This window comes from Moschus berezovskii, chromosome 2 (assembly GCF_049115385.1).
Source record: "Moschus berezovskii isolate FMDL1 chromosome 2, NW_MosBer_1.0, whole genome shotgun sequence".
NCBI lineage: Eukaryota > Metazoa > Chordata > Mammalia > Artiodactyla > Moschidae > Moschus > Moschus berezovskii.
Window position 1 is genome coordinate 75,972,316 of NC_142461.1, and position 144,179 is coordinate 76,116,494.

General features: G+C 38.4%; 1 protein-coding gene and 1 pseudogene across 1 annotated transcript; one reads left to right on the top strand and one right to left on the bottom strand.

Moving 5' to 3' along the window:
- Positions 1–10,021: 10,021 nt before the first annotated feature.
- Positions 10,022–79,586, bottom strand: DARS1 (aspartyl-tRNA synthetase 1). The gene is made up of 16 exons (XM_055397491.2): positions 79,367–79,586; positions 77,268–77,325; positions 72,848–72,940; positions 59,323–59,425; positions 34,962–35,064; positions 32,449–32,529; positions 31,107–31,166; positions 29,887–29,998; positions 28,890–29,024; positions 26,908–27,055; positions 16,648–16,794; positions 15,179–15,221; positions 13,958–14,038; positions 12,155–12,266; positions 11,894–11,965; positions 10,022–10,393 (listed from the first exon to the last, which is right to left on the bottom strand). The coding sequence occupies exons 1-16, from the start codon at positions 79,430–79,432 to the stop codon at positions 10,302–10,304; spliced, it is 1,506 nt and encodes a 501-aa protein (XP_055253466.1). The 5' UTR covers positions 79,433–79,586; the 3' UTR covers positions 10,022–10,301.
- LOC129537753 (ADP-ribosylation factor-like protein 2-binding protein pseudogene) lies at positions 49,710–50,384 on the top strand (annotated as a pseudogene).
- Positions 79,587–144,179: the final 64,593 nt, after the last annotated feature.

Here is a 144,179-nt window from a genome sequence, read left to right on the forward strand (position 1 = left end):
TAGTTGCAGCTCTTGGACTCTACAGGGTTGCAGACTCAGTAGTTGAGGTGCACAGGCTTAGTTGCTCCACGACACATGGGATCTTCCTGGACCAGGGATTGAACCCCAGTACCATGCATTGGCCTGGGAATTCTTAACCACCAGACCACCACGGAAGTCCCGAGCTGTGCATTAGTATCTCCATTTACACATGGGAATACAGAGATAAAGTAACTTGCACAGGATCACAAATTGGAGAAAGGACAAAACTAAGGTTTGAATACAAGTCAGTCAGTGTACTGGTTTTCTTCTGCTACGTTAACAACTTATGACAAATTTAGGAACTTAAAGCAACATCCATTCATTAGCTCACAATTCTGTAGATCAGTGGTCCCCAACCTTTTTGGCATCAGGGATTGGTTTTGGGATGATTCAAGCTCATTACATTTATTGTGCATTTAATTTCTATTACTATTATATCAGTTTACCTCAGATCATCAGGCATGAAAGCCAGAAGGTTGGAGACCCCTGCTATAGATCAAAAATCTAGAAGGGCTTGGCTGGGTGCTCTGCTTAGAGTCTCATAAGGCTGAAACCAAGATATCAGCCAAGCTGGCCACTTTTCTGAAAACTCTTGGAGAGGCATCTACATTGAAACTTATCCAGGTTTTTGGAAGAAATAATTTACTTGGGGTTGTAGGTCCTGTTTTATTCATCTAGGCTCCTTGTCATAGTTGGCTAATTTTTTAAGTTTTTCAAAATTTTACTTATTTGTATTTGGCTGTGCTGGGTCTTCATTGCTGTGCAGGCATTTTTCTAGTTGCAGTGAGCAGGAGCCACTCCTCACTGATGTACACTGGCTTCTCATGGCATTGGTTTCTCTAGTGGAGCACAGGCTCTAGGGTGCCTGCGCTTCAGTAGTTGAGGTTCAATAGTTGCAGCTCCCAAGCTCTGAGAACAGGTTCAATACTTGTGGCACACAGGCTTAGTTTCTCTATGGCATGTGAGATCTTCCCAGACCAGAGATTGAATGTAAGTCTCCTGCATTGGCAGGTGGATTCTTTACCACTGAGCTACCAGGGAAGCCAATGCTGTGCTGTGCTTAGTTGCTCAGTTGTATCAGACTCTGCAACCCCATGGATTGTAGCCCACCAGGCTCCTCTGTCCATGGGGATTCTCCAGGCCAGAATACTAGAGTGGGTTGCCATGCCCTCCTCCAGGGGATCTTCTCAACCCAGGGATTGAATCCAGGTCTTCTGCATTGCAGGCAGATTCTTTACCATCTGAGTCACCAGCGAAACCCATGAATACTGGAGTGGGTAGCCTCTCCCTTCTCCAAGGGATCTTTTTGACTCAGGAACTGAACTGGGGTCTCTTGCATTGCAAGTGGATTCTTTACCATCTGAGCTACCAAGGAAGCCCCAGGGAAGCCTATGGATGACTTATTTTTAAAGAAGGACTTTGGGGAACACTTTGATGTTTTTAACTAAATATATACATATAATACATTGTTACATTAAAATGAACACAGAAAACTTTCAAATGTGGATATAAAACTCCTATGTAAAACTCCATTTTACCTTGGGCTAATTATTGACAGCTTCATCCCTGAACTCCCATCAACTTATAACTAATATCAAACACATGACATTTTTGGGGACAGGGTAGGGCAAGGAATAGTGACTTTATTTGGAAAGCCAGCAGACTGAAGTGGTGGGCTAGTGTCCCAAAGAACTGAAGATGACATAAACAAATGGAAAGTTGGATTGGAAGAATATTGTTAAAATGACCACACTACTCAAGGTAATCTACAGATTCAATGCAATTCCTAGCGAAACGTCAATGACATTTTTCACAGAACAAATAATTTTAAGATTTGTATGGCAACACAAAAAACTTGAATAGCTAAAACTATCTTTATTAAGCTTGTTTATCATGTAACTCTCCATCTATCCATCCCCCTATCATCTTACCTTATTTTTGGATGCATTTATTTTTTGACTGACCTGAGCAGCATGTGAAATCCTAGTTCCCTAACCAGGGATTGAACCTGTGCCCCTTGCATTGGAAGCATAGAGTCTTAACCACCGGACCACCAGGACTGCCAGGGGAGTCACCAAAACAATCTTAAGAGGTGGAGATATCATGCTTCTGGACTTCAAACTATACTAAAAAGCTACTATTATCAGAATAGTATGGTCTGGCATAGAAACAGACACAAAGATCCATGCAACAGAACAGAAAGCCCAGAAATAAACCTACACTTTCATGGTCAATTAATTTACAACAAAGGAGCCATGAACATACAATGGGGATAGACAACCACTTCAATAAATGGTGGTGGAAAAACTAGACAGCTACATCCAAAATAATCAAACTGAACTTTCTTACACCATGTACAAAAATAAAAACAACCTGGGTTAAAAACTTAGTTCAATGATGCTGACCTTAGCTATATATATATATATATATATTTGGATCTGTCTCCTCAGGCAAGGGAAATGAAAATAAACAAATGGGATTATATCAAACAAAAAAGCTCTTTTACAGCAAAGGGAACTATCAGCAAAATGGAAATGCTGCCTACTGAATGGGAGAAGACATCTGATAAGGGGTTAACATCCAAAATATAAAAAGAACTCATACTACTCAACACCAAACAAACAAAACAACCCCCACAAAAACCCAACCCAATTAAAAAATTGGCAGAGGATCTGACTAGACATTTTTCTAAGAAAGACATACAGATGGTCACCACACACGGAAAGATGCTCAACACTGCTAATCATAAAGGAAATACAAATCAAAATCACGAGATAACATCTCATATCTATCAGATAGCTATTATCAAAAAGGTAATAAATAACAACTGTTGGTGAAGATGTGGAGGACATGGAAACCTTGCGTACCATTGGTAGGAATAGAAACTAATCAAGTCACTATGGAAAGTATGGAGGTTCTTCAAAAAATTAAAAACGGAACTACCATAGGGTTTCCTAGGTGGTGCTAGTGGTAAAGAACCTGCCTGCCAGTGCAGGAGACTTAAGACACACGAGTTCGATCCCTGGGTCGGGGAGATCCCCTGGAGGAGGGCATGGCAACCCACTCCAGTATTCTTGCCTGGAGAATTTAGTGGATAGAGGAGCCTGGTGGTCTACAGTCCATGGCGTCACAAAGAATCAGACACAACTAAAGCTACTTAGCATGCACTACATGATCCAGCAATTCTACTCCTGAGTAGTTTTCAAAGAAAACAAAAACACCAATTTAAAGAGATATATGCACCTATATGTCCACTGTAGCATTGTTTATAAAAAGGAAGATATGGAAGCAACTTAAGTGTCCATCATACATGAATGAAGATTTGGTATATATAATAATGGAATATTAATCAGCCAAAAAAGGAATGAAATTTTGCCCTTTGTGAAAACATGAATACCTAGAAGATATTATGCTAGGTGAAGCAGAGAAAGATAAATGCCATATAATTTCACTTATATGTGGAAATAAAAAGCAAAACTTATAAAAAGCAGATGAACAAACAATAAAACAGAAACAGACTCATAGATACACAGAAAAAACTGGGGGTTGCCAAAGTGGAGATGAGTGAAATAGGTAGGTGAAGGAGACTAAGAGGTATAAACTTTCAGCTATAAACTGAGTAAGTCATGGGGATAAAATGTACAGCATGAGTAATATAGTCAATAATGTTGTAATAACTTTTTATGGTGGAAATGGTAACTAGACTGATCTTGGTGATCATTTTGTGAAATATAAAAATATCAAATCAGTATGTTGTACATCTGAAACTAGCATTGTAAGTCATTATTATTAACATTAAAAACCTAATTTTTTCATAAAAAGGCTGGCTTTTTTTTCTTAAAAAAGACTATTTTAATGGTCTAAAAACTTCCAGATATGTCAATTATATCCCAATAAAGCTGGTAAAAAATGAAGTTCAGTTCAGTTCAGTACAAACAAAAAATCCTAAACCTTCCAGAGTATGCTGCAGCTTCTATGTTGAAAAATATATTCCTATCTGATCCATCTATACAGTAACGTATGGTATATAACAGTAACTTAAAGGAAAAATATTTTTTAAGCCTTAAACATGCTTCAGCTTGAGTTAACAAAGTTATACTTCAGAAAGTACTGTTACTATATATAAGTTAAAAAGGAAACAAATCTGAAAGGCAGGAAGTTATGCAATACAAGAGATGGTCTATGACAAAAGCCTCAATACAAATTTGACTCTAGCAGAACCCTTTGTGCTCCATGCAATAGCTAGACAGAACTTCCTGTGGAGCCTGCTACACTTAAGTCTCTGCAAATGTCAACTGGTAACAGCTTAGCACAAAACTAGCACAGTAGTTTTAGATAGCATCTACTCATTGTTTAAGCATTATTTTCTTCTTTCATATTATAGTCATCTTGTCAAGATGGTCCAATGAATTTACATGTGACAACCCCTTCTATGTGAACACGTCAAGAATAGACAAAAACAAAATAAGACATAGACAAAAATATTTTGTTGGACAGGGTAATAAAAAACTTATTGAAAGACATAAATGATAACTGTCATGTCATTGGCATAATTGTCACAAAATCACGAAAAAATGTATGAACAAAATAGACACAAATGAGATAAAAGCTAATTAGAAACTTTAGATGTGAAAAAAATAGTCATCAAAATAAAAAATGCAACAAATCAGGTTAATTTTAGACTAGGGCATATTTGAAGAATAATTAAATACATTAGAAGACAGGACTAAGGAATTCATCCATACACAGAACAGAGACAAAGCTGAAAAATATGACACATAACAGAATGGTTAGCAGGCCCAGATTTAGCTATTAAGAGTTTCAAAAAAATAGCAAAAAGTGGAGAAAATAGTAAAGAAGCAATATTTGAAGAGGGACTTGCTAAGAATTTTCCATAATTGAAAAGATAGGCAAACTGCCTAATGACCAAGATGAATAACAAACACCATAAGGAATTAGTAGTATGTCAAAGAGAAAGAAGAAACTTGACCTACCAAGGAAAGAGGGCAGATTATCTACAAAGGAAAAATAATTATACAGTACTAACAGCAAACTGCTCATAGGCAACAAGAGAATTTAATAGTATGGGAAAAAAACACACCAAAACTGAAAGAAAGCTAAAGGAAGAAAATGATGCAAGAGCAGAAATTAATGAACTAAAAACAAAACATAGAGGATTAATATAATCAAATGCTAAAAAATATTAGCTAAGAGATTTAAAAGATAACTGTCTAGTAAAAGAAGTTTTAAAAAGTTAGAAAATGCACACAAAGATGAGACTAATTTTTTAAAAAAACATGAGAATACTGGGAACATTATCCCATTAAATAGAAAACTCTCGGGAATTCCCTGGCAGTCCACTGGTTAGGACTCTGCATTTCCGGTATAGGGGGTCAGGGTTTGATTCCCAGTGGGGGAACTAAGATCCCACAAGCCACATGGCCAAAATACAAAAGAAAAACAACTCACTCTTAAACTGTTTCAAAAAACAGAAACTGATATGCCACAGATATCTAAACTGAAAGAGAACATGAAAAGAAAATAGTGGCTATAAACACAGATACAAAATCTTTATATAAAGTTAGCAACTATGAGTGTAAATGTTAAGAATGCGTATTACAATCATTACAGCAATCACTAAAAAACAATAGTTTACTTAAAATGCCAACAGGAAAACGAAAATGAAATTCTAAAAACTATTGAAATAGTCATTAAAAAGACAGGAAAGAAAGAACAGATTAAAAAACGACAGAAGAGGCAAAGAGGAAACAAAAAAAACGGAAGACACAAATCTTACCATATAATTAACGACATTAAATCTTTTGGGACAAATTCTCCAACTAAAATGTAGAGATTAAGAATGGATAAACAAGATCCAACTATATGTTATCTATAAGAAACTCATTAAATATAAAGACAAAGATGGGCTGAAGGTAAATTATGGAGAAATAGATGCAAACGATAACCACAGGAAGATGGGAATGGCTATATTAATATCAGATAACACCGATTTCAAAAGAGAGTATTACTGGAGTTATAAAGTGGCATTTTATAAAATAGTCAATTAACCAGGAAGACATAACAATTTTAAAAGTGTAGATACCTAACACATTCTTTCCAAAAGGACATGGTTAGATTTACAGAAAGATGATGAATTAGCACACTGAAACCTTAAAAAAAAAGAAAGATGATATAAAAATTTAAATGGAAAAGCATAGGATTTAGAATAGTTAAAATAATCCGAAAAGAGGAACAAGACTGGGGGACTTAAACTTTCTGATTTCAAGATTTACTTAAAACTGTGAAAATCAAGACACTGTGGTATTGATGAAAGAACAGATATATAGATCAATGGAAAAGAACAGAGTTTAGAAACAGACCCATATTTATATGCTTAACTCTTTTCCACAAAGGTGCCACGTTAATTCAACAGGGAAAGTAAAGTATTTTCAACAAATGGTCTGGATCAACTACATGGGTGTGTGTATGTGTGTGTAAACCTTGACCATTACAAATACCATAAATACCATAGACAAAAATTAACTTGAAATGGATCATGGATCTAAATGTAAGAGATCAAATTACTAAAACTGTAAAAGAGAACAAAAAATACTTGGGACACTGGATTAAGCAGCGATTTCTTAAAACAGATCACAGAAGCACAACCATAAAATAAAAAAACTTCTGCTCTTTGAAAGGCAACTAAGGAAAACAAAAGAAAAGGCAAGCCACAGACTGAGAGAAGCTAGTTGCCAAACGTATCTGACATACGTTCATATTCAGAATACATAAAAAGCCCTATCAAGTAGAAGACAATCAACCAATTAAAAAAAATGAGCAAGAGATATGAAGGCACTTCACCAAAGAAGATATATTAATACAAATGGCCAATAAGCACATGGAAAGATGCTGAGCATCATTAATATTAGTCACTAGGGAAATACAAATTAAAGTCACAACCATAAGAATAGCTTAAATTAAAAAGGCTGACATTTCTAAGTATTGGTGATGATATGGAGCAGCTTAAACTCTCACTAATTGTTAGTAGAAATGCAAGGTGATAATAATTACTCTGGAAAAAACAAATGGCAGTATCTCCTAAAGTTAAATATACACTTCTCATAGTTCCCAGACATTTCACTACTAGCTATCTACCTAAAAGAAATGAAAACATGCCTGCAGAGACTTGCAAGCAAAAGTTCCTAGCACCATTATTCACTACAGATTAAAAACTGAATGCTACTTACATGTACAGCAACTGGTGAAGAGATAAGCAAATTATTGTATATCCATTCTGTGGAATACTACTGATCAATACTAATAAATATGCTATTAATATAGGCAACACCATGATGAATCTCAAAACATCATGCTTAAAGAAAGAAGTCAAACACAAAAGACTATATATGGTTCCATTTACATGAAACTCTAGAAAAGATCTTTGTTGCCGGAGATGGCAACTATTAATGCACTGTGGAGCTTTCTAGGGCAATGGAAATGTTCTGTAGTTAAGGCAGAGATTACCTAACCATATAAAATAACCAAAATACATCAAAGTACACACTTAAGATGAACAAATTTTGTTGTATATATTAGCAAGTTGAATTCAGTAGTGCATACATAAAATATTAATAATACATCATATTTAAGCAGTATTTATTCCAGAAAAATATCAGGAATTTCTGTTACTATCATCTGTCATATTCAAAACTAAAGGAAAAAAAATTGCAGCAAATACAGAAAAAGTACTTGACATATTCAACAGTCATTCTTAACAGGAACTCTTAACAAATGGACTCCTCATTAACCTGTTAAAGGGCAACTATCAAAAACCTACAGAAAATATCACTTAATCTTGAGCTTTTAGGAGTGTTTAAAATTAATTCCGAAACAAAAGCATGCTCCCATTACTGCTTTAATTCAACATTCCACTGAAGAGCTTGACTAATAAGTAAATATGACATGAAAATTAGACAAAAGAGATCAAATTCTTTTTATTTGCTGACACTATTCTCTGTGTTGTTCTTAGGGGTTCATGCTTTTTAATCCCCACAACAGTCCCATGAAACAGGATTATGAAAATGAGCAAAGTTGAAGCAAGTTACCCAAGGTTACATAGCTGATAAACAGCAACATGAGAATTCTAATCCAGGTGGAAGAGCCACAGAATCCATACTTAAAAGTCTGGTTTCCAGTAGAAAAAAAATGGTAAGGTTTTTTAGCATAAATGAAAAATAAATTTTATTTACTTTATTTAATTAATTTATTTTTGGTTGCACTGTGCAACTGTATTATTTTAGTTCCTAACCAGGGATCAAACCCAGGCCATTGGCAGTGAGAGCATGGAGTCCTAACTATTGAACTGCCAGGGAATTCCTTAAAAAGTAATTTTGAAAGATATTAAAGAACACCAATATATTTTATCACACTTAAGGAAAAAATACCAAAAAAGGAAGGGATATACCATGTTTACTAACTAGTAGACTGAAGAGATCGAAAATTTCAAGTCTTTTCAAATTGTTTCATAAATTCAAGGTAATTCCATCAAAATCCCAGAATATACATATCAAATAAATCTGCAGAATAATACTAGACAATGTTCCTAGAAACAAATATTTAGGTAAAATATAAAAGCATGGAAGGGAATTAAAAAAACACGGAATTTATATACTAGCTACCACTAGGATAGGAAGGAATAGGATCAGGGTGGTTAAATGGGAAGTCTTAATTGTATCCACTACTTTTTCCCTAAAAAAAGAAAATAAACATCTGAAGCAAATATGACAGTGTTAAGATTTGCTAAAGCTTGGTGGCAAGTGCAGGGGTGTCCTTTTTTTATTATGCTCTAATCTGGTTGACGTGTTTGAAATACTTCATAAAAAAACAAACAAAAAATTACATCATTCTTAGACTTTATAAACGATTTATTTTAAAGAGCTGTAATTCTATGAACTTGAGAAAATAGTTCTAAGGCTATTATTATACTATTTTTGGGTTTGGGGATTATACAGTACAGAAAAAAAATAGGTCTTGGTGTGGCTTAAATGTATTTAACACTTCTGGGGTGTCTAACAAAAGTTATATTGAGATACTTTGGTGGTTATAAAAGATTTAAAATTGAATCTCTACTCTCAAAGAACTCATAATCTAGGATGGTGAAATAAATTAACTTAAAAAAATAATGGGTTATGAACTACGGGTAATATCCTACCTTTCTGACCTTCTTACTTTTCTGTATTATTTTTCCTTTTCCTGTAGGAAAGTAACTGCATGAAATTGTTTTGTTCATAAGTATTATGTGTGGTTCACCATAAAACTAACATTAGCATGGATATATTTAATAATCTAGAGGAAAAGTGTATTTAACTGTAATTCTTTTTGGTAGGGAGTGGGAGTGCATTTCAGTGACATTCACTAAATGCCTACCAGTTAAAAATAAAAACAGAAAATTCTTCAATATTTTTTAATCTATATGAAATAAACTATTAAGCAACCTAAGCCTTCAGCTTTAAGAACTGTATCCTTATACTCATCTGAATTTATCTCTTGATTAATACACATTATGAATATATCAGTCTTCATTTGCTTTTAGGCATTTAGATAAACTGGTTGGTTACTTCCCCCCCCAAATTATAAATGCCAAGAATCAGCTATAAAATCATACTGCCATGAAGTTACACATAAACATCCATAATTAGCTTTAAAATTTTATTGAAATTCAAGTTTAATTAGTTAACAATTTAATATAATATTATGTTATGTTGTATAATTTCTAACCAGTATTCTCACCTGCTTTACATGATTTCCGGGCACAATTATTAAGGATTGATATTTTCTGCCTAATTTTCCATGATATGCCAATTATACATTCATTAAAACCTTGATACTTTCCTAAAATTGTTCTTACCTCAATGTCAGATTTAAAAAAAATAAGACCAAATATTGAAAATTTAAGACATTAATATTATAGCCACTGTAATACAGAAAAAAAAATTACACATTATTAACTGTTTAAAATTGTTGTTTAACATTTATTGTAGTGATGCAAAATGAACTTTTAACATAATAATATGAATTTTTCATTAAAATGTTTAACCATTTCCTACTGAAGCATGTCCAAAGTTATAAAAATCTTCTCTTTTAAAGTAACGTACACTGAATTAGTCCAAAAGTAATTGTGGCACTTTGGATAAGATATTTATTTTATTGCATATTTTAAGTACCTAAGGTACAGCCTGATTAATAGCAGGTTACTGGAAAGAATAAAAAAAACATTTTCTTTAAGGAGTAAGTCTTTTGGGATCACGGGGAAACATTGAGGTTTGACGAACATTGTGCAAGCCCAAAAACAGCATAGTCACTCGTTCCAACCCTGGAGAAAACAAAATAATAATTAATTCATTTTCAGAATTAATCATTCCGGATCATACTTATTGAAAACTACCAAAATAACATCACTGATCAACAAAATGCTTTTCTTTGTTAGAAAGGAAATGACTTCTATTATTTTAAATGAATTTAAAATGGAATATTCTGGGTCTGATTCAGAAACAGGTGATACTGTATGTGGGAAGGATAAATGAGATATCCTTAAGCTGTATGATTCTGTGAAATGTGAACCACAAATCTATGTAAATATCCAAACCTTGTGATTTAAGCAAACAAGAATATAAGTCTACTATTATATTTTCAAATGATACCAGGTTCTATCAATAGGAACCTGGCTACCAAGATTACTATGAATTCTTTCAATGGATTCTATGTAGTGACTAAAAAAAAAAAAAGAATTAAAAAGTTCTTTAAGTGTTGGTAAGGAACAACTTACAAAATACACTAAGCGAAAATGCAAGGCACTGAATGGTTTATACAGCACACTACAATTTGTGTAAAAAATATATTTTATATACTTTTGCATATGCAAAGATTATCTTTGCAGAGGTAAAGAGAAAACTAGAAACAATAATTTTCTGTAGGGAGGTGAATGTACACTATTCTATTTGCTTTGAATTTGAAATTTGTACATTACCTGTTTACCATAAAACCCGAAACAAACAACCAAACCTTCAACAAAACTGTAAATTCAGAATTCTTAAAAAAAAAAAAAAAATTCTAATTAATTAAATTTGGCTGTGCAAGGTCTTTGTTGCTGCACGGGCTTTTCTCTAGTTGTGGTGAGTGGAGGCTATTTTTATTGCAGTGCATGGGCTTCTCATTAGGTGGCTTCTCTTGTTGCTGAACACAGGCTCTAGGGTGCACAGGCTTCAGTAGCTGCGGCACATGAGCTCAGTAATTGCAGCTCTCAGACCTCTAGAGCACAGGCTCAATAGTTGTGGCGCAAGAGCTTAGTTGCTCCAGGGCATGTGGGATCCTCCTGGACCAGGGATCGAACCTGCATCTCCTGCCTTGGCAGGTGGATTCTTTACCGCTGAGACACAAGAGAGGCCCCAGAATTCTTTTTAAGAACTTTTGATACAAACATCCCAAAGTTGAGTTAAATATTTAAATCACAGAGCAGTATCTTACACATACTCTAGAAATGGTTCTAAAAGCCAATGAAATGTTTTCAACAAAAACATTTAGCAGCCATCTGAACTGACTTGAGGGACAGCTTTAATTTGGACTAATCAGAATGAATTCATGAATACAGAGAGAAAACAGGATATTCAAAAATTTCATTTAGTCATAGCTCACTTAAAAATTCTTTTAATTCAAATTTGTATTACATTTAGCACTTATAAACTTATTTGTAAGTAATAACAAAATACAAAATTTACTTTTGGGAGTCTAATACTGAGGACGTTTAGAACTGAAGAAACACTCTGCCAAATGAAATTTGGGTTAGAAATATTGTCATCATATAAAGGAATATTACCAATGCCTCCACCAGCATGAGGAGGGGCTCCAAAGCGGAAGGAATCAATGTATGCCTTAATTTTCTCCAAATCTACAAAACAAACATAAAACAAAAAAATGTAATTTATCATCTTATTTAGCTTAAAAAAATTGCAAAAGCAGTTACCGTGCAATGAAAATTAAAACAAATGACTGTGTTTCTGAAAAGTCTTCAAAGGGTTTTAAAATGTATTGCTTTCAGAATATACATGACTCTCCTCAATATACTGAAGTTGTTTACCAATTCCATGATGTAGGGCTCTCTCTGTTAGCAGCTGAGGGTCATGTATTCTTTGAGCTCCTGACAGTATTTCTTCTCCTCTCATGAACATATCATAAGAGTTGGATTGTTTCTGTAGGAAAAACAAACAAAAATACCACTCAACAGGCTATAATCCTATTTCTATCACACATATGTGGAAAAACACTCTCTGTTGCATGAAGAACATATCATTTTTTTCCTACAATTAATTATACAACCTGCTCCAATAAACTTGATTTGCTTTTCTAAAATGGGGTTAAACTGGTGAGGGTTGAATGATAACTTCTTCTTTACATCTCTCAGATTTTATGCTCCCCTTCTCCCACACCTTCCAATAACAAATCAGAATAATACATCTTCTTTTAAGCAGTAGCATAGTGTTGATTCTTTTTTTAAAAAAATTATCTGGCTGTGCCAGGTCTCAGTTGCAGCATGTGGGATCTTGTTCCCTGACCAGGGATTGAACCCAAGACCCCTGCATTGGGAGCAGAGTCTTGGCTACTACACTGCCAGGGAAGTCCCCGTAGTGCTGATTTTTATTTCACTTTATCATCTGAAATGTTTTTAAGTGTGATATGATTTTGGGATCACTTCTGGAACTTCTAATTATCAACAGGTGTTAGTCTTCTTAATTTTTAAAAGTTATTATTTTAAGGAAAGTGAACTGAACATCAAATTTACCATAGCTCAATTCATTCTTTATCAGTAATTCAATGGTTCTCAAAGTGTGATTCCTGGACTAATAGTTTCACTATTACCTTATGAGAAATATAAATTATCAAGCCCCACCTAAAAAAAAAGTTAAAAAAAATCATTTATTTATTTATTTTTGGCTGTGCTGGGTTTTCGTTGCTACAAGGGCTTTTCTCTAGTTGTGGTGAGCAGGGGCTACTCTTGAGTCGTGGTGTGTGGGCTTTTCATTGAAATGGCTTTTCTTGTTGTGAAAACACGGGCTTCACAAGTTGTTGCACATGGGCTCAATAATTGTGGCTCCCAGGCTCTAGAGCACAGGTTCAATAGTTCTGGTGCACAGGCTTGTGCACATGGGACATTCCCAGATCAGGAATTGAACCTGTGTCTCCTGCATTGGCAGGTGGATTCTTTACCACTGAGCCACCAGGGAAGCCCCAATCTGTGTTTTAAAGGCCCTCCTAGTGATTCTGATACTCACTAAAGTTGGGGAACCAATGCAAAGGAAAACCAGTGAAAGGCCACAAAACATTATTTAGATTAACTACCAGGATAGTGTTTGCCTGCAATGCGGGAGACCCAGGTTCGATCATTGGGTTAGGAAGATCCCCTGGAGAAGGAAATAGCACCCCACTCCAGTATTCTTGCCTGGAGAATCCCATGGAGGGAGGAGCCCGGTAGGCTATAATCCATGGGGTTGCAAAGAGTCGGACATGACTGAACTACTTCACTTTCACCAGGACAGAATGTGAGTTCTTAGTTCAAGGTCAATGATAAAATGATTTGATAAAGTCTTCAAGTCTATTAATACTATTTGTTATTTATACAGTGTTTCTTATTCATATATCTTTAAAAATGATACATGAAAATTATTTTTAATACAGGTTTTGGGGACTAATTTGCTAGAATATTCAAATTTTACAATATCACTTTGACCTGAATTGACAGAAACTAGTAGTAATACAAATAAAAATGTCTTTTAAAACTGCAAGTTATTAATGAAAACCATTATTTCCACTGTATAATGTGACACAGTGACAATAAAGTTTTCCCTCTTCCCCCAAACAGGTTATTTAAAATCAAATTACTTACAGGATTGCGTGGGTCAGGCATGGTATAGAAAGGTCTTACAGCCAATGGATATTTATCAAGAATATAAAAATCAGTATCATACTATAAAAAGAATAAATATGATTAAAACAGATTTTTAAGACATTTAATGAAAGTAAAAAGAATGCTACCATTTTGGTAATTGTCTTTTTTCTATATATAAGTTTTGTTCTTCAAAATTACTGTAATTACACTCTATATACAATAACTGTTCTGCTTCTTACAGCTGTATCCTACAGTATTTTGTCATGATGCTATAAATTCTTCCAATATACTTAGTTTTTAGGAGCTGTGGACTATTCAATCATAGTTCACATATGCATTTTTCTTTTTCTTTTTTTGGACATGTACTCTCTTCTCAATTTCTCCTCCACTGAAAACTATGCTGTGATAAACTTATCTTCACCTTCTTCCATTGCAATTCTAGCTCATTTAATTTTCTAGATGTATTTTAAAACTGTTTTTGTTAAATTATCCTAAATCTCATTGGGTTTTACAAAAACTACATTAAATCTATAAATTATTTTGGGAAAAACTGACATCTTTTTATCTTTAAAAAACCTTGATTATTTCCCTAATGATTTACATTTTCACTAAGATGTATAAAATAAATTCAGTAGTTTTTCTCAAATGAAAACGATTGAAATGAATAACATTAACATGAAATTATGATATCTTTGTTAAAAGGATATTTACTATGTGACCTACATTTAATTAAAAAGAAACAGTCATGTTTTAACTGTTTTGATGTTAAACATTTTTCCTAAAATTGGTGTGTAGAGGGAATGTCAACAGTGCTGAAACTGGCTCCACTGAAATAGTGTTTTAAAGGTATAACTCAGTACTGTGCAGTTTCACAGACTTGTTCCCGTCAGTTGAACCATTTTGAGTGCAACCAGCAGGAGGAGCTCAAGGACTGTTTTTATTCAATTACACAATTCTCTTAATTTCTTTAAAGATTGCACTAAGCTTAGCTTTTCTCTTCTTTGGAGTTTTATAGAAAAATAAGATAGGAAAGTAGCCTTCATGTAAAAGGCAGAAAAAAAAATTTATTCACCCTCTAGTCCCACAGGTCAGCAAGGGTAGTCAGGGAAGACCATTTCTAAATAATTTCAATCACCTTGAGGTCCTCTCTAACTAATTTGACAATTTGGATATGTTGCAGATTTAGAAAAAGAAATCCAGCATGCATAAGAGTCTTACCTTTTCCTTTACCAAACGACCCAACAGTTTTTCATTTGGTGTACTGCAAAAGAAACATGAAATCAGGTGTCTGAAGATCAAACAGCAACTTAAAAGAGTTTTAAGTTTACAAGAAACCTCTTCTATTTGAATTTCTCAGAGGATAAAAAATTTAGCCAAAATACACAGCTGTCTATTCTGCTCCTTTTAAAAAAGGTAACTACTACTGGAAACCATTCATGGGTATACTTGGGACAGTTAGTTGGTGCTACTCAATAATATTTAAATAAAAGTATAAATAGAATTTAGCAATTCACTGATTCAGAAATAACATGGATGAAGTAGTTTCCTACAATTACATATAATGAAAGTCTACTACACCAGCACAGACTGCTGCTAAGTCGCTTCAGTCGTGTCCGACTCTGTGCGACCCCATAGACGGCAGCCCACCAGGCTCCCCCGTCCCTGGGATTCTCCACATAAGAACACTGGAGTGGGTTGCCATTTCCTTCTCCAATGCATGAAAGTAAAAAGCGAAAATAAAGTCGCTCAGTCGTGTCTGACTCTTCTCGACCTCATGGACTGCAGCCTACGAGGCACCTTCGCCCATGGGATTTTCCAGGCAAGAGTACATAGACTACTCTTGCCATTAAAATGGTTCTATGGCAAAATGGTTTCTCTTTTTAATTCAGTTCAGTTCAGTCGCTCAGTCGTGTCCGACTCTCCGTGACCCCATGAATCACAGCACGCCAGGCCTCCCTCTTTATTAAAGGTTTATAAAAGAAAAATCAGTATTTCAAAGTAAAATTTAACAGTATATATATAAACCAATTTAAGTTCTATCCTATTTAAGAAAAATTTCCAAAATACATACAAAAATATCATCCAAATTATAGAATTTATGGTTTTCCTTAAATTGTCATCTAGCAATGTAGAGGATGTTTAAAACAATATATATGCATATATATATAAATATATGCACATACATATATTCGTTAAACAAATAAAAGTAAATGAGGGTTTTGAGTGAAATATGTTAAAAAAAAAAAACCCTAAAAAATTAGTAATAGTCCTCTCTTCCTTCCGATATCAACTATGAATCATTGTGTTGGCTTAAAGTATTTTAACTTGAGAATCCCTGAATAAAATATAAGTAGACAGAAATCTCCAATCTTTATTAAACTATCATTTCAAAATTATTTGATCTGAATTTAGATAATAAAATATAGTATATCAAATAGAGAACAGAGACTTGCATAACTTTTAGAGATTTCACACCTTAACATACAAAAATACTAACGCTTAGGCAAACCACTTTAAACATAACAGTTTATTTCAGATCACACACTGAACAAAATAGCATCATACTATAACTAAAGTTAATAAAACTTAAGTTTACCAAGTAGGTGAAAAACATTCATCAATATATTCATTCTTTCATATCTTAAACCTAATTACTAAAGTTTTAAAAATCACAAATGCAAACACACCTCAGATCTTCTTCATCTCCCATTTCAATTCCAGCTTCCCTAAGCATAGCCAATGCTTCACAATATTCTAGTCTTAAAGTTGGCTCCAAAAATTTGAATGGCTCACATGGGAACTGTTTATTCACCGTCTGAATTTCAGTTTGAAACCTATTTGTACAAGAGTTAATAAAAATGTGAAATAAATGTTTTTAACACAAGAGGTCACTGTGGCAATACATAAAGAAAAAATTTTAACCAATACTGTTGAAGTAAGGAACATATAGCTTTTCTCTTCCATATACTTGATACACATTAAAAAAAAAAAAAGAAACATTTTTAACATTTTAGAGGAATTACTACATGTGCAGTGATGAGAAAAGGGCAACCTGAGCAGGTTCCAGGGTGGAAACATGCCTTTTCCTGCTCACCCCACTCATCGCCTGACCTCCTAGGGAGGTTGAGGGAGCCTGTACTCAAGAGGCCAGTTGACATGGACCCAGGAGACTACTGTACTACTCTTCCATGTTTCCTCTGGTAACTATTTTGAATTCAGAGATAACAAAAGGAAATGCTTTTAGAGCAAAGCTCTTTCCTGTAAGTTCAGCCTTAGTGTAGAAATTGCCTTGGGGACTTTCAAGCTCATTAGTAGTAGAAACAGCAGCTAAGAAAAAAATATCTAGTAGGTATTGAGTCCCTGTTTATGTCACATAAAATCATTCTTTGAATTAGTGTATGCATCAGAAAAAAACTGTTACCAAGAAATTAAGTTAAATAATTAAATGTGAATACTTAAAAAAATATTTAACATCATTTCTCAATCGTGTATTATTTGTCACCATGGTGGCATTACAGGATGAAAAACTTCCTTTATAATTCATATCAACTAGCACTGTTAGAAACATAAAATACTCATTTTATGAGGCACTAAAAAAATCTGATTTTTAATACTTTAACAACATTTGTCATCATTGAGGAAGACCAAATTAATGAATATTGTCTTGTCTTCCCCCATTCCTATTATACCGTAAGTTTGTTTAGGAGAGTTCTTTCCCATTTTAATAATCCCTATAGTATGTTCATTGTCTACCTTCTAAATATAACAAATGTTCATTGCACTAAACTGCTGCTGTAGAGGATGGCAAGATTAAAAATGTAGTTTTACTAAAGTATTTATGGATAAAATGGTAGCTGAGATTTGCTTCAGAATAACAGAGCATGGAGGGAAATGCGTAAAACAGAACTGACCATGGATTGACAATGGTTGAAATTGGATGATAAGTATATGGGGGTTCATTAGGCTAGTCTACCTTTTTTTTTGTATGATATTTAAATTTTTTCATAATCAACAGAATTGAAAAAAGTATGTTTATATTCTATGAAAACAGAAGAAATCATTGATTTATTCAAATCTTGACATATGGTGGGTTAAAATGACCCCAAGAATTAATTTTTAAAGTGCTTCGCTTTGAACATTAACCCCCATTCATGTTAATCAATGGTAATAAAAATATGAATATCAATATTTTAAAATACATTTGTTTATTCTTCTGTTAGAGATAAGTACTAATGATAAACACCAGAGGATAAGACAACCACCAAATAACCCAATTTACAACTGACACAGAAACTTAAAATTCCTAAATGATGTATAGAAGACAGGAAGAAGGTTTTTATTTCCAAGTTGCCATCTTAAGCTTACCCATTAAGCCCAGTGATAATGGTATCTGAATCTCTAATTTGTAAGCAGAGATTTGATTAATCCCAAGTGCTCAAATCATGCTTGCTCTGTTACAAAAACCAAAGTGGAAATTCCACTTCCAATATTAAGTAGAGAACATATCAATACCTAAAATAAATGAGTTTCATAAACTTTCTTCAATTACAAATGTAAATGAAATAAAAATGTAAAAAAAATGAGGGAATTCCTTGGTGGTCCAGTGGCTTAAGACCATGGGCTTCCAATGCAGGGGGCCCCAGTTCAAACCCTGGTCAGGGAACTAGATCCCCCTAACACCACAACTAAAGATCTCACATGCCAAAAGTAAGATCTCATGTGCCACAACTAAGACCTGGTACAGCCAAATAAATAAAAATTTAAAATATATAGTAAATAATAAGAAAAGCTCTATTCCTTAACTGTAGTTTCAAAAGATATTTTAACAGGGAGTTAGTTGTTCTATAGACTATCTGAATGGAAGTTGCTTAAAATAAACTGTATAGAAATGTTTCAGAGAAAAAAGGGTAAAAAAAAAAAAAAGTTGGGAGGAGTGGCCAAGATCATAGAATAGGAAGACCTTGAATTTACCTCCTCCCATGGGACTGCAAGGAGATCCAACCAGTCCATTCTAAAGGAGATCAGTCCTGGGTGTTCATTGGAAAGACTGATGCTAAAGCTGAAACTCCAATACTTTGGCCACCTCATGCGACGAGTTGACTCACTGGAAAAGAGTCTGATGCTGGGAGGGATTGGGGGCAGGAGGAGATGGGGACGACAGAGAATGAGATGGCTGGATGGCATCACCAACTCGATGAACATGAGTTTGAGTGAACTCCAGGAGCTGGTGATGGACAGGGAGGCCTGGCGTGCTGTGATTCATGAGGTTGCAAAGAGTCAGACACAACTGAGTGACTGAACTGAACTGAACTGATGGGCACACCAAAATTACAACTATTTACAGAGCAACTATCGATGAGGATGACCTGAAGGCAAGCATAAAATATATTCTACAACCAAAGATATATAAAGAAGTAACCACAACAAGACAGGTAGGAGCAGCAGAGATGTGGCAAAGTCAGTATTCACAACCCCAGGCAGGCAACCCACAAAGGAGAGGATAATCACAACTGCAGAAATTCCCTGCAAGGAAGGAGAGGTCGAGTCTCATATTGGGCTCCCTAGGCTAGAGATCCTGCACCAGGAAGACAAGCACCCTCTAGAAGGTCTGACTCTGAAGGCCAGAGGGGCAGGCACTTGGGAGAATTGAAGGCCTGTAGGAAACGGTGAATCTACTTAAAGGGAAATGGAAAATCTCGAGACCTAGAAAAGAAGCAGTAATTTGAAAGGAGTTTGGGTCAGATTCACTTGTCGATCTCGCAGAGCCTCCTAAAGAGGCAGGAGGCAACTGAGATTTACCCCTGGGGAAAGACATTAGCAGCATCCATTTTGGGGAGCTCATTCTATCATGAAGACACTGCTGCTGGCAAGCACTATCTTGGAATTCTCCTTCTAGCCTACTGGAGCAAGTATCAGGTCTAGCCTACCAGCCAGTTAGCACTAGTCCTGGGAAGCCCCAGGCCAAGCAGTCAGCCACATGGGGATACAGTGCCACCCACCATCAGGCCAGTAGTAGCCGTAGACCCCCTGCTCAAAACACCCCAACTACCCCAGGATTTGGCCATGTCCATGACTCATTGGAAAAGACTCTGATGCTGGGAAGGATTGGGGGCGGGAAGAGAAGGGGACGACAATGAGACGGCTGGATGGCATCACCGACTTGATGTACGTGAGTTTGAGTGAACTCCGGGAGTTGGTGATGGACAGGGAGGCCTGGCGTGCTGTGATTCATGGGGTCGCAAAGAGTCGGACATGACTGAGCGACTGAACTGAACTGAACAGAGGGCCCAGGGTTGGGTCCCACCAAACGGTGGGCCAGCATCAGTTCTGGAAGACCTGTCCTGTCCACCAGTAACCAGAAGCCTCAGCACTAGGCAGCACTTGGCCACAAACTGGGCTGGGGGCCATCCAAGCCCACCAGCATACCCACCGAAGTCAGCCCTGTCAGGAGGGCCTACACAGCTCGTGTATAGCAGGCATCCCTAGAACATAGTGCTCTGCTGAACAGAGTAGAGTGTGTCACTGGGCCCTACAGGATGTCTCCTACATAAGGCCATTTCTCCAAGATCAGGAAACATAATTAACCTACCTAATACACAGAAAAAGAAAAAATTAAAAATGAGGACAGTTTATAAAACAAAAACAGACTCAGAGACTTTGAGGACGAGCTTACAGTTGTCAGAGGGAAGGTTGGGGGAAAGGATAATTAGGAAGTTCAGGATAGACATATATACACTGCTATATTTAAAATGGATAACCAATAAGGACCTACTGTATAGCACATGCAACTTTGCTTCATGTTATGTGGCAGCCTAGATGGGAGGGGAGTTTGAAGGAGAATGGATATTTGTATATGTATGGCTGAGTCCTTTCGCTGTTCACCTGAAACTATCATAACATTGTTAATTGGCTACACCCCAATATAAAATAAAAAGTTAAAAAAAAAAGTGAAGTCAGAAAAACAAATATTGTATATTAATGCATATATGTAGAATCTAGAAAAATGATTTAGATATTAATTTTGCCCAACTGAAATGGAGACAAAGATGTTGAGCACAAAGGCATGGACACCAAGGGGGAAGTAGGGCTGTAAGAGGAACTGGGAGATAGGGATTGACATATATACACTATTGATCCTACATATAAAATAGATAACTAATGAGAACATACTGTAGAGGCTCAGGGAACCCTACTAAGTGCTCTACGGTGACCTAAATGGGAAGGTAATCCAAAAAAGAGGGGATATATGTATACATATAGCTGATTCACCTTACTGTACAAAAGAAACTAACACAACATTGTAAATCAACTATATACTCCAATAAAAACTGAAACAAAAAAAATGAGGACAGTTTAAGTGACCTCTGGGACAACATCAAGCACACTGACATTCACATTATACAAATCCAAGAAGGAAAAGAAAGGGGCAGAGAATGCATTTAAAGACACAATAACAGAAACTTTCCTAACCTTGGAAAGGAAAAAGATATCCAGGCCCAGGAAGTACAAAGGGTCCCAAATACCGTCAACCCAAAGAGGTCCACAAGTTCACTGTGTCTGCTGAGTCACTCAGTCATGTCTGACTCTTTGCAACTCCATGGACTGTAGCCTGCCAGGCTCCCCTGTCCATGGGGATTCTCCAGGCAAGATTACTGGAGTGGGTTGCCATGCCCTCCTCCAGGGGATCTTCCCAATCCAGGTCTCCTGCATTAGGGGCAGATTCTTTACTGTCTGAGCTACCAGGGAAGCCCAAGAATACTTGAGTGGGTAGACTATCCCTTCTTCAAGGGATCTTTCTGACTCAGGAATCAAACTGGGGTCTCCTGCATCGCAGGCGGATTCTTTACCAGCTGAGCTACTGGGAAAGCACTGTAGCTTCCTTATCACATTGTAATTAGGCAAAAATTAAAGAAAGAGAATATTAAAAGCAGCAAGGGAAAAGTAACTGGTTACATACAAGGGAACTCCCATAAATAGATTAGATGATACTCCCCTAAGGAGATTAGATGATACAGAGGAACAAATTAGTATACTGGAAGACCAAGTGGTGGAAATCACTCAAACTGAATCTACATATAAAGGTTGCTATATATAAACCTCATGGTAACAATATGCCAAAAATCTGTAATAGATACACACACAAAAGAGAAAGGAATTTATATTAACACTAAAGATAATCAAGTCATAAAAAGAAAAAAGGAGAAACAAAAAATAAAAACCTGAAGGCAATTTACAAAATAGCAAAAAGAACATCCTACATGTAAATGGACTAAATGCTCCAAATGACACAGTGGCTGAATGGATAAAACAAACAAGGTCCATACGTATGTTGTCGGCAAGAGACTCACCTCACATCTCAAGACGCACTCCGACCAAAAGTAAGAAGATGGAAACAAACATTCCATGCAAATGGAAATGAGAAGGACATTACATAACGATAAAGGGATCAATCCAACAAGAAGATCTAACAACTATAAATATACCCAACATAGGAGCACCTAAATAATAAAGCAAATATTAACAAACATAAGGGAAAAGTAACACAATCACATAAAACAGTAGAAGACTTTTAACTCCCCACTTACATCTATAGTCAGATCACCCAGACAGAAAATCAATAAGGAAACACTGGCCTCAAAAACACATTAGATGAAATGAACTTAACAGACATACACACACACAGATCATTCCATCCAAAAGCAGCAGGATGCACATTATTTTCAAGTATACAAGGAACATTCTCCAGGATAGATCATACAGTAGGCCACAAGACAAGTCTCAGTAAACTTAAAATTAAAATCCTATCTTGGATCTTTTCTGACCACATTCAAAGAGACTAAAAATCAACTACAAGGTGAAAAACAAAAAAAAACCCCAGCAAAAACCACTAACACATAGAGGCTAAACAATATGGTTCTAAACGACCAATGGATTACAGAAAATATCACAGAGGAAATAAAAGAATACCTAGAGACAAATGAAAACAAACACATCAAATCCAAAGTCTGCAGGATGCAGGAAAAATAGTTCTAAGAGGGACATTTATAGTGATAAAAACCTACCTCAGGAAACAAGAAAAGTCTCAAACAACCTAACCTGACTTAAACAAATGAGACAGAAATAAGCAAAGTCCAAGGTTACTGAAAGGAAAAAAGTAATTATAATGATCAGAGTAAAAAGAAATAAAATAGACTAGAAAAAAAAAGAGAATCCAAATCTGTAGCATCAGAAATGAAAAAGAAGTTACAACTGACACCACAGAAATATAAAGGGTCATAAGAGATTATTACGAATACATATATGCCAAAAACTGAACAACCTAGAAGAAATGGACAAACTCCTAGAAATGTGAAATCTGCTAAGACTGAATCAGGAAAAAATAGAAAATATGAATAGAACAATTAACAGTAATGATGTTGAATCAGTAAAAAAACTTACTCCCAACAAACAAAAGTCCAAGACCAGATGTCTTCAGAGGTGAATTCTACTAACATTTAAAGAATTAACAAGTATACTTCTCATTCTATTCAAGAAAGTTCCAGAGGAAGAAATGCTTCTGAACTCATTCTATAAAACCAGCATCACACTGATACCAAAACCAGACAAAAAGGAAAATTATATGCAAAAATCCTTAAAAATTAGCAAACTGAAATCAATAATATATTAAAAGGAGCATACACCATGATCAACTAGGATCTATCCTAGGAATGCAAAGATGGTTCAACACCCACAAATTAATCAATGTGATCTACCACATTAACAAACTCAGGAATAAAAATCATATTATCATCTCAACAAAAAACTTTTTGATAAAATTCAATGTCCATTTATGATAAAAACTCTCAACAAAGGTATAGAGGGAACATACCTTGTGTACTGCTGGTAGTAATTAATCACCATGGAAAACAGTATAGACATCCTCAAAAATTAGAAATAGATACAATTTAGCAGTTCCACTTCTGGATATTTTTTGAAGAAATTAAAAAAAAAAACTAATTTGAAAATATATATATATATTTATCCCTAAGTTCACTTCAGCATTATGATTTCAACAGTCAAGATATGGAAGCAACCTAAATGTCCACTGATAGATGAATAAAGATGTGGTGTGTACACACACACACACACACACACACACACACACATATACACAGACACACTGGAGGAGATGGCAGCAACCTAAATATCCACTGATAGATGAATAAAGATGCAGTGTGTATACACACATACACACACACACAAATATATACAGACACACTGGAGAAGGAGATGGCAACCCATTCCTGTATTCTTGCCTGGAAAATCCGATGGACAGAGGAGTCTGGAGGGCTATAGTCCATGGGATCTCAAAGAGCTGGACACAACTGAGCAACTAAACAACCTCATAGACACACACTGTAATATTACTTAGCCATAAAAGAATGAAATCTTGTCATCTGTGACAATATAGATGAATGTACAGGGTATTATATGAAGTGAAATAAGTCTGACAGAGAAAGACAAATACCATGTGGTTTTACTTATAAGTGGAATCTAACAAAACAAAACAAATGAACAAAACAAAATTAAATTAACAAAACAGATGCAGAGTTACAGAGAACAAACTAGTAGTTACCAGAGTAGAGGGGGCTTGGGGCATGAATGAAACAGGTAAGGGGGATTAAGAAAAAGACATTCCCAGTTACCAAAAAGAAAAAAAAAGTCATGGGGATGAAAGGTACAGCATGAGACATACAGTCAATTATACTGCAGAAATATGGAATCACCATGTTGTGCATTAGAACCAACATAGTGGTATAGGTCAATTATACCTCTACTAAAAAAAGGAATCAAAATATTATTGATGGTTATTCTCTGGGGGGTGGGGTTATGGGGGACTGTTAATTTTTATTTTATGCTTTTATTTCTAGCTGTCTGCAGTAAACATGTATTGCTTGTAAAATCAGAAAGAAAACAATAAATGTCACGAGGAAAAAAAAATCAGTGGTCTTCAAATAGAAATTTCAAATACAATCCTTCATCAGTTATCAAAGCACTAGATAAATCTGTCATATCCAACTTAATACTTGGAGTACTCTCAAAAGTATGGAAAAAAGAAAAGAGAAAAAAAGACACTCTTGATCCTAGTTAACATGCTTTCCATCTTCTTTTATTTTCTCTATTTTAAACATTATCATAAGAAAACAATTTCTAAAGCCCTTTTAAGGCAGAAACTATTTGCCAGTTTAAAGGTTGTACAGAAAGTGAACATTTTACATAATTTCATTTTCGGAACACACAGAACATGCCTAATAATTTCTATAAATGTGTCAATTCACCAGGCCCAAATAAGCTGAAAGTCCTTTCAGTATACTAGTTTCTAATTTCTACTGAGCACTCACTGTAAATATAAACTGATCGAAAAATTAAACAGTCCCAACATAGGCTAAATGACCAACCTAGATAGCATGTTAAAAAGCAGAGACATTACTTTGCCAACCAAGGTCCGTCTAGTCAAGGCTATGGTTTTTCCCGTGGTCATGTATGGATGTGAGAGTTGGACTGTGAAGAAAGCTGATCGCCGAAGAATTGATGCTTTTGAACTGTGGTGCTGGAGAAGACTTTTTTTTTTAATTTTAAATATTTATTTATTTATGTATTTGGCTGCCCTGGGTCTTAGTTGCAGCACGCAGGATCTTTAGTTGCCGCATGTGGGATCTAGTTCCCTGACCAGGGATCGAACCTGGGCCCCCTGTATTGGGAGCACAGAGTCTTAGCCACTGAACCGCCAGGGAAGACCCCTGGAGAAGACTCTTGAGAGTCCCTTGGACTGCAAGGAAATCCAACCAGTCCATTCTAAAGGAGATCAATCCTGGGTGTTCATTGGAAGGACTGATGCTAAAGCTGAAACTCCAATACTTTGGCCACCTCATGCGACGAGTTGACTCACTGGAAAAGACTCTGATGCTGGGAGGGATTTTGGGGGTGGGAGGAGACGGAGACGACAGAGAATGAGATGGCTGGATGGCATCACCGACTTGATGGACATGAGTTTGAGTGAACTCTGGGAGTTGGTGATGGACAGGGAGGCCTGGCGTGCTGTGATTCATGGGGTCGCAAAGAGTCGGACACGACTGAGCGACTGAACTGAACTGAACATAGGCTAAACTTACACAGATTCAGTAAAGATTAGAAGCTGAAAGACTAAAGGACTCTTTTAACTTTGAGGTAAGTGATAATATTATCTTCACTTGTAACAGCAGAGGAAACTGAGGCATAGAGTTATATAACTTCCAAAATGCCCACACAAGATATACAGCAAACTTGGGATTCGATCTCAGGATACCTGGACCTAGCCGAGTTGAAGCTCTGAAATACTGTTCCCTCCCTGTGCTCTCTTGCTCAGTCATGTCCAACTCTTTGCAAACCCCATGGACTTGTAGACTGCCAGGTTCCTCTGTCCATGGGATTCTCCAGGCAAGAATACTGCAGTGGGTTGCCATTTCCTTCTCCAGGGGATCTTCCCCACCCAGCAATTGAACCTGTGTCTCCAGAGTCTTCTGCACTGGCAGGCAGATTCTTTACCACTGAGCCTCCTGGGAAGTCCTACTATCTCATACTACCTCTAAAATAATAAACTGCTATAAAGGTATCATAGACTCTATTTCTGAGAAATTCAGGATGTAAAATATTGAGGAAAAAACAAATATAGTTAGGCTGTTTACAATCTGGTAGATTAGCGAGCTAGGTTAATTGGCTGCAGCCCTAAGTGACTTGGATTCAGAAGTACTCTTTTGAGTGGATTTTCCCACTAATTAACTGATAATCTAACTGGCAAATCTTCATATATATATACATTTTTCAATAAAAACTTGGCTTACATGTTTTAAGAACTGCTTCATTTTGAAGGACTTAAACTGCTTTAAAAATTATATTCATCTAAGGTTATAAAATATATATATTTTTACCTTTTCTGAAGTCCTTTGAATATCTGCACTAAAGTGTCGGCAATTTCTTCCAGAACTTCGTGGTAATGGTAATTAAAAGCCATTTCAATATCCAAGCCAACAAATTCAGTCAGATGTCTGTGTGTATTAGAGTCTTCAGCTCTGAATACTGTAACATTAATAAAAGAAAATGGTAAATGGTGTTTATATAGTATGTAAATACATACTTAGCATACATTACACAGCATAGTAAATTGTGTTTTAAATTTTGCATAAATTGGGATCTAAATACAAAAATTCTATTTACTAGTACTCCAATGGCACTATTTCATTATCATTATAGGGTTGGAAAAAAATCTTTGATAAGTCATCTGTCTCAGCATTTTCATGGATGGCAAGTTCATTACAAATTCCTATAGTAGTAAAAGCTGTAACAAATGTAAATTAATAAACGAGACTCATGAGAATCCCAAGGGAATGCAAGATTCTGAAGTGCCTTTGCAATAATTAAAATAGATTCAATATAGTGAGTTCTCAATTTTATTAAAACTTGACTCAAGCTAAATGAAATCTGTGCAGATGAAGTAACATTACACACTCCAGCCATTACCTCAGTCCAGTTGCTATTATCCTCACTGCACTTTCCTCCTCTCCAGTCTTCCTGACTCTACTCTGCTCCATTTTTCGTATCACTGCAAGATTGATATATTCTATAACTCATCCTTGCTCAGTAACTTACAATGGTTCCCAAATGACTACCGTAATAAGACAAAATGACAAAATGTTTAAAACCTTCATGCTTTCATAATTTAGTCCTATCCTGTATTTCCCATTTCTTAACACTAACTAGTCTTATTTTTATTTCCTCCCATGCTCTTTACTCATCTCGCCTCCTCTGACTAGAATGCCAATCCCCATTGTCTGTATCTCCTAATCTGTCCTTAGAGCCCACTTCAATATGAACTCTCTCTCATTGTGACTCTAGCAAATTCCATCTTCTCCCCTTTTCACACTCTCTATACTATATAATTAACGCCAATCTGCTGACTGCACAGCACAATCTGATTATCTGCTGTGAAAATCAGTTGATTACTCCTTGTGACTGCTATATGTATACATGTCTTATTCTGTCTTGAAAGCAGGGAGAATGATTTTCCTTCCACAAAGCATGGTCTGTCTGCAAATCAGCAGCATCAGCAGTACCTGGGAACATGTGAGAACTGCAGAATCTTAAGCCTCACCTGCGACCTACTGGTCAGAATCTGCATTTTAACGAGGTCCCCAGGTGACTCATGTGCACATTAACATTTGAGAAGTGCTGGTTGATTCTTCTTTTATGTTCATGGAACCCAGAGCAAGGCTGTATACATGCAGTAGGTGTTCAACATATAATTGTTTAATAGATTCAGAAAACTAAAAAACTTAACGATCTTGCCAGTTTTTCTATTAGCAGGTATTTAATTTTTATTAAGCCATCAAAAAACTTCCATATATAAAATAATTTTTATATATGAGTTTTAAAGAATGAAGTAAAGCTAGTTTTTGCTTATAATTAACCACGACAGATTCTCGTAAAAGAATCTGTCACATGATTATGTGTGCATACTTGGACTTATAGCAACTATATCTTAAAAACTATGTTATATAACCTACTAAATGTCACACATTTGTACTAATTTCTAATGGGCTTTATTTTAGCATATTAACAATACTAAGAACAGTACAAATAGTAACAGTAAAATAGAACAGCTTTGGAATAAAATTGGTAGCACATCTGTAAACTTCCAAGAGTAGTAAAGGGCTATCAAGGACAACAAAATTTATTATCTGGAAGGTCTACCTAAGTACATTGTCATATTTTACCTCAAAGTCTAGTGTTTATGTAGTCAGCATATGAACAGATTTAAGCTTTCAAAATGTCTGCATGTAAAATGTGTTTCTAAAACCATTACTATGGTACACTTAATGAATTTTGAGAAAACCGTAACTGCCAAAAACCTTACCTGGCCCAATACAGAAAACCTTCTCAAAATCAGCACAAATACACATTTGTTTGTACAGCTGTGGAGACTGAGCCAGGTATGCATTATTTTTAAAATATGACACAGTAAATACATTGGCTCCTCCTTCACTGGCAGCTGAAATGTAAACATTTAAGATATTACAATTAATTGTAAACTTATCAATGCAAACTTCTAGTAAAAACAGTTTATACTTTTGGTTCTAGAAAATCAAGAACTGCAGAGAAACTATAATCTTAATATATCATATATCTGATTCTAAACAGTTTACATTTAGGACAGACTTATTTCTTTGGCTACACCGCCATTTTACTTCTTTAGCTATACATGCTCTCTTTCTACATCAATTTTAAATCTATTAAAGCTACTCTGGAGTTATAAAAAATTTTTTTTAATGGGAAAAAAGATATATTCTCAATAATTTCCTAATTATCAATAATGCAATGTTCAAATTTTAAACTTATAATTAAAATCCATTCATAACATTTTATTGTTGTTTAAGTAACTAAAAAGATTAAATGATTGAAAATGATTAAGATATGTTTATCATTAAGAATAAGAATTAATGAGGTTTCCCCATCTGTAGTATCTAGTAACTTGACATTGCAGTTTATAAAAAACAAAATTGTATTACCAATCAGAAAGAAATCTATATCAGGAAAGCAGTTTCTGATGTACTTTATATTAATAAAAAAATCTTGCTTTACTTGCTTTATGTGTTACTGCCTTATTTTATAATCATTATCGTGTAATGACTCCTGAAATAGGGAATTTAATATTACTAGTGTTAGTGATATCTGATTGCTGCTATATAGCATAGTCTTCAAAACAGTCTCATAGCAATAAACCTTAAGGAACACTTGGGATTCTTAAATTGAAAAACAAAACAAATGAAAAAAATCTCCCATAAAAAAATCTAATATGAAGCAACTTCAGGGAAACCAATTTATTTTGAAAAATTAAGAGAAATAAAGCATACCTGAGATAATTTTAGGAGTCTGGATCTCCACAAAACCCTTGTTAGTTAAAGTTTCTCGGAAAAGATGGCAGATGCCAGACTGGAGACGGAAGATTGCTTGACTAGTTGATGTCTATAAGATAATAATAAAATCTAATTAAATCAATTTGACACATTAACTGAGACAGAGTACTTTCTAATCAGGCCACATGCCTAGAAAGTTCATAGAGAAAAGAATTCATTATATGAGAGAAAAGTTAGGTGCATGCCAATCAGTATAGGGATATATTTTGGAATTTTTCATATTCTAGAAGGAGAATTACAATTTTGCTCTTTTATTTCGAATCAAAGAAAAATACTTTTCAGGCCAAATGCTAGAGGCACAACCAATAACCTGTGTGAACAAATAGCCAATACAGTAGGATGTCTAACTATTGTGGCCAAAATTATGAAAAACCTGAGGCTTCTAGGCAGTATTAAGAGAACTTTTGATTAATGCTAACCTTTTCTATACACTGTAAATGAAAGTGGAAAAGGTAAAAAGCAGGCAAAAAGCAAATAATCGGGGGGAAATGAGTGTACAATAGGGCAGACAAGTTAGAAAGTACTCTTAAGGTGACAAAGCATTTAAGTTTTAGGTAGATTATTTAAGTAAAGGAGGAAGATGTGGTCAAAACATTAAGAAAGAGAGATGACATTGGTTTTACTACGATGATGAAACCACTGAACTCTTTCACTTGCAACCAAACCAGAAAGGGAAACAGAAGACCTATGTATGGGATTACTATATACACCACCAGAGCCAACTACTTCTTTATTATGAACTCCCTGCTCAGATCAAATTCAAAGGATTGAGGCATTAACTGCTAATCTCTACCTGACTATTCTAAAATATGCACAGAACTTCTTTCACAATTATGTAGTGAAAACTAATTATGTTTTTTCTTGCTGACTATCTTGTCTGAAACAGGTACTACCTGGAAGAAAGCCCATTTATTAGCTTCACACTCCTTTGTCATTTTAAAATGAAGCAAGTCAGTATCCTGTGAACTATTACTTGACTGTCCTTGTTGCCTGCAATTCTTTTTAGGGGAAGGGTCAGTCAGGTAAATTACTACTTGTATTATCATATTACATATAGGCAAATGCCAATTAGTTCTATAAACCTGAGTCAGGTATGGTATTCTTGCCCACCTTGATTTCAGCACAATCATGTCACTAAATAAACAAATGAGGCATACCCTAAGATCAATGACTCTGTTGTCTAATCTCGTATCCTGGTTAACAGTAGCTCTTCCTTCCTAAAAAAAAGGATAAAAAAACCCGTATTTTATTAAATATTTTTAAGGACACAAACAACATTTGTAGAAGTCATGTTAATTTTTAAATGAGAATAGGTATATTCATATGTGTTCACATTATACCCCCTAATCAAAGATCCTAGAAACAAGCTGGGCCAGAGAGAAGTTACTTAGAGAAAGAGAGCTTGAAAGAAGAGAAATGAGAATGAATTATTTTTTAAATTTTTATTTAATAAATAGTACAAAACACAATGCCAAAAACATTAACAGTTAAAATTTCACCAAATGAAAAAATACTATAGAATACACAGTTGTAAAAAGCTACATTAAGTTATTTTACAACTGCCTCAAGCTGCAAAAAGAAAAAAAATCCAATACCATACCTAAGTTATCCCTCTCTCAAAATAATGCCATTTATGTTATAAACCATGAGCACTCCATCAAAAGATGGGAACTTCTTTTGTTAATTCATATATATATATATATGACTGTTTCACTAAGCTAAATGCTTTTTATCCACCTCCCACACTCAAACTTTTGACTTATTACTGGGATATCAGAATAATTAACAACTGTCACAATCACTGATCCCTGGAGTTTACCTGCTAGTTGAAAATGGAAGGAACAAATAAAAGCTGACAAAGAACAGTGGTTCTCAAACTATGTTTTGGGGACCAGTGAGACACTTTCAGAGAGTCTGTGAAGTCAAACCTATTTTTCACAATAATATCTTCAAACACCCATTTTTTCCTGACTATATTTAGAAGCTTCCAAAGGCTTTATGATGTGTACAGACACACCAGAATGAATGCTGAGGCAGATATGAAAATCTAATTGTTGTGTATCAAGCCAGATATTACCAAGAATATAGACATGTAATACAATGTTACTCTTGACATTAAAAAATACATTTCATATGTTATTGCTGTTTTTATTATTTATATAGGAATACACAGACACATAATCTAATTATATTATTATTTTTAATAAGGTCATAAATATTAAAAATTTTGTCTTAACTTATAATACTGTATCTAATACTGTAAATGGTGGTAGACATACCTATAAAAATACAAGCTTGTGGGGTCAATTATTTTTAAATGTAAAGGAATCCTGAGGGCAAAAAGTTTGAGAACTTTTAATGTAAGAGTAGTTTTCAATGAAAATGAAGCTCAAATCAATTCACAGGTACCGTTCTTACAAAAGTAGGACATCAAGTTTTGAATACTTTGTAAACTAAATATACAGAGGAAGCACATTATTTCAAAAGTATAGTTTTCACCTCTTCTCCTTCCATTTCAGGCCGAACAGCATCGTCCAGCTGCAGGGGCAGGCGGGGTTCAGCTGAACTGATCACATAAATCTGAAAGTGAGAGATTACCAAAAATATCAAGAAGCACACAAAACCTGTTATCTTTTGCTTAAAAAAATCTACAGTTGACTTAACATGAGAAACATTGTTTGCATACATCTTTAACTGAAACTACTTGCTAAAATCAAACAAGATGGCACATGTTTCTACACCTATAAGATGGGGTTAATAGTTATTTCTTTTCTACATCCCTGTTGCTGGAATAGTCAAATGAGATAACATATGTTTGAAGACTTTGTAAACTCTAAGGTGCCCACCAGTATCATAAACAAGTAATAACTGGAGTTGAGGGTTCTGACTTAAGGCCTCTTTTTGTCACAGGAAACTTGTCACAGGCAAATCACCTTACCTAGAGCTTCAATATTCTTTTGTAAAATGAGGCTGATGTTAAGAATCAAATGGAATAAAGAATAAGAAAATACTTTGATCGCATTAAGGCGCCATTAACAAATAAGTTATCATGACTGTTAACAGTATCTGGCCATTTCTGCTACCAGGACCAAAGTCAGCTCAACTCTGCTGCACTGCTCCTTCCTTTCCTTATTCATTTTCTAAATGTCCCTTCACTGCCTTCTTTCATCAAGTGTATCAAGTACATCGCGCTTCCTGCTGCTTTCCTGGTTGGGAGCTGCTGGAGAAGGTGTTTCTTTATGGTGTTAAAATCCCTCAATATTTATTCAAACTAAATGCATATTTTAGTGCTAAAAAGAAATGAGGTCATAAAGAAGGAGACTGGGTTTTTCAGCCACTTAAATGCATGTTACCCTATTAGTTTTCCCCAACTGTTCCTGGAAAATCTGCTAAAGCACAAGAGGAAAACAGACTTGACTTAGTTAATTACAGAGAGGAAATTATATTCTTCCAGTTGGTAAATCACATTTAGCATTCAGCTCAGACACTTCAAGGAAAAGTATCAGAAGGATACTCCAGTCCTACTCATAGTAAAATAGAACTATTTGTCGCTATCCCTTATACCCAAGTTTTTGTGTTTCCCTTTGATTAGTTAATAGAAACTTGATCTCCAACGCAAAGCTGGAGATCTGGATAGCTACCTCTTCCATTTTTCTAACTAGTAGAAAAATCTCCTTCATTAGGTTGTGACCACTTTCATCCCCAGAACTTCACATAGTGCTTGGTACTACTCAGTAACTTCGAGCTGGATAAATAAATGATAAGAGAGTCATTGCTTATTATAAAATTCTATTTAGTATTCAGTGTTTTATGCTTTGTGAGATACTTTATAATTATTTTTCTTAAGGCAAAATTTGTCTGCAAGCACTTTAGGCTTTATATTTAACGTTTATTAAGGATGAACTGGATCCTAGGTAATTAAAATATTTTAGAAATACATTTACTTGCTCTAGTCACTAATATCTTATTTACTCAAGTATTGAAAAAGATGTTACTTGGAAGATAGGGTTTTTTATTTTTCCCCCTTGGTCAGCATGTCTTTAGATCAAACTTAGAAGTAACTGCATTTATTAGGTTATAGACTTCCTGGTGCGGTTAGTTTGAAATAAGACGTACAAAAAGAGAACAAAGTAATTTGGCAAGTTAGGTCAGTAAAAAATACAAGATTTTCTAAGTCTTAAAGAGTTTCATGACAATAAATTTCAATTAAATACAACCTCTAGTCACACACACACACACATGGGTTAGAGTGGGAAAGGACTACTCCATAAGAGAAATTAAATGAAGAATAGTATGGATACAAACTAGGTCTGGATCTGAGACTGTAGGTTGTGGGTTCAAGATTGCAGGGTTATTTCAAAAATACTAAATATATGTGAATTCACTTATAACATTTTTAGTTTGTATGTCTAAGAAAATAAATGTGGGATAAATCTTATGTGAAAAAGTTATTGCTGGAATCTAAGCCTGATATAGTATTATCTCTTTTGACTTTTTTATACTGTAAAATACCAGAAATACAATGCTCATAAGGAAATACAATGATTAATAAGAGTATAATGAATCAACCTTCATTTAAAGAAGCGGACAGCAAAACAGGTTCATGATAGTGAATAAAGCTTTTCAGATGTGTTTTCTACTTTCCTGTACGTGGCTATGGTAGATGTACCATGTCAACAAGCCTGGGCTAGCTTGCAGGATGAGAAGAGTCACAGGGAGAGATGTCCCAGGAACATCAGTGAGCCCAGTTGATAAATCACATGGTACAGATCACGCACCGTAGATGCTGACCCTAATTCCCTTACTGCATAGAATTATGAACAAATAATAAATGTTTGTTGCTTTAAGTCGCTAAGGATTGAGGTGGTTTGTTATACAAAAACTAGTTGAGTCAATCATCAATTTGTAAATCTGAATATTTTATATCAACTAATTACAGAGTTGATGTGAACAGTTGTAAGAACTATTCAAGTCAATTTCTGGACACAATTTTATATTTTGAAAAAAATTACCTTTTGAACATGTAACTCTACATCTTGTTGTGTACAGCTTCCAATTTTCTGATTCACTTTTCTCACAACGCCTTCCACATCGACGATGCTCTCTTTGTTGATGCTGTCAAAAGAAAAGCATTCCCAACTTTAATCATCTTGTCAGAGGTGTCAGAACTTGTTTGGTGTTTCACCAGTAAAGCTGAATATATTAAATTCTTCTTTAACATAGTAAGCCACTTGAGATAAAGCCAGACACTTTAACCTACTTATAATAAGTTACCATGTAGCACACCTTGTGAAATTTCTTGAAGAGATGATTTTCCAGACCCCATAATTTAGTTACCATTTATAAAATACTCTAGACATAACAGGTAACAGGATCAGCACTGAGCTGTGAAAAAGTCTTTCAGTTATTTATTAAAGAATATCTCCCTACCCACAGTTAAAATTTACTAAGATCAGCATTTCCCATAAAGAGAAACATTAGCTTCAATAAATGCAGTTACTGGTATGTAATCGAAGTATATTAATGTAGAAATACATTAAATAATAGAAGAAGGTCAACTGAAAAGATTTCAAGGCAATAAGAGGACATTCAGTTCAGTTCAGTCACTCAGTCATGTCCGACTTTTTGCGACCCCATGAATGGCAGCATGCCAGGCCTCCCTGTCCATCACAGACTCCGGGAGTTCAGCCAAACTCATGTGCATTGAGTTGGTGATGCCATCCAGCCATCTCATCTTCTGTCATCCCCTTCTCCTCCTGTTCCAAATCCCTCCCAGCATAAGGGTCTTTTCCAATGAGTCAACTTTTTGCATGAGGTTGCCAAAGTATTGGAGTTTCAGCCTCAGCATCAGTCCTGCCAATTAACACCCAGGACTGCTCTCCTTTAGGATGGACTGGTTGGATCTCCTTGCAGTCCAAGGGATTCGCAAGAGGACATTAGAGTGCTACAATGAAATCTTCATTGCCTAAAGTTTCTGAGTACACACTGTCACTGGATTTGTGGTAGATACCCTATTGGATTGCGTACTTTCGTTTAAGAATGCCTACCTGAAGCTAGCTAAATATAAACTATGAGTAAAAAAACTATATTTCCTGAGCAATTTAATTCTATAACAAACTTGAGTTTTGAATACCAGACACTCAAAATTGGAGATAATTGATTATTTTTTGGTCTCTTGTATATAACCAAGGGAAAAAAAGTGGAATCTAAAATGGTGGTTCCCATACAAAATGTGTCAGTTCTCCTCCTGTGTATATTCTTGTACTGACATAACATGTCACTGTACATTTGTGGAAAAGGATAAAATTTAACTTTCTGATCTTGGCGAGTGATGTCAGTATGATGGCAGTTCAACCGGCCAAATGCAAATTCCCATGTAAAACTATTAGTTAAAACTCTCAGGTGGTAACTGAAGCTACGAAGTGAGTTGAAAACAGAAGGAAAGAAGAAAAATGCCAAAGTGACAACTGACAGATAGTAGATTTCCTGGGGCAGCCAGCATAATAGAAAGGGCAAAAATGGATTAGGAAAATCTGTCCTGGACTCCCTGTTCATCTGCTATCATAAGGTCCAGTTAACTTTTGCATTATGGTCTCATGGCTCAAGTACCCGACACAAAACTCTGCAAGATGGATGACCAGAATCTAAACAAAGCAAAACAACAATAAAAAGATTTAACCTTCATAAGAAAAAGTCTATTCATTTCGATAAGGAACTGGGTCTTTATTAGTTATGGAGCTATCTGACAAGATTCCAGAAATCTAACAACTTATATTACAAACCATTTCAACAAATATTTGGGTTGGAAAAGGATCATATAATAGATTAAGTGTTGTGAAGACAGAAAAATTTCCAATTCACTTTGCTGTACTACCTAGAATTCTATAATGTCTATCAACTACCTTAAAAATATCAACATATAAATATATATCTTTTACACTCTCTTGCATAAATCTCCTGCACTAGACCTATCACCTAATATCTATAGCTAAACATCTTGTGTATTTTAGAAACTAAAAAAACTTATTATGGTAAAAGAATTAGTTGGTGATCTAAGATAAGACTCCTCTGAGATAAGAAGGGATAGAGAGGCTTCAGTTTATTAATAAAAGGGCTTATAATACTGACAATCTAGGATCACTGAAATCTTTCTATAATATGACTGCCACCTACCATTGCTTTATTTGTTCACATGGGTTACCTTGATACCTGAGTATATAATTCAGAGCTTGTGAGAATTCTGTTGCTTATCTTACATGTTTCTATGGGGTAGGTTCTCTCTTCCTTATTAATCAGTGAATTGCGTCATGGAGTACCTGCCCCAACTAGCCCCCCACCCTGAGACAGTGTGCTATGTCCCTGGCTTATTTGGTTCTCTTATCTCACCTAATTCAACTCCCTAGTAGGAGGCCTTCCATTATCAGGACGTTTTCTTCAAGCCAAGTTAAACACATCTACTCTTAAGAACTGAGCACTAAGTGAGTGTCCTTCCAAAAAGAAGCTGGAATGTGGTCAAATACACTCTGCCCAAGGCTAGCTAAAGGTCTGATCCAAGAAAACAGTTTTCTCTTCTTTCTCTCTCTGAAAAGTAACCAGATGATTCATTTTATCCAGGACCTGAAATTAGGACTACCTTTAGGTCACTGATTCAATAGTGTTACGTGCTAAAATATTTGATCATCTAGACCTAGAAAACTACCACCATTTAAACATGGTTTCTAGTACTAAACAACTGACAAAAGAACTCTGAAAACCTAACCTATTTCTAAACTAGGGACAAAGCTAAACTTCTGCTGTAACAAATTGGTCTACTGAATAAATTAGAAAGAAGGTAGGATTAACTACTCTCATAATAAACTTTTTTTGCCCTTCCAATCCCAATATTTGCCTTTATTTCTAGTAGTTATGTGCTAAAAGAGCAGACTTAGATCATGATAAAATAATTCCTTCTAATAATATCTTTATGGCCTTATCTATATCTGCTGCTGCTGTTGCTAAGTGGCTTCAGTCGTGACTGACTCTGTGCGACCCCATAGATGGTAGCCCACCAGGCTCCCCCGACCCTGGGATTCTCCAGGGAAGAACATTGGAGTGGGTTGCCATTTCCTTCTCCATGCATGAAAATGAAAAGTGAAAGTGAAGTCACCTAGTCGTGTCTGACTCTTAGCGACCCCATGGACTGCAGCCCACCAGGCTCCTCCGTCCGTGGGATTTTCCAGGCAAGAGTACTGGGGTGCCATTGCCTTCTCCGTTATCTATATCTATCTGTCCCTATTTACTCATGCACATGAATGAATTCAGAAGAATAAACATTAAAACAAAACTAAAAGAAGAGTCAAATTTGTGAAAAAGGGTCAGACTAAAACTTGCTAGTTAAAACTAGTGAAAGCTTATATGAGGGCTTAGAATGGGAAAGACTAGAGATCACTTCAAGAAAATTAGAGATTGCAAGGGAACATTTCATGCAAAGATGGGCTCAATAAAGGACAGAAATGGTCGGGACCTAACAGAAGCAGAAGATATTAAGAAGAGGTGGCAAGGATACACAGAACGACTGCACAAAAAAGATCTTGACGACCCAGATAATCACGATGGTGTGATCACTCACCTAGAGTCAGACATCCTGGAATGTGAAGTCAAGTGGGTCTTAGGAAGCATTACTACAAATAAAGCTAATGGAGGTGATGGAATTCCAGCTGAGCTATTTCAAATCCTAAAAGATGATGCTGTGAAAAGTGTGCACTCAATATGCCAGCAAATTTGGAAAATTCAGCAGTGGCCACAGGACTGGAAAAGGTCAGTTTTCATTCCAATCCCTAAGAAAGGCAATGCCAAAGAATGCTCAAACTCATGCACACTGCACTCATTTCACATGCTAGCAAAGTAATGCTCAAAATTCTCCAAGCCAGGCTTCAGCAATACGTGAACCGTGAACTTCCAGATGTTCAAGCTGGTTTTAGAAAAGGCAAAGGAACCAGAGATTAAATTGCCAACGTCCACTGGATCATCGAAAAAGCAAGAGAGTTCCAGGAAAACATCTATTTCTGCTTCATTGACTATGCCAAAGCCTTTGACTGTGTGGATCAAAATAAACTGGAAAATTCTAAAAGAGATGGGAATACCAGACCACCTGACCTGCCTCTTGAGAAATCTGTATTCAGGACAGGAAGCAACAGTTAGAACTGGACATGAAACAACAGACTGCTTCCAAATAGGAAAAGGAGTACGTCAAGGCTGTATATTGTCACCATGTTTATTTAACTTATATGCAGAGTACATCGTGAGAAATGCTGGGCTGGATGAAGAACAAGCTGGAATCAAGAATGTTGGGAGAAATACCAATAACCTCAGATATGTAGATGATACTACCCTTATGGCAGAAAGAGAAGAGGAACTCAAAAGCCTCTTGATGAAAGTGAAAGAAGAGAGTGAAAAAGTTGGCTTAAAGCTCAACATTAAGAAATCTAAGATCGTGGCATCCGGTCCTATCACTTCATGGCAAACAGATGGAGAAACAGTGGAAATAGTGGCAGACTTTATTTTTTTGGGCTCTAAAATCACTGCAGATGGTGACTATAGCCATGAAATAAAAAGACGCTTACTCCTTGGAAGGAAAGTTATGACCCACCTAAACAGCATATTAAAAAACAAAGATATTACTGCCCACAAAGGTCCTTCTAGTCAAGGCTATGGTTTTTCCAGTAGTCTTGTATGGATGTGAGAGTTGGATGATAAAGAAAGCTGAGTGCTGGAGAACTGATGCTTTGGAACTGTGGTGTTGGAGAAGACTCTGGAGAATCCCTTGGACTGCAAGGAGATCCAACCATTCCATCCTAAACGAAATTAGTCCTGGGTATTCATTGGATGGACTGATGTTGAAGCTGAAACTCCCAGTACTTTGGCCACCTGATGCGAAGAGCTGACTCATTTGAAAAGACCCAAGGCTGGGAAAGATTGGGGGCAGGAGGAGAAGGGGATGACAGAGGAGGAGATGGGTGGATGGCATAACCGACTCAATGGACATGAATCTGAGTAAACTCCGGGAGTTGGTGATGGAGGCCTGGTGTGCTGCAGTCCATGGGGTCACAAAGAGTTAGACATGACTGAGTGACTGATCTGAACTGAAATGACGTTTATTTGTATGTATAGAGTCAATACAAGAGGGACTGGAATACTTGAATAAGTTAATTGCAATATTCCACTTTGTACAAAAAGTCTATTTAACATGATTTCATCTGACACTGTGTGTTAAAATCGCTTAATACTATATTGTATGTAAACTACACCTTGACAGCTGCCATAAAGAGATCCTATTAAAGTTTGCTTTACATTTTGAAACTAATATGTCACTGTGTTTTGTACTCTGAAAGAGCGTTATGTCTAACAGGCAACTAAAAGCCTTTGGTTTTTATAAAGGATATGGCAGGTGTGGAAGCAGAGGAACTCCTGGGAACTATTTTATTATAGGAGAAATAGATGAAGTAAATTAAATATATCTTTTCAAGAGCTAAGTCAGCTATTTTTTATTATTACCAACACCTCCCAAAACACACTATCACAGAATTTTTTTTTATACTTCTTTCATTTTTCAACTACCCTTCTGCCCCGGAATATCATTCTACAAATAAAATTAATAGAGTCTTGATATTAGAAATACCTTAATAAGCAGAACAGACTTTATGTCATGCATTAGGAACTGTCAACCATTCAATTTAATTAGTTTACTTCTAACTCCTTTTATCCAGGGCCTGAACTTCTAATTTAAACTGTCTTTAGAAAAAAAAAAATTGTAAAAATCGCCATTCTTCATATAAGTGTTTTATAAAAATATTTTAGGTGGACTACAGGTGGCTGAGAAGGTAAAGAATCTTCCTGTAACGCAGGAGACCTAGGTTCCATTCCTGGGTTGTGTAGTTTCCCTAGAAAAGGTAATGGCAATTCACTCCAGTATTCTTGCCTAAAGAATTCCATGGAGAGAGCCTCGTTGGCTACAGTCCATGGGGTCACAAAGAGTCGGACACGACTGAGTGACTAAAACAAGTACATCAAATTTTGTGGGTTTTTTCTATTTTTTTTAAAAAACAAATGATATAATGTATGGGTAACTCAAACAATTATAGCACACAGCTTGCGGGAAAAAACAAATAGTACTCAATTATCTGAAGGAATAAAATCCCATCTTTCCAACATGACTGTCATACAGTTTGCTGTTTAGGGCCTCCTCATCAGCCATAGGAATACCCTCATTATCCACAGTTCTATCAATTGTGCTTATAAGTTGTCACGTCTACATTATATGATACTGGGGCTTCACTCTGTTGGCAAAGAATCTGCCTACAATGCAGGAGACCTGGGTTTGATTCCTGGGTTGGGACGACACCCTGGAGAAGGGAATGGTGGCTACCCATTCCAGCATTCTTGCCTGGGAAATCCCATGGACAGAGGAGCCTGGTGGGTTTCAGTCCGTGGGGTTGCAAGAGTCAGACTTGACTTAGGGACTACAACCACAGTACATAAGAAGCAACAAATTAAAAAAAAGTCTGTTGGGATGATTAGAAGTAGGCACAACTGTTGTGTTAAGTAACAACTGACTACTGAAGAAAATAAAAAACAAACAAAGACATGAAAGCACCAAACAACATATTATAACCCTGCATAGTAACTGAAGTTCAGAATAGTGGCCCTGTGTCATTAAGAAAAAGTTAAACATGAAGAATGTATAAAATAGGCTTCAATGATTCTGTTAAGGTTGTCAAAATAGTTTTAGTACTTGAAGGAAGAAATAAGCTTCATAGTCTCAAATAATGCACTACTGAGTAATGCCTTATTCTTTAATGTTGTGTATCATCACACATACTTTGCAAATCTATAGTGGGTATTATGCACTGTAAAGAAATTTTTTTTAAAGCAGATACACAAAATCTGACTATGAAGCGTTAGGACTGTGTACAGTAGAATTTGTCCATTCAAGTGAATAGTGGCCTCTTCAAACTGACTGCTCAGGGGAAGGAGGGAGGGGGTTATAAACACATTTCAAAATCAGCACAGCCTAAAATGATCTTAAAACAACTTATGTGGAATTATTTCTTGGTTCTGTCACACCAATCAGTTTTTTGGGGGCAAGTCTCACTTATCCCTCTTGTTTCAGAAATGCTAAAGATCATAATAGAACTCTGGGGGTAGAGAAGAGACTTAAAACAAACAAACAAAAAAAAAACAACTGAATGGCATTAGAGGTGCAAGGACAAAACATGTTTCAAAAAGGAGAGAATATTTAAATACATAAACTATAGGGTTAACAGCGAGACATTAGCTTCATTATAAGCTTAATACAGATAGCTATAGGTAGTTAATATAACTACTATAGGGTTGAGTAGCTCTCTCCAAACACTTTTGATAATTTGACTTGCTCTATCAGTAAAAAAGTGGTAAGTATGTCCCCTAATATGTAGATATTCTATTTATTTTAAAAACTATATACATGTAATACTAAATGTAAGTTATTACTTTTAGGCAAATATAAATTAATGGTGAAATGCATAATTAGCAACAGTGATCCATAATTAGTAATAGCATATCCATACTTCACATAGTTTCCTGATAATTTCTATCCAGCTAGGGGAGCATGAAAATCTTGTCAGATATGATTGGATTATCATTTAAAAACAAACAAACAAAAAAAACTGTTTCATCATGCAGCTGATACAAAGATTTCACACTATCAGTAGAAGTGTCAGCATTAACACTTGTGCTGAAGAATTGATGCTTTTGAACTGTGGTATCGGAGAAGATTCTTGAGAGTCCCTTGGACTGCAAGGAGATCAAATCAGTCAATCCTAAAGGAAATCAGCCCTGAATATTCATTGGAATGACTGATGCTGAAGCTGAACCTCCAATACTTTGGCCAACTGATGCGAAGAAATGACTCAATGGAAAAGACCCTGATGCTGGGAAAGATTGAAGGCAGGAGGAGTAGGGGACGACAGAGGATGAGATGGTTGGATGGCATCACCAACTCAATGAACATGAGTTTGAATAAGCTCCGGGAGCTGGTGACAGACAGGGAAGCCTGGCATGCTACAGTCCATGGGGTCACAAAGAGTCGGACACGAGTGAGCAACTGAACTGAACTAAACAGAGTCTCTTGGAAGAAACCATTTTAAGCCACTTGTCTACTGTGTGATGGTCAGTTTATTATCTTAATAAATATAAATACATATAATCCCCCAAACCATTTAACCAGACACAGCAAACTCTAATATGCTGAAAGTGAACCAGAGAGTTGGGGTACCACTGTTTGCTCCTCTGTGTTCCTAGAATCCTGCAGTCTTTCTTTAGAGAACTCACATGTTAGAGGTGACATGTGTGACCTTATGAGGTGCAATCCAAGTGATAGGTCCAGTGTTTATCTATAAATTAACATTAGAAAAACTTAAATTTTTCCTATCACTCTTAGATAAAAAAGAAAGGAAGGAAAGGATTATTTTCTTTCCTTTAGTGGGTAATTTTGAGCAAATCACACTTTGGAGGTCACTGGGATAGGACAGAAGAATCACTACTGAGAAAAGGCTGTTGGAGCAGATAGATGATTTGCAGGTGAAAATGTATTTAATAGCATGTAATTGAGTCAGAGAGATCCTGATCTTGCATATAAATAGTGGAGAAGTAAATCTGGTAAAGAAGTACTTCACCCGTTTTTTGTTGCTGGGTCCCAGTGTGAGGTGCCGGTTCTGGCAAATCCTTATGGAGAACAAAAAAAGAATCATCCCCAATTCACAATGCTTCTCACTAGCAAGGGATGGGGAAATGGCACGGATTGCTCTTACAGTTTTAAGTTATTTTTTAAACATTATTTCAAAAACTTATTTTTTATTATAAAAGAATACACTTACTGTTAAAAATTGCAATATTCAATAATGTGTAAATTTAAAATTTTAGGTTCCCTATCATATACTCAACTCCCTCTTCCTCTAATCACTGCTTTCTATACTTCTTTACATTTTTTCTCATTTACAAAAAATATGTAATGCATCTACAGTAGTTTTGTTCATTTTCTCCATATTTTTTAAGTTTGAAGAAGTTTTATTTCTACAGCTTAAATGAAATTGATCTTAATATATATAAATACCTAACATAGTATTATTTCCATGTCACGATAGGAATTTCCGTTTATGTTCTAGTTCCCATGTGAAAGTGCTTTACACATATATCTTGCTTTACACATATATCTTTATGTGCTTTACACATATATCTTGCTTAAACCTCACAAAGGCCTACAAGGTAGGGATACTACCATCTTATAGTTGAAAAAACTGAGACTGAAAGGTTAAGTAATTAGCCCAAGATTGTGCAGCTAGTAAGATCATGTACAGATTACTGCACTAAGCAGTTCTGTTACAGACTCACAAATGAGCCTCCAAATTTAAATACTCTAGAATGCATCATCAGCTCACTTTAAAATAATTCATTCTCATTCTTAGAAGCTCATGAGCAGCCAGATTCCTTTATAGCTTGTGTGAAAGAAAGTGGAAATAACAGGCCCTTCACAAATAGTTTTCAAAATGCCCAAGAGTCATGCTGCCTTTTCTGGTAATGCTGATGTATCCTGAGGTCCTGATGTTGCCAGCCTCAACATACATTCATCAGAATCTTTGTATAAAACAACATTAAGTTATTACTTAATAACTTAGAAGAATTAACCCCATAAACTGGGATCTAGTGACACCAGATTATCGACCTACTTTTAAAGCACTTATTTATCAAGGTTTTCACTACAAATTTTGAACTGGACAGGACCAAATACTGAAGTTCTGTTTCTGATCCAATAGATAAGTACCTCATTCCAACAAAGAGGTATAAACCATCTAAGTACATTTGTTCAAAGGGCTGCAATCTAGAACAGTGTACAACCCAGCCTATGTTCATCAATTAATCCACATGATGCTCAAGAGGTACCCAAATGCCCACCAGTGTCTGGGCCTCAACTTAGATAATGTATAGAAATACTTCCATCACAGAACCTGTAACATGTCTCTTTATGAAGTTGTTTATTTTTTGTCCTCTCCCCAAATTAAGTTCCTTATGTGATTATTATGTGTTATTTAGCGTCACTAAATAACTAAGCCCAGCAGAGTGCCTGGACCAGAGCAGAGGTAAATTTTCTAAATCAATGAACCTTCTTCTGAGTATTATTTTGCTATTTATAGTTCTAAAAATTAATGTGCAAACTGAATATTTAGCTTATTAACTAAGTAAAATAGTTATTTTCAGGTGAAAGATCTAGAAAGGAAAGAAAATAATCAAACTTGTAAGTAGCTAGGTGACTCACTAGAGAATGAGAAACATACTTGTGACTCACCAGCTACCAATAAATAATCTAACCACAATGACTAATACGAAGAAAAAGAAAATAAAACATACACATTTTTTTTTACAAATATTACAGTCTAAAAAGACTTTCCCCCCCACCCTAGAATCCAAACATCTCTATGCGGCTGGTGGGTTACATAAACATAAAGAGCAAAATACAATTTTTAACTTTAACATCTGTTCTTTAAATGAACTCTAGGCTTTTGCACTGAGTCACTATGATTTTAATTTTAAACTTCAAAAACCTGTGTTTACATTTACTCCAGTTGTTAAAAGCAGTCAATACAGAAAGGCCTACAGGGCTGCCTTTAAAAAAACTTGCCTTTACAAGACTCAATCATAACTAATACAGATAACTCTTTCATCATTTTTAAATATCACTAAACAAACAGTAGTTTTAAAAAGAAAAATAGGGATGACTTCTTGCCTCAGTTCTAACTCCAGCTACTAAATATTAGGACATTAATGTCAACATAAAATGGGGATCCAAAAACATTGGCCTAGATGGGTATCCCATCTTCCTGCTTCCAGATAAATTTCACTTAAAGATCTCAAACCATTTTGGATACACAATTAAGAACCCGTTCTTAAAGACCTCTAGGGAATGAGATGTGCCAACCTTCCTATGTAACTCATTTAGTTGTTTCATTTCTATATGCATTCAACCATGAGAAAATTGATCCTTCCAACAAAGTGATTAAAATAATGTGTTGAAGAGTCCTGTGACACTTAAATCCAATTAATGAGTCAACTTTTTGGATTAGTATATTGATGAATTGGATATTCCCAGGAAAGATAATATGGGGAAAACAACTGACCCCATATTGTTAATGTTGCTCTTAAGGAAAATACTTAAATGCTAGAAACTGCTAGTGGTACAATCTAGTCAGTAAGGCAAAAATAAGCACCTAAGATTTAATATCTTAAGTAAATGCTAAGATAGTTATCTACTTAAGATATTAAAAGTGACCTCATAGTTTGCCTTTTAAATGATCAGGAAACCCCATCTGGAACAATCTGATTTGATATTTTTAATAGTGGAGTCCTTGCTTTTTTCCACCTGGTATATGGCCAGAGGGAATAGAGTTAAATGTAGGGCCTCATGGAATTAACATATAAATACCATTTTTCTCCCACTTTTTTGTGTAGGAGTTCACATGTTTTAAATGTCCAGTATCTTTGCAGTATTCAAGATGGAAACACTTTGAGAATAAATAAACAGTTCTTAGGCACTGCCCTCGTACTAAAGATAATTACAAGCATCAAATATAAAAATCTAAGAATGAAAATTAAATAAGGATTAGAAATGGCCTTTTTCTCATGAACATTATTTTCTGCTATGCTATTTTCCAAACCACAGATTCTAGCAGAATGGTTAGCTGGCTTACTAACTAAACTGCTAGTCTGCCAAAGTGATTGTTACTAAATATTCATTTGAATTACCTCATGCTTCACTAATCCTCAAATTTTTAAAGCAAAAAAAAAATCTAAAAGGATTTTTTCTTTATTTAAATAAGTAACAGAATCCATTAAAATTTATATGTTGCTGCTAATATGTGTTTTCAATCATAACAGAAGGCTAATGATATATTGGGGCTTCCCTGGTAACTCAAAAGGTAAAGAATTTGCCTGCAATGTGGGAGACCCAAGGTCAATCCCTGGGCTGGGAAGATCCTCTGGAGAAGGGCATGGCAACCTACTCCAGTATTCGTGCCTGGAGAATCCCATGGACAGATGAGGCTGGCAGGCTACAGTCCACAGAATCGGGAAGAGTCAGACACGACTAAGCGCCTAACATGTATGATAATATATTCAGCAATGGAACCCACAGAATTTTCCAAATTTTAATTTTCTTATCTTATCAGTTACACTTGGAAACAAGGGATAAAAAGGAATGACATCCTGAAGAGTTCAATGAAACAATGAAAATAGAAGCAACCTATAAACCTCTACTTTCATTATAAAGTAGAATATAGTCTCCTCGGTCCAGCTGAGGAATAAAAATCAATTGTTCGGCCATAAATACACAATACACCCTTTAAGCCTGGTGTTAGATTATGGCAACAGTAGTACATGGGACACGGAGTTAGTAAGGAATGTGCAGGGCAAAAGAAACAAAGAGGACAGTGGATAAGGATGCAGTGCAAGTAGTTCTAGGAATGGAACTGGGGTTGTGTGAGGTCAAAAGGGGACAGAAAAAACTAGAAGAAAGTGGGGAGATTTTCCTCCTCCAGAGTATCTTCCTGACCCAGGGACTGAACCCGCGTCTCCTGTGTCTCCTTGCATTGGCAGGTGAATTCTTTACCACTGAGTCACCTGGGAAGCCCACACAGAGAACAGATACTGGAGTTTAAAATGAAATTCTAACCGGCAAAATCAAGCCTGTGGCCACAGCAGTGAGTTATTAAAGTGAAGCAATGGCGAAGATGGTGGAGGAACAGTAAGAAATTTCAAGGCCAACTTTTTCCATATGGTAGTCACTTGAAAACATTTAATATGAGACAATGACTTGGAGTAGGAGGGACAGAATTCTATCAAGCCAGAAAAAGAAAATGATTTCAGTAAAACAATCTGTTTCAATCTCTGGCTTTCATGAACTCAAAAGGCTGGAACTTCTCTCCAATTTACTCAATATCATCTAAGCAAGTTTAGGAGACACTGTCCAAATCCTTCTTTCCCTTGTTCACTGCTAACTGAGCCCCACCCACCTCAGTTTCCACCTTTACCTGGCCAGGTGTTCTAAGGGAAGGTGAGCCCATCCCAGCTCTGGAGAGTGAATTGTGTTTTAGTTCCAGCCCACCCTGGGAATTCATTCCAGTCTGATGGTGTTTTTTTCCATAGTTTCTCAAACTTGAAACTTTGAAGCCATTTTCCACTTCTTTCTTTTCCTTACCTCCACACATAGCAGACAGCAAACAGATAAGATTCTTACATTTGGACCCACTCACTGTGCAAGCATCATTATCTCTTTTAAGAGTACAGTTTTCCTTTAACACTTATTTTGAAAACGTGAATTAATTCTAACCAATTGATGTGCTGGGATTTCCCCAGTGGCTCAGTGGTAAAGAATCCTCCTGCAAAAAAAGAGATACAAGATTTGAGGGTTCCATTCCTGGGTTGGGAAGATCCCGGAGGAGGAGGAAATGGCAGCCCACTCTGTATTCTTGCCTGGAGAATATCATGGACAGAGGAGCCTGGCAGACTATAGTCCCTAGGATCGCAAAGAGTCAGATGTGTCTGAGCACACACGCAATGCACAATTGATGTATTAAATATCAATCTGAGAATAATGAGAATTTGTGTTTGCCTATGCCAGATTAAATCAGTGAGAAACACTAGGTCAATGCAGAAACTGTACTTAGGTGAACTTAGCCAAACAGGAATACATAAAACATACACACCTCAATCATCTACCTGTGTTAAAAGCCACACTCATTCACATCAGCTAGTCTAATTTTCCTTCTGATTTCAGACAGCCTTTCTTGTACCATTACACAACAATTTACAAGCTGCAACTCTTCTGATATCCACTTCCATTCAGAAACAGTGAGTCTTTAAAGATAAAGTGAGATATTTACGTAATTCTCAACATCAATATGTATAAAACTATTCTATGGTTTTAAAAAAATTAGGTTCTTTTCATAAAACTGAATCACTGATGTTTTTGACTATTGTGCTGTATACCTATTTTCTGCACAAATCTTGAGGTTTTTATTGCATAATTTTGCACAGCATGGTGATTTTTAGAAAAGTATTTATTACAACAACAGAACTGACTGAATATTAGCACAACTCTACAAAAAGTTAACCCAAAAGGACACCCATACCATAATGTCCATGATCTCTTCCCTTGCTGACAACAGAGCAATTCTATCAGTACAAATGTGTTACAAATACGTTAAGGAACAGCATTAGTTACCCAGCTAAACTCTTTCATTTCCTTTCCGAGTCCAGAATCTTGGTAAAGGATAAATTCTTATTTTAGATTCTGAGTGTGGTTTAATTTCCACATCAGTTCCATATATCACATAGCTGCTTTGTTGAGTGACTGCATTTTATTTCTTACAAGAGTGAAAAGAACATGTAAAATGCCCTGTGTGGGCGGGTCGTGGTAACACCCCGGACCCAGCAGCGGTAGCGGCGAGTTTAGCGAGGCCTGGCAGGGCTGGGAGGCCCTGCCGGCCTGTGGCCGCAGCCTGGGAGCCTGAGGCCGGGCGTCGCGCGTAGGCACTACCCGGCTGGGCCGTGAGCCGGCTGCGGCCTCGGCGGTGAGGCCTCCCGGATGCCGGTTGGAGCTCTGCGATGCAGAGCACAGGCTGCGCCCGGGCCGCAGGCAAGGGTAGAAGGCCAACGGGTCTGCTCCCCGACGCGCTGTGGATGCGGCAGCGGCGATGTATGCCCTAGAGGAAGAGAGCTTCGTGCTGTCCTTCTCTTCCGCCTCTGATGCAGAATTTGATGCTATGGTTGTATAGAGGACATTATCATGGATGATGAGTTCCAGTTATTACAGAGGAATTTCATGGACAAGTACTACCAGGAGTTTAAAGACACGGAAGAGAATAAGCTCACCTACATACCTATTTTTAATGAATATATTTCTTTGGTATAAAAGTATATAGAACAGCTGTTGGAGCGGATTCCTGGATTTAACATGGCAGCTTTCACTACAACTTTACAGCACCATAAAGATGAAGCGGCTGGTGACATTTTTGACATTGCTGCTCACATTTACGGATTTTCTGGCTTTTAAATGTTTCTGGACTACCGAGCAGAAAAAGAAGGCCGGGGACTGGACTTGAGCAGTGGTTTAGTGGTGACTTCACTGTGCAAATCATCTTCTGTGCCAGCCTCCCAGAACAATCTGCGGCCCTAGGCTCTGGGCTCTTCCTGGACGTCACCAGCTAAATAGACTGGGAGAGGCTTTGGCTAATGATGTCAGAAGAATACATCTTGGAAAGACTGACTCTTCTGCAACTCTTCAATGTTAAGTATTGATGGGTCAGAAGATAATCACCTGACCTTCCTGGGACAAGACATTCTTGGTTTTGGTAACCCTGGTACTCCTCCCCGAGTAGACGTCTCTCAGGCTTTGGAGTCTCGCTCCTGCAGCAAACCCAAGTCCAGCATTCTACCTGGGATGCCCATACCCAGCATTCATATCGGGGTGCCCGTGTTGGGAAAATTCACCATCATCAACTCTCTTGGCCCAGCAGGCCTTACATGTCCCAGGAGGCTTTTCGTGCACTCACAGCTCTTTGTATGGATCACAGTTTGAGTCCTACAGCTCAGTGGGGGTTTTGACGGGGAGTATTTATCTAGGGGTTATCTATGGGGTCGCACAGAGTCGGACACGACTGAAGCGACTTAGCAGCAGCAGCAGCAGCAATGGGCAGCTAGCTGCCCATCTCAAGATTTCTGGAACTACCATCACAGCTAGTAGGAATCAACTTACAGAGATTTCCTTTACCTAAAAGCTACTTGTGAAAATCAGTTCCTAGTCTTACATGTGCAGTCTTTGTATCACTGTCTTCTACAAGTCCAGATGTAGTCCCATTTTTCCATAACCCTCATTTATGTGTTTCTGAAAAAATATTTTTAAAGATGAATACTCAGGCTAACCTAGTGGATACAATCTTGGAACTTCCATGATTACCCACTTCAAGATCAAAGTATTATATGCTGTGTGCTTTTTAGCTGTTAGTGCTATGAAAGCTAAAATGCTTTCTGCCTTGGTGTAGTCCCTTTTACTGGGTGCCAGTGAATGTATTCTGGAAGTAGTCTAAAAAATATCCTTTTCTTAGAGCATGTGCATGTTTGTGCAGGTTTGCTTAAAACCCTTTCTGTGTAAATCAGCTCCTTAGGTTTGGGGTAGGGGCTCTGCACTTCCTTCTTGGCTGTCAAAATAATCCTACCAAGATAGCGTTCCATGGTCTAGCTTAGCATGAGTAGGAAATGGCAAACAGCTTTCCTGGTCATCTGCTTAGGTTCAGTGCATTGTCTTATTACAGTGCTGGATAGAACATTACTAGCTGGAAAACATGAGTGAAGGAAAAACTGTAGTAGTTCTATTCCCACTGTGTACTTAGTTTTTTGTTTTTATTTTTAAAGTAAAAATAGGAATCTACTAACTTTTCAGTTGACTCTTTTGGTTTTAAAGGATGAGCTACAGTCTGTGTGTTTTTCTGTACCGACATGGCGCTTATTAAATACTTTTGAACCATGAAAAAAAAAAATGCCCTGTGTGGCAGTGCTGCTGATGATAAGTGAAGTGAAAGTCGCTCAGTTGTGTCCGACTCTTTGAGACTGCCAGGCTCCTGTCTGTAGGAGTCTCCAGGCAAGAATACTGGAGTGGGTGTCTGTTTCCTTCTCCAGGGGAATCTTCCCAACCCAGGGATCAAACCCAGGTCTCCCGCATTGCAGGTGGATTCTTTACCATCTGAGCCACCAGGGAAGCCCGCTGATAAGGAAAAGCCAAAAGATTAAGCAAAAACAGATATAAATTTGCCTAGTGAGCTTTAGGCTTCACATTTATACTTACAGCTATCAAATATTTTTATATCGAAATTATTCAAAAAAATAACTGTCTTTGCAAACATGAAACTCTCAACCCCCTCTTCCCTACTGTTTTTATTGCATGCTTTTAAACTACTGGGCGATTTCTGCTTTACGAATAGCAACTACTGCTTTATAATAGAGGAGATAAGCTCATTAGTATTACTGATGGCTAGAAAACATTTAATTCCTCCTTTGGAACTGTCTTTAGCATCAATTTATGACTCAACACAAAAGTCTTTTTTATTACTTTAGTATCAGCTTTACTTTTTAAAACCAAAATTATTTTTCATCAGTTTTGGTTCTCAATAACTTGGGGACAATAAATAAAAGTCATCATCACCCTCAAGAAATAAAACAGCTATTTACTTCTTGAGGATGTATACCAGAATAAACTGCACACTCCAGAAAACATATTTTTGAGGCAAAAAAGCAATAGGGCTTCCTTTCCCAGTCACCAACACATTTCAATGACGTTAAAGTTGTATTCTAAGTGAGCTATATATATTATGGAGGGCTTTGAACGAGTATCTTTATACAATCTTAGAGAGGCAGAATGACATAGGAGAAGCATGAACCTAGAGTCGGAGACCTTAGTATTTTAAGTATCAAGGCTCTTATCTGTAAAATGAATAGACAAGAGGAAAAAAAAGACAAAAGGGTTTCTATATCTCACAGTGCTGTTATGAGGCTCAAGGGGAAAAATGCAAGTACTGTACTCTGCAGCTCCATACTGGATATACAGTAATAGTCAGCTGTTATTGCTGCTACTGTTACAAGCAAATCTGTCATTTTCCCTGTACATGAGATAGGGAAGCTACTGGTGATCACTACACTGAACCTTTACTGGGGTGCACCCCATAAACATAAAAATTCATGGTAGCCACTTGAAAGCTTGGCAAGACAGAGCAAGAGCAATCACCATACTAAATTTTAATTGTAGATTAAGTTTCTTAAATATTAAAAATATTATTTCACATGCTATAAAAGTTCAGGTATATGTGTGCAGGGGAGGGAGCTTTCTTCCATGGCCTTTCTTTAAACAAAAATCTATGGCATGCCCATTCAGGGATGCCCCCCTCCTCCCCTAAAAAATCTACAGCACCTGTTAGAGGTCACCAAATAGTATCCCATCATTATTCATATAAGCTGCTTAATATACACAAGATAATGATGGAAGGTTAGAAAAGTAAGCTTTGTATGAATAGTGATTTTTACCTTTTATTTTACATTGTTGTAAACACTACAGATTTAAGCCCTTCAAAAGTCCTTAAGCTTTATTATACTAGATTGTCACAATAAAGGTCTAAAATGTGTAAGAAATCCTACACTATATTGATACATGCTGTTACTTGTTAATAGTAGGGATAAAGTTGAGAGCTGAACACTAGGTGATGACCTAAATTATAATTTCAGGCAGTCATTATTTCATATTTTTCAAAACAATTTCCACATTACTCCTATTTACCCCCTTTACCCCTCCCCCTCAAAATCAATAATGGTGAAAATGATACTATTCTAAGTTTTTCTTTCTGCATCTTTATATATTCTAATAGCAACAAAAACTATTAAAATTTAGACACTTATAGAAACTTGAGAATTAAAGGTTTTCAGCAAAACTGCCAATAAACTTGTTAGCTTTCTGGCTGTCAGAAATAATTTGTTGAATCTTACTGTACTCAATGAGGAATGTGGTCCATAGACTTACACAGCTACTTACATTCAAATGAATAATTTTTAAATCCTCGGCAAGGTGTAATAAAAGATTAGGTTGAAAAGAGGACAAAAAGCTATAAAGTTGTTACATGCTAGTTTTTCTAGCAATGTACCAACATAAAATACTTCAGTGATATAAATTCAATAAACAATTCATTGAAGCAAAGAACTCAAAATGCCCAAACATGAGAAACCATATATTTGCCAGTTACATCAAAATAGCATCCCCAAAACATCAACTGTGCATACATTTTTAAAAATAATAAACCACCTTAATAAAAATCTGCACTCCAATTCTAAGGCAGGCACAAATTTGGTTTATGTGTCAAGTAACTTCCTTCAATTACAGTGAATTAGCACTACATCCAACCTCAGACTTTAGTATTTCTCAGGCAAGCTGAAATAAAGATGTTTAAAGAAGGGTCTTAGTTGTGAAGAATGAAGTAAGACTAACATACAAGTAAACAATTTATGAAGTCATGTGCCTAATTAGTAAGGAGCCAAGTTTCCGGGTTCTCCATTACACTCCATTGTTCACTGGCACTTCAGTTTGGTTTCTACATCATCTTAGTAGTTCTATGATAACTTACTTTGTGAACTCAATTTTCTTCACCAAAACCCCAGGAATTTTAAGTTCAAAATAAGCTTGGTAAGAATTAAGCACTATTCAATGTGGCATAGATCAGTGGTCTCTCTTTACAATATCAGGGACCCTCAGTGAACACTTAATTTTATCATGTTACTTAAATACCTACAAATATAAAATTAGTAGAAGTAAATGCCTTATTGTTATAGCCCTTAACTTGAAATCAAAGTGAATTTTTACAGTCTGTTTTTTTTTTTTGGCTGTGCTGCATGGCCTGTGGGATTATCTTAGTTTTCAGACCAGAGATCGAACCTGGTCCCTCGGCAGTGAAAGTGAGCAATTCTACCTTTGGACTGCTAGGGAACTCCCCTTCAAGGTGAATTTTTAAAGAAAATAAAAGCAAATATTAAAAATCATAAAATTCAAATTAATAATATCACTTTAAAGTTTGTTAAAAGGAAATTTCTGACATTTGGTTTACTGTATAAAGCTGTAGACTCATGTACAGTTCTGGATTTAATTTAATTTTCTGTATTTTTAATACCAGTAATATAAAGAATGCTTGTTCACAATTACATAAAACATTAACTTTGAGGTTGGTTCAGGATAATTAGTCCTCATAATTAACCAAAGTACTGCAAAGAGCAATCCAAGAATGACAATTTATCAGTAGATGACTTTATAAAACCACAGTGTTCCAGTCAAAGTTAATAATGTAGTATGTTAACTGATATCTGAATCAAACAGGTATCTAATCTGATAAATACGAGAACTGTAAACAGAAACATTTTCCCTAGTATGGAAACTATTGTACTATTAGTTATCTGCTGCCTCTATACAGATGAAAATAGGATTCAATAAGTCTGCTTGAGCAGCACAGACTTAAGAAGTAAGTACTTCTTAACTGCCAAGTACCACCAAGTAACTCACTTAGGTCACTTTTCAAACTACAGTGAAATCTTCATTTGTACAGAACATGGATATTGTTGGCTTCAGTTGGCATGAACACAGCAGTTTTCTTCTGTAAGTCAGCCTATAAAATGATATGGCATAGTATTTTTTATGTATCTTTAAGATAATCATTTTTTAATTTTTATATTAAAGTAAAAAAAGAAAAGAGGCCACGGTAGATATGGAGAGACTACCCCATCTAGCGTATCTATTGAGAAGTGGTGGGAAATAACAGGAGGAACTAGGAGGCAGAATTAATATTGGACATAGTTGGAAACAGGAAGCCACTGAAAATTTTAGATAAAAATGGCACTTAGGAACTTCTGGCATGTGTGGACTTTTTAAGAAAAGGATTTCGAAGGATGAAGAAAAAAATCAACCCGTCTTTTTCCAAAAAAAGTTGAAAGTTCTTTAGAATTTACATTACAACTTTACCTGATCTATTATTATTCATGAATAGAGCAGGTAATTTTCAAAGTAAAATTTTTCTATTCTTGATTTTCTTCTTTTAAAATTGGCACTTTGAATATAAGATTGTACTGCTGCCTTTCTGTTAGGAAGGACATGTGCTTTAGACCTGTTACCAAGAAAGATCAGGATTTCCGAACTACCTTAGAAGTACAGCAAAATCACATTAAAAAGATAAACTGACTGACATATCAAGAAATCATGTTCCTAAGAAAATTATCTTATCAACCAGCCACAAAAATTGAAAGCCGATCATCTTTCACCATAGAGAGTCATGAGAATTTTCCTTTTACATAAGGGAGCAAAAGCTATTACATTTATTCTTACTCAGGTAAGATACCTTAACATGTAAGTAGTGCCAAAAGTTAAATAATTGCAACTTAAGTACCACATATTAAACCTGTTGTATAAAATTGGCTCCATTCACCTGTATATAATCAGTTAAAGGCTTTATAATTTGCAACAGCTCTATTATGAAACCATCTTTTCCCACACATTATAATTATATAAAATGCAGTTTTTTAAATGGACTAAAAATAGTTACATGTTCTTTTCTGGTTTAAAAAAGGATTCAAGTCTTCCCTAGTGGTCCAGTGGCTAACTCCATGCTCCCAATGCAGGGGGCTTGGGTCTGACTCCTGGTTGAGGAACTAGATCCCACATGCTGCAACTAAAGATCACAATGCAACTAAGACCTGGAACAGCCAAATTAATTAATTAAAAAAAAGGAAAAGAAATCAAAGTCACATCATGATAGTGAAATAGTGCAAGTGGCTCAGTCATGTCCGACTCTTTGTGACCCCATGGACTATAGCCCACTAGGGTCCTCTGTCCTTGGAATTCTCCAAGCAAGAGTACTGGAGTGGGTAGCCATTCCCGTGTCCAGGGGATCTTCCTGATTGTGGGACTGAACCCAGGTCTCCTGCAATGCAGGCAGATTCTTTACTGATTGAGCCACCAAGAAAGTCCTGGTTAACAGTCAAACCTGAATTAAGATTAAAATCAGATCTTGAGAATTCCTTGGTGATTCAGTGGTTGGGACTCAGTGCTTTCACTGCCGTAGGCCTGATGGGCCCCGGTTCAATCCCTGGTCAGAGAACCAGTACCCCTGGGTTGCAAGCAGCCAAAACAAAAACAAAAGAAAAAGGTTAAAATCAGGTCTATTGATAGATCGTGACTGAGTTTAATCCACTTCAGGATTATGAAATCACGTTAAATTATCTGAATTCTTCTCTTAGTCTAAAAAGAAAAAAAAGGTCACCCATACACTACCCCATTTAGACGAAAGCCTTTCTTTAACATTCATTATAAAGGCATTGCTTCCCAGGTGGCTCCGTGGTAAAGAATCTGCTTGCCAATGCAGCAAGATTCAATCCCTGGGTCGGGAAGATCCCTTGGAAAAGGAAATGGCAACCCCCTCTAGTATTCTTGCCTGGGAAAACCCACGAAGAGAGGAGCCTGGTGGGCTACAGTTCATGGGGTCGCAAAAGAGTTGGACATGACTTAGCAACTAAATGACAAATAAGGGATCAGTGAACCAAGTTCTGTGTGCAAGAATGTTTTCCAGCTGGTAAGCTTTGGTTGACATATGATATGGTCAACTGTTGTCAGTCAATCAAGTTCCAGGAGTTTCTGAGAAGACCCAAAATAAGAAATAACTATTTGTAGACTAATGTGTCTGCCTCTACAGACATCAAATGAAGTTACTCTCTTGATATTAGAATGACTCTTAAGTGATTAATAGCAAATGGGATTTCCAAAAGACTTTCAGACTCCTAATCTTTTAAGAATGTAATACTGAGGTTATAATGCATTTTAAAGAAAGAATGTATTTGATATAAAACTGTCAGCTCTATGTATGGCTGAGCCCCTCTGCTGTTCACCTGAAACTTTGTTAATTGGTTATACCCCAGAACAAAACAAAAAATTAAAAAAAAAAACAAAAACAAACCCCAAAAGCCAAACTGTCAGCTTTATATATTAGCTTTCAGAACCAATTTAATACATAAAAGAGAGAAGCTGTTAGGGGAAACACTGACTGAAACCACCCTCCCTGACCAGGCACCACTGTAACCATTTGTGTGAGTTAATTTATGACAGGAGGTCCTGGTAAGGAACAAGCCACCACCAATCAGAAGAATTCAGGAAAAGTCAAAGGGAGACACCACAAATCCTACCAACCTCCCAGAATCCTCCTTGCTGGAATCCCTCTCGGCTGAGCAATGCACCCTTAGTCAGAATGATTCGCCAGAGATAACCCGGAAACTAATCCCATCACCATGAAGCCTGAGACTGAAAGCATATGGCAGAGCACTCCTCCTGGGTTCCCTTCCTGCTCTCCACCCAGGTACCCCTTACCAATAAAGTTTCTTGTTTTGTTGGCATGTGTGTCTCCTTGGACAATTCATTTCCAAGTGTTACACAAGTGCCCACTCTCAGGCCCTAAAAAGGGTCCCCACTCCTGTAACAAAGTCCTAAAGGTTGTTTGTTGACTTGAAGCTGACTTTTCCCCAGTATTTTCCAGTATATCAAATATAATTAAGCATATACATCTGTGGTTTTCAGGGGCTCTTACAGAAACCTCACTGTAGACAGTTTATTTCCAGGAACCAAGGGTACTTATGTCCTACTTCATAGGATACAGATTGACCTGAAAAGGCTAGGTGACAAAGGCACCCCCAAAAGCATATACCCTTAAAGACTTGGGATGAAAACAGCAAAATGAATCACCAGAAGATACAGGTTGAAAAGATGAAAGTGATAGTCTCTCAGTAGCAGGACTGTGAGATAGGGAGGGGTGGGGCTAGGGGTACTAGTAGTAGTGATATCTCTGAGCTCATCAGAGGTAAATGGATATAATTAATGGGCTGGAGTCTTTAAACCAGAGGGCAGGTATTGTTATGATACAATCAAACTAAATTTGATAAATAAATCTGTAAACCAAAACCAGGTGCTAAGCAGTAAATATATGTAGACCACTGTGCTGAGGGAGTCAGGGAGGGTCAAACATAAATTAAAATATTAAATTAGATCAGTTTTTAGTTTCTAGTTCTAAAATTGACAATTCTAACCGTGTTAACTCATCTTTAAAGTGTATACATATAAGGAGCAGAGATATCCTAATCCTATGTCCTGCCCCTTACAAATTGAACAAAACAATAAGCTTCTGCAGGAACCCTGGGCCAGGAAGTAATACTTCTGTGGGGTGGGGGAAGCAAGCTTTATTTAAAAAACAAAAACCCTTTTGGTGTCCAAGTTAAAAGCTGTGACATGTTAAAGCAATTGTTTTACTTCCTTCAGGATGGAATCATTTGCAAAATTCCACTCTCTTATTTTAAACACTTCTGTTATTCAGTTAGAAAACTTGTTGCTTAATATGCAAATCTTAAACTAGGAAAGGGAGGGAGGAAATGAAGCTCAACAAACACAACAAAATAAAGTTGCTTTGCAGTGCTGAGGCTGCCAGGCTTTTTGTTACTCTACTTGAAAGTAAATGTGACTTGTCTGCAGAGAGTGCTGCTTCAGCAGTTCCAAATGAATTTCAAGCTTGTGCTCCATATTTTCTCTTTTGTAAGTTTAATGTATTCAGCAACACTGAACTGACAATTTAAATAACTACATTTTTAAACAAACGAAGCATTGATGTTAATGTATGAAAATGGTCCAAAGCCCTGGGAGTCTTGGTTCCCACCACTGTTTATTCTGACAACAGGATATAATTGCTTACTTACTTGGCAGCAAATTTAACCATCTGCTTGCTTGCATGGTCTCCTACCGCCACAAGAGCCTGGACATTAAACTGCTGCTGTCGCAGGACTAAGAAACACTGCTTTCCTGAAACAGACAAAAAGTATACAAGTGTATTAAGGACATGCTAGTCTTACAACATGCTAGTTCAGGTTTTACAAAGAAGAAAAATGGTTTCCTATTTAAAAATTGGGTCCAAACTTACTATAATCAATAGGGCCATACACATGAGTATTTGGCTTTGACAGACAAAATACTCATACTCAATTGACAGGTTTTAAAGAAACCCAAGTTCCTCCTATGCTTTTAAAATGTTATTTAGGACATATGCAAATCATCAATTTCAAAAAACATTATTTATCAAGAGAATTATTTTGTCATTGTATGTACTTACTAAACAAATTTCAAGTAACTTCATCTCACTTTCACCATTCATTCAAAAGCTAGTATATTCTATAGGCAAAGGTACTACGCTAACCATCACAGGAGCCTCAAATGATGCTACCATTAAAGTACTAATACAGAGCTTAGTCAAAGGAACATAAATGTTCTTTGCAGGTGGTTCCTTTAATTTCCATCCACAGTACATTTTAAAGAGCATTTAGAATAACAGACTAGCTTATCTCATGTTCTATTTTACTCATTTTTTATTATCTTCCTAATCTTTCATCCTATATAATTATTCCACTCTTTAACCCCCAATAATTCACTTTTTCTATAAAAGATCATTCTCTTTATGCCCTAAAACCAGTATTATTTCTGTGTAATTCTGAGCCTCGTGATTCTCTCTTCTTTCATAAGGAACTGTCATTCCTTATTATTAACCTTCTGAAAGATATTCATAATGGATCCAGTCACTATCCTTGTGGCAAACTCTTTTTTTTCTAAAACAGATTATTTTTACAAGTCTCTGATCACATTTTGGGACACTACTTCCTCATAAAACAAGTTAAATCTTTTCCAGACCACTTTTCTTATCAGATTGTCTTTCAAAACATCAAAAGATTTTGGGAGGTTTTTAAAATGAGAATTATCTTTTACACCAAGAATTAGCTTTGCCCCTCACTCCCTCCCCTAAAAAAGCAAAAGATGCAAGCAGACTTGCAGTTAATACTTTCAACATACAGTTTTGAAATGCAAATCTGACAGCAATCATGATGTTAAAAAAAAGGCTGCAGAGTGCCAACACAGACACAATCTATGGACTTCCAAATCATGTATGATTGACATTTTTCCACTACGTAGATACCATTTCCCCTTTCCTTTGGAGTATGATCCAGTTGCTAAGTAAAATCTCTTTTTTTAAATTATTTAATTATTTTTGGCTCCACTGGGTCTTTGTTGCTGCAGGTTTTCTTTCTCAAGTTGTGGCGAGAAGAGGCTGCTCTTCAATGCAGTGTGCAGGCTTCTCATTGTGGTGGCTTCTCTTGTTGCAGAGCATGGATTCTAGGTGTGTGGGCTCAGTGGTTGCAGCATGTGGGCTCCAGAGTGCAGCTTCAGTAGTTGTGGCACACAGACTTAGTTGCCTGGCTGCATGTGGGATCTTCCTGGGCTGGGAATCGAACCTGTGTTCCCTGCGTTAGCAGGTAGATTCATAGCCACTGGACATCAAGAGTGGCTCTAACCAAAATCTTAAAGAAAATTACGTGAGCTGTACAAATTCAAAGGGACTTTTAAGATGTTGAATTGATAAAAATTGTTACTCTAGAGAAATCTGCAGATGAATCAAATGACATTATCCCAAGAACTACTGAAATTATAGCCAGATATTAGCCCACTCAGAACAGAATGTTAACAGGAAATAGAAGGTAATGTGCATGACTAAGTAAGCATTTTAGCTGTTCTAATAGTGCACACAGAGGCACCACTGACCTGGCTGAACTACAAAGCAATCTTGTGATGAACTTCAATGCTAGACAAAAACCCTGGGAGAGAACAGAGAGCTCCACAGTACTTACAAAGGGTGACCATGTCTTTAGGTTAGCACTAAGGGGTGACATGTAGTGTAAGGGTTTGGTAAAGAGTAAAAGTTTTTAAATCAAAAGATATGGGATCATATCCCATTACTTCCTATAAGGAGCCTACCAGAATATTAATTATGTCTCAGTTATTCATTTGCAAAATGAAGAACATAACAGTATATTACTCATGGGGTTTTCTTGAATTTTCATCTATACTCTTGAGGATTTTATAATGTTTATAATTGTGATGAACACCCAATTAATGTTAACTGTAAACTAGTCCTGCTACCTTTTAACTGTTGTTATTATTACTAATAGCACTACGGCCACTGCCTACTTATTTGAGGACTATGAAAACTGGCTTCCCAGGTGGCACCAGTGGTAAAGAACCTGTCTGCCAATGCAGGAGACGCAAAAGACGCAGGTGTGATCCCTGGGTTGGAAAGATCCCATGAGGCAGGAAATGGCAACCCACTCCAGTATTCTTGCCTGGAAACTTCCATGGACACAGGAGCCTGGCAGGCTATAGTCCATGGATCGCAGAGTTGGACATGACAGCATGGATGCACTGCACGACCATTTCTATTTCACAGCTGGATCACTATGTCCAAAAACTATGGTGGGTGCTGGGAACACAAACTATGTATTTGTTAGGTATTCATGACAGACTGTTATGTGAACAAAGTGATGGAGTCAATCATAATTTTAAGAGATATTAAAACTGACTGCATAAAAAAAACCCACCAAAATATGAAATTGTGTAGGAAGAAAAACACCAAAAAATGTGGCTACTAATGGATGTTGAAATCATGCAGAATTATTCTGTTCTTCATATTTTCTGAACTTCCTACATTAAGCATGTACTACTTTTTTTAATCAGAAAAAATAATTTTTAAGAGACCAATAAAGTCAAAGATGAAGGCACAGAAGCAAGGTAAGGGTTAAAGAAAATTGTGGCCATGTTCCAGATTCAACACAAGAGATACGCATAACTATGTACTTAGGAGTACATAGAAGCAAACATATTCCTAAGAGCTAACATACCTGCTAGGAAACAGAAATCATGAAATCAATGATTATGAGTGAAGCAAAGAATGTTCACTGTTCTCTTTTAATGTTTAATGTATTTACTCTATGTATTGAAAGGAAAGGGGAGGTGAGACCAATGTATGCCGAGTCATTTCAGTCGTGTCCGACTCTTTGCGACTCCATGAACTGTAGCCCGGCAGGCTCCTTTGTCCATGGGATTCTCCAGGTAAGAATACTGGAGTGGGTTGCCGTGCCCTTCTCCAGGGGATCTTCCCAACCCAGGGACTGAATCCTTGTCTCTTAGGTCTCCTGCATTGGCAGGCGGGTTCGTTACAACTAGCGCCACCTGGGACATCCGAGACCAATACCATCAGCATATTATAAAGCCACAGTAAGTGAAAATGTACAGAAACAGGCAGATTAATGCAGCATAAAAAAGAACTAAGAAGATGCCTTATTAGAGCAAAGAGATTTTAATTCTAGTGGAATTCAGGAGATAACTAAAAAACTGAGTAATAAAAAATGGAACTGAATATTAAACTAAAAAATAGAAAAGGGGAAGACTTTATAAGTTTGAAAATTTTAGAATGCCTATACATAAAAATAAAAAAACCACTCTGGGAAAAATATCTACTGAATGACATATAACCTATATGAGTTAATATCTTTAATACATACAGATCTTAAAGATGTATAAGTAAAGAACACTGAGATCCCAATGGATAATGGACTAGAACAAATAATCTAAAAGAAAAACACCCTAGTAAGCATTCATGGCAGATAGATGGGGAAACAGTGGCTGACTTTATTTTTCTGGGCTCCAAAATCACTGCATATGGCGATTGCAGCAATGAAATGAAAAGACGCTAACTTCTTGGAAGGAAAGTTATGACCAACCTAGACAGCATATTAAAAAGCAGAGACATTACTTTGCCAACAAAGGTCCGTCTAGTCAAGGCTATGATTTTTCCCGTGGTCATGTATGGATGTGAGAGTTGGACTATTAAGAAAGCTGAGCGCTGAAAAATTGATGCTTTTGAACTGTGGTGTTGGAGAAGACTCTTGAGAGTCCCTTGGACTGCAAGGAGATCCAACCAGTCCATTCTAAAGGAGATCAGTCCTGGGTGTTCATTGGAAGGACTGATGCTAAAGCTGAAACTCCAATACTTTGGCCACCTCATGCGACGAGTTGACTCACTGGAAAAGACTCTGATGCTGGGAGGGACTGGGGGCGGGAGGAGAAGGGGACGACAGAGAATGAGATGGCTGCATGGCATCACCGACTCTGTGGACATGAGTTTGAGTGAACTCCGGGAGTTGGTGATGGACAGGGAGGCCTGGCGTGCTGTGATTCATGGGGTCGCAAAGAGTCGGACACGACTGAGCAACTGAACTGAAGTAAACATAAGGAGAAAAATGTTACTGGAAATGAAACTAGTGTAGGTTGAAACAAATACTGATTATGACACATACCTCTCATACTAGAATAAATTTAAAAATATATACTATTATTCAATGCTCAGAAGAATTAAGTGAAAACTGTTCCTTCATAACTTGTCGACAGCAAGATAGGCTTGTACAATGCTTTCAGAGATCAATTTGGCAATGGGCTTAAAACGTTCTGATTAAAAAAATATGGTTCTTAGAATGTTCCCATCTTTTGATGGGGAGCTTGTGGTTTATAATATAAATGGCACTATTTTGAGAGAGGGATAACTTAGGTATGGCAATGGGTTTTTTTTCTTCTTGCAGCTGTAAAATAACTTAATGTAGCTTTTTGCAACTGTGTATTCCACAGTATTTTTTTCATTTGGTGAAATTTTAACTGTTAATGTTTATGGCATTGTGCTTTGTACCACTTATTAAAAAAAAAGAGTATGTTAAGAAAATTAAATAGGAAACGTCTTACTGACAAAGCTGTTCATAATAACATTATTTAAATAAAAGAAATGAGGTTTAAAATCACCCCATATTTATGTAATTTTCACTGGTAGAACAGATCTACACGTGACTCTAATGCTATGGTCCCAAGTTTTCTCTGTTCAAAGTACTTTCAAATACTAGAACCTTGATGGTACATTCAAAAAGATTTTTAAAAGATAAAAAATCAGTACTGGTTTCCTGGTAAACAGAACTGTCCACTCAGACTCCCTCTATCAAGTGCTTTTGACACCAAGTTCTTGAAAGGTGTTAGTAAACTAAATTGTTCTTTCTTTGAATCTGGTCAGTGATACACTGCACAGCGTGATCTGCTCGGATCAATGTCCTAAAAGGCATTTTCCTATAGACACTGGTGAGTGATAATAAGGGGCAGTGTGTGTGACTTCTTTTATATAAATTTAAAAACAAAGGATATGCTCATACTTGTAAATGTACTTTTCTTCCTGAGGGAATACACAAGAAACAGCAGTGGTTATTTTTGGGGGTGGGGAGAGGAATAGATTGGAGCTAGATTTGTGATATTTATATTTTTCTTTCTTTTTAAAAACTGAAGAATAGTTGATTTACAACACTGTATTAATTTCAGGTGTACAGCAAAGTACAGACAGGTAGATAGATAAAACAGATAGGGAGATACATGGCACATCTTCTTTATTCATCTGGTGATGGCCACTTAGGCTGCTTCCATGTCTTACTTATTGTAAGCAGTGCTGCTTATGAACAATGGGGTGCATGCATCTATCTTTATGAACTAGTTTTTGTCTTTTCTGGATACATGCCCAGGAGTGGGATTGCTGGATCATAGTGAAACTCTATTTTTCATCTTACATCTTTCTGAACTATAGCACGTTAATTTTTACTATCAGTTCAGTTCAGTTCAGTCGCTCAGTCGTGTCCGACTCTTTGCGACCCCATGAATCACAGCATGCCAGGCCCCCCTGTCCATCACCAACTCTCGGAGTTCACTCAAACTCATGTCCATCGAGTCGGTGATGCCATCCAGCCATCTCATTCTCTGTCGTCCCCTTCTCTTCCCTCCCCCAATCCTTCCCAGCATCAGAGTCTTTTCCAGTGAGTCAACTTGTCGCATGAGGTGGCCACAGTAGTGGAGTTTCAGCTTTAGCATCAGTCCTTCCAATGAACACTATGAATTTACTATAGCAATATATTATTTTTTATTCTAAGAAGCAATTACATAATTTCTCAGTTTAGCTAAGAGTTCTCGTTACTTAAGTTAGTACTTTATATGACAGATTAATCAATTGGTATATATGACCCTAATGCTGGGAAAGATTGAAGGCAGGAAGAGAAGGGAACAATGGAAAGTAAGATGGTTGGATGGCGTCATGACTCAATGGATGAGTTTGAGCAAACTGGGAGATAGTGAAGGGAGAGGGAAGCCTGGCATGCTGTAGTTCATGGGGTCACAAAGAGTCAAGAGATGACTGAATGACTGAACAACAATTTATCTTTCTTCATGGAATGCCCCAGTCAGAAGTGAGTTTATAGAAAGGAAAGTCAATGTTCAAAACAGTAAAATGAATTCACTATTTTTAAATATTTTAAGTCCTCAGCAGTTAAAATTCTGTGCTGCCCTTTTATTCTCAAGTTTTTAGAAGAAGCAGTTTCTTAAATTTACACAAGAGGACTGTTTTAGAAAAGTGTAAAGTTGGAAAACTTCCTTTAGAGCATCAAGTGCAATCTTTATTTCTAAGCTGAAGAACAAACATGGTACATAGTCAAGACAAAAGGTTTACTCTTATCTCCACTTCAGTGATGGCTCAATAAAGAAGTAAGTCTTGGTGGAAGAACCAGTTATCAAAGATGTGAGGCAGTCTTACATTTTCATCTATTCCTACTGTCCTTTAGCTTGCCAAGCTCTTGAATTTATTAAATGATGTATCTTCACTTCCTAACACCCAACATTAACATCTTCCTTCACTGCTTATGTTAATCAATTATGGAATAAACCACAAAGACCTATATGTTTTAAAATACTTCCCATTTATTATTTTCCCTGAAATATTATTATACGGATATAAGTTGAGGTTTGACTCTTGGTATTAAAAATTCTAAGGGTTTCTCTGGTGACTCAGTGGTAAAAATACACCTGTCAATGCAGGAGATGTGGGTTTGATCCCTTGGTCAGGAAGATCTCCTGGAGAAGGAAATGGCAACCAACTCCAGTATTCTTGCCTGGAAAATCCCATGGACAGAGGAGCCTGGCGGACTATAGTCCACAGAGGGTGGCAAAGGGTCGGACACGACTTATTGACTAAATACAACAACAAATAAAAATTCTCTCTGACCACCTAAATAAATCAGCTATTTTGGAAGTATAAGTTAAGGCTTTAGGAAGAATAATCTTGTGCCAATGACTTATGCAGTATGTATAAAATTTGAAAGGAATCATACATATTTCAATTACTTTATTTTCATTTCAAGGATTTATTTTAATTAATTAATTTTAATTGGAGGCTAATTACTTTACAATATTGTGGTGTTTTTTGCCATACATTCACATGAATCAGCTATTTCAATTACTTTCAATAAGCACTTAAGCTTTCACAATCAAAGAAACTAATACTAAATATTTCATTAAGAATTAAAACCTTCTCCTCACTTCTGTATAAAACTCTTGATTTTAGGGATTTGATACATAAACCTATTGTGAGAAATTTGATTTGTAATCTTTAAAAATATGTAGAATACTGCCCTTAATTTGAGGAGAAAAATATACAAATATTTGTTATATAACCAGACTAAAGGCTCCCTTCCTTAACAGAATTCTAGCTGTCATACTTTTGACACTTTAATTTTCTTACTCGTGGTTTTTCAGCACTTTACTTGAAACTGACAGCATGTGTAGTTTTTCTAAGTCCAGTTTTAATGTGCTACTACTTCTGGAGTTAAAACACATGAATGATTCCTAATCACTCGTATTTATTGTCATTTAATTTTTCCATGTAAGGAAAAAGGGAGTAGCAGCAACCAGGATTCTGAAATTCAAAGATTTTATTTATCTTTTTCAAATAATCTTGTCAGAAATAAAAAGCACTGACAATCATTACTGGCAAGAGTGTGAAGCAAGTGGTACTGTCACACTCTTTGGGGAGTATAACTGAGTATAGCATTTCGGAAGTGTAATCTGGTACTGGAAAATTTTAATATGCGTATGCCAACCCTTCAACCCAGCAATTTAACTTCTAGAAATCTACTTTGGAGAAATACTGCCTTATGTAGATCTGTAACCAACATCATGGAAGTATCTCCAAGAAACATTGTTAATTGAAAAAAAAAAGAAGGTACAGAAACCATGTACAAATATGGTATCATCTACATAAAATAAGACAAATTAAAACATGTACAAAACAAAATCATGTCTGTATGTATGTGTGTGCATATGTGCATTAAAAAGAAAGACTTTGGAGAAAGACACTGAACAAACTATTAAGAATTAACAGAAGAGGCTCGGGCAAAGGATAGGCAGTAGAGAAGAAAAAGGAAGATATTATGTGTACTCTGAAAAATCCATGTGAAAACATTAATGTATTACCTGGGTAACTTACAACTTACATACACACATGTATACAAACTTAAAAACAAAGTAGGATCTTCTAAGTAAAAATTATAAAAAACAGATTAATGAAAATTCAAAAACAAAAGAAATTTAGCTTAGTACTATACTAAAAGAAAACTATCCACTTCTTTACCAAATTCAGTTTATTACAAGAATCCAAAAATGGTTCAACATTAAGAAATCCATTATTGTAAACCAATACAATTACATACAGTTGGTTCTTGCTGCTTGTGGCTTTGTTTTCCATAGGGTTGAAAAGAGTCAGACATGACTGAATAACTGAGCATATACACATGTTTTATAAAGTCACCAGGAACAATGAATTAGCAAATACTGAACCACTGCTCCTAGGGGAAATACAGAGTGAGGTTTCTGTGCACGTCTGGTCATGGTATTTTTATTAGTCCAACAATACATAAATCTGTTGTGTGTATTTCTGTTTAAAGACAACTTATTTAGTATATACTATTGATTCATTAACATAGAACTCATGTCCAACAACACTATAACTCATGCTAAGACAAAACTTAGCTATTAATAATTCATATTTTCTCCATAATATATATTATGGGCTCTCTTTTATTTAGGAATACCAGAGAACACTTCAGCACTGTGCTTCAGGGGCTATTTTAAACAGTTAAATTACCAAAATAAAGCAGAAAACTGTGAAGAATGTAGCATTAAATAGATTGCAAAGAGGACACTTGTTTGCAAGAGCTGGTATTAGGCAGAGCTTCACTGTGTTTAACCTCAGCTGAAAATGTTGTATTAGGAGACTCAAATTTCTCACCACTGCTCATGTGAATATCTGGTACGTCTGTGAATGACAGTGAAAGCACTCCAAGTGTTGATTTTGGGGTTACAAATACATGTTATAGTAGGTGATTTGCAAATACCCAATCTGTGAATAATGAAGATCAACTGATTATTTCCAACAAACAAAAAACAAACAGGAGAGTATACCGAATCTCTATATAAATATGCTCAACACAATGATATTTTGAGGGAAAATTTTTTCCGGAAAAGGAATGATAAAATTTAACACCTATTTCTGATAACAGAAAACCTGGACCAGATAAAAACTTCTAACCCACTTTTTAAACTTTGGTACTGTTTCCTAGTAACACTGTATGCACAACACCTAAAGACATGAAATAACTCAGCAGGAGTTTATACCTCTACTGTTTGAAAAATTCTTCATTGTGAGAATCCTTGCAAAACTGGGGAGTCTACTAATTATTGCAGAGAGAAACAAGAAATGAGATAAACATTTGAAAGAAAAGGACTAAATGATTATTTGTAAATGATATCAATGCCTACCTATAACCCTCATGTACCTCAATAATTATCAATTCATGGCCATTTATTTCAGCCTTATCCCTCAACTTCTGTACTATTTTGAAGCCAACTCCTGCAAACTCTCTACTATTTCATCTATATATAATTCGGTATGGATCCGTAAGAGATATCTTTTTAAAAATAACATTACAACAGTATTATCTCAACTTCAAAAAAAATGAAGAATTTTTTAACACCAAATATTTAGTCAATGTTTAAATATTCAACAGTCTCAGTGCCTTTTCAACTATATATTTAAATTAGGATCTAAATCAGTGATTAGTTGAGAGATACATCTGTTTTAATCCACAGGTTCCTCCTCCTGGTTCAGTTTATTTATTGAAGAAATCAGGCCTTTTTTGCCTGGTAGTTTACTACAGTCTAGATTTTGCTGCCTGTATCCCCATTGTCATTTAACATGTTCTTTTGTCCTACAACTTTCCTGTAAGTTGGTAGTTAGATCTAAAGGCTTAATGAGATGTGGGTATAACTTTTTAGACTTCATTGGGTGGTACTGTATTCTTTCATAAATAGACATAAAATGTTTCTGGTTGTCTCTCTATTATAGGTTGTTAGCAATCACTGATGATCAATACCTAGATAATTCACTGGGGGCAAAATAACAATGTTCTAATATTCTTCATTTTATTAGCTAGATACTTCTCTAAAGGGACACCTCCCCATACCTACTCTTTGGTTAGTCAGTGATATACAATTCATACAGAAATGACACTTCCAGTATTTACCAGATTTGAAAATAATGAGCTTGTTCTATGTATGATCAACTAGGTTTTCTGTTTGTTTGCCTTAGCATTATTATAAACTTATGGATTTAAACATATCTGATGTGTTTCAATTCACTGTAGTTGTCCTTTCTCATATTCAAACTGTTCTATTTTTTGGATGAGTGTGAAGGGAAGTACTGTTGGTTCAGGGTTACATGTAGCATGCCCTCTATCTTTTAATTTGCTAAATAACTGTGTTTAGGAAACAAGGTGCCTATTTGGACAGAACAAAGGTTCCTCGTCTAATGGGAGAAAGACAAATAAATAAAGGATTACAATACAATGTGATTATCTGCTGGTAGAATAAATGGCCCAACCTTTTATGAAGGCAAATCAACATTTCTTTAAAAAGTTAAAATTCTACAAGTATTTTTCTCAAAGTCCAGTAGTAGTCATCTATAGGTGGGGGAGGATACTGAAAGAATAGATAAATTCTTAATAGAAGTGATTCTGAGACTGTAAGATATAAATGTATAAAATGTTGGAATTTTTAAAATAATAGGCCTATATTAATTTGATAATAAACATTTTAAAATAAAAAGAAGTGTTGTAACACAGAATGTATTAAATAGTATAGAAGTAATTAACTGCTAGGCAACAGAAGGTGTCCTAAAAAGCTTCTGAATTCTGTTCATATTCCACCAATTACTATGAGAATTATGGCAAGTAGCTTTATCATTCTGAGCCTTACTCTTCTCACTTATAAGGAATAGCAATGCTTATTCTACCTATTTCACAAGTTTGTGGGGATGATCAAGGATGAAAAAGTGTCCAAAAGTATAAAGTTATAAACTAATGAGAGTCACTAATACTTTCAGGCAATTTGGAACACCAGTTTCCATAATGAATTGAAGTTTGTTTAAACTCCCCTAGTATTTCTTTTCTGTTGTTAATGCTAAATTCTTAGCACTGTCTAACAGAAGTCTCTACAATGATAAAAATATTTTATATTTGTTCTGTCTGTTCAATATGGAAGCCACTAGCCACTCTGGCTATTGGGCACTCAAACTACAGCTGATGTCTGAGCCATAGAATTTTAATTTTAATAGCTAAATGTAGCCAGTGGCTACTTGACAACTCAGTCTACCTGTATCTCTCTTCTACCTCTCTCCTTATCTAAATATTACAAACGTTAGAATATTTTCATATTAACAAATGAAAAACTTCTCAAGAACACTCTTTACTTCAAAAAAATCAAACTTTTGAGAGGTTCTAGAAAAGTACCTTAAAGTTTTAGATTTCATCTGAGTTTTAAGGCCAAATTATTATTATTACTTTTTAACTGAAGGATAATGGCTTTACAAAATCTTGTTTTCTGTCAAACCTCAACATGAATCAGCCATAGGTATACATATGTCCCCTCCCTCTTGACCCTCCCCTCCCATCTCCCTCCCCATCCCACCCCTCTAGGTTGATACACAGACCGTTTGAGTTCCCTGAGACATACAGCAAATTCCCACTGGCTATCTATTTTATATACGGTAATGTAAGTTTTCATTTTACTCTCTCCTTATATCTCACCCTTTCCTCCCCTCTCCCTGTGTCCATAAGTCTGTTCTGTTTCTCCACTGCTGCCTTGTAAATAAATTCATCAGTACCATCTCTCTAGATTCTATATATATGAGTTAGTATATGATATTTATCTTTCTCTTTCTGACTTACTTCACTCCATGTAAGTCTCTATATTCATCCACCTCATTAGAACTGACTCAAATGTGTTCTTTTTTATGGCTGAGTAATATTCCAGTTTGTAGACATACCACAACTTCTTTATCCATTCATTTGTTGATGGACATCTAGGTTGCTTCCATGTTCTAGCTATTATAAATAGTGCTGCAATGAACATTGGGGTGCATGTGTCTCTTTCAATTTTGGTTTCCTAAGGGTATATACCTAGGAGTGGGACTGCTAGGTCATATGGTGGCTTTAATCCTAGTTTTCAAGGAAATCTCCATACTGTCTTCCATAGTGGTTGTATCAATTTATATTCCCACCAACAGTGCAAAAGGATTCCCTTTTCTCCATACCCTCTCCAGCATTTATTGCTTGTGGACTTTCTGATGATGGAAAGGCCAAATTAAGAATATCTTATAAGAACCTAAAATTAACCATGAAAGTGAAAGAGGAGAGTGAAAAAGTTGGCTTAAAGCTCAACATTCAGAAAACTAAGATCATGGCATCTCGTCCCATCACTTCATGGCAAATAGATGGGGAAACGGTGAAAACAGAGTCAGACTTCATTTTTTTGGGCTCCAAAATCACTGCAGATGGTGACTGCAGCCATGTCTAGTCAAGGCTATGGTTTTTCCAGTGGTCATGTATGGATGTGAGAGTTGGACTGTGAAGAAAGCTGAGCGCCGAAGAATTGATGCTTTTGAACTGTGGTGTTGGAGAAGACTCTTGAGAGTCCCTTGGACTGCAAGGAGGTCCAACCAGTCCATCCTAAAGGAGACCAGTCCTGGGTGTTCAATGGAAGGACTGATGTTGAAGCTGAAACTCCACTACTTTGGCCACCTCATGCGAAGAGTCGACTCAATGGAAAAGACCCTGATGGTGGGAGGGATTGGGGGCAGGAGGAGAAGGGGACGACAGAGAATGAGATGGCTGGATGCCATCACCGACTCAATGGACATGAGTTTGAGTGTACTCCGGGAGTTGGTGATGGACAGGGAGGCCTGGGGTGCTGTGATTCATGGGGTCGCAAAGAGTCGGACACGACCAAGCGACTGAACTGAACTGAATATTTTACATTGATTTAAGAAGGAAAACAGGTGTTTCTGTTTTGGTTTTAAAGATCTGCCTTGCCTTGTGAGAAATTTGCAAAAGAAAAATTCAGTGATTATCAAAAGACCTGTAACCATCTAATCGATCTTACCTTTAGCTCTGCTTGTATGAACCCTTGCACGCACCCAAACAACTTCACCAGCTTTCTGTACTGTCAAATCACTAATTCGAACCAAAACTCGATCTGTAGCAGAAAAGTGAAACAATTTTGTAATTCAGAATTTACAAAGAGATCAAGATTAAAATTACTTTGATAGCTAATGTAAGTACTTGATATTATCTTCAATGATTTTCATCTCTAGCAACACTCTTTTGCTTTTCTTTTTATTGGTTTATAACATCATATGCTTCATATGTATTACATTATATTTCAGCTTCTATATACTTAACAGCATGCTCAATACCAAAAGTTTAGTTCCCAAACATTACCACAGATTTGACCGTGTTACCCATTTCACTCTCCCCTCGTGCTTCTTCACCTCTAGTAACCACTACTCTGCTCTATGTTTTGTTGTTTGGTTTGCTCATTTATTAATTTTTGTATTCATCCATGTTGTTGCAAAAGGCAAAATTTCATTTTTTTTAATGGCACACATATATACCACGTCTTCTTTATCTATTTTTCTATCGACAGGCACTTAGGGTGTTTTCATATTTTGGCTACTGGAAAAAATGCTGCAGTAACATAAGGGTGCACACATATTTTGATCAATACTTTCATATTCTTCAGATAAGAAGTGGAACTGCTATATTATATGGTAGATCTATTCTTAATTTTTTGAGGAACCCCTATACTGTTTTCCATAGTGGCTATAACCAATTTACATTCCTACTCACATTGTAAAAGGGTTAACACCTTCTCTATCACCTTCTGTATGCAATCTGCCTCAAGTTTTATGAATTGAATATCCTAAATATATCTCTAAAACCTATCCAATTCTCTTTCATCTTCACTGCCACCATTCTAAACCAACTAACTGGCAATCCCTTGATAATTCAATCTACAGTGGAGTCAATATAATTTTAAAATGCAAATCTCCTGAACATTTCAATGAATTATAAAGCCAAACACAGGCTGTCTTCACCTACCTCTGCCTGAGTGGACATGGTATTTCTGCTTGCCTGTCATAGTATGTAAGTCAGCTAGCTACATGAGGGGACTCTCGGCCAGGCCTGGACAGTCATAGCACCCCATTTACCAAGATACAGTGACTGTATTCAACTAGGCCAATCAAAGTCCTTTTCTGGTATGTAATATACAGATAATGGGAATGAAGGTGTCTTCCTCCAGGTCACTGAGCTGAGATAGTATTGACCCAGGGCTGCAGCCACCATCTTTCCTACTACCTGGATTTGCAGGATGGGAAAATGAGGTCAATAGCCTAGTGGAAGCAGAGCCAGGAAGTAGAGACTGAAAGCCCCATCAATAATGCTCAAACTTCTAAATCCTATCATGGCATATGCCATCTTATACTTTGTTTCCTACTGTTACATGAACCAATAAATTCCCCTTCTGACTATAAGTGAGCCCCAACAATTATGCCCCCCAATACTAATAGCAAAGTACTGCTGCTGCTAAGTTGCTTCAGTCGTGTCCGACTCTGTGCGACCCCATAGACGGCAGCCGACCAGGTTCCGCTGTCCCTGGGATTCTCCAGGCAAGAACACTGGAGTGGGTTGCCATTTCCTTCTCCAATGTGTGAAAGTGAAAGAGAAGTCAACTCTTAGCGACCCCACGGACTGCAGCCAACCAGGCTCCTCTGTCCATGCGATTTTCCAGGCAAGAGTACTGGAGTGGCTTGCCACTAGAGTCCCCCAAACAGGAAAACTGTGAAAAAACTATGGTGTGAAGATAGTGATACAAGGCAATCATGATCCAGAAATTATATTGATATTGTTCTAAATATGCAATAATTTCAGTATTAAAGAAAAAGATGTAAGCACTAATTAAAAATATTCTAATAGAATGATACCACAATATCATGAATAATAAAAGATCTCAAGTCTCAATAGTTATGTGGCCTCACTGTAACCAAATTTGTCAACATCACATGCTGTAAAACCTAGTTATCCTAATACTAAAAATACTTTTGTGGGGGATACTATAATAAAATCAAATTATATTTCACCTACTTTGCCTACATGTATATATAATTTAGCTCTTGAAATTTTCAAGCACTACTCATCACAAAAGACTTTCTGTAAAACTCTGTACATGGACCTTAGAAGTTAAGCTAACTTCCAAGTCTGCTGTGTAAACTCAGACAAAAGAAAGTGTGAAAGAGAAAAGACAGACATAGTAATATAATATTTTAAAAGACAGATCTGAAAATATCAAGATTGAAAGAGCAAACAACTTATTAGACAATCAAAATTCAAAACAAAACAGTAAGTCTAAAAGAATAGACTGATAAGTAAGCATCATGATTACAGTAATTTTAATAGAACTTTGGAAAAGAAAGAATAATGGCCCTTCTTTCATGTGGCATTCCAATGAATCAGCATAGGAGTTCTCAATCTTTCATGTATCCACACACAGCTAAGATGCATGTCACACTCCCACCAATATGTGTGGCTAAGGCAAAGATTAGTGGCAGTAGGGTTTCAATTTGAAAATTGAAACACAGTTAAGTCATTCATATTAGAATAAAAGAATTTTGGAGAAATGGAAGCAGACAGATAACTTTACATTGAACAAAATTTTCTGATTTTAACAGAAGTAAAACCAAGGGTAGAATTTTGCTGTTATTTAGTGTAATCAGATTACATAGGTAGTTTAATCTTTCTTTTGGTAGGGAAAGCTTATAACTGTTACAGTTACTGTTATAACAGTAGTCTGGATTTGACAGCTAAATGGGAACAATAATTGTGGCAAAGCGTGATCGAGGCTTATGTAAGAGTCAAACTCCAGTAAGATTTTTGTTGTTAGAGCTCAAGGAAGTGCAGTTCAAGAAGATAGATAAGCTGAGAAAAAGTCTCACATGACCTCTTCTGCTTGTCCTGGCAGGGGAAGTAGTCCTCTCCTATAGCATATTGCTTCTAACCCATTTTATACTCAACCTTATTTTTCTTCACTAGCTTTATCTTTTGGAAATGGTTTATTCTTAGCAATCTATTTTGGTCTTTAATTGCACATTTTGCCAACAAAGTTGGGGAGGAAAAGTGATGTTGTGACCATGCAATGAGTTAAATCTCAAGTAACAATTAAAACTGATCTGGGGTATATTATTTTCAAAGCATAAAATTCACAGGCAGGCATATATATTAGAAGTACTTGGTGCTTCCAATGGGCCAGAGCCTAAAGGTCTGCAGGTGTACCAAAGTTTGAAAGACATAATTTGGGGTGACTACCAGAAGAAAAATGATTGTTAAATAGTTGAGTAGGATAAACTTGTTGAAACTGCATACATAAAATAGAAAAAAAAAAGAGAAACAAAAATAGACATGAACAAAAAAGAAACAAAAGGAAGATAAATGTTTACAAACAGAAAACTTACAGGTCTGAGAGAAACAAATCATTTTTAAAGAAATATTTATAAAAGTCGAGGAGGATACTAAAAGAGGTAGCTCCATGAGGCATGCAAAAAAAGGCTGCATATGAAGAAAGCAGCTACTATTAACTATCTTTTATCTCCTAGGCAAGAGTTAAATCTTTTTACATGATCACTTAGGAATATCTTTCCAATATAATTTACCGCTTAAAATATACTAATTTAATGTATTTTCTTCCTTTTCTAGATTCAGTTCAGTTCAGTTCAGTCACTCAGTCGTGTCTGACTCCCTGCGACCCCATGAATCACAGCATGCCAGGCCTCCCTGTCCATCACCAACTCCCAGAGTTCACTCAAACTCATGTCCATCAAGTCGGTGATGCCATCCAGCCATCTCATTCTCTGTCGTCCCTGTCTCCTCCCACCCCCAATCCCTCCTAGCATCAGACTCTTTTCCAGTGAGTCAACTCGTCGCATGAGGTGGCCAAAGTATTGGAGTTTCAGCTTTAGCATCAGTCCTTCCAATGAACACCCAGGATTGATCTCCTTTAGAATGGACTGGTTGGATCTCCTTGCAGTCCAAGGGACTCTCAAGAGTCTTCTCCAGCACCACAGGGACCCTAACTTGATAATGTTTGCACAGGGTTATGGCATATGCTTGGACTTTTAAGGTGGCTCAGTAGTAAAGAATCTGCCTGCCAAGGAGGAGATGTGTGTTCCTCCCTGGGTTGGGTAGATCCCCTGGAGAAGGAAATGGCAACCCACTCCATTCTTGCCTGGGAAATCCCATGGACAGAGGAGCCTGGCCGGCTACAGTCCGTGGGGTCACAAAGAGTCAGACGTGACTTAGCAACTAAACAACAACAACAATGGCATAAGTTTGCCATTTCAGTTTTTCAGAATTATGCCTTCAGAGTTATGTTTTCAGTTGTGTCAGCCTTACTTAAAGCTTTATGAAGAGCTTTCCTGGAATTAGAAAGCAAAAAAAAGCCTTTTTAAATTATCACATTAACTACTAACCTGGTTTTTCTTGTGATTGTATCATTGAAGATACTCCGTATCTTTCTTTTGCATAATCCTACAAAAAAAGTTTTTACATTATGACTTTTTATTTAAACACTAATAGCATAGTATTAATAAACACAGAAACACAACACAGAAACACAACAGAAAAAGATGAATTCATTTTAACTTTCAGGACTATTTTATTAATTCAAACTAGTAGTTTTAATCTGTGGAAATATATATATATTTATATATGCACTCCATAGAAAAAGGATAAGCACCCAGCTTCCGGATAATTTATTTTGAAGATCACCACTCCTGGATTGATATACCATACAGAACAGCATTCTCAAATAAAATTTACACACATGTACAACACATCTTAACTACTTTCTTCAAAAAGAAGATTAAACTACTTCAAAGCAGGGTTATAAATTTCCTCTTTTTGAAGGGAGAAGGATGAGATACTACAGTTTTATTAACTTCCTATTACAGGAAGAGATGTTCAAAGAGAACCAATAGTTAGGGATAAGCTTTCTGAGCACCAGATGTCCAGTTTTTAGAAATCAGAGATGTTGGATAAAAGCTAACTACAACTTTCCTTTTGTAAAATATCATCAAAAAATTTGCCAGCTTCCTGTTCTAAAACCATCTTCATGATATCAGGTTGCAAGTGCTTCAACACTGACAATATGACACCAAAATTCTTATTACAGATTTTAAGCCAAGAACAGGAAAAAAGAGGCCTAGAGTCCAGACTATTATTAACAAACTATACTTATTAAATTGGTAAGCGGCCTTTTATTTTAATCTCACTTTACTGAGAAAATGATCTCCTAAGATCCTTCCAGCTATAAAGTGACATAACTCTGCCACAATGTCTACCTTATATAACCTATAGATCTACACTATTTGCAAACGCAGACTGCTAGTTTACATACTTAATCAGATCAAGAATACATAAAAATGGTTTCTTTCAAGGTAATTTAGGATGTGAATAAAACAATTCGTTTCTGTCACTACAGTTATCTGTTGGAATCTTCTCCTTTAGATCTGGAAGATATTAGATTCTGTATTTATACCAAAACAAACCAGACAACATGTTAAGGTGCTTACTGAACAATTTTTTTTCCGAATTAGAAAAAAATACACCTTAAAGACAAAGATAACCCTAGTCCTACTATAAAGATACAGTCACAAAATCTAGTAGGAAGGCAGCATAAAAAGGTTACAGCAAGTGAAAAGAAAAAAGGGGATCACTTATTAGTACCGTTCATATTTCAGCAACCCTATTCCATCTAATGGTTTTAAAATGACCTATTCCTTATGCAGATTATCACAAATTCATATCTCCTCAATAGAAAAATTAGCAGCCAGGTAGAAATCTCAATTTCACTAAGAGCACACATCACTTGTAGAACCGTTTCAAACATTCATTTCTGAAAATGATGGACTACAGGGTATTATGAATTACATAGATTATCTGCGGTCACTTCATCTCAAAAGCATTCTCTACAAACTTCCCCACCTACCTCACTTAGCTTACTTGAAAGGAAATAAAAACGACAGCTTTTCTCTAAAGTCGTCACACAGTGTCACATGGAAAACGGTCATTATAGTGGCAGATCGCTTTACGAAGTACTGTCATTACTTGAAAAACATTAGGTACACGAGTGCTGAGCAAAAATCGATTATCAGTGGATATTAAAAATTTCCGGGCAAAGAGAAGGAGTACGTGAAGTACGTGCCTAACCCAGTGAGGTTTAAGGTTGACCCGGCCGCTCCTACTTCCGGGGTAGTGGGTAATTCACGCCCTCCGCGCCCCCCTCTCCCGCCCTCCAGCTCAGAGACACGCTTCATGTAAGCCATGCCTCCAGGCGCCCCAGTGAGAAATGCGATCCGGAGTGGGTCTGGCTAAGGTGCTCTGGCAAGGGCCCTGGAGGCCCGGTTGAAGGCTCCGGGCCCCCGGACCCCAGGCCTGTGGCCTGCAGGCAAAGTGCCGCCAGAGATCCAGAAGCCAGGGCCCCCGCTCACCCTACCCCCCGCTTCCGACCCTACAGCGCGATCCGGCCCAAGGGTCTGTTCTTCCAGGCCCGGAGAAGGAGGACACCCACTTCCGCCGCGTCCATGATCTCCCGCGGCTTCTCCTGACTCCTGCGGCTGGCGTTGGCGCTGGGCATCTGGACAACTGGACGGGGCAGCGATCACCACTCTCCCTCGCAGGCTTCCGTAGGGCAGGCCAAAGGGGCTTCTCCCTCCCTCACAGTCTCCGCCCTCCCTGCACTCCGGTCACAGCACACGAGTTCGGACTCCGCGTGGAGTGTCGGCTCCGGAAACATCGCGATAACCGCAGTTCTCTCGAGATCCCGGAGGCTGAAGGCCCCGCCCCTACGGGACTTTGCCTGGAGTTAGAGGGAATCCCCGGGAATTAGTTACAGTTTCGCGAGATCGACTCTGAGGGGGAGGCTCCCGGGCATGCCAGTTGGCACGCTCTCCCACTCATTCATTTTTCAGCTATATTCCACCTGCGAAGTCTCCTGTGTTCTCTTTTCAGCCCTATTTACTCCTCGCTTTGAGAACAAACTATTTGATAAAACATCCACACACGCTCAGGACTTTTCCTCCCTTGAACTTCTCCGTGAGTAATCCCCAGCGGCAGTGTAGCTGCCTGGACTCACGGCAGACTTCGCAAAGAGCTGCCATGTAGTGGGACGCAGGAGTGCTGGGTTATAGGTAGATGGCTTGTTGAGGTAGGATTGAATACTGGTGTCCAAGTCATATGTGACGTGTAAGTGAAGTGAAGTCGCTCAGTAGTGTCCAGCTCTTTGCGACCCCATGAACTGTAGCCTACCAGGCTCCTCCGTCCATGGGATTTTCCAGGCAAGAGTACTGGAGTGGGTTGCCATTTCCTTCTCCAGATGGTAACTTACCATCTCACTGCAGGTGTGAAGTAGAGGTGCTGCTGCTGCTGAGTCGCTTCAGTCGTGTCCGACTCTGTGCGACCCCATAGACGGCAGCCACCAGGCTCCGCCGTCCCTGGGATTCTCCAGGCAAGGACACTGGAGTGGGTTTCCATTTCCTTCTCCAATGCATGAAAGCGAAAAGTGAAAGTCGCTCAGTCGTGTCCGACTCTTAGCAACCCCATGGACTGCAGCCTACCTGGCTCCTCCATCCATGGGATTTTCCAGGCAAGAGTACTGGAGTGGGGTGCCATTGCCTTCTCCTGAAGTAGAGGTACCAAGTGCTAAAATTTTCTTTGAAGGCATTCACCTCAGGCTTCTCTGAGAAACTGATACTTCAGCTGAAGTCGAAGGAAGGAGTAGGAGTTAGCCAGGTGAGGAGACAAAAGAATATTCAAGGCAGGGGGTTAGGGAGAGAAAGATCATGGATCAGTTTTGGACGTAGCGCATATAAAATGCCTTTGAGACATTTAAGGGGAGAATGTCCAGGAAACCTCTAGCTTTGTGGGGTCTAGATAAAGATGGGCAGATAAAGATGAAGAAGACACTGCCAGGTAGGTGGTAATTGATGCCCCTGGACTAGTGAAGAGTATGTTCCAAGAATAAAGTGTTAATATTGTCATCTGCTGCCTGGACTTAAAGTAAGATGGTAATAGTCAAGGCTATGGTTTTTCCAGTGGTCATGTATGAATGTGAGAGTTGGACTGTGAAGAAAGCTGATCGCCGAAGAACTGATGCTTTTGAACTGTGGTGTTGGAGAAGACTCTTGAGAGTCCCTTGGACTGCAAGGAGATCCAACCAGTAAATCCTAAAGGAGATCAGTCCTGGGTGTTCATTGGAAGGACTGATGCTAAAGCTGAAACTGCAATACTTTGGCCACCTCATGCGATGAGTTGACTCACTGGAAAAGACTCTGATGCTGGGAGGAATTGAGGGCGGGAGGAGAAGGGGACGACAGAGAATGAGATGGCTGGATGGCATCACCGACTTGATGGACATGAGTTTGAGTGAACTCTGGGAGTTGGTGATGGACAGGGAGGCCTGGCGTGCTGTGATTCATGAGGTCGCAAAGAGTCGGACACGACTGAGTGACTGAACTGAACTGAACTGAAAAACAGTTGTTGGATTTAGCAACATAGAGATCATTGGTCTTCTTAGTAAACAGGTGAAGTGATGGGGTCAGGATGGGCTGAGAAGTGAGTGAAAGTAAAGAAATAAAAATAAAAGTGATTACAGCCAACCTTTATTAGTGCTTGCTCTGTGCTAAGCACTAGTGTCAGTGTTATAATCTTTTTGTCTATGGGGAAGTTCAGGCAGAGAGAATCTGCCCATGGTCTCAGAGTCATTAAATGATGTATTTCAAAGCAGGTAGTGTGGTGCCAGGATCCATGTTTTTAACCACTGTACCTCACTGCCTTTCCTGTCTTGTGGAGATAATGAGAAGATAAGGTGGGAGTGGAAGAAAAAATACAGGTGGTAGTTAATAAGGAACAAGTGAAGCTTTTTTTAAAGAGAATATCTCAGTGCGTTTAAAACTAATGGGAAAGATTCGTGAAAAAGTAGATTGATATACAAGACAGAAAAGGATTGAGTGATGGTATAAGATTTTTTTTTTTTAAATAAGGGAGAGATAGGAGGTGGGACAAAGGGAAGAGGAACAATTCCTCTATCTCAGCTGGAGGTGAGGATGCTAGGATAGTGGTAGATGTTTGATTTGAGGGCAATGAGAGATCTCCCATGTGATGACTTCTGTTTTCTCTAGAAGAGGAGGCTAAGTTATGAATGATGAGTTTGGAGGTTCCAGGGGAGGTAGAAAAGGGAGACTGGTGATTTGAGGAGAATAGAAAAGTTTAAAATATTTATAGTTCTTCAGGTTATTTGATATTTGGTATTATTTCTGGGTATTGTAAGGACCCATTTAATAAGGACACATGATTTGGTCCTGGAACTGAGACTTCTCCAGTAGTATGTGGCTGATGTGGTGCCGTCACAAAGAGGCAGTTACTTCAGTCACTGTGGAGGTTTTGTTGCTGATGCTGTACAGTAGAAGGGAGCCCAAAAGAGATTTGCCCTAAGTATTTATGCAAATGCCATACACATACCAGGAAAATGAGAAAGAAAACTTTATCTGTAATTTTTTTGAAAGACCAACATTGGGCATATCATTTATTCTTAAATCAGGATGGAGGAAAGGAAAGGACAGAGATGCAAACAGCTGAATGTGGCTCTGTAGACGGATAGGTGGCCCTGAAATTTGAGAAGTGAAATTTGAAGAAAAGAGTAAATTTTATTCCCCTTTTAATTGATCAATGATTATTTATAGGCATCTACTTTGTGCCAACATTTATGCCAGGTTCTGTCAATAAATAGATAAATTAAGATCCTGGTTCTCGATAATACATAATCCGCTTAATAAGATAGCATATAATTAATGATAAAGAAACGTGAAACTTGTTGTAGTAGTGTTAAGTATGTGCATTTCCAGAGAGAACCCTAAGATTCACTTCAATTGGGCCAGTTAAGGACACAAGTCCACTACTGACCCAATCCATACGGTCAGGGAAATGGAATATTCTGATTGGTTTAGCCTAGGTTGCATTTCCCCTGGAGTTTGGAACAGAGTTAGCTTACTGGAACCATGTGGAAACCACTGTCAGAAGCTAAGGGACAGGGAAATGGACCCTGGAAAGGGAACTCCAAATAACCATTGTAGAGTTCAAGAAGATCTGGGCTTTGGACAGATAAGCATACTCCAGGGGAGTGCCTCCTCCTATCTGGTCAGGACTGTTTGGATATGCTGTGTTCAGTTCAGTTCAGTCGCTCAGTCATGTCTGACTCTTTGCGACCCCATGAATCACAGCACGCCAGGCCTCCCTGTCCATCACCAACTCCCGGAGTTCACTCAAACTCATGTCCATCGAGTCAGTGATGCCATCCAGCCATCTCATTCTCTGTCGTCCCCTTCTCCTCCCACCCCCAAACCCTCCCAGCATCAGTCTTTTCCAGTGAGACAACTCTTCTCATGAGGTGGCCAAAGTATTGGAGTTTCAGCTTTAGCATCAGTCCTTCCAATGAACACCCAAGACTGATCTCCTTTAGAATGGACTGGTTGGATCTCCTTGCAGTCCAAGGGACTCTCAAGAGTCTTCTCCAGCACCACAGTTCAAAAGCATCAATTCTTCAGCAATCAACTTTCTTCACAGTCCAACTCTCACATCCATACATGACCACTGGAAAAACCATAGCTTTGACTAGACGGACCTTTGTTGGCAAAGTAATGTCTCTGCTCTTTAATATGCTATCTAGGTTGGTCATAACTTTCCTTCCAAGGACTAACCATCTTTTAATTTCATGGCCACAATCAGCATCATCAGTGATTTTGGAGCCCAAAAAATAAGTCTGATAAGTTTCCACTGTTTCCCCATCTATTTCCCATGAAGTGATGGGACCAAATGCCATGATCTTTGTTTTCTGAATGTTGAGCTTTAAGCCAACTTTTTCACTCTTCTCTTTCACTTTCATTAAGAGGCTTTTGAGTTCCTCTTCACTTTCTGCCATAAGGGTGGCGTCATCTGCATATCTGAGGTTATTGATATTTCTCCCAGCAATCTTGATTCCAGCTTGTGCTTCCTCCAGCCCAGCATTCCTCATGATGTACTCTGCATATAAGTTAAATAAGCAGGGTGACAATGTACAGCCTTAGCTTACTCCTTTTCCTATTTGGAACCAGTCTGTTGTTCCATGTCCAGTTCTAACTGTTGCTTCCTGACCTGCATATAGGTTTCTCAAGAGGCAGGTCAGGTAGTCTGGTATTCCCATCTCTTTCAGAATGTTCCACAGTTTAATGTGATCCACACAGTCAAAGGCTTTGGCATAGTCAATGAAGCAGAAATAGATGTTTTTCTGGAACTCTCTTGCTTTTTCGATGATCCAGCGGATGTTGGCAATTTGATCTCTGGTTCCTCTGTCTTTTCTAAAACCAGCTTGAACATCTGAAAGTTCCTGGTTCACATATTGCTGAAGCCTAGCTTGGAGAATTTTGAGCATGACTTTACTAGCATGTGAGATGAGTGCAATTGTGCAGTAGTTTGAGCATTCTTTGGCATTGACTTTCTTTGGGATTGGAATGAAAACTGGCCTTTTCCAGTCCTGTGGCCACTGCTGAGTTTTCCAAATTTGCTGTCATATTGAGTGCAGAACTTTCACAGCATCATCTTTCAGGATTTGAAATAGCTCAACTGGAATTCCATCACCACTGGCTTTGTTCGTGTGATGCTTTTTAAGGCCCACTTGACTTCACATTCCAAGATGTCTGACTCTAGGTGAGTGATCACACCATCGTGATTATCTTGGTCGTGAAGATCTTTTTTGTACAATTCTCTGTATTCTTGCCATCTCTTCCTTTTTTTTTTTTTTCACCTCTTCTTAATATCTTCTGCTTCTGTTATGTCCATACCATTTCTGTCCTTTATCGAGCCCATCTTTGCATGAAATGTTCCCTTGTTATCTCTAATTTTCTTGAAGAGATCGCTAGTCTTTCCTATTCTGTTGTTTTCCTCTATTTCTTTGCATTGATCGCTGAGGAAGGCTTTCTTATCTCTCCTTGCTATTCTTTGGAACTGTGCATTCAGATGCTTATATCTTTCCTTTTCTCCTTTGCTTTTTGCTTCTCTTCTTTTCACAGCTATTTGTAAGGCCTCCCCAGACAGCCATTTTGCTTTTTTGCATTTCTTTTCCATGGGGATGGTCTTGATCCCTGTCTCCTGTACAATGTCATGAACCTCCGTCCATAGTTCATCAGGCACTCTATCTATCAGATCTAGTCCCTGAAATCGATTTCTCACTTCCACTGTATAATCATAAGGGATTTGATTTAGGTCATATCTGAATGGTCTAGTGGTTTTCCCTACTTTCTTCAATTTCAGTCTGAATTTGGCAATAAGGACTTCATGATCTGAGCCACAGTCAGCTCCCAGTCTTGTTTTTGCTAACTGTATAGAGTTTCTCCATCTTTGGCTGCAAAGAATATAATCAATCTGATTTCGGTGTTGACCATCTGGTGCTGTCCGTGTGTAGAGTCTTCTCTTGTGTTGTTGGAAGAGGGTGTTTGCTATGACCAGTGCGTTCTCTTGGCAAAACTCTATTAGCCTTTGCCCTGCTTCATTCTGTGCTCCAAGGCCAAATTTGCCTGTTACTCCAGGTGTTTCTTGACTTCCTACTTTTGCATTCCAGTCCCCTATAATGAAAAGAATATCTGTTTTGGGTGTTAGTTCTAAAAGGTCTTGTAGGTCTTCATAGAACCATTCAACTTTGGCTTCTTCAGCGTTACTGGTTGGGGCATAGGCTTGGGTTACTGTAATATTGAATGGTTTGCCTTGGAAATGAACAGAGATCATTCAGTCGTTTTTGAGATGGCATCTAAGTACTGCATTTAGGACTCTTCTGTTGACCATGATGCATACTCCATTTCTACAAACTAATGCCCAAATCTCAGCAACTTCAACGACAACAAAACCACAACCACAACCTATTTCTTGTTCATATTAGGTCTATAGTAGGTTAGCAAAGGGGCTGTGCTCATGTAGTTACTCAGGCATCTAGGATGATAGATGCGCCATCTTGACACATGCTTCTGATCTTGGAGAGACGGCAGTGAGCAGTCCTCAAGAAAGATCTTTGTTTCCAGCCCAGGAATTGAATCTGAGTAGCTTGGATGAAGGGCTTCCCAGGTGGCGCCAGTGATAACCCACCTGCCAATGCAGGAAATGAGTAAGAGATGTGGGTTTGATTCCTAGGTCAGGAAGATCCCCTGGAGGAGGGCATGGCAACCCCTTCCAGTATTCTCACCTGGAGGATCGCATGGACAGAGGAGTCTGGCGGGCTGTAGTCCATAGGGTCACAAAGAGTCGGACATGACTGAAACATGACTTAGCACATATGCATGCACAACCTGAATGAAAACCAGGAATCCTAGCTGCTAGATCATCCGGGGCTAGAAGCTAAAAGCAAATTTTCCCTGGCTCTTACCCTCATTGAAAACAAGAATATTTCAGGGAGGCAAAACTTGTTTAAACAGGTACAAAGTTTATTAGAGACACAACACATTAAGTGGGACAGCACACAGAGAAACCATTTTATTTAAGACTGAAGCAAGGCAGAAATACACACTCAGAGACAAAGGGTATGGGCATCCCCCATAACGAGGAGGAGTGTAGTAAAGAGGTGATTTAAATCATACAGGACAGTCCTTCTGGGACTTGGTTTACATTTGGCCAATTACCTTGTTTCTTTTTTACACCTGACCTGTTCTAGGACACACCCCAACCTGTGTGCACATCATTTTGCTAAGATGGATTCCATAGCAGAGGACTTGCAAGTGGGTGCATGGCCATACTTAACATGGGGTGGTACCCCCTCACTTCTTGACCCCCAAGGAGCCTTCCTGTGCAGGTGCAGACAGGGAAGTTTTCCTTGACTTCAGGAGTGATCACCTTATCTCTTTACTTCAGCAGAGCTCAGTTTCTGCCACTAGTTTTGACTTTGGAGTGTCTGGGTAAGAGCAAAGCTTCAGTTTTATTCCACTTGACAAACCCCAGCTGTACAGCTCAGGGGCTATCTATCTCCTAGGAGAACCTGGCCATGCGTAGCCCTTAGCATGGCTCTTGGGGCACCCACCGTTAACCTGAACCCCGCTTAGTAGGCAGTGGTTACCACAGGACCGTTACCGACCAACTGTCAATGAGTGACCATTAGTGGTCCTGCTCAGCCATTGGTTGGTGCTGCAGTGGGCCCCTCCCCCAAACAACTGTCAGTGAGTGACCGTTAGTGGTCCTGCTTAGCCATTGGTTGGTGCTGCAGTGGGCCCCTCCCCCAAACAACTGTCAGTGAGTGACCGTTAGTGGTCCTGCTTAGCCATTGGTTGGTGCTGCAGTGGGCCCCTCCCCCAAACAACTGTCAGTGAGTGACCGTTAGTGGTCCTGGTTAGTGGTTAGTAGCCATTGGTCAATCTGTAGTGTGACCCTCCCTCAAGCAGCTAACTGTCAACAAGCAGCTGTTACTGGGACCTTTCAGTCAATGGTCCTCAGAGTGGTGGTCCTCAGGCAGAGAGTGAGGTAAGAGGCAAATCTTGGCCTTCTCTGTGGGCCCTCCAGCTTACCTGGCCTCAGGCTTGTGGGTGAGCTGGGGTGGTGGGGGATGGCAGGGAACAGGCTGGGGGTTGTGTTCTTCATGGCTCCGGATTACTAGCCAAGGCCCCACAGCCCTTGTGTTGGTGAATCTGTCTCCTATTGCCACCTCTGAGACTTAATGGCAGCGGCAGTCTGCCTGGGTCGCAATCTTCTGGACCTGGCCCCTGCCATTTGGGTGGCTGAGGAGCCTGAGGGTCACTTGGGTCCCAGGCACCTGGCTCCCTCAGCAACAACAGCTGGGCAAAGTCTGGGAACATGGCTTTAGGGAGCTGTCAGCTGAGATCTGCCTCCTCTCAGCCAGGACCTGGACCTTGGAGGGTGAAAGTTATGCCTTGGGACCTTGCCTGTTCTTGTCAGAACAGGGAATAATATTTACTTGGTGGAGGTTTACAGGAACATCATTACCTGACCATAACCTGACCTCAAGAATAGAGGTTCTGACTCCAAGAAATTTGCAACAACTACCCATGCCCCTCCTTCACCTTTCCTAGAAAAGGGCTTTGCTGAAAGCTTTTGAGGAATTTGGGGTTTTTAAGGCATGAACCACCCATCTCATTGCATGGCATTGCAATAAATGTTTCTCTGCTCCTTCTCCAACAGTTTGGTATTGTTTGGCCTCACTGTACGTCAGACATACAGACTTTTGTGTCAGTAACACTACCTCACTTCCATGATCACAGAGGCAGGGAAAAGAGAACCTAGCCCTTAAAATGGCTGCCTAGAGGTGACACATTTCATGTTGTACTCTTATTTCATTGGCTACACAAGTCACATGGCTATTCGTGAGTTCAACAGGGCAGGATAATTTACTTTTTTGTGAGGGAACATCACTGGATTTTTGTGATCAATGAAACATTCTATCATACTCATGAGATTCCAACATAGAAGTGAGTCTATGAAACGGTTCCATCTTGGGATTTTTTAAAAAGCTTTTATTCCCTCAATTAGGTATAGTCCTAATATATGAACTGCTCTTCAGAAATCTGAACAAAAATCCCATATATTGTCCCTTAACTGGGGTATGGATCTTAACTTTCCATTGGCTGTGAAGCCTCTACATGCACTTCTTCCTTACTTTGATCCCTTAACTTGATAGATTATTCTTATTTAGGACATAGCCCTGGGGGAATACTTTGGCTTCTGGCTCTCTATCCTGATGGTGATGGAAGAGAAGAATTTGCCAGATCAGTGGCCACTGATACCATGTGCCTGAGGTCTTGTCAATCTACTCAGATGAAGATACAGCTGCAACTAAAGCTTTGACTTGGTTGAATTTGCCAACCGCCAACCTCCCAGATTGTTCTGTTTTTTGTGGGAGCCAAAACAGGAATATGATGGGGACTGTCAGCTATCAGGTCTTCAAGAGATGCAGTCTCTGCCATTCCCCCCTGGGCATGTGATACTGTTTATGATTCATCATCCTAGTTGGAGGCTGGGGAAGCAAATTTAAAAGTTTTCCTGTTAGCTTTCTGCAATATGATAGCTTTAACCCATAGGCCAAAGAACTGTAAGAGAACAGTTCTGCCTTGTCACTTGACCTTGTAGGCATCCAAATAAGCCATGTAGGCAAGGACTGGGTTGAAGTGCAGCTAATCTGAGTCTTGGAAATACACCTTGTGATCCTCCTGTAACAGAGGGGATGAAAATCATCTCCCACTGGCTTCCCTATCTCCTCTGGGAGGCTATCTGATGAAGTACGGCATTTTCTTCCATCCTCCCTACCCCTACTCCCCATTAGTGAAGCTAAACAGTGTAAAACTACATACCCAGTGTCAAGCCTACTCAGTGTCCCATAAGTCACACTGCAGTCATCTGGTCCCTTTTGTTTCAGTGTTGTCCTTTTCTGTTATGAAGGGCAAGGATCAAGGTGGGCTGGCACCTTTGGCTATTTTTACTGTGTAAGTGAGTAGCAAACTGTTTAAATCTAAAAGTACTTGTTATGTCTTGACTGATCAAGTCTGTCAGGGTTTGACCTTGGCCTTGCTTGTTTTGTGTGTTCCTGTCTTGCCAGGAACCAATGTGGGGTTTGCCAACTACCAAAGGTGCTCATTCCAAACTATGCATTTAGAGACCAGGAAAAAGCATGAGACCCATGGATCCATTATAGGTATTGCTGCTAAGAGGTTTGAAGCATCACTGTGATTCCTAATCCTTTGTATGTGATTTTTTTTTTCCCCATGGAAAAAAGAAGGTTGCAGGATATCTGCTGAGTAAGTTACCACTAGTCCTTTTCTTTGTTCCTAACCTTCTGAAATTTCACAATGTGTACCAACCTATGGGTCTAAATACAACATTGTGCTGGACACTCAGCAGGCATTTCAACCTGGAAACTCACTTAATTCTGGGGCATTTTCTTAAAAAATTTATTCAATGATTCTCCCTTTAATTCCTCTCGGCTTTCTTACTTCAATTCTTATTATTTAAATACTGGCCTTTCCAAACTGGTCATCTTATTTCCTTGTCATTTCTCTCCATTCTCTATCTCCCTGCCTCTTTAAACTGCCTTTGGGGAGATTTCTTCAGCTTTATCTTCTAGTCTTTCAATTGAGATTTTCTCATTTCTGCTGTCATGTGTATCATTTTCCATGCAACATTTTGTTCTCTGAATTGTGTTTTAAAAGAATAGAATCCTGATCTTTTTTCATGAATGCACTATATTTCTGAGCATATTAATGTGATTTTGGGGAGTAAGTTTTAAAGTATTCTCTCTGAATAACCCATGCCTTACAAGTTGCTTTTTGTTTGCTTTTGGTCTCTGTCTTTCATGTTAGAGACCCACATCAGCTGTCTGGTGAATCCTTATTTATTTACACTGTGATAAGTTGGCATAAATAAATTTATGTTTATTTTTATAAATTTTATAATTTATAAATTTTATATTTATATTTCCTGTATATTGTGATGTTTCAACATTCATTCATTCACTCATTTGTTTGCGCGTGAGTCTTTGATTGTCAGCTCATGTTAAAAGTGGGCACTAAAAAGCTAATTAGAAGCTCTGAGCATTTGACTGGAATTTGCCAATTTCAAGTTTTACCAGGTGATGATCTGGTTGGGTCATTTGATGGTCACCCTTAGGTGTCTATATCTTTAGTTCTTTCTCTTTGGCTAGTCAGACTGTTCAGTATAAAATGCTTATAATCTCCTGCCTGAAGATAAAGGTCTTCTAGTATTCTTGGAATGTTCAGCATTCTACATGCGTGTGGTCACTGAATTCTAGTTTTGGTATAGTATCTAGGTTCTAAAGTTCAAGGACCCACTCTTTTACCCTCTCCAGAGAATATATCATGTCAGGGTAGAAGAGTACTCTTGACAAAATAGTGAAGTAGGGAGGGATGTTGGGATCAGACTTTTCATGTAGTTTCCCACAGTTTTCCCTGTAAGTTCTCCTCCCCACTGCTATTTGCAGAGGTAGTTGGTGCTGCTTATCCTTGGTATTCTGAGGTTTCTATGGTATAAATTATGTTGATTCTCAACTTTCCTGACTACTGCCTTAGGATTCAGCTTTTCATATCTGCAAAATTGGTTAGCACTGGTCTGTCTGCTCTCCAGCTCCTTGAATTTTGGGGGTATTCTCCCCCCTTCTGTTCTCCCATCTTTTTGATTTTAGTTTCTGTAGGACTAGGGGCCAGAGAAGGCAATGGCAAGCCACTCCAGTACTCTTGCCTAGAAAACCCCATGGATGGAGGAGCCTGGTGGGCTGCAGTCCATGGGGTTGCTAAGGGTCGGACACGACTGAGTGACTTCACTTTCACTTTTCACTTTCACACATTGGAGAAGGAAATGGCAACCCACTCCAGTGTTCTTGCCTGGAGAATCCCAGGGACGGGGGAGCCTGGTGGGCTTCCGTCTATGGGGTCACACAGAGTCGGACATGACTAAAGTGACTTAGCAGCAGCAGCAGGACTAGGGGCAGAAGCAAGACTGGATCTGCCCTCCTAACACAAAAGTCATTTTTCATATTTTATTTTATAATGTTAGTGCAGGTAAGGGGCTTCCCAGATGGCACTAGTGGTAAAGCACCTGCCTGCCAATGCAGGAGATGTAAGAGATTCAGGTTGGATCCCTGGTTTGGAAAGATCTTCTGGAGATAGGTATGGCAATCTGCTACAGTATTCTTGCCTGAAAAATCCCATGGACAGAGGAGTCTGGCAGTCTATGGTCTACAGGGTCACACAACTGAAACAACTTAGCACACACACACATGTGGTACATATAAGACACTTAGCTGATGACTAATGCTCATCCATTTGTTCAACAAATATTTACTGAGTGCGAACTATGTGAAAGGCATTAGTCTGGGCGTTTGAGATACATCAGGGAACAAAGATAAAGATACCAGCTCTTGTAGATCTTACCTTTTAGAGGTGTGGAGGTAGACAATTTAAAAAAAAAAAACTTATAATGAGTAAATTTTAAAACATGTTAGACAGTGATAATAAGAAAGAAAAAAAAGTAGAGCAAGATAAGGGAAATGGGGAGTGCTGAGTGGCAGGAGCATGGGGTGAGCTTCAATATTAAATATGATGATCAGGGTAAGCTTCATTGAGAAGGTGACATTTCATAATTTAAAGATAGTGAGAGACGAGGCCAGGAACATATCTGGGGAAGAAGCATTCCAGCAAGGGAACAGTCAATGGGATTTAAGATGAGAGGAACAATGCAAATATTGTGTACAACAAAGTAATGTCTTCAAGTCCTCTGAAGTGTGGGCCTAAATGACTCCGATTTGCTAAGCAATTTTTTTCACACAATTTTTTTTTTCAAATTGTGATTAAGAAATCACGTAATATAAAATTTATGCTCTTAACTGTTCAGCTGTGCTAACTGTATTCACATTGTTGTATAATAGATCTGTAGAACTTTTTCATCTTGTAAAACTGAAACTATATACTCATCAAAGAACAACTCATTTCTCCCGTCCTCAGTTCCCTGGAAACCATCATGTTAGTTTCTGTTTTCATGGTTTAACTGCTTTGGGTATTTCATACAAATGGAATAATGAAATATTTGTCCTTTTGTGAAATGCCAAGAGTTTTGAGTTCTTCAGTTTAGTTCAGTCACTCAGTCGTGTCTGACTCTTTGTGACCCCGTGGACTGCAGCATGCTAGGCTTTCCTATCCAACATCAACTCCCGGAGTTTGCTCAAACTCATGTCCATTGACTCAGTGATGCAATTCAACCATCTCATCCTCTGTTGTCTCCTTCTCCTGCCTTCAGTCTTTCCCAGCATCAGGTTCTTTTCCAATGAGTCAGTTCTTTGCATCAGGTGGCCAAAGTATTAGAGCTTCAGCATCAGTCCTTTCAATGAATATTTAGGACCGATTTCCTTTAAGTTTGACTGATTTGATCTCCTTGCAGGCTAAGAGACTCTCAAGTGTCTTCTCCAACACCACAGTTCAAAAGCATTGTTTCTTTGGAGCTCAGTTTTCTTTATGGTCCAACTATCACATCCATACATGGCTACTGGAAAAATCATAGCTTTGATTATACGGACCTTTGTTGGCAAAATAATGTCTCTGCTTTTTAATATGCTATCTAGGTTGGTCATAGCTTTTCTTCCAAGGAGCAAGTGTCTTTTAATTTCATGGCTGCATTCACCATCTCTGTTTCTCTCTAAATAAATCTGTTTCTTTCCTATCACTTGGTCTCTCACTGCATTCTTTCAGTGAGGAGGCATTAAGAACCTCAGCTTCATTAAGTCCTGAGACCAGCTGTGACATCTCAATTTAAAAGACCATGGGCAGAGAAAAGACAATCTCTCTAACAAGTGGTGCTAGGAAAACTGGTCAACCACTTGTAAAGTATGAAACTAGAACACTTTCTAGCACCATACACAAAAATAAACTCAAAATGGATTGAAGATCTAAATGTAAGACCAGAAACTATAAAACTCCTAGAGGAGAACATAGGCAAAACACTCTCTGACATAAATCACAGCAGGATCATCTATGACCCACCTCCCAGAATATTGGAAATAAAAGCAAAAATAAACAAATGGGGCCTAATTAAAATTAAAAGCTTCTGCAGAACAAAGGAAACTATAAGCAAGGTGAAAAGACAGCCTTCAAAATGGGAGAAAATGATAGCAAATGAAGCAACTGACAGAGAATTAATCTCCAAAATATATAAGGAGCTCCTGCAGCTCAATTCCAGAAAAATAAACGACCCAATCAAAAAATGGGCCAAAGAACTAAACAGACATTTCTCCAAAGAAGACAAACAGATGGCTAACAAACACATGAAAAGATGCTCAACATCACTCATAATCAGAGAAATGCAAATTGAAACCACAATGAGGTACCATTTCACGCCAGTCAGAATGGCTGCTATCCAAAAGGCTACAAGCAATAAATGCTGGAGAGGGTGTGGAGAAAAGGGAACCTTCTTACATTGTTGCTGGGAATGCAAACTAGTATAGCCACTATGGAGAACAGTGTGGAGATTCCTTAAAAAACTGGAAATTGAACTGCCATACGACCTAGCAATTCCACTTCTGGGCATACACACCGAGGAAACCAGAATTGAAGGAGACACGTGTACCCCAGTGTTCATTGCAGCACTGTTTATAATAGCCAGGACATGGAAGCAACCTAGATGTCCATCTACAGATGAATGGATAAGAAAGCTGTGGTACATATACATAATGGAGTATTACTCAGCCATTAAAAAGAATACATTTGAATCAGTTCTAATGAGGTGGATGAAACTGGAGCCTATTATACCAAGTGAAGTAAGCCAGAAAGAAAAACACCAATACAGTATACTAACGCATATATATGGAATTTAGAAAGATGGTAACGATAACCCTGTATGCGAGACAACAAAAGAGACAAATGTATAAAACAGTCTTTTGGACTCTGTGGGAGAGGACTAGGGTGGAATGATTTGGGAGAATGGCATTGAAACATGTATATTATCATATGTGAAATGAATCGCCAGTCCAGGTTTGATGAAAATAATACAGGATGCTCGGGGTGCCCTGGGATGACCCAGAGGGAGGATATGGGGAAGAGGGAGGTGGGAGGGGGGTTCAGGATGGGGAAAACATGTACACCCGGGGCAGATTCATGTCAATATATGGCAAACCAATACAATATTGTAAAGTAATTAGCCTCCAATTAAAATAAATTAATTAAAAAAAAAATGGGTTCAAGTCCCAGTCTGGGTTTAGGCCATGTTTGAGTCCCCTCACAAGGGTTCAAGTTGCAAATCTGAGTTGCATGGTTTCAGCGCTTTGTTACGGCAGCCTTAGCTAACTAATATACTTGGATACTTGTTAGAAATATAAAAGCTCCAGCTTCGTTTCAGAGCTACTAATGTCAGAAATTCTGAGGGTGGAACTCATCACTCTGTGTTTTAAAAGCCTTTTGGATGATTCTGATGAGCACTCAAGTTTGGGAGGGGCCAGTCTAGTCATTTAGGATGTAGGAACCTGACTAATCTAGGTTCAGATCTCAAATCTACCACTTACTAGTTGTGTGATTTTGGGTACTTTAAAAAACTTCTCAGTGTTTCAATCGCCTCATCTATAAAATGAAGCTAATCCTAGTCCTTATCTCTAAGGTTGCAATAGTGATAAATGAGTCAATCCAGATAGAATTTAGAACAATGCCTGGTGCATAGTTAGTGCTCAACAAGTGTGAACTATTATTATAGTGGAAACTATGTAGATTTTGAATTTCAATCTTGTTTTAAATGGTTGAGTTTGGAAAAAGTAGCGAAGTTTATTGGAATTATTGCAGAGTGAGGGCCTGGGGACTTGAGTAAAGTTGAAAACTCCCACTCCTAGTTTGGCTGCTTGAAACGCTTTTTTCCCCCACTTCCTGGTTTATGTTTGTGATGTGAAAAATGTAGACTGTGCCAAGTTCTTTGGAGTTTATGCAAATAACACATAGCACACATTGTTATGTTGCTCTTCATCCTCTATGAAGGCCCATTGTCATCAACTTTATATCCTGTTCCCATGAGAACTTTACCTTTTTCTCTTCTTTGCATTCTGTCCTTGATGGATTGTCTTGTTTCTCACTTACACAACTTATCCTCTTTCCCTGACGGCCCATTTAAAACTACCTTCTATTAAAAAAAAAAAAAGTTTTCCATTGAGGCATCTAGATACCCATTTCCCTTGTTTTTCATTTGCCTTCTAGCTGAGACGATTCCAATTGTTTTACAGTGTGCAGCTGCTGCTAGATACTAATGATATTTTCTCTGGGTGAGTTGCATTTCCCAGGCTTGTTTCTGTATATTTGATTGTTTTCTGTATTTTATGTGAGTTGTAAACACACTGGTTAGAAACAACTCAATAAATGACAAACAGTAAAATGAATAATAAAAAGTTATAGTCTCATAAAAGGAGAATGAGTGGGGATCCTTTCCCAAATAGAAGTAAGCCGAGGATATCAGTATGTTATGAAAATGCTGGCAAGCTGCTACTTTGTCTTAAAATATTCTTTCAGTCTCAAACTTGTTTTTGTAATTTTCCCTTGCAATACACAATTCACTTTCCTTCCTACTTACCTTCTTAATCACTCTAAGCAAACATAGCCATTCATATAATATCCAGGTCCCAAATCTTGGTGTCATTTCTTATTGCTTTCTCTTCTCCCCAACATTGAAAAATCTACCCACATCTATCTGCTCTTGACTTTTTCACATTATCCATCTATAACTTATCTCAAAGACAAGGCTTTGTACAATCGTGGGTACCTAGAGAGTTCAGGGTAAATAGTAATTCATTCGGTTGGATTATGTCCAGTCTTATTTTGTAAGTCCATGTTTGACTGTAGCCATATCCAGAAATACTACAAAAGGACTCAAACTACCTCCCTGCAATAAACTGAAATATAAAATAAGAAACAAATGCAAAGTATATTGCACTTCTTAAAAGAACTGTACATGAGGTTGGAAGTGGGGAAACAATAAAATTCTCCGTAATAGCAACTATAGGGCTCTCATGTGCCTCTCGCTGTTTGATCTTATTCATTATTCAGGTGCCCTTTTGTTGTTTTCTGATTTGTTCACTTTAACATAATACAGTTTTTCATTGTAAGTTCACTGTTGCCACCATTCAGGGAGTATGTGAAGTTTTATCATCTATCTCTTCATTAAGGAAAAGTGTTTTACTTTTAGAAATGTTCTTCACTGATAATTATGTTCTCTAGTCTAATGTCCTTTTTAAAATTATTTTAATTGAAGGATAATTACTTTATAATGTTGTGTTGGTTTCTGCAGTTCAACAATGTGGATCAGTCATAAGTATACATATATCCTGGAGACGGGCATGGCAACCTACTCCAGTATTCTTGCCTGGAGAATCCCCTGGACAGAGGAGCCTGGTGGGTGGCAGTCCATGGGGTCACAAAGAGTCAGACATGACTGAGCAGCTAACACTACATGTATATATTCTCTCCCTCTTGAACCTTCCTCACACCATCCCACCCCATCCCACTCCCCTAGGTCATCAGAGAGGACCAGGCTGAGCTCCCTGTACCATACAGTAACTTCCCACTGGCTATCTATTAATTATTTTACATATGGTAATGTATATGTTTCAGTTCTACTCTCTCAATTATCCCACTCTCTCCTTCCTCTGTGTCCACAAGTCCGTTCTCTACATCAGCCTAATGTCCTGTATCTAGTCTTATTCAGTTCAGTTCAGTTCAGTTCAGTCGCTCAGTCGTGTCCGACTCTCCGCGACCCCATGAATCACAGCACGCCAGGCCTCCCTGTCCATCACCAACTCCCGGAGTACACTCAAACTCATGTCCACAGGGTCGGTGATGCCATCCAGCCATCTCATTCTCCGTCGTCCCCTTCTCCTCCCGCCCCCAACCTTTCCCAGCATCAGAGTCTTTTCCAGTGAGTCAACTCGTCGCATGAGGTGGCCATGACTCTAAATATGACTTTATATCCAAAGGAACTATTTTCTGTATTCTGAAGAATAACTGTCACTTATAAACAAGTCATGCTTAATTAAAACACTTAATTTCATTTATTTCTCTTTTCAATGATCCAAACTCAGACTGGTCTTCCTAATTGACTCACTCAATCCAAAAGTTGTTAAGAAAATCTAGTTCCTATTCCGTGAGCTAGGAATGTTTTTAAGGATGGCAAGAAAAAAGATCTCCCATCCCATATGTTCTTTTGCAGTGTGACTGTGCCATTCCCTTATACATAAGTAGAGGTTATTTTAATTACTTGTGAATCTAGGCTGGCCAGTGATTTATTCTGATCAAGGATACAGCAAAAAAATGATGCCTTGCAACTTTCAAGGCTGAGTCTTAAGAAATCTGCAGCTTCTACTTTCACGTCTTGGAGTGATCTTTCTTGGATCCAGTTGCCCTGCTGTGAGCTGTGAGGAAGCCCAAGAAGCCATGTGAAGAGTCCTTATGGAGGAAAATGAAATACATTGATCAGCAACCCTTGCTGAGCTCCGAGTTGGGATGTGAATGAGGTCATTTTGGACATTCCAGTCATCTCAGAACCCTAACCAACACTCTGAACTAGAACTGCCTGATCAACTCATAGAAAAATGATAAATAATAAGTTGCTGCTGTTAAAACCGCTATGTTTTCAGATGGTTTGTGATGCAGTAAAGGGCTTCCCAGGTGGTGCTGGTGGTAAAGAACCTGCCTGCCAATGCAAGAAACATAAGATACGTGGGTTCCATCCTGGGTCAGGAAGATCCCCTGGAGAAGAGCATGGCAACCCACTCTAATATTCTTGCTTGGAGAATCCCGTGGACAGAGGAGCCTGGCGGGCTACAGTCCAATACCTAACTGGACTGCTGGGGCTCTATTCACCTTGTTTTGAGGTCTTGCATCAAGTTCACCTGCTTATCTCACCACCCCCAGACTTCTCGAAAAGTGTAACTTACTTTCTGGGACTTCACAATATCCTTTTGGCTCTATGGACAAAATAGTTCACCCTTCTTTGTTTATGAAAATGGCCAAATGATAACCAAAGTAGTCATAACAATTTTTGAATACTTATCAAGTGTCAGGCACTGTTTTAAATGTAATATATTTATTAATATATTTAACCTCCAGAACAACTTTGAGCTAGATGCTATTATTATCTCCATTTTACAGATGGGAAAACCAAGGCACAGAGAAGTGAAGTAACTTGTGTGAAGTCCAATAGCAAGTGAAGGAATCACCAGCAGAACCCAAGCATCAGATTCCATAGCCACGAACTGCTTTCCACAAAAAATGCTCATCAGGTTATCCCTAAAGTGACTTAGGCGAGTGAAATTTCTTTCACTTATGTTACTTGATCCCCACACTTTAAGAAAGTTCTCTCAGGCTTTATGTGCTTCACTCATTTTTATTAATACTAGGCTCTGGACTGTGTCGCTTGCTGCCACTTACATTTAGAAAAACATAATGTTAGAGGAGTCTAAATGCTTGACTATTTCTACATTCACAGTGGGTAGTATGGAGTGTTTGCTCAGTTTTCACAGGTTTCTCATTCCCCATGTGGCCACCAGAGAGGGCAGCAGAGTGACAGCCAGGCAGCCACCTGGAGGAGTGGGTAGAGAAGCAGAGCTGGTGGGAGGACCAAGGCAGTGCCGTTGTGGGCTGAGTAGGGAGACCCAGGCGAGAGTGCAGCAGAGTCCCTCCCTGATTCATCAGAGTGGAGGGGACAGCTGCTTATTCTCGTAACAGAAGCCAGGGGCAGCCAAAGTGATGCCAGCCATACTTAAAGTGCGGAGTAGCCCACTCCAGTACTCTTGCCTGGAAAATCTCATGGACAAAGGAGCCTGGTAGGTTACAGTCCATGGGATCGTGAAGAGTCCAGCATGACTAAGTGACTTCACTTTCACTTTTCACTTTCACGCATTGGAGAAGGAAATGGCAACCCACTCCAGTGTTCTTGCCTGGAGAATCCCAGGGACGGGGGAGCCTGGTGGGCTGCCGTCTATGGGGTCGCACAGAGTCAGACACGACTGAAGCGACTTAGCAGCAGCAGCAGCAGCAGCCTCTGTGCTTCTTAGGCAATTGCAGCCTTAACATGAGCTCCCAAGTGCCACTTTCCAAACTGGACGACTGCCTTCAGGTCCCTCTTAGGCAGACATTCTAGAGATATTACTGTGAAGACAGGGTATGATTTTGCTTCAAGTAGCTTTAAAGTCCTTCTCCCTATCTACCTGATAACTGCCTCAAGATTTCTGCTGCTGCTGCTAAGTTGCTTCAGTTGTGTCTGACACTTCGCGACCCCATGGACTGTAGCCTACCAGGCTCCTCTGTCCATGGGATTTTCTAGGCAAGAGTACTGGAGTGGGTTGCCATTGCCTTCTCTGAAAGAATTCTGGGGGATGCAAGAAAGCTAATTATAAAATTGGATAGATCTGCATTCTCATGCGTATTTAGAGCAAGGTCTTTGGAGACAAACAGTTCTGGGGTCAGAGTCCTGTCTCTGCTGCTTAATTGCTTAATTGTGTGGCTTTGGAAAAATTGCTTTCTTCTCTGAGCATCAATGTCCTTAGGTGTAGAAAGGGTTAGTGGTATTTACCTTGTGTGGTTGTTGTGAGAACTAAATAAATCCTATAGGCAAACTTCTTGGTTTCATGTAAACTATGCTACAATCATGGTACCTATTATTTCTATACACAGTATATATGGACATCTAGATAACCATGAATTACCATGCTGCCTTAGAGTGGAAGATGCAAAGGTTGGAGCTGGTGTTTCATGCTCAACTATACAATGTTTGCTCAGGAAAAAAGACAACTGTCACAACTACTTTAGAAAAGTATGATCTTTTTTGACGCTTTCATTTTAATTTCATCCCCTAAAGGCTTTGGAGATGTGTTATGAAACTGACTTCTATAAGTTTAAAAAGTTTCTCAGTCTCAATCACATGTTCTTAATCTGAGGGTTCCTGGTCTCCAAGAGTCCCTGACCCCTTTGAAATGGTATGCGACACTTTGTGTGTCTACATGTACGTGCACTTTTGGTGGGGTGAAATGGTTCATAATTAGCAACAGACACTCAGAAGGGTCCATGCTTAGACAAAAAACTAAAAAACTCTAATACAGAAACAGTTGCTTAAATCTTCTTCTACTGAAAGTATCTTGGAGGCCTTCTCTGACTTAAGACAAAGCAAGCACTGCTCTGGAAAGCAGTGGAAATGAATCCTGTCTTTCAGCCAATCTTTTTTCCCCAGTGTGTCCCTAACAGAGTGGGAGGCTGGCTGTTCCTGCTGGCGCAGGTAATGCTGTAAAGACAGGACCTTGTGGATGAAGAGGTGTTGCCTTCCCTAATTACAGCTGACAAGACCAAAGCCTAACCTCAGCTGCACCTTCTGTCTCTGGGAAGTCACTGATGGAGCAGATCGATAATGAGGATTTGCTACCTGAAACATAATTCTCAGGATGACAAATATCTAAATTACATCTCCAGACACATACCTGAGGCAAAGCCCTAAGGGCTGATGGCCACAAGGAGAGTGTGTGGTGTTCTTCATTCAGTGAGGATTATTAAATGAGGCTGATACCACTTAGAATCTTGGAAGGGGCAGGTGTCCAAGGGGCCCTTTTGCTTCTGCAGTGGGGACTGACAGCCCGAGAACTGGGGTCTGTAATTTATGCCTCCAGTACAGAATACACACAAAGCAGGGATGGTCACATCAGCATTTAGGGATTTAAGGCTAGTTTCTCTTATCCACAGACCCCTGTCTCCCAAATTATAAGGGTAATTCAGCTAATTAAAAACTTTTTTTAAAATATGAAAAGTTTCAACATTTTACTACTAAGTTTAATGTGTTATAGTTTCTTGTAATATGTACTCATTTTCAAAAAAATTTTATTGGATATAATTGATTTACAATGTTAGTTTTGGGTGTACAGAAAGTGATTCAGTTATATATATATGTATATACATATATATATGCATACATATTAAAACTAAATATATACATATTCAGATTCTTTTCCATTATAGGTTATTATAAGATGCTGAGTACAGTTCCCTGTTTGTAACTTATTTTTAAATAGCATGTTTGTTGGTGTATAAAGTAAATGAAAATACAGTCTTCAGGGGAGAGGATTTAAAGTGATTTATTAATAAGATTTCAATGGATGATGACTAACTTTGCAATTGTTATTATTACATCCCTTTAATTAACAGATAATCTATGAATTATGGAATATGCAATAGACTATGTTAGGGAAACATTTTTTGATCTGTGTAAATAAATTGAGATGAATGGTGGGTGCACCTGTTCCTAGTGTGTCCAGGGAATATGTGAAACTCTGGCACAGGATGAACGTCTGTTGGTGTCAGTGTGACAATAATAAAACAAAGCTGGCACTGAGGTCAGGAAGTCTTTGGTGGGCGGGAAGCTACCGTCTGCAAACAGAGCCCAGCACGGCTGTGTGTTCTGATGCCCATCAACAAGGAAAGGGAATCTAAGGTTTCCAAATGATTTTCCCTCTTCACAAAGCTGTTATAAAATAAAATACAAATCCTTCCTGAATGTTCCTAGCTTTCCTTCCTTTAGGAAGTTTTCGGTCAATGGGAAACAAAGTCGTATTCAAAGGATTAAAGCCATAGTCATTCTATTGTTTACAGCTTCAATAATGTGGCTTTCCTTCCATGCACAAAATTTTCAATTCACATATCATCTAAAAAACAGGAAATTTGGGGGAAACACGTGCTTATGATAACAAACAAGGGATCTATCGTGCGGTATAGCAGTTTACACAAAGAGGCATCCGAGTTTTAGATTTTTTTTTTTAACTCTGCTGTACTTCTGGATGCATTCTAGGAAGATTATTCCTTAAAAGAAAAAGCTATATGGTTTATAACATAAACCGACTCAGCCCACCTCTGCCTCTAGAGCCGGGAGTGGTGGGGAGGAAGGGAAGCAGATTCTGTCTGTTACTTCCAAGGCTACAAAGCAGGCAGCACCATAGAGGCAACAGGCATCTTCCATACCCCTGTCTCCCTGCTATCCTTAGTCGTCTGCTTCCCTTCTCAATCTAGCCAAGTCCTGGGTCCTTTTCAAGGGGATGGAGGGAGAACGGCTGGTAACATCGGATAGCAGAGATGAAGAGAAAGCGCGAGAGAGGCTGTGATAGGCAGCTCTGAGCTCTGGCTGTGGGCAGTAATCCCAGGGAGCCACAGAGGTAGAGGAAGTGATTTCATGTTTGCAAGCAGGGGGAAAGTAGGGCTGGTGGAGCCTAGGACAGAGCAGCAACACTTAGCTGTGAGCAGAAAAACTTGTTCTGTAAAATCTGTCAAAGTTGCTTCTAAATAAACTACAAAAGGAATTCTTATTTAGATTATTTTGATGACAATATTTTAACTTTTAAATCTATGTGCTAAAAGGAACATAATAAATTCTTCTGAATAATATTTAACATCTGGAATTCCCCAACATCATGATTTATCCTAAGTCCCCCATCTTCTACCATTCCCTTTAACTTTCATCTGTATTTTCAAGAAAAATATCACTTCTCTCTCAATGAAGGATGACAGAGCATTCTCTCTTTACTTCCTAATATTTTCTATACTCTTGCTATGCAAAGTGTGGTCTGGATATTAGTTGCAGTAGCAGCATCAGCTCGGTTGGCAGAAATGCCTCAGGCCCTATTCTATGACGATTGAATCAGACTCTGCATTTAAGGGAATCTCCAGTGATTTGCATGCGAATTAAAATTTGGGAAGGCTAGACTATATCATATACAGTGTGTGTATGTTAGTCACTCAGTTGTGTCCAGTTCTTTGAGACTCCATGAACTGTAGCTCTCCAGCCTCCTCTGCCCATGGAATTCTCCAGGCAAGAATACTGGAATCGGTTGCCATTCTCTTCTCTAGGGTATCTTTCCATCCCATGGTTCGAGCCCAGGTCTTCCACATTGCAGGCAGATTCTTTACCATCCAAGCCACCAGGGCTCACCCGATTCATGATCCATACTACTAAGGCAGGTGTCATTGCCATTTTATAGATTAGGAAACTGGGCCCTAAGAATTGATTCAGTTTGCCTCTAGTCATACAGTTTTATCAGAATCATCTGAGAAACTTGTTAAAATTGCAGATACCTTGGCTCTACTCCATCAATTCTTCGGCGATCAGCTTTCTTCACAGTCCAACTCTCACATCCATACATGACCACAGGAAAAACCATGGACTTGACTAGACAGACCTTTGTTGGCAAAGTAATGTCTCTGCTTTTTAATATACTATCAAGGTTGGTCATAACTTTCCTTCTAAGGAGCAAGCATCTTTTAATTTCATGGCTGCAATCACCATCTGCAGTGATTTTGGAGCCCCCCAAAATAAAGTCTGACACCGTTTCCACTGTTTTTCCATCTATTTCCCATGAAGTGATGGGACCAGATGCCATGATCTTTGTTTTCTGAATGTTGAACTTCAAGCCAACCTTTTCACTCTCCTCTTTCACTTTCATCAAGAGGCTTTTGAGTTCCTCTTCACTTTCTGCCATAAGGGTAGTGTCATCTGCATATCTGAGGTTATTGATATTTCTCCCAGCAATCTTGATTCCAGCTTGTGCTTCTTCCAGCCCAGCATTCCTCATGATGTACTCTGCATATAAGTTAAATAAGCTGCAAGGAGATCCAACCAGTCCATTCTAAAGGAGATCAATCCTGGGTGTTCATTGGAAGGACTGATGCTAAAGCTGAAACTGCAATACTTTGGCCACCTCATGTGACGAGTTGACTCACTGGAAAAGACTCTTGATGCTGGGAAGGATTGGGGGCGGGAGGAGAAGGGGATGACCGAGAATGAGATGGCTGGATGGCATCACTGACTCTGTGGACATGAGTTTGAGTGAACTCCGGGAATTGGTGATGGACAGGGAGGCCTGGCGTGCAGTGATTCATTGGGTCACGGAGAGTCGGCCACGACTGAGCGACTGAACTGAACTGAACTGAACTGGCTCTACCCCAGATCTACTGAATGAGAATCACTGTGGCTGAGGCTCTGAAACATGAATTTGAAAAAGAAAAAAAACTTCCTGGGAGAATCTGAAACTCCAAAAATTTTGATAATAGATTATGCTGGAACATAGAAGAATGGGAATTAGAATATATAGCCTCTCATGTTTAATGTGCTGCTGCTGTAGGGTCTTGAGAAGAGTAAGTACAAATGGTTAACCTTTAGTGAAAATATTTAAGCCAATGTCTCAATAATTCTGTCACTTTTATTAGACCCTAACTCTGTTTGCTACCCTTGAAAGCTAGGGAGAATCAAGTCCAATGAAAATGGGCTATTTTTGGTGTATGATTTAGTTGTGATTATTATGGAATTAGCTAAATGGACCATCAGTTTAAGTTTGATGTGTTTTTTTTGTGATACAGGAATTAAAAAAAATTTTTTCCTGCTATGGGAGTTGTAAGATAGTGTAGACCTGCAGTCCTTTACCAAACACTATGCTTCCTTTGCATACATCTTCTAACTAAGAAGAAAACTTTAGAAAAAAAAAAAAGCACAAAGCTACAGATGTTTAAGCAATCTTTTAAACCTCAGACATCATTTATTTACCTGGCTAGCAAGAAAAGTTTAACTTTTAAGAAGACTTCTCCAAGTTGTCAGGTAACTCCCAAATCTCTCTCTCTGGCCCAACCCACTCTATAAGCTCTAAAATCCTGAATTCAACTGTGTGTGGAACAATTCTGTTCTGAATGTCCTGCAGACTTCTCAGACTTGAAGTGTCCCAATCCAAATTCATTACCACTCCGCCCATTGTTCTTCCTGGATAAACTCTATAAGTTGATGACTATATCATCTTTTGCATCATCCCAGCCAGAAATATAAGCATTGCCTCTGGATTCTTTTCCCCCTCCCAGTGGATAGACAGTCGTCCCTCTCTCTGATCCCTCTCCTCTTCATCTCCACTGTAGCTCCACCTCTGGCCTCCATTGTCTCTTCCTTAGGCCACCATGATGGCTTTCAAGGTGGCCCCCTTACCTAGGCTTCTACCTGACTTCATTTCCCACTGTTCCTTGCTTCAGTGTAACCCAGCTGCTTTCACTCTTCATGCTGTCTTGTCCGTCTGTGCCTTTGCACATGCGACTTCGGCACTATGGATTTTCCCTTCCCAGCCCCTGTGTATGGCAAACTCCTACCCAATTTTTATGATACTGCTCTGCATTCCCTTCTCTGTGAAGCCTTCCCTGAGGACTCCTCTTGGGTGTGGACTGTTCCCTTCTTTGTAATCCCATCGGAGCCTTCATTATAGTACCCCTCTCACTAGGTTACAGCAGTGTTTACATTTTCTTCTCCATCATCAAAGTATGAGCTCCTTGAAGGAAGGGAATGTGTCTTAGTAATGTTTGAATAAGGCATTTAGTGATCTAATAACAATTCAATGACAGAACCTGGTCAATCAGACAAACATATGTTCAGTGAATACCTGGCTAGATTTCTGGATTCCAAGATGGCTTAGGGTAAGAGGAACTGAAATGTATTGAGCAACTATTATGTGTAAAGAGCTTAATACCCATTATTTATCTAGTTTTTAAAGATAATCCTTTGAAGTCAATGTCATTCTAATTATGTAATGTTGAAACTCAAGACTCCAAGCAATTAATTGCTTGCTTGAGGTCTCCGTAAATGATAATAGTTGGAATTGAATTCAGGCTTTTCTAACTCCAAACTCTTACCATCTCATGCAGTCTTTGGTATTACCTGAGCAGAGCCATGGATTTTAGAATTACTTCTCTTTGTTTTCAGAATATTAAAATATTTATTTCTAAAGAGCAGTGGTAAAATCATGTATATTAGGCAGTCTCTAAAGATGGTTCCTAATGAACTCTGCCTCCTGGTATTCATGCCTTCCCCACCCCCTGCTTTCTTTGACTCCCACTACGTGGCATGTGGGATCTTGATTCCCCCACTAGGGATCAAACCTGTGCCCTTGCAGTGGAAGTGTGGCATTTTAATCACAGGACCGCCAGGAAAGTCCCTTATGCCTTTTTATAATCCACATTCCATGTATCTAGGTTGGTCCTGTATTACCAATAAAATGAAGCAGAAGTTGGGTCATAAGAAGCCTCACAATGTCCTCCTGAAATACTTGTGCTGGAGGGAGCCAGCTGCCATGTAAGAGATCTGACTCCCTGGAACCACCAGGTTGTGAGAAGCCCAACTTATCCTCATGGAGAGAGAGAGATGTCTGACCAGCCCCCAGCTTTCCCTGCTATCCCAGTTCAGGTACCAGACATGGTAATCAAGGAGTCTTCTTAGGTGTTGGGCTTCAGCTACCATCTGATGGCAACGGCACCAAACACTCCAACTAAGAACTGCCTAGCAGAGCCAAACGTTGTTCCCTCTCATGGAACCATGACAGATATGTTGTTCTTTGAAGTCACTCAGCTTTGCAGTGGTTTGTTAGGCAGCAATAGGAAACTAGAACACCATGGCATTTTTTTTTATAAGAAAATAAATATTTGTAAGCGTATCTTTTTAAGCTTTTTATTGTTGCTTTACAGAGCACACACTGTAATATAAGTAGATTTCTAGCTCAGTTCTTAATGAGGTTTATGACCTTCAGCAAGTCTCTTTATAATAATGTCACTGAGCTTCATGTACATCAGTGTCAAAATGAAGGATTGAAACTAGTTAATCACTAAAATCCATTCTAGTTCCCAAACTGTATCATTCTCTTCAAACTGTCATGGAGCAATTGAATTTTCATCTGCCAAGTTTTTAACTTGCAGTAAAATTTTATAGGCACAAGAATTTTCAGAGAAGCAATGAAGGCCAGGGAAGTGCTGACTCAGCACAATGCTGATTGTTAGCCTGACAAAAAAAAAGTCAGGAGCTACTATTAATCTGATTCTTTCAATCCTTATCCCCAAATCAAAATTCAAAAAGATGATTGTCTGTAACAAAAGACTTGAAAGAGACCTAACACCCTTCCACCGTCTTGCCCCTCCCCAGCTTGAAAATCTGTTATTCAAGTCTATGAGTGACTTCAGGACTTTTGGCAAAATATTCAGTGTTGCAGAGTTGAATCAGTTTCCGGAAGATCCCTGCACACAAATGCTAAGTTTAGGGCCAGTGAACGAGGTGATTCCTAGAGGAAATAAACTCTCGCCTGAGAACAACAGCTGAAGTAAAATCCCATAAGCCAGGAAAACATCCACACAATCACAGTAACAGGTGGTAGGTTTCAAAACAAATTTCAAGGTCTGACTCTTACAGCACCTGCTCTAGGACCACAGACAGTAGTGTAACTCTGTCTGGGTCTGAGTTAAGTCATCTCTGCCATGCTAGGAGGAATATTATCTACCTTTATTAGTTGAGCTAAGTCATGGTAGGTTAGATGACTGCCTCTCTGTGGTGGTAACCTTTCTGTTCCCTGACAGAAGGCAAAAAAGGAACGAGAGAATTTGGGAACCAGAAGAGAACTTAGAGGTTAACTAGTTCAACCCTCTGGATAACTGAACAAAATAAAGCCAAGACAGTTAAGTAGAAACTTGCTCACGGTCATGTGACCTATGGAAGGAGACCATCCTCCCTGCCCCCAGTTTTGATGTGAAAAATTTCAAACACATAGTAAAGTTAGAATGATTTTTACAGGGAATACCCATACACCGATTATCTAGATTTTACCGTTACCATTAAATTAATCTCTTTCATCATGTATCTTTTCATCTATCCATCTCCGTATCATCCTACCTTGTTATTTGGATGGATTTTATTTTTTCGGCTGTGCCCTGCAGCATGTGAGATCTTAGTTCCCCCATCAGGGATTGAACCTGTACTCTTTGCATTGGGAGTGAGGAGTTTTAACCACTGGACCATCAGGGACGTTTCTTGGATGTATTTTACTTTAAAAAAAAATTATTTTATTATTTATTTTTGGTTGTACTCAGTCTTCATTGAGGTGAGTGGGGGTTACTCTGCATTGTTGTGCAAGGGCTTCTCATTGTGGTGGCTTTTCTTATTATGGAGCAGGTTCGAGACACATAGGCTTCAGTATTTGTGGCACACTGGCTTAGCTGCTCCACAGCATGTGGAATCTTCCGGGACCAGGGATCAAATCTATGTCCCCTTGGGTGGATTCTTATCCACTGCACTACCAGGGAAGTCCTTTGGATGCTTTGTAAAGTGAACTGCAGACATCTACACTCTTCCCTTAAATCAGCATTATGCTTTGTCATTTATCTAATTATTACATATCATTATTTGTCTAATTATTTGATACCCCAAATGTATACACTATGGAACCAGAAATAATTACCAAAAAATATCATTGGAAACAATAAATGTAGATTAGCATCAGTAAGCCAGAAAGGAAATTCAGCTTCCTAACTAACTCCAAGGACCTTGAGGACTCTTACTAAGAGGAAATTCAGAGAAGGCAGAAATACTGGTCAATACACAGCATTGCTTACACTGTTCCCTTTACCTGGAATCCATGTCCTTCCCCTTCCTGTTGAAATCTTCCCCATTCCCCCAAGAATGACCTGGTTGGGGGCGGGAGGAGAAGGGGACGACGGAGAATGAGATGGTTGGATGGCATCACCGACTCTGTGGACATGAGTTTGAGTGAACTCCGGGAGTTGGTGATGGACAGGGGGGCCTGGCGTGCTGTGATTCATGGGGTCGCGGAGAGTCGGACACGACTGAGCGACTGAACTGAACTGAACTGAACTATTAGATATGTATTCCTGTTTTAGGAAAGAAGTTATTAAAATCTGAAATGCCATCTCCTTACCAATGCCTTTCCTGAACCCTGAGTTTTAATCTAATCTGAACGTTCACAGGTCTTCCTTTTCACTTTTCCCTACCTCATTCTACCTTGTTACAGTTTAATGCATGTGTGTTTATCTATCACTGCTGTTGCCACTGCTACCACTATCACCACTACTACTTTTTGTGGCTAACTCTTTGTAAGGGACTGTATCTTAAGACTTATCTCTATCTCCTGCATTTTCTTGCACAGAGTCATCAATGAATGTTAAGTAACTTCAAATTTCGAATCAACAAAATTATATTCAGGCAGCTTTGTGAAAGTCAGATCTTGAGCCACCCGAGGGACTTGTTTAATGTGAAGATTTCTGAACCTCCCACCTTCAGAAAAGCCGATTCAGTAGGTTCTGGGATCCAGGAAGTTACAACTTTAGCAAGTGCCCCCCGAATGATTTCAGTGTGGGCAGCACAGGGATTGCACTTGGAGAAATCTGCTCACAGGTCCAAATCACCAACCTTACTTGATGTTAGGCCTTTAATCATTTTTTAAAACCAGTAACCCAAGTCTGCCTTGTCTCTCTGATGGGTCCCAGATAAAGGTGTGACAGAGGAGGTATCTGTCATGGTAGGGTGTGACAGTCAAGGCATCAGACCCCACCACATCATGTACTGCCAGTCACAACTTCTGCTGTTGCCGCTCACTGTCAAATTTCCCTTTGTCACTTCCCCTGGGCACTACCAACCGCCACCACCCCTCAGGTCCCTCCTCTGAGGCCGAATCAGATCCATTGTGGAGCACTTGAGGAAGCATACAGGGAAGCATGTTGTGGAAGGCAGGCTGAGGTCGTTCTCATCCTGCATTCACAATCCCATGTCTGGGAGCAAAGGAACACTTGCTTCTGACCCTGGCTTCTTAAGGAGCTCTGTAACCTGGTAGGAAAGTTGTGCCTGTGGTTTGAATTTCCTGCTGTCTTGATTTTACAACTGAGTAGAACCTAAAGTTGAGTAACAGATCTCTTGCCCAAGCACTGAGGGCCACCACACAGCATAGAACAATGGGACGGGAGCTGATTGAGATGTGATTGCTTCCCTCCTCCTGGTCAAGTGTTACTGTGTATGGGATGTCAACTGCAGTCATTGCCACTGTCAAACCTTACAGAATGTTTTCCATATATGGCAAAATTTACTTTCTTTTGGGGGCCAGAATGCTAATACTAAGAAAAACTATCGACCAGAAAGTTGTTTCATAAAGCATAATCTGCAGCTTTGAGTTGAATAGTCTTGAAATCAATTTCCCTAAGACATCCACCACATTGTCATTTTTAGTTCAACATATTTCTTTATTGTGGTGGTTCCCAAACAGGAGTCAGATGGAGGGCTGAACCTCACTCACAGAATTTTTGATTCTCTAGGTTTGGGGAGGAACTGGGAATTTGCATTTCTAACAAGTTGTGGGATGATGCTGAAGCTGCTGATCTGGATACCAGGCTTTAAGAAGCACTGTATTTTGAGAGAAAGCAAAATGCTCATATTTATTAGACTACTTGCTGATCTGCCTGCCTGTCTTGTATCACAATGACTTAGAGCAGTGATTCTCAGCTCTGCTGTCCATTAGAATTACCTGCAAAGCCTGTAAAACATAGGGTCTGGGTAGGATGCTCAGACCCTACCTCTAACCAGATACCTCCACAGCTCTGGCATGGGGCCTGGGTCTTTTTGAAAAAGATCCCGAGGTGACCCTGATGGAAATCCAGGGTTGAGAGCCACGTGCATACAGCAAACTCTGGCCCTATTCTGTGGTCACACACGATTTTCACTTGACATATATTTATTGACCACCCAATATATGTCATAGAAAATGATAAAGTATCTGTGAAATGGTCTCTGACTTCAAGCAGAGATAGATCACATACCCAAACATTTAAACAAAAAGCTGGTGTGTGGTGAGTGCCAATTAGAAGAATAAACCATTACTGAAAACAGAAGGCTGGATGATCCAAGGTAAATCAATGCTTCACTGAAGCCTCACATTGTTTGTGATAAGTTATGTATGCCTTTGCCACACAGGAAACATATCCCTCTGGTGGGGGAAATTGCTCATTTATTGGTTCATTGAGGATGCTCCATCTGATTCACCATGGTAGACGTGATTGAACCATGGAAATTATGGAACATTAAATCAATAGCTAGTCAGCTGGCAACTATTCCTTTGCTAAGTATGCTATTAAGGTTCCCTTCCAGAAACCCTGTGCTTAACAGAGGTGAATATTTTTAGTGGAAAAATAAAACATACATTGTTTAAAATCTAATATTCCTGAAATATATACAAAAAATCCAAATTTATTTGTGAATCAAAAGATAAGTCCCTTAAAAATATGTTCATATTTATATCCACTGGAATACAAAATAATTTAATGATTCAGTGACAGCTGACCCATGAAGGGGAAGGTTTCTAGAAAGGAGAAAATATCCTCCTCAGGTGTTACGTATTAAAGGCATTGTTTAGTTCACTGTGGCTATTTAATTTGGTTATATCTTTCCTGAGATTTTGTGTGTGTGTGTGTGTGTGTGTGTGTGTAGGAGTTTTTTCCAAGAATAAGAGATTCCAATGACAACAAAAGAAATTGTCTTCAAGAAAAGGAAATAAATACTTTTTAAGCTATTACATTTCTTTCCATTCAAAAATACTGGAGGTGGGTTTTAGGTGCTGTGGGAGAAACTGAGTATGACAAAGTAACTTGCTCTCAAGGAAGCTTAAAATCTAGTAGAAGGGAAAGATAAGTACCTATTTGAAGCAAAATATGATACATGCCTTTAGAGAAGAATAAATTTTAATGAAGCTTCAAAGAGCTGGAAGAAAAGGAGGTCAAGGTTCAAAGAGCCTAAGATCAGGAGTACAACTGGGGTTCTGGTGCAGTGCATTATTGCATGGCCAATTTTCAAAGGCCAGCTGTTCCCAGTCAGATGAAGCCCAAGGATGAGGGTAGATTCAATCAATGGGAAAATCAGGGCGCCCTCCCTTATTTTCCTGGGGATGTAGTTTTGAGATCAATAGTTTTACAATTTTATTTTAGGAAGCAAAATGAAAATGAAACTGATTTATTTTTTTAGTTCATTTCTTACCAATAAAATCCAATTTAAAGGGTTTTGTATGTTGCCTCTATGGCCACTAATATTTGATAAAAAATATTTAGCCTCATTAATATTTAAAGATGAAAAATATGAAAATTAAACTGTAATACTGTAAGTGTTTTGACATATCAAATTGATAAAGATTTTAAACAGCTCCAAAGTATTGGGGAGGATGGGAGGAGCAGGCCTCCTCCTTCTGCCTGTGAAGTACTTCCTGGTTCATCAGAGCTGGAGGACAGTCCATGTCCTATAGCTCATCAATATTCTAGGAATCTTTTCTAAGGAAACAGTAAGTGTGCACAGTCTCTCAATTGTGTCCAACTCTTTTGACACTATGGACTGTAGCCCATCAGGCTCTTCTGTCCATGGGATTTTCCAGGCAAGAATATTGGAGTGGGTAGCCATTCCCTTCTCTAGGGGATCTTCCTGACCCAGGGATTGAATCTGTGTCTCCTGCATTGGCAGGCAGATTCTTTACCACTGAACCACCTGGGAACCCTAAGGAAGCAATACAGATGTGTGCAAATACTCAAGTACTAAAATATTCCTTAGTGCTTTATTATTGGGAAGAACCAGTAAAGAAATAAATGTTTCCCAGTAGGGTAATATATATATATATAGTATTATACTAGGAAGGAAATAGTGGCAGTCCACTCACCTGGAAACCTAGAAACCATGGTCTGGAAAAAAATCTTCCTGAGTGTAAGTCAGTCTCCCTAAGGTCAACCCCTTTCCCTCATTTCCTCCTCGTAGATATTCTGTACACCGGCCAACAGGACCGCTTGTTCTTTGTGTCCTTAACTGACCCTGAATGCTTTTTTGCCTCCCTGCTCTCGTTCATGCCTCTCACACTGTCTGAGGCCTTACCTTAATCTCTGAGATCCATGTCTTGAAGAGTCAGTTTTGCAAGCCTCCCTACATGATGTACAATGATGTTCTCCTAAATCACTCAGATGAAGTGTTTATTCCCTTCTCTGTCCTCTCATAGGAATTTGGTTATCTTCCTGTAGGTGGCCCTTCTTACCTCTGTCCTATAATGATCTGAATATAAATTTTATTTTCCTTATTAAGATTTCAAACAGCTTGAGGACAGGGGCCAGTCGTATTCAGAATTATATCCCCCATAGTTATAAAGCATGATGGGTGTGGTTGTTCAATGAATGAGTGAAAGAAGAAGTGCACTTGGAGTTGAATTCTAAGGCTCTCCACAGGCATAGGATGAGCCTGACAAGTACAAAAGATGCCCTTTGGTGCCTCCCTCTTGTGTGGCAGGGGGATGATGTATTCCATCTGTGCCATGATGAGATTAGTAAGACCAGGACTGAGAGGAGTTGTCGAGAGAGGAAACCAGGATGATGAAGCAAACGGTAATCTCCCCCGTCCTCATGCATCCCCCCTCCATTTAGTGGAAGAGGGGGAATTGATGGAAGACTTTTGCAAAGTCAAGTAAGCACCTCTGATCAGCTTTCAGTTCATTTACCATCCCAATAACATCTGCTTTAATCAGCAGGGCTTAAAGACAGCACATTTGTACCAAAATGAAGGAAGGAGGATTATTCAGATAATTGAGAGGCAAAATAAAAATAAAATATTTTCCGTGGGAGAAAAAGAAATTTGAAACAGTTTTAGTGAATACACATTGATTTATGCATTTCTAGATTCAATAGACAGCATAAATGTCATTCATGTTGATGGTGAGAACACTATCAGTAAGGAAGTTAATACTCTGAGCAGCTGAACTACTGTTCAAAATAGTCAAGCTTAAGTCTTGCTAAGGCATTTTCTGACCCACCTGGTACAGCCCCTGCCTACATGTTATATTGCACTTACCAATACACCTGCTGCCTTTTGTGGGCCTTCAGGAAATGCCTTTAACTTTCTGAAGAATGCAACAAACTACACCACGAAACACCACTGCAGCCAGCTGACCCCAAACTGTGAACTGTGGTTCCCCTTGTGACAAGGTTAGGTACTCGTGTGATTAGTATTTGCAGGTTATGCTATGGCCAAGTTCGCAAAAGAAATTCTTATATAAAAAATTCTCATGAATATGGAGAATCCACACTATGGATTCTACTGTATATGTATGCATGAATCTATGCATATGTATACGTATGTATTTATAATTTGTGTAGGGGGGAACCATTCCTTTTTTAAACTTCCTAGTGTGGCAGAATTAAGCCTCACTGAATTATTTTAATCAGTAAACAACAACAAAAACTACTTTTCACCAAACAAAGGTTCACTCCCTCTGCCAAGTAGCAGTGATTTAAGACCTAACATGTGAGCCAATGGGAAATACTATATTTCCCGATTTGGGTAATGAATAACCTCTGAGGGCTTGAACTTTTCTCTGTTCCCACAGACTGCATCCACAGAGCGATGCTCTCGCCCTGAAAGGAAGGATTTGCCCCGGTTTGGAAGGAAGTGGAATAAATAGAACTGGAAGTGGCAAGGTCACCTTTAATATCATACGAACTGCCTCTTAACAAGCTTCACAATTGCTTTGTTTCTTCCTCCCACAGTGCTATAAACAGGCAAAGTCAAAGAAACTCTCAGAGTATGCACAGTGTGCGGAGGAAGCTCCCAGAGCCTGAGGAAGGGGAGGGTGCAGGTTGCGTGGGGCCCATCCCACAAGCCAGGCTTGCAATTGTATTACAGTGTGGTGGCCAAAAGGGAAAACTGCTTGTTTTTAAAGGAAGGGGTTATATTGTCCTAAATTCCTTTGTATGAAGTAGAGAGCAAACAAGTTACAGTGGGAATATTTAATTGGAGTATGGGGAATGTATGGCAAATTTGCCCTTCACTTGGCATTTCCCTATGAACTTTAAGTATCACATGGTGGCTACATAAATACAAACATGTTATTCTAAAAATCCCTCTCCTGAGGACCCTGTTCAGTTGGCATTCCAAACACAATGTAAGCTCTTTACTGGCATTCCACTTCACAGAGAGAGTTTTCTTTTCCCAGTTCCTTCAGGCACATGCATACCTCTCTCTCTGCTGTTTCCCAGAACTTCCCTTTGAATGTCTCCCTCTTGAGGGAGGGGAGAAAATCTAGGAGGTGTGGAAAAGGCACCAACAAGGTCAGGATGCCAGAGGGTTTCCAATGCTTGTTGGGTTCCAGACAGGACGGAATTTCAGTGAACTGGCTTTCAGTGAGTGCATGAATGCTCAGTCATATTCGACTCTTTGTGACCCCATGGACTGTGGCCCACTAGGCTCTTCTGTCCATAGGACTCTCCAGGTAAGAAGGCTGGATTGGGTTGCCATTTCCTTCTCCAGGGGATCTTCCTGACCCAGAGATCCAACCTGCGTCTCCTGCACTGGCAGGTGAATTCTTTACCATGGTACCACCTGGGAAGCCCTGCTTTCTGTAATTCTCAGATAGTCCAATATGTAAGTTGTCTTGGAAGACCAATTGTGTAGGCAGCACTGCTGTTATCAAAACAGAACAAAATGATTCAGTCTGGGCTTTGAGTCTAAGAGAGAGAACCTCATATGGCTTAAATACAGGCTTAAATCGAGCTGGTACTTTGTAAATTAACTTACCCCTCTGTGTAGACTCTCCACACTTGGCAAAGTTGTCCATGAAAATGTCCTTCCTCATATTTTGAAAGTGCCGTAGAGCTATGAATTGTTATAACTTCAAAAAAGTATGATTAAAAGGATATAAGAAAGATACAGTAAAAGTCTCAAGGGATAGAAAGAGAAACCCAATGGGTAATCTCTGCCTAATCTGAATTGTGGCTACTTCTTCACAATTCCAAAATAATTTGAGTTCTTGGCACTGCAGATAATGGATCAAAGCTGGGATGTTGTGGAAACTGCTAGATGGGGCTAGAGCTATTTCATGGCTAAATATTTTGATCTGTAGATAGCACTTAATATTCAGAGATTCTGATCTCTGGTAGGTGTCTAAAATTAAGTGTCTGGGGAGCAGACAGTGAGGCATCAGTCTAGAAATTCTAACAGATGTGCTCTGCTAAAATGCTATGCTAGAATGGACCTGACCAGGCTAATCATCCTCTCCGGTGCCTCCTGCACTGTAATGGCTAGGAGACATTTTCTCCTTGCCAGTAGGAGTGGGGGTGGGGGTGAACTCTTTGTCCCTGACCACCTGGAACAGCTTGGCTGATTTGCTTTGTCTAGCAAATAAGAATCCTTACAACATATTCAAGTGTGAGGTTGGTGCACACATGTGCACACACACATACCCCTGCTCACATTCACTTCATCCGTTCCGTTCCGTCGCCCAGTCGTGTCCGACTCTTTGCGACCCCGTGGACTGTAGCCTACCAGGCTTCTCCGTCCATGGGATTCTCCAGGCAAGAATACTGGAGGGGGTTACCGTTTCCTTCTCCAGGGGATCTTCCCAACCCAGGGATCGAACCCGGGTCTCCCGCATTGGAGGCAGATGCTTTAACCTCTGAGCCACCAGGGAAGCCCATTCACTTCATACCTTCACCTTTTTCACCTTTTTTAAAATATGAAAGTGGTGAATCCAGATTGAAACTTGCCACACTTTTCAAAGGGACGTTCCCTTTTCTCTCAAGATAGCAGAACCTCATCCAAATGTGTCAGCTGTGCAGTTGTGCTGTTATTTCTTTCCAGATGACAAAATAGCAACACATTTTATGATGATGAAACCCAGTTTTCTTTTTTTCTTGTAGTTCTGTTTGTGGCAGGAATCTGACACCATTTACTCTTTGGGCAGTAAGTCCCCCAGGTCTGAACTAGGAGATTGTGTGAGCCCTGCTCCCTGTTCATTAAGCCTGCCCCCCTCTGAAATGGAATTGATGAGTTTTCAGTGGCCATTTGTAGCATTTGAGATCCATAGGCATCAGGGCTTGATGCATGGCCCTCATCTCTGTGGGCTTCTGTGCAATGATTCTCATCTGTCTTGGTTAGAAAGTGAATTAATCTTGACCTTGGCCCCTGGGGTGTGGTTCTCTGTCCTCTCACACATTTTCAACTCACTTCTTTATTAGAAGTACTTCTTGTTTCAGGTCCATGCTCCTCCAATTTCAATCACATATAGCCTTTAATCTTTAAATTGTATTGCTCTGATTTTAAACAAAATCTATATTTCTAGTATTATATATCTAGAAAGTTCTCATTCTGAGTGATAATTTAATTATATGGATCATTAAAGCCTTGAAGGATGCTAAAGGGCAGAAAGAGATTAACAAATGAAAGTTGGTATTAGGAATTACAAATCACTTAGCATTTCAACACCACTCGTCGGATGTGGGCACTTTGTTGAAAGAGACCTTGTTTTGCACAGTGACAGTGCAGAAGACCTACGATGGAAACAAGCTTCCAGCCTGATTTCTATTGTTGCAGCACACATAGGAAATTATCAATTATATTTCATACTAACAAGGTAATAGATTTAGAAATACCATTAGCAGAAAATGATGTATTAGAGCCACACCACCTCAGTCCAACCCTTCAACTGTATTTATTTTGTCCAGACTTTCTTTGGATGTTAATGAAATTGATTTTTCACAATGAAAGTAGAATTGCTGAATATTCTTGTTTATGCTTTTGGTGAGCTGAAGAGTTAAACCATGGTCACAGCACTTTTGGCTAGGAAGGTAATGAAAACTCCAGGCAGTTCAGGATTACTCTTATTAACAAGCATTAGTTAAATCTAGATTTAGCAAGAACTTATTCTAAGAAAGTTAAAATTAGGAAGTTAAATTTAATAGTTATCCAAGTATTAAAAAACCATGCAATGCTGTAAAATGTTAATAATGAAACAATGTGTGACTACACTATTATTTCTACCAATTTTACTGAGTTTACATATTCAACTTTTGTGCCTTGAAAGTAATGTTTGTTTGAAATCAGGAAGGGAAAAATATTTCAGGTACACAGAAAGTAGACAAGGCTGGAAAATCACAGATAATTATTCATGTCAAGTTTAAAGCTTTCAGGGTCTCCTGGTAGGCCATGCAGAGCAAATGAAACAGAATGGTTTCTAATAAGAATATTTACCACTGCTGCACTGCAGCTCCCCTATCCCCAAGCCACTGCCACTCAGTGTTTTCTCATTTAATAGGCCCCCTTCATCTAGGCCACTGCAGGGAGGGGCTCTGAGCAATGAGGAAACCATGCTCACCCCTATCTGGCCTTCATACTGGCCATCAGTTCTATTTATCTGGCTGTGAATTGATGTGGCTGTATTTTACAAATAATAGGGATCATGGAGATTGTTAATGCTGAGTTGCAAGCCACTGGCTGTGTTTCCCAAGGAGTGATAAGTTCTATGATAACATATCCACAGAGAGGAAAGAATATAGACAGATATAAGTGCAGTGCTCAGTGCTCTGTCGCTCAGTCATGTCTGACTCTTTGCGGCCCAATGGACTGTAGACCACCAGCAACTCTGTCCGTGGAATTTTCCAGGCAAGAAGAACACTGGAGTGGGTTGCCAATTGCTCCTCCAGGGAATCTTCCTGACCCAGGAAGATCCAACCCGCATCTCATTCGTCTCCTGTATTGGCAGGTGGATTCTTTTACCACTAGTGCCACCTGGGAAGTGTCAGCTAGATGGAAGGACACATAGAAAAACAGTCAGCTTGTACTGTTGATTTTGTACTATCTAGGCATGAAGCAATTTAGCATGCATGCATGCATTGGAGAAAGAAATGGCAACCCACTCCAGTATTCTTGCCTGGAGAATCTCAGGGCCAGAGGAGCCTGTGGGCTGCCGTCTATGGGGTCGCGCAGAGTCGGACACGACTGAAGTGACTTAGCAGCAGCAGTAGCAGCAGGCAAGAAGGGGAGAAAGAAGATAAATTGTGGTAATGGGAAAATCTACAGACAGGGGGAAGTAGAGTAGGAAAAGAATTTAGGAGGGGCCAGTAAAAAAGAAGAGTAGAGGGAATCCCAACCAAACACCACAGAGTAAGTGGAATCACTGTATGAAGAGATTTTTCTTTGAATAAAACACTGAGGCATCTTCTAAGTATAAAAGAAATAAGAAAAGAAACAAATAAAAACATATTGAGAGATGCAGTTATCCAAAAACAGAGGTAGAAGGTAGAGGCAGATTGTGCAAAGTAACTTTTAATGTAGTAGAAGGTTTATTTATTATGGTTTGTCCCTTAGAAAAAAGGTACCTACTTAATCAGTTCAGTAGCCAAGGAGCTAATTATACATAGCTACCCCAGAGAAGACTTGAATTAAAGGACATCTTCCTTTTTAGAACTTAACTGGTCTAATCACATTATCTAAATTCCAAATTCTGTTAAACTACTTCGAGGAACTGAGAGTTTTATTTTTATATAATCTGCACACCAGAGTAATTTGTGGAGCCTTGGAAGGGAAATGTGAGTTCTGATGGTATCTCAGCTTGAAACACACAAAGCGGAACCTGAGGTCACACTCAGAACCTGTCAGGAATTAGAGGAAGTGATTCCACTTGAAAGACCCTAATGTCAAGACTGGAGGAGGTAGGGCCCTTTCCAGAGTGGGGAGAAAGGGAGAATAAAGGTAGAGAGAGGACCAAGAGGGGAAACAGTTACAAGCATTGTGTCTGGGGAAGTGATTATCATGTTGTGTCCTAAGTTCTGAATCTGGATGTCACTGATACCTTGTTCAGTCTTCCTCTGAATCCATTAAACTGTTGAAGCCACTGCTCAATTCCTGCACCAAGCTCACAGTATAGGTTAATATGTGTTTTTATTGAACTGGGATCTCTGTGACTACCAAGGCTGAAAAGAGCAAGCTAAGGGATGATGAGACTGACTTCAGGCTGACTCCAACCCCCGAGGAACACTGGACTGCATCCATTGCATAGACCTGCCTAGGAAATTCTTCATCGGCAGCAAGTGCTTGCTTTTGGTTATTTGTTTGAAGAGCACAGGCTGATTTCAGAACTAGTTGTCCCTCTCTGTTTCCTTAGATTCTATGCATACCTCTCTGATCATTTCTCATGGCTTATTAGAAGGCCGCTATCAACATGCCTGATTAAGAGTATGGTTTCTGGAGCTAGATCACCTGTGTTTACATACAGGTCCATCCTGTACTAGATGTGTGACCTTGCGAAAGTAACTTAACTTCTCTGAGCCTCAGTTTTCACATGTGCAGAATGGAGATAATAATATCTAACTTCTAAAATCAATAAATTAGTAGTATAACATTCTTAGAATACTGACTAAAATGTTAGCTATTAATGTGGGTAATAAATCTGTTTTTTCTACTAGATTATAAGGTCTTCAAAGGCAAGGCAAATGTGTATGTCTAATCCCTAGCATAATGAATACTCAACATTTATTGAATGCTATAGGTAGCTTAAGTAGGTTTGGTTTTAAAGATATGATCCACATTTACTATTCATTTACTTAGTCACTCAACAAATGTTCCTTGAACTTCTACTAGATGCCAGGGATCTTGCTAAGTGTTGGGTGAACCAGAGGGAGAAGGTCTCTGCCCTTTGGAGAGTTTAGTGGTGGAAATTGTTATTAAAAAAAAAACACAAAAATAAAATTTTGATTAAAATTTGTCTTAAGTGCTTTAAAGGAAAAGACCAGAGAGCTATGAAAGAGAACTTTTTGTTATCTTCAGGTCCTTGATCAGTACTACAATGGGGAAAATAACAGAGAATGGAAGAATATGTGTATATTTTGTTAATAAATACGGGTGATCAAGGTAGAGACATCTATGTAACTGATCTTTTACTGGTTCTTCTTATGCTTTGGCTTAATCAACACATAATGCTCTCTGATGTCCATGACTGGTTAGCTCATTTGGTTAGCTAATGAGGTCAAGGTCAGGGGCCAGCATGGGTCAGTGAGCTTTTCTCCTTTCTGTGGCCAGATTTCACTGTTAACCTTAGTCATCTTTCAAAAGTGTGTATTTGGTCACAGGAAGGCTGTGTCAAGAGAATGTAGATAGAGGAGCTCTAAAACCAACCCAAATGAAAGCCTCACTGATAGTAGGTCTCTTGGCATTTTTTTTAATACTGCTGGTAGCATTCTTTTTTTTATTGTTCTCTGTCTCTAGGGAGGGTCTAGTCCCATTTTTGACAGATGTAACCAATAATTTTTACAAGTTTTTCCCCAGAAAATAAAACTTCATTTCAAAATAAGCAAACAATTTTTAAATATTACTTCTACTGGATGGGTTGCTGTAGACTAGAGTAGTCTTCTCCAGTGGTCATAAAAATCACCTGGGCTATTGTTAAAATGCAGATTGTGGTGCAGTGGATCTGGGTGGGGCTTGAAATTCTATATTTTTACCAAACACTTAGGTGAAGCTGTTGGTGCTGATCCATGGACCACACTGTGTAGAGCATGGGGCTAAACAGTCACGAATCAAAGCTAAGTCTAGATTTGAAAATTATAGCAAGTACTAAACACAATGAGTTTGACCACTGGAACATTGTGCTTTAAGTGCTTACTGTTGAAGGCACTTCATTGTTTATAGATAAGTTCTCCCCAAACAATGTTTCCTTTTTTTCCCCCCAATGTGTTCTAATTTCCTGGTAGGGTAAATATAAGAAAGAATTAAAAATTCTTTCATTTTAGACAATATATTTATATAAATATGCAAAGCTCAACGGGCTGGAGCTGGGGCTAATTCCATGTTACGCAACATAAAATGCCTTTGAAACACACAAAAAGCCTTTTATTTCATAGAGGAGGCTTTAGTTCCATTTTCAACTTACTCCACCGTATGTGACAAGTGTAGTAAAAATCTTTTGTGCCTTCTGTATTTATTTTTGGTAATAAAAGGAGACAGCTCCTTTTTCCCACTGCCCAGAAGAGGCCTATCCCCCTGCTGACATGTCTGCGGAACTCCCACTGATACTAAGCACATCATGAACACAGGGCTGCAAGAGAAACTGCTTCTCTGAGGAAGCACTTTACATGGGTGTGAAACCATGGAAATAAAAACTGACGGGAAAGCCCTTCCACACTTAGAGAATTGCCAGGATTCTTATGAGAAAAGAGCCTAGAAATACCATCCTTTACTATTTTGTAAGATGCATTTCTGTTACTTTTGGAGAAAATGATCAAGCTCTGCTCAGTGCCAAATGCTTTACTTTTCTTCATATGCTTTGGGTGGATATACACTTGTAAAATTTGAATGTTCATCCCTTCGATTATTTAGTTCAGCTTCAATGTTTAACAGGCAAGGAGACCAAGTACAGAGGAACTAAATAACCTGTCTAAGGTGTTACATCCAAGCTAGAGACAGAGCCCAAGTCTCCTGGTCCTTTCCATTGCTCCTCCACACCTTGGTGCCTTCGGATGGTCCCAAGGGCAGAAACTCAGAAGCATGCTGATTTAAAGAAAAGCTTAGGATTCACACATACCCTGGTTTCTCAATTTATTTCAGGAGTCAGTCAATCAATAAATATTCAGTTAGCTTCTACTAGGTGCCCAGGACTACTTTACATGATGTAAAGTAATTTAATATTTATTTATTAGATCAGGTTTTCTGTCAGCAAACTACTCTGAGGCAAGTTTGACATTGGGAGTTGCCGAGTTAACTCTTGGATACCATTTGAGAGCTGTTTATTATAACAAACTTCTGCAAATTTGAAACCTCCATCACTTTTTACTCCTTGGTCTCATATCCCCCACATAAATCAGTGGCTAAGATTCTTTCCCAAGTGCCTCTTACATCACTTCTTTTCTTTCTTCCTCCGCTTGTCTTAAAGGCCCTGTTACACAACTGCCACCTCTAACCTGTGGTTGAACCTTGGGGCCCCTTCTCACAGAGAGCCTCCATACCCCTGACATCTCTCTTCTCTTTTTTCTTCAAAACATGATTGTATTTTATCTGCTCTCCTGAATTTGCTAGGTAACTGAAGATAGTTTACTCCAACACCCTGGTTTCCTTTTTACAGTCTTTGACCTAGATTCTTCCAAACTTCTTCTACCCAGTGCCCTTGATTGCAGCATTTTCTTCCTCTTATTCATCCTGCACAGAGCTACTAAATCCAAAGTGTGGTCATCTGTATTCATGGCCATCTTGCCTGGAACTGTACCTGAAACCCTGCAGGCAATTAATAAGGACTTCACTGTTCTTTTTCTAGAGGAGGAAGTCTCTCATATTTCTTTATATTTCCATATATGTAAAATGGGGAGAATAATAGTACCAATAACTTCATAGGATTGCTTTAAAAATGTAGCTATTATTATTACCAAGAAAAATTCCAAGCTGTGAATAGTTAATTTTATTGTCTTCTATCAATTGGTATCATTTGGTTTAGTCGCTAAGTCATGTCTGACTCTTGTGACCCCATGGACTGTAGCTTGCCAGGCTCCTCTGTCCATAGGATTCTCCAGGCAAGAATACTGGAGTGGGTTGCCATTTCCATCTCATCATTTAGTGTATGCTAGTTTCATTTTTTAAAAAACTAAATAATAAATACCTCGAAGAAAAGACAATGTTTTACCTTTTGAAACTCTACTCACCCCTCATTCAGTTGCTTGGCATGGATTTGTGATCCTTGTGGTGAACAGCAGTAGTGTTCAGTGGGTTTATACCCATGTAAGTTACTGGCCAGGGTCCATGCTCACTACTAGGGCATCTGTGTCAGTGCTTGTGACACATTAGTTGACAAATAGTTGCATATCATCCCTGCTTGATTAATTTATGGTAGCTGGAGTTTGACACTAGCAACTGAAAGCTAGAATATACTAAAGACATACAGGCTTTTGCTCTCTCTCTCCCATTCCCATAATAAGAATTCTGCATTAAAAGTAAGTTTTAACTGTATAGGTTGAATTCCTCTTGTGGCCCATTTTGTTTCATTGTGCCTGGATCTTAGCAGCATCTTATCACAATAAACAGTAGAAAATTTTGAAAGAGATGGGAATACCAGACCACCTGACCTGCCTCTTGAGAAACCTGTATGCTGGTCAGGAAGCAATAGTTATAACTGGACATGGAACAACAGACTGGTTCCAAATAGGAAAAGGAGTACGTCAAGGTTGTATATTGTCACCCTGCTTATTTAACTTATATGCAGAGTACATCATGAGAAACGCTGGGCTGGAGGAAGCACAAGCTGGGATCAAGATTGCCAGGAGAAATATCAATAACCTCAGATATGCAGATGACACCACCCTTATGGTAGAAAGTGAAGAACTACTAAAGGGCCTCTTGATGAAAGTGAAAGAGGAGAGTGAAAAGTTTGGCTTGAAGCTCAACATTCAGAAAACGAAGATCATGGCATCTGGTCCCATCACTTCATGGGAAATAGATGGGGAAACAGTGGCTGACTATTTTTCTGGGCTCCAAAATCACTGCAGATGGTGATTGCAGCCATGAAATTAAAAGACGCTTACTCCTTGGAAAGAAAGTTATGACCAACCTAGACAGCATATTCAAAAGCAGAGACATTACTTTGTCAGCAAAGGTCCTTCTAGTCAAGGCTATGGTTTTTCCAGTAGTCATGTATGGATGTGAGAGTTAGACTATTAAGAAAGCTGAGTGCCGAAGAATTGATGGTTTTGAATTGTGGTGTTGGAGAAGACTCTTGAGAGTCCCTTGGACTGCAAGGAGATCCAACCAGTCCATTCTAAAGGAGATCAGTCCTGGGTGTTCATTGGAAGGACTGATGTTGAAGCTGAAACTACAATACTTTGGTCACCTGATGCGAAGAGCTGATTCATATGAAAAGACCCTGATGCTGGGAAAGATTGAGGGCAGGAGGAGAAGGGGACGACAGAGGAGGAGATGGGTGGATGGCATATCCGACTCAATGGACATGAGTCTGAGTAAACTCCGGGAGTTGGTGATGGACAGGGAGGCCTGGCGTGCTGCAGTTCATGGGGTCACAAAGAGTCGGACACGACTGAGCGATTGAACTGTACTGAACTGATGGGGAAGGGAGCAGTACTAATGAGAGACACACAAAGATGGCAGGAGGCTGCAGGTACACCTGCATTCCCACACTGCCAGTAGCCAGAGTGCTGAGACCTGAGACAAGTGCCTGCCTCCACCCCTGGCCTGTGAAGGCATTGTGGGTGAAGCCCACACTTGGGAACCTCTGCTGAAAAGCAAGCATTTCACGTAACAGTATAAAAAAGGCAGAAAAGTTAGTGTTACCTTCATGCACTTCTCCCTCAGCAAGTAAGAACTGGGATCAAATATCTAATTTGATGCACTTTGTCCACGTTTAAGACAAATAGATTCGTCTCAGAATGTTTTTCCTTTGGAGGAGATCCCTTTCAGCTTTTACATGCAGTTGCTTCTAAGTGTGACTTAACATTTCTCTTCTCGGTTCCCCAGAGAATTTTCCCAAACCTGAACACGGTGCTGAGCAATGGACTGGGAACAGAGGTGGTGAATAAAAGGTAACTCTCTTCAGACTGGAGGACAGAGGAGCGTTGGCAAATCCCAAGGGCTCAGCGATGACTTCAGCCTCTGAAGTTTGAGGAGTTTGGCAGACACCAGAGAAAAGCTCCCTTCATCTCTTAAGTTGTTTGAGTGCCCTGGCAACAGCAGCCTCAAAAACTTGAGAGTGAGGTATGGGATAGGGGGATGGTTGAGAAAGAGATAAGAAAAGATGACCACATAGGCCTGGGATTTTTATACGCGACGCTTAAGTTTGAGAAAGAAGGAAGCAAGTGGGGAGGAATGCCCAAGACCGCCACTGGAGTGATCTCATACCAGTCAAAAGGCAAACGAGAAGCCTGGCCGCCAGCTGAAAGGAACAAAGGCGGTTGGTGGGCGGATATGGCAAAGGGAAAGAGTGAGGGAGACAACTCGCCCACACTCGGGGAAGCGCTTCAGCTTGTGAGTGACAGGCTTGGGGTTCTGGCATTGGGAGGGGACGCATCCCAGCCCACAAAGGCTGGGGTTCAAAGAATGCCCTGGCGCGTAATTTAATGCAGGGCCTGGGACTATACTGGAGTTGTAGTCTTTTGTGTGAGCTACAACAATGGAGAGGGAGAAATCAGGCCACAGTCTCGCGGTGCAGACGGGCTGGTGCGGATGTGTCTCGGCCCTGGCGGCAACGTGAGCTGCCTTTCTGGCCGTTGCCCAGCAACCGGACGCCGCCCGCCTGTGCCTGCGGAGCCCATTGAAAGCCGCCGGGTGAAAGGGAGAACGGTGCTGTTCACAGGCCAGTCTGATGGAAGAGGAAACAAAGGACAGGGATTACATGGGACCACGAGAAGGCCTCACACTGTACGAGGGTGGACGTTGGGAGCCTCCTTCATTTAGGGCCCGAGTTGGTACCCTGCCTTGGCCCAGCACATGGACTGCTTGAACAAATACAGCTCTTCCTCCACCTTCAAGTTCACAGCGTTCCTAGCCCAGATGTTGCATTAAATTGCCTGCCTATTGTGTAAAACATGTAAACAACCCCAAACAAACAACAAAAACAAATCCCGTTCAAGTGGCCAGCTGAAATCCATTTGTTAGGCCGGAATATTTTCCAAAATTGGATCAAGCACCTGGTGGGTGAATATATACATACATAACACCTGGTGGGTGAATAGATTCACTATGCAAAAGTGTAGCAAACACGGCTACACTGCAATGCAATGTGGTATCCTGCACTGGATCCTGAAGCATTAGTGGAAAAACTAGTCATTAAAAGTCTATGGTTTATTTAGTAGTATTGCACCATTGTAAATTTCTTAGATTTGACCAGGAGTCAGCAAACCTTTCTGTAATAGATCAGAAAGTAAAACTTTGGCATCTGGTCCCATCACTTCATGGGAAATAAATGGAAAAACAGTGGAAACAGTGTCAGACTTTGTTTTTTTGGGCTCCAAAATCACTGCAGATGCTGATTGCAGCCATGAAATTAAAAGACGCTTGCTCCTTGGAAGGAAAGTTATGACCAACCTTGATAGTATATTAAAAAGCAGAGACATTACTTTGCCAACCAAGGTCCGTCTAGTCAAGGCAATGGTTTTTCCCGTGGTCATGTATGGATGTGAGAATTGGACTGTGAAGAAGGCTGATCACCGAAGAATCGATGCTTTTGAACTGTGGTGTTGGAGAAGACTCTTGAGAGTCCCTTATACTGCAAGGAGATCCAACCAGTCCATTCTAAAGGAGATCAATCCTGGATGTTCATTGGAGGGGCTGATGCTAAAGCTGAAACTGCAATACTTTGGCCACCTCATGCGACGAGTTGACTCACTGGAAAAGACTCTGATGCTGGGAAAGGTTGGGGGTGGGAGGAGAAGGGGACGACGGAGAATGAGATGGCTGGATGGCATCACCGACTCTGTGGACATGAGTTTGAGTGAACTCCGGGAGTTGGTGATGGACAGGGAGGCCTGGCGTGCTGTGATTCATGGGGTCGCGGAGAGTCGGACACGACTGAGCGACTGAACTGAACTGAACTGAAAACTTTGGGCTTTGAGGGTTCTGTGGTCTTTTGTTGCAACCGCTCAACTCAGCCATAATAGTGATAAAGGGCTATAGACAGTTTGTACAAAAATGGGCGTGGCTGTCTTCCAGTAAGATTTTATTTATGGGTACTGAAATTTGAGTTTCATCTACTATTCATATGTCATGAAATATTCTTCTTTTCATTTTTTTCAACTCCTTAAAAATATAAAAACTCTTCTTTGCGTTCAGTCCCTACAAAAACAAGCAACAGGCTGGATTTGGCCAGTAGACTGCTATAGTTTGTCATCCTCTGGTTTAGACAAATGGACCACAGTTATAAAATATGTTAACATTAGAAAAAAATTGATTAAGGGTATATGAGAACTCTCTGGGCTTTCTTTGCAATTTTTTCTGTAAACCGAAAATTCCAAAATAGAAAGTTTATTTAAATATATTTAAATGGCAACCTTTTTAGACAGAATGTTTGGAAAGGGATTTGTTATGGGGAGAGGGTAAATGAGTTGGGTGTGTGTGTAGAAGCCATAAAGAAATATTTTTTTTAAGTTTCATTGACATGGTACACATTCAGTCATTCAGTCGTATCCGACTCTTTGTGACCCTTTGAACTATAGCCTGCCAGGCTCCTCTGTTCATGGGATTTTTCAGGCAAGAATACTGGAGTGGATTGCCATTGCCTCCTCCAAGGGATCTTCCTGACCCAGGGATCAAACACACATCTCCTGAGTCTCCTGAATGGCAGGCAGATTCTTCACTGCAGATTTCCTAAAATGAAACTCCTGCTATACCACCATATTGGCAATCAGGCCATTAACGTCACATAGCCTGAAAACAAAATGGCATTCCAATAATGGAGAACTCTTTGACCCTAAGAGCTGGGTGAAAAATATTTCAGCTCCCACTGAATCAGGATGGGAAGACACTAGGACAAAGAATCAACTCCATTTTTCTCTAATGGAAAATTTGAAAATTCCTGGGAAGCTCATTTTTAACTGCACACCCACATATGTACACACACACACACACACACTTCTTTTCAAGTATGGCTAACATCCAGGTTCTCTATTCCTATCCCAATTTTACTTGTTGTTCGAATACAGAGTATTATTTATCTTTGTCTAAAAGTGGTGTAATATTATGAAACCCTTTCCGTATCTTTGTTCAAATTGAGATTTAAAACTTTCTATCTCAGGTTGGGCACTACTGATTAAGAATGGATGATCAGAAAGTGCAGGAGGGCATTTAGCATAAAGCACACCTTCTTCCCGATGCAATGCTGGAAGGACGCGGGATGCAGGATAAAGATGATATGGTGGGCTCAGTAATGGGAGTTGATTCTGAAAGTGAAGAAGAGATTTGCAGTAATGTTTCTTGGCAAAATATGAGGCAGTTAGAAATTTGACTTTAGGGATTTTCCATCACTCTTATCATCTAATTTCTCTTCCTGGCCTCATACTCACAACTACTCTACATAAAGAATTTATTTGATATATTTTTTTCAACCAGAGATATTTCAGGACTCATTTATTCAACAGCTTTTTGAAACATGGACTTTCCCTGTGCCATGGATTGATCCTGGATTGGAGCTGGGAATATGAAGAATAATTAAAGATGGCTTTTAGTCTCAGTTTTCAAGGAGTTCTGGGTGGAGACAAGAGTTCTCCAGTGTTGTTGGTGGATAACCAGCATCAGGATCACTGGGCCTACCCCACACCTACTGATTAAAAATCTCTGCACAGGGCAAGGAAATTTGTATTTTTACTAAATTCCTCAAGTGAATAGTTTGAATACTAAACATCTGATATCCACTGGAAATGTGAGTAGATGGGAAAATGTCATAAAGAATGATGCTGATATTAATTGGTTATTATAGAAGCACAGGAAAAGGAGAGAAAGGGTCATAGGGAGGTTCCCTAAAACTGACACTTGAGTCTAATTTTAAAGAAAGGGAAGACAAAAGTGGGGACAATGGTGAGGAAGAGCATGATAAAAGGGAAAGAGGCCAGGAAACACAGTCCTGAAGTGTGAAAGATCCCGCTTCCTTACATAACTGGAGTTTAATTAGCAAGGAGGATGGATGACTGATGGTGGGCTTTGTGATAGGCACTGGAAAACCTGTTTTGAGAAAGGGATCCACGTTTATGTCACCCTGCCTAAATATAAGTTCAAATCTATTCCCCTCATAAGGGCATACGATTTTTGATAAAGTCTTGGCTTTCCCCTCCTTGCATTATATTCTCTGCAACACTGGCACATAGATTGAAAATGTGTTCCATGTTAAAGGCTGATAACAGGTAAGAACTTGGTTATTTACCCCACTCTTCTTGCAGACTGAAACTTTCCTGGAAATAGTTATCTTCCTTTTGATTAGAATAGGTCTATGAGGTCTGTAAGCTAGAGAGGACATGGGTTATCCTTTAATGCTTTTAACATAAGGTAGGCAAATATCTCTATTTGGGAGCATGATTATGAAGTAGTTATGGGAGAAGAATGTGCTCTCCCTTGGCCCCACAACCTCTAGTACTAGTTTGGCCTATCATTGCATCTGCATCAGCATTTCTTCCTCCAGTGTTTCTTTTTCTGAACTGTAGCAGGTGGCCTTGGCATGGCAAGACTTTGATTCTTCTGAAAATGAGGTGATTGGGTGGTCAGCCTTATCTTCTTTTCCACAGTTGCATGTTTCCTTCCAGGTTGATCTGGTTTCTTTGGCTACCCTATTTTAGGAATGAGGCATTTTGCTTGGTCAAGTGCATGAATTAATGTAGCCAGGGCAGCTAACCTTGAAAAAAAAAGTACACAACACAAAAACCTCCCAGCAGCTGCAGAGACCATTATTTATGTTGTTTTTCTTCACCAGCTAGAGAAGAACCTCAATTCATCAAAACATTTGAAGACACTTGAAAAGTTAGGATGCACCATTTGGCTTCTGGAAGAGAGAAACATTTGTTTTGTGCTAAAAGTGACCTTTGGTGTCTTTCATTTAGAAGCTGTAGATTTTGGTGAAAGCAGAATGGTAAACAGTTACACAAAGGTAGAGAAGAGGATTTTGATGGATGCAGAAATAAGGGAGCAAATACATTCCTCTATCATCCTTACATACCCATATCCATGCACATCTCCACAGAGCAATTGTGAGAAAAAGAAAACTCTAGCTCAGAGTATCTCAACCTAGGTATTATTGACATTTTGGGCACAATAATTCTTTGCTGCTGAAGGGCTGTTGTGTGCCTTGTTTATCTACATTTTAGGTTTTTACCCACTCAATGACAATAGCAACACCCGCCCCCACCCCACATGTTGTGACCATCAAAAATGTTTCTAGACATTGCCAAAAGTCCCTTAGGAGGCAAAATCACCCCCTGTTGAGAACCACTGCTGTAGTAGAATCACTTAATCACTTTAATACATCTAGCACTATCCCAAGTGTTTGTGGTAGTGATGGGAGGGCAGGATGATCTAATGCCTGCATATTTGTGGTTGGCAGTTTTCATAGGCAGATCATGCTTAAGTGGACACGGAGCATAACTTCACCTCAAGAATGTGACAGTCACAGCTGTGAGTTGCAGGACAGTTGAAAGAAGCAAATCCTTTTGGATAGGATATCCTGTGAGCATAATATGTGACATTCATCGGTTTTCAGAAGTAGCTTAAAATTTTTTTTTCTTCTTAGGCTTTGTGCTGTTGCTGTCCTCAAGCATATAATTTCAATTCTTCACAGTTCATAGGAGTTGCAGGAAAAACATTTTTTCTCCCTTCATGTAGTCTGTGAGTCTCCTTAACAATATACTGGTATCCATAAAAAAAGAGAAATTCACCTGAACTTCTCACTTGTGACATTTGATTTCACCCAGAGTTGGAGAATGTTCCATACCCACCCAGGTCCATTAATCTTAGGGTGAAAATTAAGCTATAGACTGGCACATCCTTCAGGAAATTCCCATGGTTCCAGGCCTCTAGGGTGGGTCCCTGTTCTGGAGGAAATCCATGCTGCCTTCTCCAAACTGTGTTAAGCCTTTCCTTTGCTCTTATCAGGCTTGCCTGCCTTTTAATACAATAAGGGCCAAACAATGAAAGTAATGGTGAGATTTAGACCAACAAATCACAAAGGAAGGAAATTTTGAATTACTGCTTTTACTCAGGCTCTCATTCAACGGTCCCTGTGTTATCTAAAGATCAGGGAATCATATTATGCATCCCATAGCATATAATTATCTATAAACATACTATTATAGGCTTAGAATCTTAAAATATCTCAATCCCTGTATGGTTAGGTAAAAATTTCCAGAGTACTATCCAGGATGTTGAGATCCTGGAAATGAATTATGAGTTTAATTGTAATTAAACCTAACAGAATGTGGTTAAGATTGGTAGTTGCAGTAGCTTTGATCTTTGATCAAATTTGGTCTACACTTTAACACCATGCTCACATATCCTGACCTTCTTCCATTTTTATGTTGAGATCATAGTCAGATAGATATGCATTGACATACTGACATGAATATGCAGGGATCAAGTTGCTTTCTTCTCTAGCACTGACATTAGTTATGTCTCCTTTAAAGCAGCAATTTAAGTCTGTGGAGATTTTTTGTTGTAAGTTAGTTGTCAGTCAGTGATTATAGTTTCACTCTATTCTCTTGGGTGTAAGTTAACACTATTGGCTTTACCTTGGCATGTGAGATAGTCATAATAACATTAAATTTAACAATCTCTAGGACAAAATCTAGAGTTTTAGTTTCCCTGATTCTTTGCAGAGCATAACTCAGCTGGAAAATGACATTTCAATTGAACATTCTGTAATGCTCTGAGGTACTGCAGTAAATGTGTGAAAATGCTGAGCACATCCCATCTTGGCACTTCTTATTAAGCATATAACATTCTTGAGTGAAAGTAACATTGCAGAGTAATTTGGTTATTAAGGCAATAATACCATATCTTGTCTCAGAGATAAAGTTACCTTTTGTTAACTGTTTCTCTCCCCCATCTTAATAGCTTCATTAAGAAAGATGTATGGTGAATTCTCTCTGAAAAGACTGCCTATTCCACATTGTTTTCTCCTATTTAATTCTACCACTGTGTCTAAGGCTGGATGACAAAGTTCTATCCTTAAGGCTAGTAAATTCAAAGATTTCTCATAGATAACTGATAAACTAACGACTTCTTAAAATAAACCTAGCAGGATATTTTCCAAGTCCTTATTCCTAGGTAATAGGGTTATAGATGATTTGTTAGATTTTAAAAAATTATGACAATTAACACATATTAGTGTGTATTTTAAAAGCTTTTTTATAAGTGAGTTTAATGTACCTAGCTTCTGAGCTGTTTCAAATTATTCAACCATAGAAACTGAGTAAAAATTTTTTTTTCCATGAAGATATTTTTATTGCTTAAAAATGCATAAGGTGATACGTTCACTCCTAAAGCTTGTTTAACAAAGAAAGGAGCAAGTCATTCTTAGCTTTTGGTTTAGGATATTCCTAGGGAGATGTGAGCGTATTATGTATTCATTTAAGCATGTCAGGTAGAACAAATTGAAACAAATTAAAGATTCCACCGTGAATTCAAAATTGATTTGCCTTTTTAGGGAAAATGATGCTTGGAATGTATTCAGATACATTTATGATAAATATTTTTAATTTAGCTAAATACAACTACACACACAAGAAAAACCTTGTATTGTAAAGACATGAAAAAGTGAACACAGTTAGCTGCAACTCAATTTGCTAAACATTTTCATGTTCTTTCTGTGTATCTACTGTTACTATTTTAAAAAAAGAAGACAAAAAAAGCAGAAGTAGGAAGCAAAAATGCATTTTAGTCAACAATGTATGTTGAGTACTTAATACATGCAAGTCATTGACCTGAGTGCTGTGAAGAGTTCAAAGCCAAGTAAATTTTCTACCATTACAGAACCTGACACATGATAGATGCTTAATAAACATTTGTTCTGAGTGAATCATGAATTTATAAAAGACAAATTGTGATAATGAATAAATGAGTATAGAAATTCAGAGCAAAGCACCCTGACTGTGGTTTGTGATGTTTCTATTGAGAAGGTGGAACTTCAGCTTGATCTTGAAATATGTATATTTCTTAGGTGGAGAAAGCAGGGAACAGATGCCTCAACTTTAAGGCCCTGGATTCACAGAGATGAGATCTTTCTTAAGTAGAAGGGGAGGTTGTTTTTAGAAAGAGAAAGAAAAGTGGTCAAAAAGGAAAAGAACTGTTCAGTTGTAGAGGTAAACTCAGACATGCTTGTTCCACTTGTATATTAGGTAAACTCGTTATATCTTGAGGAGATTCTTGGGTTGGCCTTCGGGAGTACAGTTGCTATCTCTGGCCTTCTATTTATTTTCTAGTTCTTGTCTTAACTTCTCAACTCCTCACGAATGTAACTTGCTTCTGCCCAGTTGGGCTGATGGTTTAGGACACATGACACATGACACAGGGTCCTTCCCTCAGGTCTGAGTTCAGTCACACTGCTGCTCAGAACTTGATGAAAACTGAGTGGAGAAAACAAGCCAGAGGAAATATCCTCTGAAGGACTCCTATAACTAGTATTGTCATGAAAAAATATATAGTGACTGTAAGACTTTTATATATGTCATGATGTCATATATGTATATAATAGTTATGCTTTATATATACATACATAAGGATATACTATATAAGTATTTTATTTATTATGTTAAATTATATGTATTTCATATAATAATATGTATATATTCACAAAATTTACCCTGAAGAATACTTATGCTTTTTCCATACCCTTACGACTTGGGGCACTCTGATATAATCTAATCTATTCTGTTTTGTATTTCATTATTTATTCATTTTACTATTTATTTATTTGGCTGTGCCAGGTCTTAGTTATGGCAAGCAGGATCTTTAGTTGCAGCATGCAAACTCTTAGTTGTGGCATGTGGGATCTAATTCCCTGACCAGGGATCCATCCTGGGTCCCCTGCATTGGGAGCTCAGAGTCTTAACCACTGGACCACCAGGGAAGTCTCTGTTCTCATTTTTTAAAATGCCTCTCATGACTCACTGAATTCACACCCTGTAACAAGTCTATAGATTTGAAAAACTGTAGATTGAAAAACTTGGCTTTAGTCAGAGGTTCTCAAACATCAGTGTGTACCAGAATTACTTGGGAATCTTTTAAAAAAAGTTAAATTCCTGAGGCCCCTTTCCCAGAGATTCTGACTCACTACAACTTGTGGGAGGTCCAGGAGTCTACATTTTTATCAAGTATGTCAGTTTATATTGATGGTATGTAGGTCTTATTTTGGGAAACATGACATATGGAGTTTAAAAAAGAAATTCATCTCCAAAATCAGTCAGACTAGCCAAAAAGAGATCCTATTGCTTTGGAACCTCTCATTGTTATTATTTTCACTAATTTTGACTTTTTTCCTCCTTGTGTTATACCAAGTGCCTATATTACTAGATGTTTTTACTCTAAGAATATTATTGAGGGGAGATCCCTAGTTGTCCAGTGATTAGAACTCCTGTCCACCCTGGGAGGTAGGGGCAGATTCTAGCCCTGGTGAAGGAGCTAAGATCCTGAAAGATGTGTGGTGCAGTCACACATACAAAAAATTTTTTGCGGACAGTTAGTTTTCACCAAAGAGCACAGTATCTTCTGTCTGCACACCTCGGAGAGACATTTCTCTTTGTTTTTGGTATCAGAAACTATTGGGCTTATACTGAGAAATTGGTTTTTTTCCTATCTTAATTTTTTTACATTTATTTGCACAATGATTGAAGTATCAAATTGTGTTCTCCTCCCAGCAGGCATTTTCTATAACAACCTTGTTTTTGTCATTCAGTCATCTAGTCGTGTCCAACTCTTTGTGACCCCATGACTGCAGCACAGCAGCCCTCCCTGTCCCTCACCGTTTCCTGAAGCTTGTCCAAGTTAATGTCCATTGCATCAGTGATGCCAACCAGCCTTCTCATCCTCTGATGGCTTCTTCTCCTTCTGCTCTCAATCTTTTAGAGCATCAGGGACTTTTCCAGTGAGTCAGCTGTTTATATCAGATGACCAAAATATTGGAGCTTCATCTTTAGCATCAGTCCTTCCAATGAGTATTCAGGGTTGATTTCCCTTACTTTCTAACCAGAATCATTCCTTTGTTCTAATTTTGTGACCAACTTATTTTAAATTTCATGTTATCCTGCATGAAGTTTTGTAAACTTTCTGAAATTCTGTTTTGGAAGAAGGCAGATATATATGTAAAGAATAAAAATAATAGAGAAAAATACTTAGGACTTAAATAATAGAAGTTGTATTTCCATTATCAAGCCTTCAGCCCATCGTTATCTTCCTTTCTCCCTGAACTGCTTCCACTTCTTTCTGTCTTGATCCCATAGCTGGACAACTTCAATCCTTACCTACTAATTAGGTTTTTTTTTTTTTTTGCCTCTAGTTTGTCCTGAATTTATTCATCCTATATAATTCTATCAGATAAAACTTCCTAAAAACTGACTTTCATTTTGTCCTCCTGCTTTAAAACCTTTAATGGTTCCCCAGGTGGCCCAGTGGTAAAAAATCCACCTGCCAGTGCAGGAGACATAGGTTCGAACCCCAGGTTGGGAAGATCCCCTGGAGGAAGGCATGGCAACCCATGTCAGTATTCTTGCCTGGAGAATTCCGTGGACAGAGGAGCCTGGCAGACTACAGTCCATGGAATCACAGAGAGTCAGACAGGGCTGAGCAACTTAGAATGCATCCTGTCCAAATCCCTTTGCCTTGCACTGGGGAACCCTTTGCGATCTGATCTCATTTGACTTCTGTGACAACTTGACATATCCTGATATTTCCAATAGGTCTAGCACAACTCTTGGCATCAAGGGCAGTGCTCCATACATGTTGTTGTAAGATGATGTAATATGCTCAAATTCTGCTCCCCTTTATATGTAACTTCTGAAGAAGATTTTTCAAAAGTAACAATACCAAGAGTTAGATAGTTTCAACATCAAGACTCAAAGTGGCAATACAGTTAATTCACAATTTTTTTGTTGGGGAGAAAGGATTAATACAAAAAAACTAATGATGCTAAGTACACTTTGCTAAAGTCCATGTGAGCAGTTCTAACTATATGTTAAATCTAAGTTCAGAGTGAAGAGTGTTCAGTCTCCTAGGCAGAGTCTACAAGGCTCTAATTGTACTTCTCAGTGGACACTAATTTCAGAGGTGCCAAGAAAGAAAAGACAACTCATGGAAGAGAGAAATGAAGAAGCTGGTCCTTTGGAGAAATGCTATTCATGTTATCTGTAAAAACAGAAATTTTTACTTAATATTGTTACCTTATTTACTGTTTATAAAAGCATATTAATCTTCCTCTCTTCCTTCTCAAACATGATTAAGTTAATGTCATGTAGAGGTGTCAGGCTGAAGCAAGTTAAATGCTTGGTAAACAGCCCTTTGGTTGAGAATCCCATAACGAAAGAAGTCATCAGCAGATCTCTAAGGAAAGACTGCAAAGGAACTTTAGTCTGCTATGAAAACAAATAAAGGACCACATGCCCAGAATCTAAAACAGTTACACAAAGTGAACCTCATGACATTCAGATAGTGTCTTAGGGAATGGGTAATATTTGCTCATTTACTTTTTTTAGAGCCCAAGAAGACCACACTTGTTTTAAGCAGCTGCAAAATAATGAACAGTTTAGAGCAAAATTAAGATTTGATAGGAATATCCTTGTTCTCATCAAAGAGTATGTTTAAGTCACAGATGCTCCATGAAACACAAAATAAATAATGTGATTTCTGTATTTAGGAGCTGACATTTGCAAGAAGATGCTCAGGAAAGTATAGATATAAAACACCTTCTTGTAGAAACATAGTGTTCTGTCTTTTGTCCAGGGCTTCCAGGCTGGTGCTAGTGGTAAAGAATCTGCCTGTCAATGTAAGAGACATCAGAGATGCGGTTGGATTTCTGGGTTGGGAAGATCCCCTGGAGGAAGAAATGGCAACCCATTCCAGTATTCTTGCCTGGAGAATCCTATGGACAGAGGAACTGGTGGGCTACAGTCCATAACATCGCAGAGTCAGACATGACTGAAGTGACTTAGCACCAATGTATGTCTGTTGTATAAGAAGATAATGTTCCTAACCTACCATCATTTATTTTGAAGTTCTTTTCTTTCCATATGCTTCATGGCCTTGCTACCCTCACAGCCAAGCACATAATTGCTGGCTGAAAGAATAATTCATGGAACAAAACAAATGAGATGGACTGCAATGAAGTTGGTTTATCATTTATGCTTTTAGATTTCAGTAGTTTGTGATAGCCAGGTGAACTAATCAGTTAAATTAGAGACCACTTAAATTAGAAAATGCCTTAATCTGGTTCAGGGCAAAAGAAATAATTACATTATGTAAATTCATTTTTTCCTGGACACTTGTATTACATACATTTAAAAAACAGCTTTCTTGAGGTATAATTTATATATAAATATTTAAATATACAGTTTAAATATGCACATATTTAAATATACAGTTTGATAAATTTTGACCTGTGTATAACCCATGTAAACACTGCCACAGTCAAGGTAACGAATATATTCCATATTCATTACTCCCAAACATTTCTACATGCCTCCTTCCACCCAGCATCACCTGGTAACTACTGATTTGCCTTCTGTCACTAGGGATTGGTTTGCACTTTTCTAGTATTTTACATAAAGTTACATACAGTATGTTTTGTCTAGCTTCTTATACTCAGGAATTATTTTGAGATTCACCCAGATTGTACCATTCATCAATAGTTTACTACTCTTTATTGCCATAGAGCATTCTATTTTATGGCTATACCACAGTCATTTATGCATATAGCCGTTGAAGGATGTTTGAACTGTTGCCAGTTTTTGGTAATTACAAATAAAGCTGCTATGAGTGTTCATGTGTATGTCTTTATATAAATATATACTTTCATTTTTCTTGGATAAATATTTAGGAATAGAATGCATAGATCATGTGGCAGGTCTCTGTCTAACTTTTTAAGGAACCCAATCTATTTTCCAGGGCGCTTGTACTATTTTACATTCCCATTGGCAGTGTATAAGAGTTCAAGTTGTACACAACACAAACACTTCCTATGATTAGTCTTTTTAGAATTGCCTTGTTTAAACTCCAAATATTTTACCATTTTCCCAGCTATCTTTCTGTTACTGATTTCTAGCTTAATTTCACTATGGTCTAAGAACACTCTTTATATGATTTCTGTTTTTAAAATTTGTTTTTAAAAAAAAATTGTTTTAGGTGCCTATTTTGGATAGGCCCAGAATATGGCCTATATTCGTGAGTATTCCATGTGAACTTGAGAAGAATGTATATTTGCTAACTGTTGGATGAAATATTGATGATACTATTTAGTTCAATTATATTCTCGCTGTTTTTTCCTTTTTCTGTTGGATGTGTCATTTACTGAAAGATGGGTGTTGAAGTCTCCAACTATTATATTTGCCTATTTCTTATTGCAGTTCTACTAGTTTCTGCCTCTTGTGTCATGATGCTTTGTTGTTAGGAGTCCATGTTCAGTTCAGTTCAGTTCAGTCGCTCAGTCGTGTCCAACTCTCCGCGACCCCTGTTATATCTTCTTGGAGAATTGACTTCTTTATCATTGGGTCATGCTCCTCTTTAGTCCTAAAGACTTTCCTTGTTCTGAAGTCTGCATAGTCTGAAATTAATATAGTCACTACAACTTTCTTTTGATTAGCATGGTATATCTTTTCCTGTACCATTCATCTTTCTCTTTTTCTGCCTTCTCTGATTTTAACTGAACATTCCGTGTGATTCTGTTTCTTCTCCTCTCTAAGCATATCAATTATACTTCCTTAAATAACTTTCTAAGTGGTTGCCCTAGGGTTTGTAACATTTCTTTAAGATTAGTTTAAGTTCTCTTTCAAATACTATAGTACCACTTCATGGATAATTGGTAATTAATTCTTCTAGCTTTTTTAGGTTTAACTTTTTAAAAACTTTGTCTTTGTTTAGAAAGATATTTTCCCTGGGTATACAATGGAAGGTCAACGATTTTTTTTTTAGTTCATTAAAGATTTTGTTCCAATGTCTTATTTGCATTGCTTCTGATGAAAATTTGCAGCCATCCTTATCTTTATTCCTCTGTATGTAATGTGTCTTTTTTCTCTGATTTTAAAAATGATTTGTTCCTTCCTCATTGGTTTTGAGTAATATAGTTATTATGTATTTTGGTATGGTTTTCTTTGTTTCTTGTGCTTGGAGTTTGTTGAGAGATCTGTGGTTTTGTAGCTTTTCATCAAATTTGGAAAAATTTTGTCTGTAAATTCTTCTTTCTATATCTAAACTATCTGAGGAACTCCAATTACATGTATATTATGTCCCTTGAAATAATCCTATAATTCACTGATTCCTTTTCCTTTCTCTCTTCTTTTATCTTTTTCTCTTTGCATTTCATTTTCTATAATTTCTATCACTATATCTTCAAGTTGACTAATCTTTTCTTCTGCCATATTTCCTCAGCTGTTTATCACATCCAGGATATTTTCATTTTAAACATTGCATTTTCATTTCTAGAAGTCTTAGTTATTTTAAATTAATTAATTATTGGCTGCACTGGGTCTTCATTGCTGCTTGTGAGCTTTCTCTAGTTGTGGCAAGCAGGGACTACTCTCTAGTTGTAATGCATTGCTTCTCATTGTGGTGGCTTTTCTTGTTGTGGAGCATAGGCTCTAGAGCACGTAGGCTTCAGTAGTTGCAGCTCAGGGGCTCAGTAGTTGTTTCATATGGGCTTAGATGCCCCATAGCATGTGGAATCTTTTCAGACAAGGGATCAGACCTGTATCTCCTGCATTGGCAGGCAGATTCTTAATCACTGGACCACCAGGTAAATCGTGAAAGTTTTGTTTATTTTTTTATATGTGTCTTCCATGATGCTATCTAACTTTCTGCAATATGGAATACAGTTATAATGTTTTTTTTTGATATTAGTCTGCTAATTTTGACATCTATGTTTCAACTGATTGTTTTTTTCACCTCATAGTGGGTTGTTGTTTCCTGCTTCTTTATTTTTTAAAATTGTTTGGTTGTTTTGCTGTGCTGGGTCTTCATTGTGGCAAGCAGGCTCTTCATTGTGGTTTCTTTAGTTGCAGCGTGTGGGGCTTCTCTAGTTGCAGCACATGGGTTTCTTGTTGTGACACGTGAGCTTCTCTTGTTGCGGAGCATGGACTCTAAAGTGCATGGGCTCAGTAGTTGTGATGCATGGGCTTGTTGTCCTGTGGCATGTGGGATCTTAGATCCCCAACCAGGGATCAAACCTGAATCTTCTGTATTGGGAAGTGGATTCTTAACCACTGCATCACCAGGGAAGTCCCCTCCTGCTTCTTTAAATGTATGATAATTTTTATTGGATGCTTCAGTTCAGTTCAGTTCAGTTCAGTTGCTCAGTCGTGTCCGACTCTTGGCGACCCCATGAATCGCAGCACACCAGGCTTCCCTGTCTATCACAAACTCCGGGAGGTCACTCAAACTCATGTCCATCGAGTTGGTGATGCCATCCAGCCATCTCATTCTCTGTCGTCCCCTTCTCCTCCTGCCCCCAATTCCTCCCAGCATCGTTGTGAATTTTACCTCGGGTAAAATTGGGTAGGAATAGAGTGAATCACAAGGTCTTCCATTCTGGCTGGTGGTAACAGGAACTATTCTTTACCCTGTGTGAGCATTGTTCCCTTTAATCCTTTCAGGTGGCTCTTTCCCCTGGCTTGAACTTGGGTAGCTTCCTCACATGCATATGCTTATCAGTGCTTAGTTGCATTCTCAAGGGGAACCCTCTGCACATCTCTGGAGTTCTCTGTGTCCAGTTTTTCCCTTTTCTGTATTAGGAACACTGGCTAACTTGATTCATCTAGAGTTTCAGCTTCATTTTCTCAACTTAATGGGTTGGAGGAATCACTGGGCTCTGCCTGGATCATTCTCTGTGTGCTATAGCATGAAAAACTCTCTCAAAGTGGTAAATTGAGAGGGCTTACCTCAGTTCTATAGACATTCACAGCCAAGAAATCTTTTTTGGAGGGGCTGGAGTGCACTGGATGATATTTACCACCATTCATGGCCTCTGCTGCTGCTGCTGCTAAGTCACTTCAGTCGTGTCCGACTCTGTGTGACCCCATAGACGGAAGCCCACCAGGCTCCGCCGTCCCTGGGATTCTCCAGGCAAGAACACTGGAGTGGGTTGCTATTTCCTTCTCCAATGTGTGAAAGTGGAAAGTGAAAGTGAAGTCGCTCAGTCGTGTCCAACCCTTAGCGACCCCACAGACTGCAGCCCACCAGGCTCCCCCGTCCATGGGATTTTCTAGGCAAGAGTACTGGAGTGGGGTGCCATTGCCTTCTCCGATTCCTGGCCTCTACTCCCTAGTAATAGTGTCACTAGTTGTGACAACCAAAAATGTCTCCAGATATTGCCAGTATTTCCTGGGAGCCAAAATTGCTTTCAGTTGATAACTGCTATTTTAGGGATTTGAACACAGACCCCTCAACCTGGTGTTGAATCCTCCAAAATATGTTCTTATTTAACCTCTGCCAGCCTCATCATCCAGTCTTTTACTCATTCCATTCTCTTGCCAAACAGCTACTTGCTGTTCTCCTATCATTCCCTGAACACCAGTGCCCTTGTATCCCCTTTGTGCTGTTCCCTCTGCATAAAATGCCCTACCCATTTCTCTGTTTTTCAAAATTCCCCCTCCTTTATTTTATTTAATCTTAAAGAATATTTATTATTTATTTGGCTGCATCGAGTCTCAGTTGTGGCACACACGCTTCTCTCTAGTTATAAGCATGTAGGCTCAGTAGTTGAGGTGCACAGGCTTAAACTGCCCCTTAGCATGTGGGATCTTAGTTCCCTGACCGGGGTTCAAATCCATGTCCCCTGCATTGGAGGGCAGATTCCTAACCACAGGACAACCAGGGAAGTTCCAAAATTCACCCCCTTTAAAAGATCCATTAGAAAAACCAACCTTTCCATGAAATACTTTCTGATTTTCTAACCTTATATGATTTTTCTTTATTAGTGCATTTGTCTTACTAGACCTACTTAGTAGTTGTAAACTTCTCCTTTAGTTATAATCCAGTAGAGTGAAAGCATAAATTATTTCAACTCTTGCCCCAGGTTATTAATGGGGATATTTTTTCAGATACAAAGATAAATATGCTATCTTATACACATTCATTTTTAAAAACCTTTTATTTTGTATTGGAACATAGCTGATTGACCCTGTTAGTTAATAACAGTAATAGTTTTAGGTATATAGCAAAGAGACTCAGCTATATATGTACATGTGTCCATTCTCCTTCAAGCTCCCCTCCCACCCAGGCTGTCACATAGCATTGAACAGAGTTCCCTGTGCTATAACCATAGGACCTCATTGGTTATCCATTTTAAATATAGCAGTACACATTCATTTTTTAACATGCATTAAATTTTTTTGTAATAAATATATTCTTTATTTTGTTTTTCCCAAACTTATTTATTTTTAATTGAAAGCAAATTGCTTCACAATATTGTATTGGTGTATTGGTTTCTGCCATACATCAACATGAGTCAACCATAGGTATACATAAGTCCCCTCTCTCTTGAACCACATTCATTTTTAAGATAGGAATTTTAAAGACCCCATGTTAATAAACCACTGAAATGTAATCATGTTAATTCTAAGAAATTTTTCAGGAAAAATATCACCTTGCTGGGACTCTATCCTACTTATGAATTCGGGTTGGCCAAAAAGTTCCTATAGTTTTTCTGTAACATCTTATAGAAAAACCATACAAACTTTCTGGCCGACCCAATATATGTGTGTGAGTGTGTTTCAGCGCGAGAATAGTAGGGGTAATTATACCCCTCAGATGGTTAATTATTTTTAGATAATCTGTTTTACTGAAAGAGCCAAAAATATAAATGAAAAGAGCTTTTGAATTCTGTTTTTTAACTAACGTCTTAGTGTGTAAGTAGTAAAAGTGAATCAAAGGCCTATCTGGCTGGGAAACTTTCAGTCATCAGCTTTGATGTTCATCTTTTGATAACCCAAATTATTTGGGGTAGAGGAAAGGCCAGGTCTTCAGAATTTGCTTCCACTTACCAGGGTCTGACAAATTTGCAAATTTTGATTTTGTGTGGCAGCACCTGTAGTGCTGGGCGTTGCCTGTGAGCAGGCAGATAATAAGAACTGGGAAAAACACAATATTCTGTGGAAAATATGGGAACAAAAAATAAAACTTGTGGGAATAGAGCACACATGAATTTTGAACTGGAAAAGAGTTTAGAGGTAATCTTGTTCAACATTTTAATTTTGCTCATGGAAAAAAACATGGATCCCAAAGATGTTAGTTGAAATATCCAATATCAATAGTTAGTGCTGGAACCAGAATTGGAACTCAGCACTCAGCAGTGTTTTTATTACTATGCCAATCATTTATTCACTTGGTCATTCATTCATTCTACAGATGTTTATTGAGAGCATATGATGTTCCAGGTTCTGTGGCAAAGATGGGCTTACAAGAGTGAATAAAACATAAAGTGATTCTCACCCTCAGGGATCTTACATACACACACACACACACACATTCTCAGACATGGATCTTACACACAATTATGAACTCTG

Excerpts from the sequence above, each read along its gene's own strand:
- DARS1 (XM_055397491.2), bottom strand. The coding sequence starts at position 79,432 with ATGCCCAGCGCCAACGCCAGCCGCAGGAGTCAGGAGAAGCCGCGGGAG. Across the intron at positions 15,222-16,647 it reads GGAGATGAAGAAGATCTGAG|TACACCAAATGAAAAACTGT; the intron begins GTGTGTTTGCAT and ends TTTCTTTTGCAG. Across the intron at positions 14,039-15,178 it reads GTCGTTTGGTAAAGGAAAAG|TATGATACTGATTTTTATAT; the intron begins GTAAGACTCTTA and ends TTCTTTTTATAG.